This window comes from Lepidochelys kempii, chromosome 5 (genome assembly GCF_965140285.1).
Source record: "Lepidochelys kempii isolate rLepKem1 chromosome 5, rLepKem1.hap1, whole genome shotgun sequence".
Taxonomy (NCBI): Eukaryota; Metazoa; Chordata; order Testudines; family Cheloniidae; genus Lepidochelys; species Lepidochelys kempii.
The window spans coordinates 84,670,542-84,814,720 of NC_136384.1; the positions used below are offsets into that span (position 1 = coordinate 84,670,542).

The 144,179-nt window shown below is 41.4% G+C and overlaps 1 protein-coding gene and 1 long non-coding RNA gene across 2 annotated transcripts; one reads left to right on the forward strand and one right to left on the reverse strand.

The window, feature by feature from the left end:
* Positions 1-1,920: 1,920 nt before the first annotated feature.
* SYK (spleen associated tyrosine kinase) lies at positions 1,921-83,243 on the reverse strand. Its single transcript, XM_073344903.2, has 14 exons — positions 82,708-83,243; positions 44,873-45,325; positions 43,566-43,726; positions 29,801-29,939; positions 28,152-28,233; positions 27,288-27,340; positions 18,473-18,541; positions 14,254-14,341; positions 12,620-12,797; positions 10,222-10,431; positions 9,608-9,797; positions 7,395-7,535; positions 6,991-7,103; positions 1,921-4,919 (listed from the first exon to the last, which is right to left on the reverse strand). Exons 2-14 carry the CDS (start codon positions 45,284-45,286, stop codon positions 4,847-4,849), a joined length of 1,911 nt encoding a protein of 636 aa, XP_073201004.1. The 5' UTR covers positions 45,287-45,325; positions 82,708-83,243; the 3' UTR covers positions 1,921-4,846.
* On the forward strand, positions 82,485-94,398 carry LOC140911584 (uncharacterized). Its single transcript, XR_012159051.2, has 2 exons — positions 82,485-83,004; positions 86,390-94,398. It is a non-coding gene; the product is annotated as an uncharacterized LOC140911584 (long non-coding RNA).
* Positions 94,399-144,179: the final 49,781 nt, after the last annotated feature.

Sequence of the window (144,179 nt, forward strand, 5' to 3'; positions counted from 1 at the left end):
AAGCACTGGAAGGCTAGTGCTGCATCCTCTCCAGGGTGTTCCTCTAGCCCTGAGGGACATTCAAGGAGAGTGAATGTGGCTGGCCTTTGTGCAGAGATGCCAGGCTGAGGGAGTCTTGCACCCATTCTCATTCTTGCAGGGACAAGTTGCCACTGAAGTTGGTTACTCGTATGGCAATGTAAAGCATTTATTATGATGGGCAGTCTTTGGTATCTGTATATTTATACCAGCTGGCTGTAAAAGAGTTCATTGAAATGAGAGCTATGAGTGTGATGATCCATCAAGGCATTGCGCTCTGTGGAAAAGCTGAGGTGACTGAAGGGAAATGGTGAATGTGCCAATCTCTCAGCCATTCAAAAAGGTAATGACTAGGCTCAGTGAATATTTCAGTGTATGTTAAGGTGTCTAGCTGCTTTTCACCTGAACTAATAGGTAGGGCTAAGGCACAGGGGAAATGTGGGTGATTGCTATAACTATTACCCTAACCTGAGATAACATTCTATCAATTTAGTATAGATATTTAATACCGTTGCTTTCATTTATGTTTCTAGAGGCAAGCTAAGCTACCCGAGACTGACAGGCCACAGCATTGTTAAAATTCATGAGCGAAGCAACATTGGATAGTGCTTGGATGGGATGGGAGACTTCCATGGAACAACTGGATGCTCCAAGCAGGGAGGTATTGATTTAATAGGTGACATGCATCCCTCTGAGTCAGTACTCAAGCCCTGAAGGCTAGCTGTAATCCTTGAGGTGCTTTCCTTCACTGTGGTCATTAAAATACCCCAGGATACTTTTTTCAAGAATGAGAGGTGCATTTTCCTGGACAAAATTTATTGCAGGAAATTACATACAGTTAGCCTAAGATTTCCACTCTCATTCATTTGGTTACAATATCCTTTTCTTCTTGCCCTAACTTGTGCAGTGTGTTACTGTGTGCTCTTCAATAGCTGTCATGTTTTATCCCAGAGTTGGCTGCACTTCAATGGTAGGGGAAGTGATGGATTTAATTTAATTACTTATTTTTTTCTAAATATATAATCAAAGTGAAAATGCAAATTAAATTAAAGGTAGTTACAGAAAATAAGAGGTAAGGTGTTTAGAGAATGAGAGAGTATTAACAGCATTAAATCTATTCAATCACTGCCATCTGCTGGCAAGATGTGTTTCTTACAGCTGGATCAGCACAATTCTAAGTGACTAATGGATTGAGGAATATCATTATTGACCTTTTAAAAATAAAAACAGACAGTTTCAGGCGTTTAGCCTGAACCTGTTACCAGTTCTAGCTGTAATTATTTTAGTTCATGAAATTTATGGGTATTATTTTTGGTTCCAAGTTTAAAAAAATCTTCACTTGGTATATTTCTTGGTATATTTAGGGTTTATCTACACACTGGTTCTTTTCAGTTTCTTTAAGTAAGCAATGAGTGGGGATGAGTGAGTGGGACCACAATACAACTAAGTACCAAGATGCAAATGATTAAAACAGATGGCAACTGACATGATATTGAATGCTTTACATAAATCATAATCTTAAGAGATTATACTTTTCCATCAATGTAATAAATACATCTCTTAGAGAGGTGGTAACTAAGTGCACGGAAGAATTCCTCCAGCAACCTATCTGCATGTACAATGGGCGTTAGGTTGACCTAACTATGTCTCTCAGGGTGCAAAATTTTGGCCCTGAGCAATGCAGCTAGGTCAACCTAAATTTTAGGTGTAGACCAGGCCTGAGTAAGGGAATCACAATCAGGCTCAAAATAAACAATCACAGTAATTTGACAAATACATATTCACTACCTTGTATCAGTAATGGTTAGAAGACAGTAAATAAAACATAACTATATCACAGTCAAATATATTTTTAAAAAGGATTCTTATTACAACCAAACCTTTTACAAAAGAATACCTTTAATTTCAGTTTAATAATATATTCATTTAGGTCACAAAACTTTATATTCATACGCTGTAGGCTTTTAGAGCAAAGCTAAAAAACAATAAAATAATACTAATCAGGATCTTTCTTCACTTTTAAAAATGTTTTAAAAAAGAAATGGGAGGAGGTTGGGCCTCCCCAACTTTGTCACATTAGGCCATGCTCTCAGAGGGTCCGAGAGCATGTGGAATTGTAGCCCTTCTTGGTGATGGGATTTTATACTCAAATCTCACTTGTGCTTGATTTACATCCAATTTCATGCACAGGTGGATTATCGCACATGGAGATTCTAAATTGTCTGTGCAAAAGTGAGTGCTCAAAAATCAAATAGAGGCCACTTCCGGACAACATGGCCATGCAGAAAAACAGATGCTGAGATATCTAGCTTTTCAAACCAACCAATTTATATACTGGTCCCACTTGGATAAAGATAAATAGCCTTCATTTTCAAAAGCAACTCATGGTTTTGAGTGTCTTTAAATATCAGGTACCTTTACAATGTCCTCCATTGGACACCTCAAAACTAAGGCATTGAAAAATCACTAGTCACTTTTGAAAACATAGGCCATTTATCTTTAATTTAGTAAAAAGAAACAAATGATCTCTTACATTAGATCTACAGTACCTACAAATATTTCACAATGGAAACCAAACTTCTATAACCCTCTTCTATGTTTGAAACATTGGCCCTGTGTAATCAATTTCTTTTTCAAAGGACAAAAATACCATCTAAATTAACTTTTAAAATACCAGTTAATGCCATGGTAAAATACATATGTTCTGAAAATACATAGAAATAAATATATCAAACCTTAAACATTATTCTTCTTTGCATACCCGTATTTCATGTAGTAAAAAAATGTGCATCCTTTTATGTGCATGCCAATAAATTAATTTTGGGAACTAGTTATCTTATAAGAATAGTCTACATATATTTGGAAGGTGTAAATACCAATAATTATTTAGGATTGAATACAGGGCTCAAAAACAGTATTGGAGTATGGGGCTGTAATTAAAAAAGGGAATGAAAATTTAGGCTACATATCAGGATAAACTTGGAATATTTAAAATGAGACTGGAGAAAAGTGGCAATAGGGAACAATCAGGGGAACTGAATGATTTGTTATCTTTATACACTGCCAGAGAGAGTTTGGTGCATTGCAAACAAACAGAAAGACAAAGACTCCTTCCTGAAGGGTTTACAGTCTAATGCAAGATGAAAGCTATAATGGTAGCACAAACACTAACATTATGGGAAGGGCAAAGGTAATGAAATTGAGGCAGATGGATCCCTTGGGATAAAGGGATTGGGGCTGGGGGATGCTCTGATTCCTGCAGAGTGAGAAGTGAAAAACTGGTTGCACTTCAAATGTCTTGAGAGTTCCCTTTTTATGCAATGACGTTATTATAAAATATTAGAGTGCTGGTGCCCACATTTCAAGGAAGACATTGATAAATTGAAGGGGGTTCAGAGAAGAACCATGAGAATGATTCAAGGATAGAAAACATGCCATCTAGCTCAATCTATTTAGTTTAACAAAGAGAAGGTTAAGAGGTGACTCGATTAAGTATCTAGAGAGGGAACAAATATTTAATAATGTGCTTGTCAATCCAGCAGAGGAAGGTGTAACACAATCTAATGGCTGGAAGTTAAAGATAGACAAATTCAGACTGGAAATAAGGTGTCACTTTTTGACAGCGGGAGTAATTAGCCATTCGAACACTTTACCAATGGTCATGGTGGACCCGCTAATCACGGACAATTTTTAAATCAAGACTGGATCTCTGTAAAAGGTATGCCCTAGGAATTTTGGGGAAGTTGTATGGCCTGTGTTGGAGCTCTGACTAGATGCTCACAATGGTCCCTTCTGGCCTTGGAATCTGTGGAAGCGCGTTGTGGAAGAGAAGGAATTTGAAAGAGGAGGTGGTAGCTGTTTGGCATACAACATCAGGAAATCTGTTAAAAGACATAATCCATAAAAGACATCGGAGGAAGAGGACAAAGGTAAGACAGAAAAGGAGATGCTTCCACTGGCCAACCAATGCTCTCTCAGCTAATGCAGGCACAGACAATAAGTTTAATACTGAGCAACATTAACTGAGGCATTGTTACTCCCTCTACTAGAAGGAAGCATGCCCCAAGGACTCCTCTTGTATATATGACTATTCCCCTAGACAAGCTGGAGAGTCCTGAATAGAAATGGGGGCAGGTCGGGGGAAGAGGAGAATTCAGAGGGGAATGGATGCTTCCTTGCCACACTGTAGGGATTCACAAATTCTGTTTCCTCTCTCCTTGCATTACTGCAGGGGAGTGTAGGGCTTTTTACTTGAGAGGATTTCAGTGGTCCAGGTAGAGTACATTAGGATATAAACTAAGAATTAAACAGTCAAAGATCAATACCTTCCTCTCCCTGGGAGAAAAAACTTTATCAAAGCTTGGGGACTTCTGAGCAATTTTTAGCGTAAATAACAGTAGTGAGAAAATTAGTGGCAAGGCTTTTATGCTGGTTCTGTATTCAAATATATGCATGAGAGGAAGAGAGATGAAAGAGAGAAAATGGAATTTGCAATATACATCCCTCCCTCCAAAGACAAGAAGGCTGTATGTAAAATAAAACAAACTTAATTTAGTAGAATTCTAAAGATCTATTATGCTGTCTTTGCTGCACACAGTGTAGCAATGTCTGCTTTTGAAAAGATATTTCAGGGCCGGAAATTGCACTGAAAGCAAGTAAAGGCATCTATTACAAAGGGCTTTGTTTTGAACTTTGGTACTGCTGAAGCTCTTTATGTTGTCGACACTGAAGTCATGATGTTTTCTAAAGCTAAAACTTTTGGATTTCATTTTCAGAAGGGAGCTTTCAGCAGACCAAAGTGAGCATAAGGTCCGTAGTATCCACATTGTTAATGTGAAATGTCATAATAGTAGTTACGTAGTCTGAGTTCAACAGCAGAAAATCCTGGTCGGTCATCAATCCTGTAAGAGGAAGAGAGATATGACGGTATAGTAATTGGAAAGCTGTGAAAGGAATGACTTTTGGACCACTGTTCCATCTCCTTATACCCCCAGACTTTGCTGAAGGTTCATGTAAATGGTGAAGATATTATTAGAATTACCACCAGAGAGAACACCAAACGGTGATTGTCACACTAAAGTACATCCAGATCAACTAACCCATTATTCATCTAGACAATGCAATATATTACCTATTACTATATGTAGCCAGAGTCAGTGATACACCAGTGCACGAAAGGATAAAACTGCTCCCCTTTACCTTCTACCTCATTTATTTCAGATGTAAGGTGTGGAAGATAGTCCATACAGTGCAAAATCTGACTCATAATGAGAGCTATGACCACAGCCCTGGAGTTGCTTCTGCTCATCTCTGAACGTGGTCCTGGATACATGGCTAGAATGAGTTTCTTTTACCCGCTATTAATTCAGGCAACTGATTAAATTGAGAACAAGTCCTTATGAAATTTACATTATACATGGATCCATTTACTTTATATGGGTATAGAATTCCTTTTCAAGCACAGGTGCACTGTCCTTAGCATTTGCCCTGGTACATTTATTTCACGGATATAATAATTAGTTTTCTCATAATATATTTATTCAATGATGTCATAATTAAGTGTTTAAGACTTTGCAATTAATCCTGACAGAAGTGATTCTGATGTGATCAACAATTGTTTATTGCATTCATTGAATTAATCAGGGAAGAAAGTCAGGCTGATTATAAGAAAGAAATTATATTTCTGTGAAGCTCATTATGTTTGTTGTTATTTCTAGAAGCACTGTGCTCACAAGGACTGTATTCCTGCCATGACATACCATCCACCAAATTCCGCTTTCAGTTATTTACTGATGTAAATTGAAAGGAACTTCTCCCAATTTATGCCAATGTAACTGAAAGCAGAGTTTGGCCCACTGCTTTCATATGTAGAAGACTGTTTCTTTTTGAAATGTACCTGTGATGCATACAATATGATTTTTGTCTTGTTTTGCAGGAACACTGAATTTGTAGTAGTTTAAGAACCCGTCTTCTCACCATGGCTGATTTTGAAGTGTAAAAAGCATAAATTTAAATAATTTGAGTTTAAATGTGAAGACACCAAAAGACTGCATAGCCATTGTAGTCCCCATACAGTCTGATATTTATTTTATAGGAGGTAGACAAAATATAGGGAGGAAAAATCAGAATTTTGAAATATTTTGCAAGTTGTTTCTATTTTACAGAGTTCTAAATAAAGAACTTTTTAAAAAACGTTTTTTCAAAGTAAAAATATTTCACATGTCAAATTTTTGAATATTTATCACACAGTGCAATAAAAGGAATGTCCAGGTTAGGGTGGGTTTTTGTGCTTTACATTTTCAAAATTTCTTCAACTTTGGAAAAACTATAGAGTGGAAAAATGAAATTAACTTAGCCATTCTGTAACTTTTCAAAACTTCAGTCTTAAAAAAGTTAGTTCCCCCCCACTTTTTCCTCTTAATAACTTTTCCAAAGTTGTGGATGTTTTGAAAAGATGGGGGGGTGAGGGGGAGGAAGAAAGAGAGAGAGAGAATATAATGTAGAAAAAAATCTAGACTTCAGTGATTCTATTGCATTCAAGGGGGAAGGGAGTGGGAAAATATCTGATAATTGGAAATTTTCTTGTTTTCAAAAACTGAAATGGAACAAAAACTCTGTTAAAAATATCATCAAAAGTGACATTTGCCTGTGAACAATTTTGATTTTGATGAAACCCTATTTTTTGGCCAGAACATTTTTATGCCTTATTCTTGTTTAAGCAGTGTGGAAAATATCACATTTGAAATCAGATACATTTTTTGTTTGATAGGTAGATAGTAAGGGCATATAGTTCCACAGCAACTTGTGCTTATTTGAAAGCATGATGGACTGCCTGAAGATTATAGCTCATTGTTTCTAATTAAAACATCAGCTGAAAGTATATGTTTTCAAATGTCTCTTGTTTTCTTTCTACATATAAGCTAAGCTGCCTAAGAAATATCAACAGGAGGTAAAATGTCACATTACACTTACTTGTATGTCCAACACAGTTTCATCAAGTCATAGACCTCACTTGGACAAGCCTCAGGAGATTCCATTCGCTCTCCTCTTTCAATCATCTGGGCAACCTCACTTCCTTTCATTCCCTAAAACAGAATGATAAAGCCTCAGTTGCAGCTAGAGTACATCATCCGTGCTGTCACTTAGAATATGAAAGGTATAGACACAGCAAACTTTGGAGCCACACTATAGCCCATGTGCTTCATCAAGCTTCCACAAATGGGTAGCTGGGGATTGCCCTGGCATGGGAGAATCACTTGTTGCAGCAGAATAGATCTATCAGATATGTGTGCGTGCACGCATGTGCACATATACATGTGTGAGGTTATTACTTTTCACTAACTTCGACAAAAACATAACTGAAAAAAAATACTCACCTTATATGGCTTTTGCCCAAAGGAAAAAGCTTCCCACATTAGAACCCCAAAGCTCCAAACATCACTCTTGCTAGAAAATTTGTAGAAGTTCATGCATTCTGGAGCATACCACTTGACTGGCCATTTCCCATGGCTTTGTGCCTAAAAATGAGTCACAAAAGAAAAAGCAGGCAGTGGAAACAATTACAGTTATCAAAATTCAAATATGCCATGTTAACTGAAGAAATGTAAAGCAATGCCTTCAATTTGCTTACTCATGCACACACACACAGAGGAGTTATTACTGTGCTATTCACAGTATTCCACACTCTATGTTCTAGCATAGGAATACCAGGAATACCACAGTAAAGGTAAATTTATCTGCAAATTATTTTTGGTCATGTTTTTAATGGCATCTGCTGCATGCTATTGTTTAATTTAATACTCAATCGTTTTGACACTTTTTTAAAAATAAAGGTTTTCATATCAAGTCTCAGTTGCACAACCTGAGACATACCCAATTAACCTGAGGCTCATACTTGCTTCAAGGCAGAACTCGGTCTCAAGCAGAGATTCCCTTTTGCCTCAAACAGCATAGGGACTGACAGCATTGCATTATGATACTGAGTTGCAATCTAATTAAGTTATTTCTTAACACTATTCTGTGGCAATACCAAGTTATCACAAGGCAATGTCACTGTGAAACTCCACTCTGCTTTTCAGTGGGAAAGAGGAATGCACCTTTGTCATCGACTCTCAGGGCTGGTCTACACTACTGCATAAGTTGATGTAACTTATGTCACACAGGGGTGTGAAAACAACACCCCCCTGAGCGATATAAGTTACATCGGCTTAAAGTGCTATCCACACCTTGCCATGGTGGCCTCTTGCAGAAGTGGAGTAATTATGCTGATGTAGTGGGGTAGTGTAGACATGCCCTCAGTTAAGGTCCCCTCTTCACTTGAAACAAACTGTGCTTTTAAAGAGCTCATCCTGATCCCAAACATTTTACTTGTAATTAAAAACATATTTCTACTGTTTGTGGCTCCCCAACACCAATTGTAATGAGCATCCTCACACTTTTCTTAATGCTACCGCTCATGTAGCATTGCCCTCAATGCTACCGCTCATGTAGCATTCATGCAGGTTGGCCCTAACTTACCTATGATGATAAATCGATTGAGTAGGACGAAGAGGAGGAGAGGACAGGGGCAAGGAATGATTTGAATTGCAAAGCCTCACATGCATATCTGGCTATTCACCTAGCCTTGGAGATGTTTTGACAAGAAAGACAGAGCAGTGAAAAACATGAGGAGAGGCTGGTATCATAAGTTCATCCAAAAATGCTTCCACAGAGGACTTGGATCTCATTTTAGCCCTAGATATTCTGCTCTTCAGGAAATACAACAGACCAGCTCCAGCTTAAAAAGGACAAAACCTTCTTGTGTTGGGAACAGGGGGAGCAAAATCAGAATATAAGATAAGGGAATTAAAAGAAGATATGATGGGCCCAAAGGTCTCTCTTGACTCTCAAGGACTGTTATATTTTTATGAAACTTGGCAGTCATTTCCTTTCCTTTGGATGCAGGCAGCATAATTCACTTAAAACTGAACTGAACAGTCCCTCTATACAAGGATTTATTTAGCCATCATTTAACCAAACTGTTTTCATTCAACCTCCTCCCAAAATGAATCATCATATTTCAATAACAACAGTGTTAGGTTTAGTTTTGGTTGATGATGTTGAAAGAGTTTGGATGCAAAATATATGCAAATGGATTGACACTATTCTGTAGTAGAATCCATTTCTAGGGCTGGGCAAATGTTTTTAATTGAAAATGTTTTTCAACAGTAAATTGGGCTTTTGACTGAACAAAAATTTTCAAGGAAAGTGTCTGCTTTCTGTAGAAAACTTTGACTTGTAATCAAAAAACAATATCTGAAAAGTCTTTGCCTTTAGGCCAAAACCAATCTTTTTGGCTGAAAATTCCCCGAGCCCCCTTTTTTTGTGTGTGGAAAATAGTAAAAAAAATTTCCATTGAATTTTTTTTCCCAACCAGCTCTATACAGTTCAGTAAGGCCATTCCTTTGTTTTAATTACCTACTAACAGGCAACAAAATAATAAAATGTGTTCTGTATTTCAACTTTTAGAATAACTACTTCCACTGAAAATCATTCCATAAAAAACAAAATCACATCACTATCAAAGTCATATACCTTGTACTAATCTTACCTTGTAATAATTCTCATCAGAAGCAAGAGCTTTGGAAAGTCCAAAGTCACTAATTTTGGCATAATGTTGGGTAACTAGCAACACATTTCTTGCAGCCAAATCCCTGTGTACAAAATTGTTTTCCTCCAAGTATTTCATCCCCATGGAAACCTGATGCACCAGCTCTGTTATATTCTTTTCCTTGACATGTCTGAAAGTCATAATTGGGTCTGTAAGAGGTCAGTAGTTCATTTTCATGACTTTTAATGGAGTTACTGTACAAATTCATTAAATGACCTTCCTTGCATCATATGGGTCATCGTGTTCATTTATGTTTTAATAAACTTTAATTAGAACTGATGACAGAAGTGGTTCCTGAACAAAAATAAGAGTTGTATTCTCAGATCAACAGGCAATTGACAGTGGGGCATTTGGAAATGTTTCATTTATTCAAAAATGTGGCAGTTTCATCAGAAAATGTTTGATACATAGGAGTCTTACAGTAGCTTTCCACACTGTAGATTTAAGAAAAGAGCCCATTTTCATTGGTATTCAATTTTTTTTTTTAAAAGAACATACCAATCTCATTTCCTTTTTTGATAAAACAATATAAAACATACTCAAAGCCAGCATACCGGTTTTTCTGCAAAAATTTGTTCAACGGTCCAAGTTCTGCCATCTCCATTACTAACATCCAGGACTCAGCTTCACATATGCCTATCATTCGGACAATGTATGGGTTATCCAGTTGCTGCATTACATTAGCTTCTCTCAGTAATTCATCCTTTACGGCTGGATCATTATTCTCATTCTTAAGAATTTTTACAGCTACTGGCTTGGCACCCCTATAAAAGAAAGTCCAGTTGTGGGATTACCTGTAACAAAAATTCTGACTTGCAATACACACAAATTTCTCAAGTGTTACCGTACACCGACATTGACACTTCTAGGTTTATAGCAGAGATTAGAAGTGGTGATACAATTGGCATGTTAGAATTCTTTTTGGCACTGAAAGGCAAAAAAGTGTAACAAGAGTATCTCTTACAATGGGTGAAGACAGCTGAATGAAAGATAGAATTGAAGGAATCATAGAAACAATGCACACGCATCCAAGAGAAGGGTCTTGTAAACAACCGCAAGATCCTCATCCCCACTCTGGCCCCTTTACATTGGATAAAAGGCCTGAAGCAGTATGAAGGGGCCCTGAAAGCCCTGTGTCTGGCTGGGGGAGGATTTCCCTAGTGCAGGCACATGGAAAATAGCTATAAGGTTGCCTTCTAAGGACCACTTCATAAGCCCTGGTAAAGGGGCAGGTTGATATGGTGTTCTGGGTGGGTGGGACTGGTGTGTTGGGGGCAAACCAGGAGTATGTAGCACTCCAGAGACTCTAGTCAGCACACTGGCAGATAGGGCAGCCAGGGAAGGCTGCTGTAACTTAGAGAATGTGCAACTGAATGGGAAAGTCATTGTCTGGAGAACAGTGGTGAATGGTCATAATTTGGGCCCAACAAATTCACAGTCCATTTTGGTCAATTTCACAATCATAGGATTTTTAAAATCGTAAATTTCACCAGTTCCAGATGTTTAAATCTGAAATGTCACAGTGTTGTAACAACTGGGGTCCCGACCTAAGTTCCCTGTAATCTGTGCGGTTGCACAGCAGTCTTCTTAGCACCACACAGGCACTCAGGGAACCCACGCGGGGACCTGCTGTGGCCAGGGGAGGGGCGCCTCTCCCCTGGCCCCAACCTAGCCCGGCCCCCAATCTGCCGTGGTGCCCCTCTCCCAGGCCAAACTCAGCCCCAGCCTGGACCTGCTGCAGCACCCTTCCCCTGGCCTGAACGCAGCCCCGACCTGGCCTGCCAGGGGAGAGACACCTATCCTGCAAGCCCCAGCCCCGGAGCTGCTGCAGGGAGAGAGAGCTGGGGGGAGTCCTCTCTCCCCGCCATAGCCCTGGAGCACCCTCCTGCACCCCAAACCCTTCATGCCCAGCCCTACCCCAGAGTCCGCACCCCCAGCTGAAGTCCTCACACCCCTGCACCCCAACCCTCTGCCCCAGCCCCCTCCCACACTCTGAACCCCTTGGCCCCGCCCACACCACATGAATTTTGTTATGTGCACCAATATGAAGGGCATGTGTCACATTACCTCCATCTTGGTGCACATAACAAAATGCATTCCACACACGGGTGGGAAAAATTAGAGGGAACACTGGTCCTGACCCAAAAGAGGGTTGTGGGGGGCAGTCACAAGGCTACTGTGGGGGGATGCGCTTTTGCCACCCTCGTTTCTGCGCTGCTGCTGCCGGTGGCAGCTCTGCCTTCAGAGCTGGGCTCCCAGCCAGCAGCTGCAGAGTTTCCTGGAGTTGGGTCTGACCCGGCCCCAGGAGCAGCCTGTGCAGGGGAAGAGGAAGCACTGTCCCTGCTCAGCGCAGCTAGGACTAGCAGCTGGAGTCCGGCAAAAGGTGGGAGCTCCCAGACGGGATGCCCCCAGCCCAGCCCTGCCCCTCCCTGGCTCTAAACCCAGCACAAGGGGGTTAAAGGGGCCTTGCAGTGGCTGCGTGTGTGTGTGTGTGTGTAATGACCACGTCACTCACCTGACCATGGCAGCCTGGGCCATCACCCACCCATAAGGCCGGCCCTGGCCCCCTGCAAAAAGCGATGACCCCACCTCATACCATGCCACCCTCATGTCTGTGCTGCTTCTGACACTGGTGCTGCCTTCAGAGTTGGGCGCCTGGCCAGCAGCTGCCCCTCCCCAGCTGCCCAGCTCTGAAGGCAGCACAGAAGTAAGGGTGGCAACACTGTGACCACACCCCCTACCCTCCCCCCCAGCCAGATTTCATAGGACAGACCAGATTTCACTATATCGATGTACTGGGCACATTTACACCATATGGGCTAAAATAATGGCTGGGGAGTACATGAAGCTTATATATTTGGACACAGAGGGAGAAATGTGTGTGAATTTCACCCTCAGTTACTGTATGTAAAACATTTTGTGACACTAAATGAAATGGTAGTAAAAACTTACTTTTTCATCATATAGAGCCCTTTCTTTACAGTACCAAAGTTACCAGAGCCAAGTTCTCCTTCCTCCAGAGACAGCAGTTTTCTGTCTAGGGAGACATTTTTTGGTTTTATCTCCTCTGGATCTGCATATGGACTTTCATAGACTTCTGTGTCCATGGGCAAGGCATCCCTCTGATCTCCTGCATTTCAACCAATGAACAAGTTATCAAATTACAGGAAGTATGTCAGTTACTTATGGTAGTTCCTGCCTTCACACCTACTGTATTCACAACGTAGGTGATCAGAATTGTCACTCATACCTCTGGTTTAGCTGTATGAGTATTTGCTTAAAAAAAGCTTAGCTACTGATAGCTTCATACACATGTGGCATTACTCACATTGGGGGGCATTGGGGTAAGAATGGTGAGCTACCTCATCTTTTTATCAACTTATTTTCCTTTCTACTACCACCAGCAGTGGAAAGTGTAGCATTTGTCATCACTACCTGCATTGTCCTTGCTGGTACACTGATGTGCCATTTTTTTTGCAGCCTTGAATACATGGAAAATAAATAGACTGTTATAAATAAGTGAAGTCTTTCCGAGACAATGTTTGTGGATGTACTCTACTGTGTGTCATTGTAAATGTTAGCCTGTGCTTATAGTCTGATCCATTGTTTAATCTTGGGAAAAAGTTCATTTATATGGTGACATCTTATTTGTATGCCCTTACCCTTTCCATTCCGCATAAATATCCACAGTCATCAACTTAAAAACACAGTGCTTTTCTGAAAAGTGACTCTGGTAAAACTGGCATCATGAACTTCTGTGTTTACTGTCAGAATGATTTCCAGATCTAATTTTCTCTGTTTAAAAGGAACATGATGTTTTACTAACCGCCTGCCCTGATCAACCTGGCATCCAAAAGTCCAAGTTGGGTTCTTTCCTTCTCTTACATCATGACGGGTGATGAAGGTTCTGGAAACCAAATTAGGTGACCACTTGTACCTCTACAACCTGAGGTCTCAAAATTTTGTGTGTGTGTGTGTTTAGTGGTGGTGGGAATATTCTGCACCCTTCTTCAAGGGTGGTACAGCAGGCATGTGTACCAGGTACCATGTGTACCTGCACCTTCCCTGCAGGTTCCAGATATTGCAGAGCCCCTCTTCATCCATCTAACATGCCCGAAGATGCATGTGGTAGACTCTAGCCCACAAGTAGTAATCATTTTTAAATGGTTTGAAATGTCTTCCTTTGTTGAAACGGTCACATATTTTAAAAGTTGACAGCATTGCTGTTACTGAACAAACACTGAATTATCTGTCTGAGCTCTTATCCATACGTAAAGGGCATTATGCCAGCACTGAGCCCTGTGCTATTACTGCCCAAAGGGGAAAAACAGGCTATCCATAAATCACCCCCATGCTGTTATTCATATTGTACCAACTCCTCTGACCAGGATGCTGTGTCCATGCGTTGCTGCTCACAGGAAGAGAGCCGAGAATGTAGTGGGGTTCCATACAACCTTAGACTCTGTGTCAAGGAGCCATGGGAAAGGGAGAGAAGGATCCTCCTCTGTATGTCTGGGCTTGGTAGTGATTACTATTGGCAGGGAGAGGTAAAGGTTTTGGTACTGACATAACATATCTCTGCCTACCTTGTTCAGCTCCCATTAGAGCTCTCGTCCTCTGCAGCACATAAGGATTAAAAGATGCTGAATCATCATGAGGAATGGATGGATGGAACTGCAGCACACAAATAGAATTTTTCAGTTTGCTTAAGAAATGGTGCCCTTGAAAGCAGTTTATTTCAGGGGATTATGGCATAATGTATGCTAGAAAGATGTAGGTGGAGAATTAGAGCATAAGAAAGGGGTCAAACCAAGCTTATCTCATTCTTCAGGTTATTGCTTGAGTAAATATGCAGGCCAAATAAAACATATGCTGCTAAAGCAGAACAAGGTACTGCAAATAATTCAGAGCATTGGTTGTGAGATAATTAACTTTAATGGTTCATGCACAAATCTTATCCTGTGGTCATTTTAATTTGCATGCAGTTTTCAAATCCTATTTCAGTGTAACACTAGAAGTCCTCAATATTTTTCTTTAATTTTTTTATGCCCTGATTAAGTCTCTCCAAACCCAGGCCATACAGAAATTCTGAGCACAAAAATATATCTATTGTCAATGCACATATTGTAGAAATGGCTCCAGTTCCACTATTTTGAGGAAAACAAAGGTAGATAGAGATGACTTTAATACTTTTAGGCAATCAAAGATTATGGGCCAGATTCTGTGCCCTACTCAGTCCCCTTTATGGTTGTCTCATTTCACAAAGGGGCCAGAAACTCACCCTACCTCTCCAGCATGGGGGAATCTCCAGCAGATGTAGAGCCAGTTATGCCACCCGCACTGCAAACTTTGTTGTAGGGGAGTGAATATGGCTGGAGTGCACAATTTTTTCCCCTCAAACAGAAGCTCAGGAGAAATGAGGACATAAATGGGAAAAGGGCTTAAAAATGACAAGCTCAGAATTTCTAGTGGACTGGAACTTGCTGATTGAAACTATGAGCCAAATACATGCTTGATAGTAATACAAACCTGGAGCCTGAATCATAAAGATTTAAAGTTATGAAAGACCAAAAAGTAATTAGTTTTGCATTTTGATAAATAGTAAGATATTTTGATTTGTACCTGATCCAAATTTATATATGGAAGTATTCTACCTCTTTCATTTACTAATATTCATAACCAAAATCCAATAAGTTAGCACTCAGACCTTACTAGCTAAGCAAAGACCAGACACTGGCTAAGACATTTTAGCCCCCACTAGATGGCACTAGTTGATTTAAATTTTCTTTTTTGCCAGGTGACTTGAACTTCCTTTGTTTAAAGGAATGTGTGAACTGTCTATTTTGAGTCACTGAAGGAGCTGCCAGGAAACATTTTGATTTGACATTAAGATATAAAATCAAACATGATCTATTTTTAAACTTTTTAAAATGCACATTCTAGAAACTACTGGCTGTAATTAAGGAGAAATAATAATCTTCCTAATTAATCAAGTCTAAATAAACTTTGACGTCCAGCTCAGTACGTTAATTTTTGAGCATGGTTTGTAATTTTGCATTATCATAAAACCTGCATTATTGTTGAGTACTCATAGACATGTACTGTTGAATGGCTATCAAATCAAGGTTCAGAAGCTACCTCCCATTTCCTAAAAATATCCGGCTTCCCTTACAAATATGTGCATAATAACAGAAACTGCTCTCCAGGACTGCAGTTGTCTTCACAACAGCCACACAAAAGCACCTATTTTATTTGTTAGGGTGCTATTATTTGTTAGGGTGCTATTATACTGCAGCCACCAGACATTATTTTGTTGCACAACAGACTTTCAAAATGTGATTCTGAAATCCATGTGTCAGAAGACAAGGCTGCCTTTCCTAGCACTAACTTGAGATCCATTCACTTTGCGCATTTGGGGCCCATGTCCTGCACCCTTTGAAAGCAACAGAAGTCTTATTATTTCACTCTACCTCATTTTTCCCACAATTTTTACCTTCCACTGTCACAAAGTGCATGAAAGAGACTGGACTACAGTAATTAATATGGTTGTAGCTGTTGTGTGGCAGCTTCTGGAGCCTTAGATCAATGTATGGTCATACCACTAGGATTCCATAATCTTCCATCAAATGCTGGGTTCTTACTGGGATCACTGGGAGTTATGGCATGAAACTGAGAAAGGGAAAATTTAGCCATAAGGAAAAGCTTTCTCACAATAGATGTATCCCACTGAGGGAACAGTCCTCCAAGGGAAATAGTGGAAGCACGATCACTTAGAACTTTTAACAGTAGGGTAGAGAAAACACTAGTAAATATGTAATAGCACTGAAAGGCAGGTAGTTTAGAGGAGAGGTTTTCTCTATCTGTAATTTATATGATCCCCCAAAGCTTTTAATGTGCATTATATTGCCACAGGAAACAGAGTTGTAGTTTCCCTGAAACAGTCCACATTTTCAGCCCAAATCTCACAAGGTAGTTTGATTCTGGGCTGTCAATCTGTAACCGGCGAGATCCCGCCTGATAACCACACGCACATTTGTTTCTGAAGGAGTGAGAAGAAATCCTGAACAGTTGTGTATTAGCCATTCGTGCTAGAAGTTTAGTTCTGAAAGAATAAATGTGGCAAAACAAGAATGTCGCTAGCCTCTTAAGGGACTGCATGTTGAAGGAAATTTTTCAAGGAGAAATTTTCAAAGGCAGAAATGAGAGTTATATGCCCAACTTCCACTGAAAGCCAACAGGAGTTAGGCGCATCTAACTCCCATTTCTGCCTTTGAAAATCTCCTTCTTAAATTCTTGGACACAGACTTTGCTATGAAACATAAGATAATACAACAATACTTTGTCTTATGAAACACTATTAATGCATCGGTTAGGATGGTTGATAGTCACCTAAAACTGAATGACGGTCAGGAGTCAATGATGGTAGTGCAAGTCACCTGCAATACCACTGATTAGAAGGTGTATCGACTTGCTGAAGAAGGAACAGATAAGGGTGCTGTTGGTTGTCTATAGTATTTTGTTGCTGAGTGCTTATAGAAACTACTTTTTGTTCCTGATGGTGCTCGCCACAGAGTTCCATTCCATGTCGCCTGTGATCCAGTGTGCATGTGAGCCTACTGGGAAGGTGGATGGGAGTTGGGTGGTAAGTACTGAGGATAAATGGCATTGATTAGATAGCACCAGTAACCAAGATGGCTTTTTCCCCCATCTATGCCTAGAAAGAATTCAGACTCCAAGGAACTTATTAACCAACAACAATGTAATCAAACAAAAACACCTACACTCCTCACATTCAAAATCATGGGCAAATTTTCAGATGGGCTTTAAAATCTGTGTCCATAAGTATTGTGCCCACAAACAAGCACATGTGCATGCAAATGGAGCACTTACAACAAGGCCTTCTTCTGCAAGTCCTCACATGGTGCCCAGCAGACAGCAAAGGTTGTTCGTGCTCCAGCATGACAAATAAGGTAAGCACTAAGCATAGTGCTCCACACTAACCAGGAGTAAATCTCAAGCATCTTTTGTGTCTGCTTCTTTACTTTCAAGAACATAGGGTAAAAAAAGGGTGAGGTATGGGTGAAGAAAGGACATAAGTGTTATTCTCAATATGCAATGAAGCTGTTAGGTATGTGCTTGAGATTTTGCCTCTATACCTATCACTGTGCAGCGATAATTTATTGGCCATGTAGGAGTATTCTCTTTAATGCAGGATTGAGTTCTCTGGCACCCACTACCTACTTAATTGTGCTTATTCTTGCAACACTGCACTTGCACAACGCATGATCAACCCCAAGACATAACGACAAGATCTGTGCCCATAAGTTCTGCAGAAGCATTTTAGTTGTTGTTTGAATATTTGACCCTAAATGTACTCACTAATACATAAAACAAGCCAATTTTCTGATGGCTAGTAATTGTTTACATTAGAAATATAATTTTGTACTGGTATAATTTATTATTTTTAAAAGTATGTCCCTTATATTGTATCTCAGGCATACTGAAAACAGTGCTAACATTTCTGGATGTGAGGAATAAGTTATCTAAAAATACAAAACAAATCTTCTACCATTGCTAAGGATCAGGCACTGGTTTAATTCCATTAACCAAGACCACATCTGTGCATATGATTTGTGATTAGATAAAACAAGGATTAGAAGCAAAAAGATTATCAAATCTACACGACCAAATTGTTAGTAGCCAGACACATGCTTAGTATCAGCAAGCTGAAAAAGAAGTGAGGTTAGCCAAGTGTGGGTAAATCTTTTCACTCATTCAAAAACGTACTAAGACTGTATTATGCACCTTTTTGCTGCCAGGCTTTGGAAAGGTGTACGATTTGAGTCTTGAGATAATTCCACCTGTTGACCAAGTCTAGAAACCATAATGTCAAAGAGGAACAGTTAATGTGTCAGGAAAATATCTAACGGTAATTTATAAACAGGTGTATTTTTACAAGAACAATCTTCCAAAACACTCCTGTTATTTTCTCTACTCTGTCTTTAAGTATACTTTTAAATTATTACACTGTATCAAAAAGTATGCAAAAGTAGCATGTAAAATCTCCAACAGATCTTCCTTAAACAATATCACTCCCTCCCCCTTCAAATCTCTCCTTTAGAAATCATTATATCCCAACATAAAGGAGAAAAACACAACTGTTACATGTTGACTAGCATCACTGGGATAATTTCTGCTTCCAGTTACACTCTTGCAATCCCACTAATTTTAGTGAGGTTCCATGTGTGTAGAGCAAAATTTAGTCCTTCATATTGTATAGAATTTCCAAAGTTGGAAAATACACCATACTTTGCAGAAATACAAAAGGCAAATTTGACTACAGTTATAAATCAAAGACAGTTAGGCTTTTCTCCCAGTCATTCACACAGTAAACTTCTTCCACTACTACTGTGAAATTCTTACTCCCTAAATAAACAGGATTTACTAATGTGAAGCAAATAATACTCCACCTATAATGTATTAAGGTTAATACAGCTATCCATTTGAAGTCCACCTTGGTTTTAGAGTTAACATAAGATGGTTATTTGGTTATTTTTTAAAAAAACTACATAAGCTGAATTGAACGCAAAACAGTATTTTGAAAAACAACAACAACAATAGATTTTGATTTCCACAAATGCAGTCGTGTCTATATAAATTAATTGAAAACAAAAGCAAATATGTTGTTCAGCAAGTATGTTATATGAGTTGATTAGCCTAATGCGACTGATTAGCCCTAAATGGCTTTCTCTAAGAAATAAACAGGTACAAAGAGCACACATTTAAATTTTTGAAATAGTATTGTGTTGGACTAACGATTACACACTTACAGTTGAGATGGCACTTTGACTCCTCTTTTCAGTCACGTAAAACAGTCTCAGAACTTACTTTTGAGGTTGAAGGTTTAGAACTTTTCAAATAATTAATTTGGACATTATTTTGAATTATCTTATTATTATAGCTGTATTTTCCCCAAAGCTTTCTTTTTAAAAGGACCATTTGCTTTCACACAACTAAAAAAGCAGCTTTGTTTTAAAACATCAAACTTGGCCAACATGTACATATTCCTGTTTCAGGAATGGGTGCTGTGTGGTGTGAGATAAATTTTAGGACTGAAATATCAAAGTTCCAAGATTTTAAAAATTGCATATTTGAATTGGTTATTTTCCTTAATCTGACAATGTTCTCTTTCCATATGGGATCAAAAACCTTTGGGAACTTTCTAGTTATCTTGCAACAAATGAACATATCTTCTAAAGCAGTGTTTCCCAAACTTGGCATGCTGCTTGTTCAGGGAAAGCCCCTGGTGGGCCGAGCCAGTTTGTTTACCTGCCGTGTCCACAGGTTTGGCCAATCACGGCTCCCACTGGCTGCAGTTTGCCGCTCCAGGCCAATGGGGGCTGCGGGAAGCGGCGGCCGGTGTGTCCCTTGGCCCGCACCGCTTCCTGCAGCCCCCATTGGCCTGCCGCAGTGAAGTGGGAGCTGCGATCGGCTGAACCTGTGGACGCGGCAGGTAAACAAACTGGCCCAGCCCGCCAGGGTCTTTCCCTGAGCAAGCGGCGTCCCAAGTTTGGGAAACATTCTTCTAAAACGTTTAGTGTTTTTGTGTAGGGTGAGCACTGTTCATCACACTTTTCCTGTAACAGTCACTCCTTAACTTTTGACCCGACCCCTGTACAGCTGTTTGTAAGGCTTTAAAGCTAATAATGGCTAACTCACATGACAGTATTGCAGACATAAAAATGCATCCTAAAATGAATATTTGGTAGAAGTTGAAGGAGGATGGCAGTACCAGTCTAAATAAGTTGGCACTCATAAAAATTTAAAAACTAATTAGGTTTGGGCCTAGGACTTACATGCCTAGTTCATGGTAACTACTATATAAATATATTAATATAACAATACTTGGACAGATGACCATTACTGAAATCTGGGTGCTCTAGACTTGTTGCTTCTCTGTATTGTTAGTGACTGATCTCAGGCTCAAATCCTAAACTCATTTCCTGGCCTAAATCCAATCAAGGTTTTAGGAAGATGCTCAGGGTGAAGGAATCATCCCCAAGGTGGTAGAGCCAGTGTCTGAAGAAGTTTACTTAGGGTCCCTTTACATGATGGGAAGGAAACTGTCTCTACCCTGCCCAACTCTTCAGTGGAGTACTGCTATATATGGGAATGATGAGCAGGGCTTCATGCTCTCTGTGGTGTATGCACCTCTTGTACAGCCTTCCAACACCCTGTCTCCCCTTTCTGCTCTGGTTTCACTGCAAAGGAGACCTCAGTGTGGCAGAAGAGGGAACTGGATTTTGACATCTTGTCTGGTGGCTTAGTGATAATATTACAGGAGACCCTACTGCTCTGTTAGTCATTGATGCTCCAGAGGATGAACACAAGGAGCTTCTCCAAAGCCATAAATTGTGATCTTCACTCTCATGAGCTAAGAAATACTGGAACTACTAGAGGCTTGTCTTGCAAACATAGCAAAGTCTATGACAGTATTCTTGTCAGCAAGTTAAAGAAGTACGGGCTGGATGAATGCACTATAAGGTGGGTAGAAAGTTGGCTAGATTGTCGGGCTCAACGGGTAGTGATCAATGGCTCCATGTCTAGTTGGTGTCAAGTGGAGTGCCCCAGGGGTCGGTCCTGGGGCCGGTTTTGTTCAATATCTTCATAAATGATCTGGAGGATGGTGTGGATTGCACTCTCAGCAAATTTGCGGATGATACTAAACTGGGAGGAGTGGTAGATACACTGGAGGGCAGGGATAGGATACAAAGGGACCGAGACAAATTGGAGGATTGGGCCAAAAGAAATCTGATGAGGTTCAATAAGGATAAGTGCGGGGTCCTGCACTTAGGACGGAAGAACCCAATGCACAGCTACAGACTAGGGACCGAATGGCTAGGCAGCAGTTCTGCGGAAAAGGACCTAGGGGTGACAGTGGACGAGAAGCTGGATATGAGTCAGCAGTGTGCCCTTGTTGCCAAGAAGGCCAATGGCATTTTGGGATGTATAAGTAGGGGCATAGCGAGTAGATCGAGGGACGTGATCGTCCCCCTCTATTCGACATTGGTGAGGCCTCATCTGGAGTACTGTGTCCAGTTTTGGGCCCCACACTACAAGAAGGATGTGGATAAATTGGAGAGAGTCCAGCGAAGGGCAACAAAAATGATTAGGGGTCTGGAACACATGACTTATGAGGAGAGGCTGAGGGAACTGGGATTGTTTAGTCTGCAGAAGAGAAGAATGAGGGGGGATTTGATAGCTGCATTCAACTACCTGAAAGGGGGTTCCAGAGAGGATGGTTCTAGACTATTCTCAGTGGTAGAAGAGGACAGGACAAGGCGTAATGGTCTCAAGTTGCAATGGGGGAGGTTTAGGTTGGATATTAGGAAAAACTTTTTCACTAGGAGGGTGGTGAAACACTGGAATGCGTTACCTAGGGAGGTGGTAGAATCTCCTTCCTTAGAAGTTTTTAAGGTCAGGCTTGACAAAGCCCTGGCTGGGATGATTTAATTGGGGATTGGTCCTGCTTTGAGCAGGGGGTTGGACTAGATGACCTCCTGAGGTCCCTTCCAGCCCTGATATTCTATGATTCTATGATCTTTTCCTCCTGCACTGCTTATCTATCGCCTTACATTCCACACAACTTTATTTCTGGGTGTCTTTTCCAAGACAAGCTGGGGCCTCTTAATCAGAAATGTTTGAATAATAGATTTTTTTGGTTCACTGGCAATAAAAATATTTTTTTGGGTTGACATGAAAACAATTTTTTTGGAAGTTTTCAAAAAGTCAAAAAAACATTTTGGGTCAAACTAAACAACATTTTGTTTGATCTAAAATGAAACTTCATTTTGGATCAAATGAGTTTTTTTCCTTTTTAATTTTTTTTAAATAAAATGAAAAGTCATTTAAAAATTGAAAAGTGAAAGAATTTAATTTTGAAAACGTCAAAATAAAACATTTGACAAAACAGATTTTTTTCCAGTTTTTTGTTTTGATTTATTTTGTTTTTTCACTGAAACAATTTGCAAAATGGATGCAAATTCATTAAGTGTTTTTAGTGGATCCAAATCTGCCTATTTTGGCTGAAAATAGTTTCAGTTGAAAAGTTTTTCCCACTCTACCCCTAATCAGTCTAGCTCAGGCAATAGCCAAGTCTAAGAAGCAAAGGATGATATCTCTGACTGTAGAGTCCTGTTTAGGGTACTCATTGATGCATGAATCTGGGAAGAATTCCATGCAGATGTGTCTACTGACTGTAAATGTTTTTTGTGGAATAGCAGGCACTAAATAGGGGTCTCTTTATGTAATATTCTCCTGTAGCACATTAAATCTCCTGCTCTGAGCACCTCCTCTTTGTTTTATAGGTCACCATTGGTATTTATGCTAAATTGAGTCCTGCATTCTTTGTAGCTTTCTCTCTTTCAAAGTAGAGGCTAGTGTTGTTATTTAAAAATATGGGCCAAAGAAATATGTGCTTGCAAGTTTAAAATAGGAGTATCATGGAAAGGAAAATGTCAGCTTCTTCTGCAGCTCAGTTGGCTGCCTAGCTATTTTCAGATCCAAACCTCCCCATCTACTTCATGATTAAATACATCTCTCACACAAAATATACCACTCCTTTTGGTAACTTCCTCATTGCTGGTTTTTGTATCTAGAGAATTCAAGAACAGAGTGAGGAGTGGGAAAGTGATAGTAACCAAGAGGGGCTAGTGGCATGGCGGGCTTGTTTATGAATAGGGGTAAAGGAAGATCAGACTAGCAAGTGGGAGAGAAGATGATTGAGGGGATGAGTAGTAACATGGGGCCAGATGAGGAGTAACAAGAGACCAGAGACTAAGGGAAGCAGCAGCAGGGTAAGGTAGGAAGAAGGGAGCCAGGACAAAGATAGGTAGGTGACAGGGGCTTGTTGGAGCAAGACAGGGAGAGGAAGGCAGAACTATATGGAATAAGGAGTATGAGGGAAGGTGGAGAGGCAGAGGGAAATCTGCTTAGGTGAGGAGACCCTGTTGACTCTCTGGTTCGTGGAGATGGAGGAAGGACTTGGGCTATATGCTGGTTGGCAGGCAGGAAGAATCTGGTCTGTGGGAAGAGGGGAGTGGATTTGGCTGCCATGGTTAAAGAGAAAGAGGCAGGTAAGGGGAGGAGCTCCTTGCTATCCAGCTTTGTAAAATTAAAGGGATATAATGCTCCAGGATTTCTGAAAACTCTGATCATAGAACAGACCTAGCATGCTATGAAAATGGTGTATTGGAATCAAGTAGATGGTTAACTGCGAATTCTACATGGTCTACATCAGTGTTTGCAATTGTTATTGATTCTTCTGAGGATGCATTTCTATCTGTGACGTTTGAATTAATTTTTCATTTAAGCCCTGTATATAAGAACTGCTGCATAAGTGGTCAGCTGAACAGTTCAAGAGTTACTGTTTCTCCACAAGGATGTCCATGTGGAATTCAACTACAGTAAGTAAACCTTTTGAGCTCTGTAGATAAAACGATCCCCTGTAATTTTCTATTTTTTCCTTTTATATTAAAAAAGCATAGAAATGACATACAAGGAACTCTGTTAATGCAATACCAATGTTCAGATGTTAATTACAGAAAAGTCTATAAATTATATATTACTGAGAATATATTCTCTTTACAGCAATAATTTTAGAAAAGGAACTAACAAGGTATGCACATAACAACATTGAACTCTTTGTTCTCCCTAACCCTCCTTGCTGTTTTATCATATGTCTAAGAAAGGGCTCAAAACTATTTCAAATTAGGTCAATAGCAAAATTTCTATTCACTTCCATGGCAGAAGACTCAGGTCTATACCTGTAAGTCCCTTGAAGTTTTAGTGTTTTGAGCCCCAGTGCTGAAATCACTAAGAATGTGTATAATTCTACTCATGTGAACAATTCTACTCATGTATAATTCATGTGAATAATTCTACTCATGTATAATTCTACTCATGCCTTTTAAACTCAATGGGTCTATTCACATGAGTAAAAACACACATTTAAGTGTTTGCAGGACCAGGTCCTTAGTATGTAAAGAATCATGAAAAACTATGGAGATATAAATAACATTAAATTATAATGATACAACTAGAATTAGAGTTGCACTGCAATTTCACTGATGAAGTGGAAAGAAGAGTTGGGCCTGTGTTCTTTCATTATATGATCACACAACATTGGTCAATTTAACCTACTATTCAGCTAATAGTATAAAAAAAATAGAACTACTGTTTTTTCTAAGATAACACTTTATAGAGTTTCAGGTGTTTACTTTTCCTTTATAAACTTGCAAGCATATAAGTAGTATTTTCTGTTCTTGCATAAGCTGAATTTTAACATTTTGCCTCCACTAAGGTTGTGTAAATAAGATGACTTGTGTATCACTGACATATTTAAACTTCACATTTGAATAGAATTTTAGTTACACATATGTTGTATGAGCCAAACCTCAAGACCAAGATTTTCAAAAGTGGCTAATGGTTTTGGACGCATATGTCAAAGAGACCTGATTTTCAGAAAGCATTGGCCTCCTAGTCTCTGAAAATCAAGCCACTTTAAGGTGTCTTCAGTTGGCACGCAAAAATTCAGGCATCCAATACTATGGGCCACTTTTTCAAATATTGGCCCAAATCCAGATATTGTATGATAATATAGCAGATTGGGACAGTATTCTCACAAAAATCTCTCTCAGTCTCATGGAAGTATTTCCTGGGGTTACTTCTCTGTGGAAAAAGCCATTGAACAATCTACCGTTGCAGTAAGAGGTGGATGTGTTTTGTGATGAAGTGAATGGATGGCAGGCCACAGTCATTAGTTTGAGCAGTCATAGCATCAGCACAAAAGCTAGAGCTAATCTGAGCCAGTGGGGCAGGGAAGCAGCACTTTTGAGAGCCAGGAATTTTTCTTCTTTAAAAACACAGGGTGAAGCCCTGGCTCCATTGAAGTCAATAGCAAAACTCCCACTGATTTCAGTGGGGCCAGGATTTCACCCAAAGCTTGTGATCAAGGTGAAGATGCACAGCTCTTGTTTATATGAGAAAAAGTGTTTATTTTGTTTTTTAAAAATTACTACGTCAATCTCCCTGACCCTCCGAGGCTCCAGTAATGGCTGTGGTGCAGTCACCCCTCTAACTGGGTTGTGTGAGCTAGTCCGGGACTTGGCCCTTAGTATGTGACTAAGTCAAAGTTGTCCCTGAGGCCGGTGTGAGTATTCAAGCAGCCTATGTACATGCATGCATCAGGCAGAAATGCTATTGTCACATTTTGTGTGTTGCTTGGCAAAGGTATTACATTATTATTATTATTTTAAATATTACATTTTCCTCTCTGGCACCACTGCCTTTCATGTTCTGTTGTTACTGATCAAACACTAAAAGGCTGAACATAGGGTACCATGCTGTTGTTTACCTAAATGCTATCACCAGCCCGCACCTCACCACAGGCTCATGTATTGTATGCTCGCCTGTTTATGTGACATTTCGTTTTTAGCTGATCATCACTCATGGAGAACCAGGACAGTTTACCTAACTACTGCCCACTTATCAAGCTCTGGCTGGTATGGGCCCCTGTAGGCCTAAAACACAGTCTTAGTTTGGGTACATTGGCTCTCTCATTCTTCCCCAGAAAGAGTTTCACAAGAGCTCAACAATTTCAGACTCTTCCTGTATTGTTTTTCTGTATCTGATGTTTCCCTAACTGGAATCCTAAACCTGAGTCAAACTTTCATAAGTGTCAAAGGTACAAGATTCACGTTTTAGATATTTTTAAAAACTGGTGGCATATAGGTTTGTGCCTCTGAAAGTATCCCTGTATTTTCCTAAAATATAACGAGTGATATGATTGCATATGTTTGGCGATCATGTAATTAAAGACTCTTTTGCAGTCCATATGGGCAAGCAGGGCAGTTCTGTTTGGTGTGAACCTCAATTATGAATTTCTTGTGCTTTGTATAATTAAAATTTCAAATTTGGGGCCAAATCCTGCCCCCTGCAGCAGTGAGGAGAAAAAAGAAGAAAGTCTAGATAATCTTTGACTGCCTCTTCATCTTTTGCAGAAGCAGCAGGGCAGAATATTTCCAGACAGCCCAGCACATGGGCCTGGCTGTCATCTCTGTCTGCAAACCACATCCTAAAGGGTACATAGTTTGTGGTCAAACAAGGGTGCTTCTAGCCTCCCAGTCAGCTATAGCCCAACCCAACACTCACTGAAGTCAGTGGAAAAAATCCTACTGATTTCAGCGCATGTTGGATCAGACTTTGCAAAACCAGATGTCAGCAACAAGTGTTAACTGTGGAAATAATTTGTACTTATTCAGCAAAGTGATTCTGTTTTAGCCAGCAGGTTCCTGAAACAGAAGATGCACTATGCAGTATCTCAGCTCCCCCTCTGCTGTTATAGTTAGTGCAGGATCTAGCCAGTAATGTTGCCATAGTGTAGCTTTTTCATATGATAGATCATAATATTTGAATCTTGTGCCTATAAAACAAGCCCAGGAAATTATGTGCTGCATATAACTGAGCATGCATTCATTAAAGTTCCTAAAATGCTAAGAAATACTAAGGATCTCACTTGCTTTTCTTAAACATAAGCATTACTGCTACTGCTTACTCTTACCTTAGGATGCGTTCCAGGAAGTGGAGGCGGACGGGTGTCAAAAATGATGTTAGCTATAAGGAAATCACACATAAGAATGACTTTGTAAGCATACAGATTGCTGCCATTGTTACCAATAGTGGGGAATATAGCAGTGAAAAATAGCAGGTGGATGGCCTCTTACCAAACTACTGATTTTACATACTATGGTTCCAATAGGTTTTACTTATGACCAACTGACGAGATATTGAACACAACAATCACTGTCTACACTGATTGGTAAGTCATGTTCAACACCATGTTAGTTATCACCATGCTACAATATTGTATTCTGATGAGAACTAATTTTCAAGTGAAGAAAAAGCCATTTTTATGACCTGTTGAGACTTTCACCCCCTATTGCTATATAAACTAGCCTTAAGAACCTGGCCCAGAATTTTTTTCTGCTTTCTGGACTAGACAGAATACTTGCCAGGCCTACTGGCCTTGAAAAGCTTGCAGACAATACTTCACCTCCTGAGAAAGAGAAACCATCCCAAGAAGAATTAAAATATTTGCGGATAGCAAGGGATGATTTAGTTGGGGATTGGTCCTGCTTTGAGTAGGGGATTGGAGTAGATGACCTCTTGAGGTCCCTTCCAACTATGATTCTGTGACTAATTGCCATCACGATTAGCATTCATTGGAGGCAAGAATATGGCTCTATATAATATAGAATCTCCCCACACCTTCTCACACTACTTACTATACCTTATATCACTATTATCCCTGAGCAATTCTTTATAATATTCTGCATGTTCCTATTCCTGTAATGAAGAAAATGCACACACCTCTTCTTATCTGTAGCAGGAACATTAGAGTTTTACAATCATCTGAATAACTTACCATTTTCTGAGCCAAGACGTGCACATGGAATTGTGAGGACCCTTTGCAGCCCATCTGGTTTGTATGAATAATGTTCAACTAACTACCAGGGCAAAAAAGAAGAGAGAATGTCAGAAGGTAATGGAGGAAAGAAAATAATGGGCAGTAATACCTGCTGTTTGTTCTTGACAAGTCATTTCACCTTTCTGTGCCTCTGCTTCCCGTCCTACTCTTTGTCTGTCATGCCCACATGCTTGAGGGCAGGCACTGCTTCTCACTGTATGCCTGTACAGTCCCTTGGCTGGGCCTGTAGACACTACTGTGATGTTAATAAGACATGTATTGTTATTAGAACTGGCCTTCGCATTTTGGGGTGGCTTTCCCTGCACACAGACAGTGGAATCACAGTCATTCTACTCTCTATTGTGGGGTGGGATGGGGGAATGCAGGCAGGATTTGCAGCTCTGTTCAGACCACCACAGTACTTTCTCTCAATCCTATCTTTCTAAATTGTGCCTGTGTGTGCACAGCATCTATAGTACATATTCATTATGCGAGGGAGTGGGGGGGGGAGGAGTGTGTGTATGCATTTATTTATTTTACACAGCTCTAGGATCACAGGCAAATCCTGCCTCCCACCAGTATCTGTCTGTGGTGGAAGAATTTGCTTTGCCCATACAGGTCTCCTCATCAATAGTGGAGAACACTAGTAAATCAGCATTTTTGTCAGCTTTTCATTAAGCAGGAAGGATATGCATAGTTAAGGGAAAGGCTAACTACTATATACAACTATAGACTTACATTATAATATATACTATACTATAATATATTATATTATATATATATAATATATAATATACTACAATATAATATATACTATAAAGACTTACATTATAATATATACTATAATATATTATATTATATATATAATATATACTATAAAGGCTAACTACTATATACACTATAGACTTTACATTATACACATACAGTTATAACAATTTGTGTTAATATACTTTTAAACAATAGGCGGCAGCAGAAATCTGCTACTGTTTCATTTTCTTTAGTGCTTTCAATTTACCCATATTTATTCCTTGCAGTGCCTCATCTTTATTACAGACTATAGTATAATCAGCAATCCATTCCATGATTACTTAATCTGGGCCAGGATTTAGACAGACAGTGTTGGTAATGCTGGGCAGGCTGTATCTCTCAGTTTGCCAGCTAGCGAGTCACAGAGCTAAAGAGGATTATGTGTGCCTAGCATCCTAAACTATTCCCTTTGTGGTTACCATACCAGAGTTCTGCCTTTTGCTTGTCACAAAGGATGTTACAGAAATGCCATAGAGCTATTATTTAATCTTGTTTTTACAAATGAAAATGCCTTTTCATTCAAGGAAATGTACAATTCTTTAAATATAACTAGAGCAATTTTAAATTAAGTCAAAATATTTAAAAAAAAACAACAACTACCTGTACCACTTACATAGCCTTCTATACTAAAAACTACTTCCCCCTTTTCCCCTAAAGGATGAAAATCACTAAAAATTAAGTTAGAAATATGTGGCCAATTAGCTAAAGATTGCAGATGTGCAGTAAAGTAAAACAGAAACTGCCTTATTTGATGCTATAAAAACATGATGAGAGTTACCCAACTGACTAATTTAGCAGACCTGCCAGAGGGTATCAAACTTTTTTCCATCTGGTATAGAGAGCTTTCCTGTCTTGTCTCTGTCAATACGATAATGCAGTACTTTTCCTTCACTGAGCAGACAGAGAGCATAGGATCCATTGTTGTCCCTTTCCCTGATTCTGAAATGACAAGAGAAATATCAAAGGTTATTCTCAACTAGTAGCAAGCATCTGTATTTTGGAAAAAAAATCATATTTTCTACAAGCTTTCCAAAAGGAAATAGGGCTAAATCTGCATCCCAGCTTTTGAGTACTTCCCTTAAAACTCTCATGTACTTTTAGTGTAAATTTTATAAAATGGAATTTTCTAAAGTTTGTTTCGAATTTTCTGAAGTCATTTTCCTTTCGGGGAGTGTGGGGGGGGGATGGGGGAGAAGGAAATTCCAACATGTGGCGCTATTTGCTAGGGAACAGCAGAATCCTGTGTTGTGCCCAACAGGCATACTATGGGCAGGTCTACACGAGAAGTGCTACATCGGCAAAGCTGCACTGATGCAGCTGGCTGCTGTAGCACTTCTAGTGAAGACGCTCTATGGCAACAGGAGAGTGCTTTCCTGTCAGCATAATTACTCCACCTCCGCAAGAGGTGGAAGCTATGTCAGCGGGTGGGTGTCTCCCACCGACATAACGCCAGTGTGGATAGCACTTAGGTCATTATAACTTGCCTTGCTCAGAGGGGGTGTCTTTTTCACACCTCTGAGCAAAGTAAGTTAGATCAAATTAAACAGTAGTGTAGACCTTCCCTCAGTGAGTCAAGGGCTCTGAATGCATGCACTTTTGTGCACTTGCCGGCCTGATCCAAAGCCTAGTGAAGTCAGAGACAGAGCTCTTGTACATAACAGTTGTATTTACGTCTCTCTAGTACCTCAAATAAGGTGGACAACAGCAGATAGGTAGATACAGTGAAAACTGATTATTCATTCTTTTATCCTATATCCTAATACAAAGATTGGGGGGGGCGGGAGTTATCTGAAATTAATAGCAGGTTAAGATAAGCATAAATAAAAAGAGAAACATTGAATTAGCTTGTGGTGTTTACTACTATAAGTAAGGATTATGTCATGGAGGTCATGGATTCTGTGACTTTCAGAGACCTCTGTGACATTTTCCACTTCAGCCTTGGGATGGGGGCCATGGAGTTCTGAGCCACTGTGGGTGGCAGGAGTGCCATGGAGCTGTCTGCTGCTGCGGGTGGCGAGGGAGCCCCAGAGCTCTCAGCAGTGGCGGTGGTTGCTGGACCCTGCCCTGCACACAGCAGGGCTCAGACTTCAGTTGTCCCCCCATCAAACCTCCCCTTAATTTTTAGTAGAAGTCACAGATGGGTCAGGAGGTTCTGTTAATTTTTGTTTATTGCCTGTGACCTGTCCATGACTTTTTCTAAAAATAACTGTGAAAAAAGTTTACCTTAACTATAAGTCATGTTCAAACAACAGAGCAGGATTTTAAAAAGCAGTTTAATTTTATTAATTATGTTAATATTTGTTAAGCAAATTAGATTTTATGCTTCCGGACGCAAAGTCTGCAGTGGATACATAAAGCATTGCACTGTTGGTTATGCACGCAACAATGATTTTCTCTCTCTGAAGTATCTCTTTATAGCTACTGCCCCAGACAGAGTGCTCATCTTAATGGACCTGTGGCAAAAAGTCAAATCCTGGTTCTGTGTCCTTATGTGTTTGGAATTCAAGTGCAATTCTTATTTATTTTACATAATACTAGGTTATGAAGATGATCCATGTTCTCTCCCCATTATCTTCATTGGTAAGATAAGGACAATCAAAAGTTACCTAGGAGACCATGGAATGTAGTGCAAAAAAATGTGTACTATTCACATTCAGCCAGGATACTGGCTAAACAGGAGGTCTTAAAACAATATATGAAGCGCCTGCATTCAGTAGTACTGCTTTTAAAACCATACTGCACGTTGTAGTCACATTAATCCAGTATGGGTTTGTCTCCCTTCAGTGGCTGACCCCAGGAAATGGTTTGAGCATGCTACTGCCTCTATGCTGTCACACTGGTCCTTTATCAGAAAAAGTAGACTTTTAACTTTAGATCCAGAGGCCCCAGGTTCAAACACTGCTGGTAGGAGGCTGTCAACTGAATTGGTCAGTACGTTTTCTGATGTAACGTCTTCCCACTGGAAAATGCAGCTTCAACTACATTGCAACATTCTGAGGGGACGTGTCAATTCTGACTAAACTTTAGACTGAAACCTGTCTGGTTTCCTGCCACCTCACCTACATGCCTTCCTGGACTCCTGAGCAGCCCATTTGTCAGACTGCCAGGCTCCCTAGGTTCCTTGGCTGGCCAGGCTGCCCGACTCAGGCAAGTGGCCCAACTCCCAGGGCAATTGCCTGTAGAGGGAGTCAGGCAGCCAAGAAAACATGCCAAAAAATTCCATTTTTGGTTCTCCTGCCTGTGAAAAATTGCAGTGTTTTGACCGTTTTCTCCCAATTCGAGACAAAGGGTTTTTTGGTTGTCCACCTCCTCACCCCCCAAATTCAAAATTTTTCATGGGTGGGAAAAATTGTTTCTCAGCCAGGTCTATATGTCAAACAGCTTTCAGAGTTTAAATGATATTGAAATGAGTTCACAGTATTAAAGAACTGAAAAGCTGAATCATTGTTAAGGTTAAGATTTTGCCATGGTTATTTTTAGTAAAAGTCACGGACAGGTCGCAGGCAATAAACAAAAATTCCTGGAAGCCTGTGACCTGTCTGTGACTTTTACTAAAAATAATGGGCTGATGGAGGGGTGACTGAAGCCCGAGCTCCAATGGGGGTGGGAGGGGTCCAGCAGCTTCCAATACCACTGCAGCTAACAGCTCCAAGGCCCCACCACGATCCATGATGGCAGGGAATTACAGGTCTCCCCAAAACCAATAGTGGCTAAGAGCTCTGGGTCACCACCGGCTGACAGCTCCAGTCCCTCCACACTGGGGGTGAAGCAGAAAATGTCACAAAGGTCTCTGAAAGTCATGGAATCTGTGAGTTCTGTGACCTCTGTGACATAATCTTATACTTAATCATTGTCAACTAGTTTCTCAAAGAACTTAGAGGTAAATATATGGCATGAAACCTATGTCACACCCCATTCCCCCCCCCCCACACACACACAGGAAGGCAGATCAGCACTGCATGTTGCTAACACTGTTGCAAGCATCACAAAGCATTTTGGGGAGGGTCAAAGGTGTGAGTGGGGAGTGGAAGATTCCTTTGCAGGCTGCGAGAGGCTAAAGGGGGAAGAAGGGAGAGAGCAGAGAACAAGTTAACTCAACACTTCGGCTAGCTCAGTCTGAAGATAAGACGCTGGCTCCAGCTCAAGGCCAAAGCACACAACTGACGCTCGGCGGCCTGCCAAGAAAGATGGGGGTGGGGGGCCTGGATTCCAACTCCGACCAGCCGCGAGAAAAGAAGATTCAACTGCATAAATCTGCAGCAGCTGCAAAACCGAGCAAGACAGTGAAGGCTGACAAGGGGGAAAACAACTAATGTAGTGTCCCTAAAGCCAGGATGTTTTGGGAAAACTGAAGAAGCCATGAAAGGCCGGCTTGGACCAGTACAAAGAACATGGGGAGGGAGTGGAGGGGAGGCAGAAATCCCAGACTAAGATGCCCCCAAAGGACCCTAAGGTTTAAAACCCGCCCGAGAGCTGAAGCAAATTGGAGATTGGCAGCGGACCCTGGACGACCTGTGCGCACAGGACAGAACTCCTGTCCACCTCTGCCCCTCTTCTTCTTACATTACACCCAGGCCTGTCCAGCCTTGGGTAGTGCAGGTGTGAGTATGAAAGTGGGTTAGGGCTTCGGGTACTAATGCTTTCTTCCTTCCTCTGAGTGACGTGGGGAGCACCCATCACTCTCTGCTGTTATTTTATTATTTTATCAATAAAGCTTTAAAACTTAGACACTTGGTGTGTTCGGTCATCTCTTCCCTTAACGATCCTGTGGCCTCAGCCTGATCACCTGACGCCTCAGGCAGATTGGTAACAGAAATCTGTCACACCCAGACATGGTACTGAGAGGCTTTTGTTGGTGTTGTATTTATTAATACACAATTAGGTCACGTTCCTGTAACTCCATTGGGCTTTGTAATGCTTTCCTGGTTGCTGTGAAGGAAAGGGGTTTAATTCTCTTCCCCTTTCCTGGTTCCTGATGTGTGTGTTTGTTTCCCCTCTTCTCTTATACGTAAGATGGAAGGAGTCTCTCCTTTCCTTGCACCCACCATCTCTTGGCAGGTAGGAGTCCCAGTACCTTTCTCTCCTCCTCATGCCTGCACAGAAAATACCAGGTTTCCAGTGGCATTTATATGGATGAGTTTGTCCAGCACACTTTGAAATGCCTGAGCCACAGTTGTGTGATTCTCTCTTTTTTCTCTCTGCCTTCATTTCATGTAGAAGCAGCAAAGTGTAAGCCAGGTCAGGACACCAAGTAGGAGGCACATGTTGGTCCCTGAAAAGCTGTATCCTACTTCAGAATATTTTCCTTTTCATCTGTGATCCTTAAAAAACTTACTGTAATCAGAGTCTACTCTCTCGTTGATATCTGGTCCTGAGAGACTGTATGAAGGTAACTCATTAACAGTAATAATCTCTGCGCATGTAAAATGTCAGCCTAAGTAGAGCAGATCAATATACTGGATACAGGATTGCTTTACATGTTATTGGGAGATAATAGATTATATTTCTTAATATGGTGCAAGTTATTTTCTGAATGGAGGTCTGAATTCTATGGAATGTAATGCAAAATTGCATATCTATTTTGGAGACAATGCTCTCCACTCTGAACATTTATTTCTAGTTCTTTTAATTATTAACAGCAATACACAGGACAACAAACTGCAAGTCATTCTCCATTTTAGCAGAGACCTTGCTGCTCTTGACTGGTCAGTCAGTACAGGAAGTCAGTGTGCTAAGTACCTATATGTTAAGAAAAACCACAAACAATATGGTTCAGGTTTCTTTTAAAGTGGTAGGCAAGCTATTTTTGTTTCAGAAAAAAAATATCTTATTCTATTTCCCCTTTTGGCAAGTCAGTGTTCCAATCACATTTATGTTCTGTACATTTACATTTTAACCAACAAATATAACTTTGCATGCAAAATGGCTGAATGAGCAGTTCAGAACAACCCATGATCAAGCTCAAACAAGTCCCATTTGAATTCAATGAATCAAATCAAATCATATCACATCCATTGTTACTATATCACATAGCATTGTGATGTTAAGATGCTAGCACTATGATGCAATTAAGAGCCTGCACACTTTCAGATGGCCTTCAAACGTGTTGTCACAGCTCAAAACTAAATGCTTGCTGCCTTTGCAAGACAGTGTGAAGTGCTCTTAGAAGCTGGGTTTCACAATTTCATTTTGGTTTTGTAATAGTAACTTGTGAAACTGATCATGGTTTTCTAGGTTAAGCTAATCCCAAGGAACTCTTGCTAAGTATATACTGCTTAGCACTTAATAAAATTCACCACTTAGTGTGTCTCCTTTGCCCATGGAGTTTGAACAAACTTAAAAATTAAAGTGAAACTAACAAAGAGAGAACTACCTAAATTGAAAATGATAACATTTTCTGAACAGCTGGATAAGTGAAATCAGCAAGTTTTGCACAGCTCTCATTGTGGCAGGGTGATACTGGCAATGCCACATCAGTGTCGCCATGTTGGATTTGGGGTTCACCTACATTATTTTGCATATACAGAAGTTTCTGTTTAGTAATTTTCAGAATTGCAAAAACAATGTAACTGATTAGACTGTGTGTTGTAACCGGGTTGTACAATCATAGAATATCAGGGTTGGAAGGGACCTCAGGAGGTCATCTAATCCAACCCCCTTCTCAAAGCAGGACCAATCTCCAATTTTTGCCCCAGATCCCAAAATGGCCCCCTCAAGGATTGAATTCTCAACCCTGGGTTTAGCAGGCCAATGCTCAAACCACTGAGCTATCCTATCCCCCCCTGCACCACAGCATTTATGAATCTTCAATAAATTCCCATGCAGGAGTTCAGATGATACAATAATAAATCCCTTGCCAAAATGGTTTTCTGTAGGCATTGTACATTTTTAAACTTTTTTAAAAATCAAGATCAATTAAAGAAACCAGTAGTAGAATACCACCTGCTCCTCCATCCCAACACTTACATACACCCAGAGAAGTAAAATATAACATTTAATGCCTGGAAACAAAAGATTGCTCCTATTCCTACTGAAGTCAGCTCTCATAGATAGCAATAACAGGTGGAATCACACTGGTATCCAAATGTTTTGTACTAGTTATATTTTAAACACCAAGGTTACAATGAATTTGCAACCAAAAATTAAGTATTGAGTGGTGCAGTAAAAACAGAATTTATTCATTCCATTGGTTGGAATTCTTCCACTCAATCTGTCCCTTGGATTTCTTAGGTCCTTACGACTGTAAGGTTAAGTGACAATTGATAGCTATTTCAAGGATAAATGTAAATCCTGTAGGCTCATTTAAACATTTTCTTGGATAAAGTCTCGATTTTATCTCAGTACCTTTTGCTTCCAAACAAAACCAAATGATCCCCTCTGTAAAAAAATAAAAAAAACTTGGGGGAAAAATATTGTATATATAATGTGGAAAATTCATGACCTTCTACCGTTGGGGAAGTTTGGAAGAAGTTAGTGACAAAAGACTTGGTTTTGGAATGTTGTGGAACTCAAGGATGCTTGAAGAATCACAACTGTGAATTGATTGGAGGCCCTCTCAAAATATTGGGTTCCTGCTTGGGTCTTTGCAGACCCCTAAAGAGCAACCACGTGAAGCCATTACAGGGACTGTAAGCAAGCTATAATTTATACAAAAAAAATCACTGACACCAACTTCCAACCCTAGTCATCAGTTTACATTTTGAAGGCTATATTTAGCACTAAAAGGGGCTGGTAATTTTGTGGGGGAGGAAAGTCCCTCCTCCCAGTTAAATATTGGTGGGGACAAGTGCTCCCTACTTTCCATTGGGTCCAACACCCATGAAAGTGTAGCCAAAAAAAGGCTGACAGTAAGTCTGGTGGAAAGTGAGACGAGAAGAGGAAACATATAGTGTAGTTACGCATCCTCTTTTCATGCTCATGTGTATGTGTGTCCTACCCCCAGGCCATAGAATAGAGAGAGCTATCTGGCCCATAGTCAACAACTAACATGATCCTGTAATACCTTTATCAGTGGAATAGTTGGGTAGAATTTTCCAGTTCCCTAATTAAAGTATCATAGATATTTTTATTTTCATGATAGCCGATGTCAGCAGTTCCCAGTCCTATTTATAGATACAGAGCTAATAAAAATAATGCAAATGTGCATTACACAATTCAGCACCATGTAGTTTGGTCAGGCAGTATTTCAAAAGAAAAGCAGACTGCTGAGACTAGATTCCCACTTAAAAAAACAGCGTCAATTGTTCCAGTACATGAGAAAAGCATTTAGTGTCATCAGGTATAATATCACATCAAATAATGCTGGGCAGGATGCCATTAGTCATTTTAATGGACTAGACTAGCTTTGCTCGGCCTTGGCAAGCTCAAAAGATACTGTAGGCATCCTTGTGATATTAAAATTATGTTTTGGTTCCTTCCTGGTACTTCTACATGGATGTTCAAGCAATATACAAACTATATGTGGCTGTGAACCTTCTGATAACATGTACACGATCGTATGTAATTACAATAATTAAAGAAGATGTATGTGTTTGTACTGAATGCTGAATTTAAAAGTTTATAAATGTGTTAGAAATTACATATCTCATTTCAAACCGAAAGATTTGAAGCTGTACGGCTAAATTTCTAAATCTAGCCTTTATGTCTTGTAGGAGTTCATCTTCTAAACACATGCTTATAAAACTAAATTTACAAATTCAAAGTCAGGTGTATACTGGCTACTATTGCTTAGTTAGGTGCTGGAGCTCAAGCAATTTTTGCACATTCATAACTGATGCGGAAAGCCCAGAGGTACTGGGGCCATGAACTGCCAAACCACTAATTAAGCACTGCTGGCCACCACTAACAACAGCAGCACAGACAAACAGATACCACAGGTATTTTCCATTGAAAGTGCAGGAGAAAACTGGCATTTTTGATATGGCTGGTTTGTACTTGTTGGCAAACGTTTATTGTATTTCTTAATGGGAATTTACTGTGACCACGCACAAACCTGTATTTGAAAATTGATAGACTTCTAATCAAATTTTAGAGCCCCGCAGAGAGAAGAATGAAATAATAAGAAAGTTGACAAGTATTTTACAACAATATCGCAATGAACTTTCAGTCTATTCTTCATTTAATGAATGCCACCTGTTGGGGTGGTGATGAGGCCGTAAAATTTCCCAGACCTCTTTTGTTGCAAAGAAAACATGTTTCCATGTTCTGAAATGGAGAAAATGCTTTCTCTAGTTCTTAAAAATGCTAACTAGTAAGGCTATTTCTGCAATAAATGAGAAAAAACCTTGATTTGATCTTCTACTCCTCAAATGCTAGTACATCATCTAGGAGTAGAAACTAGATCTCTCTGCATCTGGGGCAAAGTGCTAACACAACCAGCCACGCTGTTAGAAACTGAAAAATGATCTGCATGAAGCTGAGGGGGTAATGAAGCAGTTTTCTAGTGACTACATCACATTATATACCTAACTCAGTTTTTTTTTTTTTAGAACAGGCAGATCAGTCAGTCAGGGAGGGTTTAGAATCATAGAATCTCAGGGTTGGAAGGGACCTCAGGAGGTCATCTAGTCCAACCCCTTGCTCAAAGCAGGACCATTCCCCATCTAAATCATCCCAGCCAGGGCTTTGTCAAGCCTGACCTTAAAAACCTCAAAGGAAGGAGATTCCACCACCTCCCTAGGTAACTCATTCCAGGGCTTCACCACCCTCCTAGTGAAAAGATTTTTCCTAATATCCAACCTAAACCTCCCCCACTGCAACTTGAGACAGTGCTGTCATCTGCTACCTCGTTCTGTCATCTGCTACCACTGAGAACAGTCTAGATCCATCCTCTTTGGAACCCCCTTTCAGGTAGTTGAAAGCAGCTATCAAATCCTCCCTCATTCCTCTCTTCCACAGACAACAATCCCAGTTCCCTCAGCCTCTCCTCATAAGTCATGAAGAACCTCACAGAAGTCATTCACAGCAAGTTCCCAGAAATTACCACTTTTAGTGAAACTATTTTACTGCACATAAACATCACTTAAGCATCAGAAAATTACTCACTAGTAATTCTGTTTGTTATAGTTCTCTTCCACCCTCCTATCCAGTAACAGAATTTATAGACAGTGGATGCTACTAGCAATGAGCCAAAGAATGTAAGTATACCTAATGGCATTTGGAGTACTTAATGGCCAATAAGTTTCAGAAGGGAATGACAAAGTCAACTAAGGCTATGTCTACACTAGCACTTTTGTCGGTGAGGGATGTGAAAAACACACACCCCTGAGCGACATAAATTACACTGACAGAAGCACTGGTGTGGACAGCACTATGTTGGCGGGAGACCATCTCCCACTGATATAGCTACTGCTGCTCATTGTGAGTTGTTTAATCATACCAAAGTGAGAGAGCTCTCTCCCATTGGCATAGAGCGGCTACACAGGAGACCTTACAGCGGCTCATGGGAGACCCGTGCTATTGTAGGGTCTCTAGTGTAAACATAGCCAAAAAGTACACTGAAAAAAAACAGAGATGCTGGGTAGTCACTTTACAAATTCCAGAGGCAGAACCTCCTGTCAATCACTATACTTATGTGGGACTTCACAATTTTGGATGTAGCTGTTCGGCCTGGCCTTAAGGTAATGGGAAATAATTGTTAATCCACTAGTAGCCTTCTTTCCCTTGTTATAATCTCAAAAAAATTAATTGTTAACTTTTTATAAATTATGAGCATGATTTATGTAAAACTTCTGATCTCACTCATCTCTGCTGCAAAGAGACATTGCAACATAACATATTTAAAACAAGAGGTTAATTGACACTAAATGGATTGTTTTGGGGTAGAGGATGGAGGGGGAATCCCCCCCCCCCCCCGCCCAACCTCAGAACTGAAGGAAAGAAATGAGCAGGACACCTCTTCCCCCATTCTGCAAGCTACATTGATAGTAACTGAAAATTCTCCCTAAAGAGAAAGAAGTTCTTATGTGTCACTCTTAGTTTCCTACAGTTTCTAAAGATATGGCTCCTAAAGCTTTGAATGGGTTCTACAAGTACCTGGAAAACCAATCGTAGGATCTACTGAAGAACAAATGGTCAATGCCTAGGTCTCCTCAAAAGAAGAGGACAAAGAAGCATTTGGATATAGGGAAGAGAATCGATTTCTCTGTCTTGATGGGACCATATAAAGATGAAATGGCTGAGGTGGACTTGCACAAACTTGATTCAGAGACCTCTTTAGAAACCAGCCATGAAAAAAACCAAGAACATTCTGGGGGGAGCAGGAATACACATCCAGTCACACTCAGAACTTCTCACTGGAAAAGGTATTGCTAATCCAGGAATAGGCAAGGGAAGTCAAGTGCAATCCTCTGTGTGACAGTCAGCCAACTCTTTCAAGAAACTCTCATCTCTGAACCAGCACTACTCAATATTCTGCCATCAGACCAAAGTGTCCCAAGGTATAGAAGAAGAGCAGACCTGTGAGAGGAAGTCTCATCCACTCGGAAATTTTCTCACCATGGTTAATTCTGTTCTGTCCATCAGGGAAGCAGGAACCTTGACTGCAAAATACACAGAAAGAACCAGAATAGCACTAAACTACTCCAGCAACAAATCACTGGACAGACTGTTTCTTTTCCAGAGCATAAGAATCTTCTTCCACTCAGCTTCTGAAGACAAAGCCTGCAGTATCTGTGCACTTCAGTATGTGATTACATTTTCTGAACAGATAGGAGCATAAAATGACCTTTGAGAATTCCTAACCCGAACTACCTACAGCTATTTATATACTTATCTGCTTGTTCTGGGGGGCAGAGTACTTGAGTTCTGGTGGTATCTGTAATCTTCTGAATTTAAACGGGATAGGAGAGCCTTCTCTCACCTGCCATTCCTCAATAATAAGGGGAGCCCTTGAAAAGTCTTCTTTCTGGATTATCTTCATATTTCATAGCAGTGAAAACTTTCCAGGTTTGATAACACCAGTTCTCCTATGAGATACTCCTGAAGGGATCTAGATGTTAGACATATTCAGACTCAGACCCTTTTATTGGACACCGAATCAAGAGAAGTAGGAAAAGTAGGAAGTGCAAAGTTGGTCAGGACTCTGACAGATTTCTTGGGTGTATAAGCTCTAGAGATGGTTGCAGAAGAGCATATAGCAGCACTAGGAATCTTCCAATCTTAGCTACATTTTTTCTAAAGGGAAAGGCAGAATGGTTCAAGAAATCAGATGACAGCAATTGACGCAAGCCTACTACTGAGTCGGACAGTGTGCTGAAAACCCTTGACATACCTTCCTTCTACTAAGCCCTAGCTTTCCTCAACCTCCTTCTCTTCTAATTTCATGTTGACTTCTGGTCTCTGCCACACCAAGTGAGCTCCCTCATTGCTAAGTGTGATGGGGTGCTTGCCCCACACTCGGGTCTAAGGGATTAATAGAGTCCTAGGGAGGCTGCGCAGGAGGCAGCCAATCAGAGAAGGGCTGAAGGAAGCAGCCAATCAGGGGCAAGAAGGCCAATATAAAAAGGGAGCTGCAGGGCAGAGGAAGGCAGTTCTCTGCTGGGAGCCCAGGGAGGAAGGACTGTGTCTCTGGAGGGCTGAGAGAAGTGCCAGTACCCTGGACAGAGCAGTGCTGTAAGCAGGGACCTGGGGAGCAAGAGACAGCTCCTGGCTGGCTGTTGGGGTTTGCAGGCTGAGGCCTTGAGGCAAAGGCAAAAAGGATGCTGGGGCCATGAGGAAGTGGCCAGACAATTCACTGCAGTAGCCAGTAAGGGAAGTGGCTGAACAGTGGACTGCAGGTCCCCCAGAAGGGTGGGGGGAGCACAGTGTGTGGCATGGCCGGAGGACTGTGTTGCTGAAGAGGACACTGCAGTCCTTGGAGAGACATGGGCCCTAGAGCAGGAGTGATGGTGGTGAGGCACCACCCAAAAGGGTGCACTGACATGCAGAGCTAATTCACATGATAGACGTCAGAAGGCACCAGAGTGGTGAGTGAACCTCATTACACTAAGCTGTGTGCTGAGTCCAGGTTCTCCAATAAAGCTGCTGAGAACCATCTCAAGCAAGCTGAAGCCATAACTGCCCAACCCCTACTGGGAACAGCAGATGTTCAAAGTGACCAGAAAGCACTTATCTCCACTGAAGGCAAAGAAGTGTTTCAGGAAGGACAGCTCTTGCACCTTCTTCTGTTTGTTGTTAGGCTTCTTCTGCTTTGGAAGCTGCTTCCATGATGTGTGTACAGATTCCGGAAAATAAAGACAGCTGCCACAAGCAGGCTGCCGGAGTTGCTCAGTTGCGTGTCTTAACTCAGACCACATACAAAGTAAATTCCAAGAAATAGCAGGAAGAAGATGAGAACACCTATTGAGAAGGCACAGAAATTCTACACTCCATGAAGCTGCCAAGCTTGCCTGTCTGTACCAGCAAGAGAAAAAAACCACATAATCTGTTTTAGAGCAGCTACTGTCACAGAAACAAGTGTATACAGTGCTTAGTCTATAAATACAAGGTAGATTCTTATACACATTGCTATATATTGTTGTTTGGGAAGGAATATTTATGTGATGTGTGTGACTTGTAACCTAAAGCTTTGTTTCCTTTCTATCACTCACAGAAGTGTTGGAGTTCCTGTTCCTGTTTAATAAAGGAGTGGTTTATTTCTCAACTTCTACCGTGGAAAACACATATTGGGCAAATTATTACAGAAACCAGGAAAATGACTCAGGGCTAGATTGTCACTTTGCCCCCTATCCAGTTTACAGTGTGTAGCTGCATTGGTCCAGGAGCAGACCAGGGAGGGAACTGTGACTACAGCTAGGCAAAATTTGTTCGGTGAATAGTAAATTAATCCGAAAATGCATTTTCTGAGGCACCAGAACAATTTGTAATTCCGGATTGAATTCAACCCACAAAATGTTTTGATTGAGTCAAATTAGCATTTTCCAAGAGAAAACTGTCCCATTGGAAAATTTTCAGCCCACCTCTTCTCCTGACAAACTAGCTCTGATTAATCATTATCCCAAATGTCTTGTTTGTGATCAGGTAAACAGTAGAGGGGTTATATGAGTGGATAGAGAAATAGACACAGAATGGAATGATAAAGTGAAAGGAGCATTATTTAATTACATTCTTGCTGCCACTTAGTTGCAGAACAAAGTATTGTCATTGCCTCCTTGAAAAACAAATAATAATTATGGACACTAAATGATAACATAGTTTACTAGTATTTTGTATTTCTTTGATATCACATTCAGTACTATACCCTCAGTCATAATATAAAGCTGAATGGAATTTTCTTGACACTCTGAATTCCTCTGCTGCTTCATACAGATTTAACCTCAATGTCTGCTTGAACAAAACATGATGCTTGCTTTCACTCTATATTTTCATTTGAGTAAAGGTGAAAAACTAATCTCGAAGACATCTGCTTAGCTTTGGAATGGTTAGCAGCAATGAATGTCACACTGCATTGGGCTTTCCCACAGTGAACACCCAACTCCTTTCTCACAGTCTCATTCATGATTTAGTTATGGAAGAGGTGCAGCAACCATGGTGGCAACTGCCACTACCAGAGATGAAAGTACTCACAAAAATTTTCCATTGGTCCTTGTCCCTAAAAGAACGCGATGCTCTGATTCTTCCCGAGAGATCTTCTCATGGAACCAAGGCATCTTCTCATGGGCAGTAGTGGCAATCAGTTTCTCCAGCTGTGGTTTTTGACTAATAATAGCTTGTTCGAGGGCATTACCCTGCAGAGTGGGAAAAGCACAGAAGGGTCAGTTGTACTGTTTTCTGTTACAGTGCAAAAAACAAAACAAAACCCAACAAACACAACATCATAGTAAATGCCAATTACTGGACTGTGTGAGACACATCCAAAGTCTGTGGATAATCAGAGTTTTAGATCAAATTAATCTGGTTACTATTCAAGTTTTGGACTCATAGGGCAGAAACTAAATTCAAACAGACAATCCGAAATTCAGACATCTGGAATTTATGTTTGTGATAGATATTGCAATGGGTATCTTTGGGAGACCATATTGTATAAAGAAAAGGAGTACTTGTGGCACCTTAGAGACTAACCAATTTATTTGAGCATAAGCTTTCGTGTAGCTCACGAAAGCTTATGCTCAAATAAATTGGTTAGTCTCTAAGGTGCCACAAGTACTCCTTTTCTTTCTGCGAATACAGACTAACAGGGCTGCTACTCTGAAACCTGTCATATTGTATAAGTTTATGAATGGTTACATATCATTTTGGGCTAGGAATTCTTTGGAACTCCAGTAGGTGGTAAGGCTAGTCACTGAACCTGCAAACAACTCCAGTGGTGTACTGCCCCTTCAGGTTGCGTGCCTATACTGGTTCAAATGGGTTTTCACAGACCAACAGACTAAGGCTTTTGGTATAAAAATGCTGTGTTTAAACTCTCAGTCATGTAGCAAGAAAAGTTCCTGTTCTAAATTGTATATAATCTAAATAGACATACAAACAAAGCAGGCCAGGAGGGGAGGATACAACACAAAATAACTGTGCGCCAAGCACAAACATACACTCTGTATACAACAGCTTCCTTTACAAAAATGTATGTGTTTAACAATTACCTATTTTCCTTTTTTTGGTTTGTTTTCAATCCTGATTGGCATAGAGAGATTTGGTCTTATAACACTTAAAAAATAAATGATAAACTGTGCCACATTTCAGGAAAGAATACATTTATGGCCAAATTAATACAATGTACTGAAAAATAAAGGCTCATAAAACACAAGCAAATATAGCAGCGTTAACACAAACCTAACCACTACACAGCAGTAGCAATGGGTTGGAACCCATATAATATTGACTTTGTAAAAATTCAGAGTGAAGCATCTCTATTGCAGAAATGGGATTGCATTTACCTGTAGGTTCCAAGTTTGTTTGACATATTCCCTGATAAGGGTCTCTTTTAAATCCTCAAATGGCCCTGTTTTTGGCTCAACACCTGGTGGCCGGTTGCAAGGTCTCCTCAGTAGACAAGCAAGACCATCAGCTTCATCTGAGTGATAGTTAATGAGTTCAGCAGGACTCAGATGTGACTTCCCTCCTGCAATGGCATAAAAGCCACTCAGCTCTCTTTCAATTGTGTAGTGATGAACCTTCCTTCCATGTGCCAGGGACAAAGCAAAGCCACCCAGGTAGTTTCGACTCTGGCGCAACAGATATAGTCCATCACTCAGCCCTCCTTGCATCAGGTAATCTTCTGCTTCTTCACGTGTAATATTGCCAAAGAAGTAGGGCAGATGATTAGCACTGTTAGCCATGTTGGCGGCCATGGCTTTTCCTTTTGATCAGCAAGGATTAATGTTTTGTACCTGAAAGGAACGAAGGAAAAATAAGCATCCACTGGAAAAAACAAAAGACAATACTTTGAGGAATTTGGTAATAATCCTCCCCCATTTAAGTCAAAGGGAGTTTTGCCATTGGCTTCAACAGGAGCAAGATGGGGTCCTAACTGTTTTGTCACTCTACAACACAGACATGAGATTACTATTTTTGGGACCAAAAAGGCATAAGGCCATTTCCTGCAATGTTTCATGCAAACCTCCCATTGAACTCAAAGGGCAGTCTGCATATGGGATGATGGCAGAACATACCCTAGAATCAATTGCATATGTGGAGTGCATGCCATGTATACCCTGGGAGCGGCTAGGCCCTCAGAACAATTTTGTCTGGCTCCTGAACTTGCATGAAGGATGCCATTTTGTATATTTAGTTTTTTGTTTTTTTCTAATAAGGTGACTGCATTGAATCTGCTAAGTCTTGCACGTGCATCATGAATTCACCATCTGAAAGAAAGCTGAGCACTTTGAGTTTGAGAGTACAAGATTACCGAATATGGGGGACAGCATGTGTTTATATATAGTAGCATACAGACATTACACATTACATTTGAATAACTGTTTCCCTTTTGCACATCCAGATACTTCACATCTGTATTGACAGAATCATGATTTATTTGTTTTTTAATTAAAGCAGTAATAATTTTTTCTCAAAATAAGAAAGGACACTCATAATAACAAAGGACCAAATTCTGTTCTCAGACATATTTGTGTGACCCCCCATAGTTGTAAACTGGTGTTGTATGTATGTCACTGAGGGCAGATTTTGTTTCTTGCTGTTTAAACAATTCATTAATAGTATTCACTTGATACAATGTTTCAGTTTTAAAAAGCTAGTGTTTTGTTAGAAGTAGAAACAATGGGCCTTGCTGAAGTTAATGGAGCAATGCTGACAAACGTACACCAACTAAGAATCTGACTCCATGTTTAATCCATAGTACTTACACTGGGATGCTGTTTTACAAGTTTACTAGTCTGTCTACAAAAAAACAGTGGATTTTATAGGCTAAGGTAGACCAGCCTATTGCATTACTTTGGACCCTGCTGTGCCAGGTTATTTCTGGCCAGTTCAAAGATACCATCTGTGGATCCCACTGGACTGTGACATCTACAGAAGAATATTCAAGATTACAGATGCAGAAAGACACCTCCCACTTTTCACTTCCACTTTGTTCCACTATGGGGGACCAAAAAATAGGTGTTTCACTTTTCAAACTAGCAGTAGACTATATATGACATGACCAAATATGTCTTTTTATAGCACTGCAGCTGTGCTTATGATTTCATGAGATTCTTTCATCCAAGTTCCTATTGGCAGGTGCTTACAATTTTCAGATAATATATATCCTTTCGGCTAATTTTTATATACTTATTTTCAGCTCAAATGTGAGATACAGAAATGTAGTGTGGCTGCTTCTGAGATAGCCCAGCATGGAGAGAGGAACATTTAAGAAATTTTTTCCCACATATTTTCCCACATTCCTTAATAAGAAAATGATTTTTTTTTGGAGAGACTACAGCCTCAGTGAAGAAGGGATGTTTTGTTAAGTCTGAAAAAACCAGCTGTTAAGTGAAGCGGTTACAATTTACTGGTGATAGTGTGCGGCATGAATGCAGTATATCCTTTTCTTTAGGCCGTGCCGTGTTTATAGTACAACCACTACAGCATCACAGCTACAGCACTGAATCTGTGCTGTTATAGTGCCGCAGTGTAGGTGCTTCCTACGTCTACACGATAGAAAGTGTTTTTCTGTCAGTGTCGTTAATCCAGCTCTCCAAGAGCCAGTAGCTAGGTTGACAGATGAATTCTCCTGTTGACCTAGCCACGTATATACCGGGGGATTAGGTTGACCTAACTATGTGGTCAGGGCACAACATTTTTCACAGTCCTGAGTGATGTCGCTAGGTCAATCTAATTTTTACATTTAGACCAGGCCTCAGAGAAGGGCAATTCCTGACTCTGTTGCTGTGCAGGATCCCCAGCAGCAGAACTAGTGTGGTTTCAGTGTCAAAGGGAAGGGGTAGGATTCTAGGGAGTCTATTCAGGGGATCTGCAACCCTTGCATAACAGGGTTCAGGACACATATGGGACTGGGATCAGGGCCAGGAGATCTATTGCTATGTGAATCTTCTTGTCTTCACTTTGTGCCGGGAAAGGGACACGTTGGAGCTACAGAGCTACTGCAGCCCCACACAGCATAGTGATATGCAGTGCAGTATTTACTACCCTGATTGGTCTGAAACAAAAATCTGTGGTTTAAGAGAGTCACTTGCTACACACTTCTACTTATACCTTGCCTGGGATTTTTGGTCACCCACAGTGATGACAGGCTCCCTATACTTCTGAATAGCCTGATGTTTGGACATTTATGTTCTTAACCTTAAGAATCTATTAATACAGTTTTTATGCATTAAATATGAAAGAATAAATTTAAAAAAATTAAAAAGGCATAAAATCACCAATGAAAATTGAGAATTGATTTAAGAACAAGATAAATGGTGATGTATAAGGGATATCAAATATTGATTTCATACAAAATAACTATTCACAAGGCTGAGACTGTCTGCACAAGATGAAATCTATGAAGGCTTTTCTTCAATGAATTGAATCCATTGGGCATCTAATGATAGACCCAAAGCTCTTAAGAGTGAATATGTGAAGTCACTCTCACATAATACAGTCAGTAAAGAGACATTTAGGTTAATAGATGCTTAAAAGTTGATCTTCTTATGTGGTTTATTATTTCAACAATATATTTGCTTCCCACTCTTGCCGTATTTGTTATACTTTGGACTCATTAGACCAGTGTCAGAGCCTGCTTTCTGAATTTACTGTGCAGTTATTAAAATACAGTTATGTTCTGGGATACATGATATACACAACATGGAAAAATAACAACACAAATTAGGATGAAAAAGTGAAAGGAAATGTAGGGTAAATAAAATAGAGTGAAAGTAAATTTGAATTTTATCTTGTGCTTTGAAGTATATGAAGAGTTTCTTTCTTGCTATCTACCGCAGAGACCACTCTAGCTATAGGCAAACTAGGCAGCAACCTCACATAACAGATTTCTGGGAGAAGTGATTTTACGGGGTACCACAAACCGGTCTATGGAGATATGAATCACAGAGCACCTTAACACATAGTGCTTTAATTGCCCCGTGTGGACCCTCCTGGAACTGCAGTGGTGTAGTCTGTTCACGTCAGACCAGCTGGAAAGGCCCCTGCGCGCACACACGGAAGAGTGCTCGATTTGAGGGTGGGAAGCAGAAATGGGGAAGTGCCTCCCATTTTTCTGGGCTCAGCAGCTATGAGGCGGGGGGGCACGTGGGCACCTGGTACTTGCTCCTGACAGGGATGTGTGCGGGGGAGGGGGTGAGAGTGAATCAGGGATAACTCTGCTTCTCCACCTCCCATGCAACTCCCCCACAACCTCCTATAAACACCCACCATACACCATGTTCTTCCTCCAAATACCCCCCAACCTCCCACACAATCCCCCTAGTCTCCTGCAAGCACCCATCATGCACTCCCTGCTTCTCCCAGACACCCTCCACCCCCAACCTCCCACACTGCTGGTGAATGCTGTAGCGGTCATCACCCTCGGTTGCACAATAAAGGCTCTCTGGACTGGGCGTGGCTCTGAACTGCTGGGGCACCAGGTTGTCTTAGGTGGTCTCTGATCCACAGACATTGTTGTTTCAGTTATAACAGCCTACAGCAGACAAAAATAAGCCACACACACATATTTAATCCATTATTTGCTTGTTACAAAGAATTTTGTGTTACAATAAACACACTAAAACTTATTACTATTCTGAAGTGTTGAAGGGCAAAATTTCATTTCTTAAAAATAATTATCTAAAACAAAACTAACTATTTTACATTAAAAATGCTCTAAACTGCAAAATTGGATGAACACCCATTCACACTTCCACTAGCACTAATAAGAGTTTCCAGGAATAACTCCTGCTCATAATATTTATTTCATCTGTTTATATGATTAAACTAAATACAAAATCTGAAGAGAAGCCAATCAACCATATACAATAATGATAAAAGAATAGTAATAGCATCAAAAACAGACCACACTCCCAAAACAGTGAGTTACAGACTTGTCAGAGGAATGAGAAAACCAAAAGGGAAGTGCCCCCAGAAGGTGTCAGATATAAATCTACTGAACTAAATAGAACTAACAGAGGTAAGGCAGCCAGCAATGGAGTCCTCCAAGAGCTGGTTCTGCCAAAGACCCTTGAGTGACCCTTGTCACTGCCTACAGGCAACAAAATAAGCAGACCATAATTAGCAGGCTGTTAGGTAAGGCAAGGGGCAATCATTCAAGGACCTAGGGCAGGGGTGGGCAAACTACAGCCTGCAGAACCGTTTTAAGCCGGCCCCAGAGCTCCAGACGGGGTGCCGGGTCAGGGGTCACACCAAGCAGCTTGGCCCTGCTATGGCGCTCCAGCCGGGGCGCCAGGTTCGGGGGCCGCACCACGTGGCTCGGCTCCACTCCGGCGCTCCAGCCAGGGCGCCGGGGTGCCACGGCATGGCCCCACTCCAGGGTTTATTTCCAAGCTGGAATATACATAAACCTTGTTTCTAGTGTCTTTGCCTCTTCTTACAGCATCATTACCGCACCATTTCTAGTAGCATGATGCATTACAGCACCATTACATGCATTACAGCACCATTTTTAGTAGCATCATGTTTGTAATTCATGTAATGGTGCTGTAATGCATCATGCTACTAGAAATGGTGCTGTAATGATGCTGTAAGGTGAGGCAAAGACACCGGAACAAGATTCAGAGTAGCAGCCATGTTAGTCTGTATTCGCAAAAAGAAAAGTAGGACTTGTGGCACCTTAGAGACTAACCAATTTATTTGAGCATAAGCTTTCGTGAGCTACAGCTCACTTCATCGGATGCATTCAGTGGAAAATACAATGAGGAGATTTACATACACACAGAACATGAAAAAAATGGGTGTTATCATACACACTGTAAGGAGAGTGACCACTTAAGATGAGCTATTACCAGCAGGAGAGCTGGGGGGGGGGGCGCGGGGGAGAGAAGAAAACCTTTTGTAGTGATAATCAAGGTGGGCCATTTCCAGCAGTTAAAAGGAACGTCTAAGGAACAATGGGGGGAGAGGGGGGAGGAAGGGTTATGTATATTTCAGCTTGGAAATAAATCCTTATAAAATATACTCAAGTATTCTGCTTTAATTGTCCCCAAACGCTACAGCTGACAATAATGTTACTGCAGTGTTTTGAGCTATCACTGCAGAACACCACACCATTCTTAACAAGGGAATCACATGGGCCTGTTTTGGTTAGTCTTCTGATTTGTGAATGCTTGGAGTCAGTAGTACCGCTATTTGGCAGTGGGGAAGTACCATGTCAGATTCTGCTACATCACCACTCTGTCCCTTTCTCAGCTAACCACTGAGCAGCAGCTACAGTCCCACAGCATTCCCTTAGACTTAGCCAAATTCAAAACACTTCACCTCAGAATCCTATATACTTCGACTCTCTACTAAGGGCTTGAACAATCTGCATGATCCGGAAAAACCTAAAAATTGTTTCTCTTTTTGGAAATTGTTCTGGAATATGAACTGGACTCTCAGCTACTAGTTTCTAGAATTTTCTAGCTCTGGCCCTAGCACCAGCTCTATCTCTACTTTCCCTAGCGTGGGAATGGAGAATGCTGAGCTTCCTGGTTAATTAAGGGCATGATCCAATGGCTACAGAGGTCAAGGCTTCCTTTCACTTCAATGAGCTTTAGATGAAGCTGTAACTGGGGAGCATTATTTCAGATTCAGACATGTCATTTCCCCCTCACGAGCAATCACCCAGAGTCAGACCCTCTTCAGAGCCCTCAGGTTTTTAGCCAGTTTAATAACCCTGCCTGACATTCTGATGTCAAGTTTCTATGTTGCTGTTAATTCAGAAACCTAATGAAAACAAAGTTTCAGAAAACTCTCATTTTATTCTTAAAAAGTAGTAAAGGATTCTGAAGTCAGTCACATTAAGTGTGTAGCAGTCACAGGGCCAAAATTTTCAAGAACGCCTAAGTGATTTAGAGGCCTAAGTCTCAGTGAAAGTCAATGCTAAATGCAAATACAATATGCTGGTTACAACAGACACTGCCTTCAGCATATCTAGATACAGAAATGTAGGTTCCACGCCAATGGGGGCTGTGGGAAGTGGCGCGGGCCGAGGGATGTGCTGGCCGCCGGTATCAGCAGCCCCCATTAGCCTGGAATGGCGAACCGCAACCAGTGGGAGCGGCGATCAGCCAAACCTGGGGATGCCGCAAGTAAACAAACTGTCCTGGCCTGTCAGTGGATTTCCCTGATGGGCCGTGTGCCAAAAGTTGCTGATCCCAGTTCTAGAATGATTAAAAATCCAATTTTTTTCAGTAAAAACAATGGATATAAATTATGGCTTTTTATATTAGCTGCCTGAATAGATTTCTGGTATCAAAGTCCAAAGGAATTTTTTGTATATGGAAAAATTATAGGGATTCAATATTCTGCCTAGCAAGTATGTTTTAATAACCATATATATGTAAGCTTATTTAAATTCATTCTGCAATCAAAGAACATATAGTACAATTTGTAAAAGCAATTTTCTACTAAAGGAGAAAGCAGAAAAAGATCTTGGAACTTTGTTCAACAAACGCTTAAGGAACTGTTACTTTGAGTTCACTAAAAATATAAATTTGCTGTTGTCTGTTCTCCCTTCAGTACTGATGACACATGACACCATTAGCTTCCTTTTTAATAAGCCCATTATGGACTGCCTAGCTAGACATTTTATTATCTGAATGAGAAATAGCTAGTTAAGACTCAACTCAAAGATGACAGAGGTGCTGCTTGTGGGTAGAAGAAAATATTTTGAGAATCTAGCAGGTGGCTTGTGCATGTTTATTATTCAGGAAGTACAGATGTTGCTTTTGAGACTGCCTGAATTTACGGGTCACCCTTGACTACCTTTCTCAGACTGGAGGCCAGTGCTGCAGTAATGGTCAAGAATGCTTATTGCCTTGTATTGCTTAACCAGAAGGTCCACCTGCTTCTCTCTGATGCACATCTCACCATTTTATCCAAGGTAGGCTATTGTCATGTGTTCCTAACTGGGCTTTCCTTGAAATTGATAAAATGGTCTACAACAGTTGCAGAATACAGCAGCTCACTTATTTCTCAAGGCCCTTCGTCAGCAGGCCATCACTATTCAGCAAAGCACGTATGTAGGTCATTAACTTCAGGCATGTGCTTAGGTCCCATTAAGAAGACTAGAGCATGTGCTGAGGTGCTTTGATGAAGAGGGATGGACTTAAGCACTTGTTTGTATACTTTGCCAAACTGGGGCCATACATCTTAGAATAGGAATGAAGGATTTATTTACACCTGCCCACCAAAATCTAAACTAGCTGCCGATACACCATAAGGTAAATTTTAAAATTTTAACATTAATACACTCAACCATTTATGTTGTATATAGCATAATTTACCTAATTTAAATGTAATGAAGTTTTCCAATTAAACATTCAAACTAGTCCTTATATCACTTTTTGAACCACGGTGTAAAGTTCAGATACAAAATGTCACACTTTCAGTTTCATCCCAGTACAAGTTAAATGACATACCACTATATACTCATACAAACTATGGTTCAACTCTCCAGTCACTGCCTGACCATGACCCTGCAAAGTACATATGCACATACTCAACTTTAAGCAAATGAGGAATACCAAAGTACTATAAATGAGATTAATCCCATGCTTAAAGGTAAGTTTGTGTATAAGTGCTTTGCTGGATCAGGGGCACAAGAGCAACTCCCAGTGGAGTCAGTCCCGCAAATATGCCCAGGAATAGTTCTACTGAAATCCATAGAACAACTCACCTGCATAAAGTTAAGCACAAGTGCTTCTGTAGATAAGGCCAGATGGTATACTGGGCCCATAGGTGCTGGAACTAGGGGTGCATCACTGGCTTGAAGTGGTTTCCATCATTTACACCAGTGGGATGCTGCTTGTTCAGGGAAAGCCCCTGGCGGGCTGGGCCGGTTTGTTTACAAGCCGCGTCCGCAGGTTCAGCTGCTTACGACTCCCACTGGCCACGGTTCGCCGCTGCAGGCCAATGGGGGCTGCAGGAAGCGGCGGCCGGTACGTCCTTCGGCCCATGCTGCTTCCAGCAGCCCCCATTGGCCTGCAGCGGTGAACCGCGGCCAGTGGGAGTCGCAATCAGCTGAACCTGCGGACGTGGCAGGTAAACAAACGAACTGGGCCCGCCAGGGGCTTTCCCTGAACAAGCGGCGTCCCAAGTTTGGGAAACACTGATTTACAGGATTTACAGTTTGGTTCAATGGCTTTCAGCACCCCTGCAATACATATTGTTCCAGCACCCCTGTCTGGGTCCTGGAACTACTCATGCTCAGTCCTGGGTCTTTCAACAAAATAAACTCTTATTCATCCAGTTTAACTAGTCTCTACTGCAAAAAAAAAAATTATACACCCTGCATTTCTATTGGGTACTCTGAATCTAAGAAACAAGAACCAGAGGAAATGCTGCTTAGTATTTTGCAGTGAACAGATAATATCACTCTATACAAGTGGATATAAGAAAATTCATTAATTAAGAAGGAGATAGATGCCTCCTTTTCTTGTCTTTTCTTCTACAAAGAAGGGAGAAAGTAATTTAATTGACTGTAAGGACTGGTATAATGTCTGCTCATCAGAAGGAAATGGAGGCCCAAATTCATCAGCTTTATAATTCAAACAAAAGTTCAAGACTTTTAAAGAAATCTCTCAGGCAACATGGGGGATTATATCAACATAATTAAAACCAAGCAAAATGACATGTGAAACAAGCTGCAAAGAATTTCATCTACCATTGTGGGCAATTAAATTACATATAATTGTACTAGCTGTTCAAATACATCATTCCTAGAAGATTTGGAATGCAAGTTATTCAAAGATTAATGAACATATAACTTTATAGAAGGTAAAACAATTGAGAGGGAAGGGATACCACAGGGCATAATCAGCATTTAAGGCTGCATCTTCCTGTGTACAGCTTTATTTCTGCATTCTTTCATTTCAGAACACTGTCTTCTGCATTACACAAGAAAACATACCAGACCATGTGTCTAAAACCTTCTTCAACATAGCTTCCAAACACAACTAGGTAATATGTGCTGTAACTTCCATTAATTTTGTGCACTTTTGTATAAAAGGTTGACAAATTATTACAGCTGAAAACAGTATTTAAGAAAATGTACAGTTTTTTATATTGCACCTGTACCAATACAGAAAAACAGCTAGAGGGTTTCCATTCCCACCACTGTATATGCTTTAAAACCCAACTCTTGGAAGTGCTCTGAAATCCAAATAGTTAACCGGACTGCTATGAAATTTGATGTGCCTTGTCAAGGTTCCTCCCCCACTCTGAACTCTAGGGTACAGATGTGGGGACCTGCATGAAAAACCTCCTAAGCTTATCTTTACCAGCTTAGGTCAAAACTTCCCCAAGGTAACAAATATTACCCCCGTTATCCTTGGAATGGCCGCTACCACCACCAAACTAATACTGGTTACTGGGGAAGAGCTGTTTGGACGCGTCCTTCCCCCCAAAATACTTCACAAAACCTTGCACCCCACTTCCTGGACAAGGTTTGGTAAAAAGCCTCACCAATTTGCATAGGTGACCACAGACCCAGACCCTTGGATCTTAAGAACAATGAAAAAGCATTCAGTGTTTTACAAGAAGACTTTTAATAAAAAATAGAAGTAAATAGAAATAAAGAAATCCCCCCTGTAAAATCAGGATGGTAGATATCTTACAGGGTAATTAGATTCAAAAACATAGAGAACCCCTCTAGGCAAAACCTTAAGTTACAAAAAAGATACACAGACAGAAATAGTTATTCTATTCAGCACAATTCTTTTCTCAGCCATTTAAAGAAATCATAATCTAACACATACCTAGCTAGATTACTTACTAAAAGTTCTAAGGCTCCATTCCTGTTCTGTCCCTGGCCAAGACGACTACAGACAGACACACAAACCCTTTGTTTCTCTCCCTCCTCCCAGCTTTTGAAAGTATCTTGTCTCCTCATTGGTCATTTTGGTCAGGTGCCAGCGAGGTTACCTTTAGCTTCTTAACCCTTTACAGGTGAGAGGAGCTTTCCCCTGGCCAGGAGGGATTTCAAAGGGGTTTACCCTTCCCTTTATATTTATGACACGCCCCCCAAATCTCAGCTAGGGTGAAACACTGGCTGGGATTTCTTCCTGGAGCTCTAGGAAAACAGAGTTAATAAGACACATGCATCTCTAAATATACTACCAAGTACATAAAGACTAACAATATTTTCCACATCTCAAGGACGATTTTAACCAGTTGATTCTGGGAAACTTTCACGGGAGAGTGCATCAGCCACTTTGTTAGAAGCTCCTGAGATGTGTTGGATGTCGAAATCAAAATCTTGGAGAGCTAAACTCCACCGAAGAAGTTTTCTGTTAGTTTCTTTGACGGTGTGAAGCCACTTTAGTGCAGCATGGTCGGTTTGCAGGTGGAAACGCCGTCCCCAAACATATGGGCGTAGCTTTTCCAGAGCGTAGACAATGGCATAACATTCTTTTTCAGTGACTGACCAGTTGCTTTCCCTCTCAGACAGTTTTTTGCTGAGAAACACTACAGGGTGGAATTCTTGATCAGGTCCTTTCTGCATTAAAACTGCTCCCACACCACGCTCGGATGCATCTGTGGTTACTAGGAACGGTTTGTCAAAGTCTGGGGCCCTTAGTACAGGGTCAGACATGAGTGTCGCTTTAAGCTTGTTAAAGGCCTTCTGACACCTTCCGGTCCACTGAACAGCATTTGGCTGTTTCTTGTTGGTTAGGTCTGTCAGTGGGGCAGCGATTTGGCTGTAGTGCGGTACAAATCGTCTGTAATAACCGGCCAAGCCTAAGAAGGATTGAACCTGTTTCTTTGACTTTGGGACAGGCCACTTTTGGATAGCATCCACTTTGGCCTGTAGGGGGCTGATAGTTCCTTGACCCACCTGGTGTCCAAGGTAAGTCACTCTGTTTAGGCCTATTTGACACTTCTTAGCCTTAACAGTTAGTCCTGCCTCCCTTATGCGCTCAAGGACTTTTTGTAGATGTTCCAGGTGGTCTGCCCAGGAATCCGAAAATATGGCCACATCGTCAAGGTAGGCGACTGCATATTCTCCTAATCCCGCTAGGAGACCATCTACAAGTCTTTGGAAAGTGGCGGGTGCATTTCGCAGCCCGAAAGGGAGTACATTAAATTCATACAGCCCGAGATGTGTGATGAAGGCTGACCTTTCCTTGGCAGATTCATCTAGCGGTACCTGCCAGTACCCCTTGGTTAAGTCCAAGGTAGAGATGAACTGGGCCCTTCCCAGTTTCTCTAATAGTTCATCTGTGCGTGGCATGGGATAGTTGTCTGGGCGAGTTACAGCATTTAGCTTACGGTAGTCCACGCAAAAACGTATTTCCCCATCTGGTTTGGGAACTAGAACCACTGGAGATGCCCATGCACTTTCAGAGGGGCGGATTACACCCATCTGTAACATATCCTGGATCTCCCGTTCTATAGCAGTTTTAGCTTGAGGAGACACCCGGTAAGGGTGGACCCTAATTGGGTGAGCATTACCTGTGTCAATGGAGTGGTATGCCCGTTCAGTCAGTCCTGGGGTGGCTGAGAACGTTGGCGCGTAGCTAGTGCACAGCTCCTGGATCTGCTGTCGCTGCATACGCCCAAGGGTCATGGAGAGGTTCACCTCTTCCACACCACCAGCACATTTCCCTTTGTAGTAAACACCTTCAGGCCACTCAGCGTCCTCTCCTCCCTGGGCTGTAAACTGACAAACCTTTAATTCTCTGGAATAAAAGGGCTTTAGAGAATTAATATGGTACACCTTAGGCTTTCGGTTGGAGGTGGGGAATGCTATGAGATAATTAACAGCTCCCAGGCGCTCCTGGACCACGAATGGCCCTTCCCACGATGCTTCCATTTTATGGGCCTGGAGCGCCTTTAAGACCATGACCTGGTCTCCTACTTTGAAGGAACGCTCTCTGGCATGTTTATCATACCAGGCTTTTTGTTCTTTTTGAGCATCCTGTAAGTTTTCTCTAGCAAGGGCTAAAGAGGTTCGGAGGGTGTTTTGTAGGTTGGTTACAAAGTCCAGAATGTTAGTTCCTGGAGAAGGTGTAAATCCCTCCCATTGCTGCTTCACCAACTGCAATGGCCCCTTAACCTCACGGCCATATACAAGTTCAAATGGGGAAAACCCTAAACTGGGATGTGGTACAGCTCTGTAGGCAAAGAGCAACTGCTGCAATACTAGGTCCCAATCATTGGAGTGCTCATTTACGAATTTACGTATCATGGCCCCCAAAGTTCCATTAAACTTCTCCACCATGCCATTTGTTTGATGATGGTAAGGAGTGGCAACCAAGTGATTTACCCCATGAGCTTCCCAAAGGTTTTTCATAGTTCCTGCCAGGAAATTAGTCCCTGCATCTGTGAGGATGTCGGAGGGCCAACCTACCCTGGCAAAAATGTCTGCTAGTGCCTGGCACACACTTTTAGCCCTGGTGTTGCTTAGAGCTACTGCTTCCGGCCATCGGGTGGCAAAATCCATGAAAGTCAGTATGTACTGCTTTCCTCTGGGTGTCTTTTTCGGAAAAGGACCCAGAATATCCACAGCTACTCGCTGAAATGGAACTTCAATGATGGGGAGTGGCTGGAGAGGAGCTTTGACCTGGTCTTGGGGTTTTCCCACTCTTTGGCACACCTCACAAGACTGGACATAGGTAGAAACATCCTTGCCCATTCCCTCCCAGTGGAATGACCCCCCCAAACGGTCTTTGGTCCTGTTCACCCCAGCATGGCCACTAGGGTGATCATGGGCTAAGCTCAAGAGCTTGGCCCGGTATTTAGTTGGAACTACCAACTGTCTCTGAGGATGCCAGTCTTCCTGGTGTCCCCCAGAAAGAGTTTCCTTGTATAAAAGTCCTCTTTCTACAACAAACCTGGATCGATTAGAAGAGCTGAGAGGCGGTGGGTTGCTCCGTGCCGCCGTCCAAGCTCTCTGGAGGCTTTCATCTGCTTCCTGTTCGGTCTGGAACTGTTCCCTTGATCCTGGAGACATCAGTTCCTCATGGGATTGTGGACCTAGGCTTGGTCCCTCTGGAAGCGATATAGGGGATGGAGCTGTTTCTGTTGACTGTGAACCGCTCTCCGCTGGTGCACTATGTTGGGATTCAGGCTCCGGCTGAGCCTCTTGTGTAGGGTTATCGGCTGCTGCCAGTTCAGGTTCGGTGGGGCCCTCTGGTGTTGAGGTTGCAAGTACTGGATTCAGTGCTGACACGGGGTCTGGTGTTGGTTGTTCGGCTGGTTCCGGTTCTGGGACTGGTTCCGTCTGGGTCTCTGGGACTGGATCCACTACTGCTGTTGCAGACATTGGCCTGGGGTCCAGGTCCATCACCTCTGACTGGGTCCTGATAGAAGTTTCCGGAACAGAGCTAGGCCTCACGGCTTGTTTAGCCTGGTTGCGGGTGACCATTCCCACCCTCTTGGCCTGCTTCACATGATTGGCCAAGTCTTCCCCCAACAGCATGGGGATGGGATAATCATCATAGACTGCAAAAGTCCACATTCCTGACCAGCCCTTGTACTGGACAGGCAACTTGGCTGTAGGCAAATTGAAAGAGTTGGACTTGAAGGGTTGAATCGTCACTTGGATCTCTGGGTTGATTAAATTGGGGTCCACTAAGGAAGCATGGATAGCTGACACTTGTGCTCCGGTGTCCCTCCACGCGGTGACCTTCTTCCCGCCCACACTCACAGTTTCCCTCCGCTCCAAGGGTATCTGGGAGGTATCTGGGCCTGTGGACCTCTGGTGTGATTCCGGTGCAATGAACTGTAATCTGTTGGGGTTCTTGGGGCAGTTGGCCTTTACATGCCCCAGCTCGTTACACTTAAAACATCGTCCAGCTGACGGGTCACTGGGACGAGGAGGGTTGCTGGAGAACGGGGTGGTGGGACGATAAGGGGTCTGGAGGGTTCTTTGGGAGGTAGGTGGGGCTTTGGGCGGCCCCCGGTAATAGGGTGTGGTCTGGGGTGGTCCCTTCTGGTCTCCGCTCCAACTGCGACCAGTTTTCTTCTTCTCTGCCACCTCCACCCATCTGGCTCCAATCTCTCCTGCCTCGATTACAGTTTTGGGTTTCCCATCTAGGATGTATCTTTCTATTTCCTCAGGAACACCCTCTAAGAATTGTTCCATTTGCATTAGGAAGGGCAAATTTACTGGAGATTCAACACTTGCTCCTGATATCCAGGCATCCCAATGTTTCACAATGTGGTAGGCATGTCGGGTAAATGACATGTCTGGTTTCCACCTTAGGGCTCTGAACCTCCGACGAGACTGCTCGGGTGTTATCCCCATTCTGACTCTCGCCTTGGATTTAAACAGTTCATACTTGTTCATGTGTTCTTTAGGCATTTCAGCTGCCACCTCAGCTAAGGGTCCACTGAGCTGCGGCCTCAGCTCTACCATGTATTGGTCAGTAGAGATGTTGTACCCAAGGCAGGCCCTTTCGAAGTTTTCTAAGAAGGCCTCAGTATCATCACCTGCCTTGTAGGTGGGGAACTTTCTGGGATGGGAAGTGGTACCTGGAGAAGGATTGCTAGGGTTTGTTGGTATATTCTGCTGGGCCTTTATCCTCTCCATCTCCTCCACATGCTTCCTTGCCTCCATTTCCCTCTTGTGGGCAGCCTCCTGTACCTCCTCCTTCAGCCGCATGAGTTCTATCTGTCTTTCATGTTCCCTTTGTTTTTCCTCAGCCTGAAATTTGGCTAATTCCAGCTGTAGTCGAGCTGAGGATTTGGTCATTCTAACCTCTCTGTTTTTAACTAACTTTACACCTGAGGTTTAGAAATAAACAAACAAAACTTGGCTGTAAAATTTTGCTGTGCTGGAATAGAATACCTATTCTCTGATAGTGATTGTCAGCCTACAGAAAAAGACAATTCCCTTGTCTCTGCTCTGGGCCCAAATTAAAGCAAAAAACCTCCAACTACTTGGAAACCTGCTTACCCAGCCCAACGAAGAAAAAAAAAAATTTCTTTTCAAACCTGTGCTCCTTGTAAAACAAAAAAAAAAATCAAAATCCTAAAAAAAACCCTGCCACTTTTGTCTCCAGGCAAATGGGTAGAGCACACACCCCCTATTTACTTTTAGGAAGAAAAGAAAAAAAAAACAAACCTCTGGGTTGGAAGACTGTGAATTTCCCTGCAGGAGTTAAGTACCCTGCCTCCAGGCAAATGAAACCTGCAATTCACAAGATAATCCCCTTTTGTCTCTGCTTGGCCACAAAGCAGAGAGAAACCAAGCTGCTTTCAGTTTCAAAGCTGCCTTCTGGACTTCCTAAAAATTCCTTTTTAAAATCTGTATTTCTAGTTCAAAAAATCTCAACTGGATCTCAAAATGATTTCAGGTTAATCCCACCACTGTGCCACCATGTCAAGGTTCCTCCCCCACTCTGAACTCTAGGGTACAGATGTGGGGACCTGCATGAAAAACCTCCTAAGCTTATCTTTACCAGCTTAGGTCAAAACTTCCCCAAGGTAACAAATATTACCCCCGTTATCCTTGGAATGGCCGCTACCACCACCAAACTAATACTGGTTACTGGGGAAGAGCTGTTTGGACGCGTCCTTCCCCCCAAAATACTTCACAAAACCTTGCACCCCACTTCCTGGACAAGGTTTGGTAAAAAGCCTCACCAATTTGCATAGGTGACCACAGACCCAGACCCTTGGATCTTAAGAACAATGAAAAAGCATTCAGTGTTTTACAAGAAGACTTTTAATAAAAAATAGAAGTAAATAGAAATAAAGAAATCCCCCCTGTAAAATCAGGATGGTAGATATCTTACAGGGTAATTAGATTCAAAAACATAGAGAACCCCTCTAGGCAAAACCTTAAGTTACAAAAAAGATACACAGACAGAAATAGTTATTCTATTCAGCACAATTCTTTTCTCAGCCATTTAAAGAAATCATAATCTAACACATACCTAGCTAGATTACTTACTAAAAGTTCTAAGGCTCCATTCCTGTTCTGTCCCTGGCCAAGACGACTACAGACAGACACACAAACCCTTTGTTTCTCTCCCTCCTCCCAGCTTTTGAAAGTATCTTGTCTCCTCATTGGTCATTTTGGTCAGGTGCCAGCGAGGTTACCTTTAGCTTCTTAACCCTTTACAGGTGAGAGGAGCTTTCCCCTGGCCAGGAGGGATTTCAAAGGGGTTTACCCTTCCCTTTATATTTATGACATGCCTCATGGGGGAGTGCTAGACATCCAAATTTTGGGTAATTTCACCAAGGGGTTCTCAAGTTACAGCCCACCCTAAAAGCCCTAGTTTCCTTTTGCTGCCTTGTACCGTTAAACTGAGAGGTACTAATGACTGGATGAATAGGAGACCTCTCGATTGCTCTGAACTCACCCTTCAATTAACTAACTAAGTCTAGGTTAATCACATGTCCCCATCTAAGACAAACTGAGTGTCAGCTGACCGGCTAGAGTGTCAGCAGACCGGGATGTGAGCAGTCTAGTTTAGTTGTTAGGGTGGGCATTAGGAACCAAAGCCAAGGGTCAAAAAGGAAGGCAAGAACTATCTCTTTGAAACAACAAACCAGCTGAAATGTACATGGTTTGGGATTTCACATGACTTTGAAATTCACTAAGGTTTGGGGAACATTATTAAAGTCATGGGCAGACCCAGAACCTTCTCTCAATCTACCTGGACTCTGATCCAGCAGACACTATCAGCCATCTGCCTTGTGTTATCTACTGGCATAAGAAATATCTCTAAGTATAGAGCAGGCAGCGTGCCCATTTCCACAAGCACTAGGAAATGGTCCCTTTGTTCTGCTGCTATTTGTGAAATGCTCTTTACTTTATTCTGGGGCCAGTGAGCCCCCCAAATATACTCTCTTAATAAACTGATATGTTTCACTGGAATTTGCTTGAGGTTCATTTGAAATTCCTGTGTTCATATGGACCTGAAAACTCCAAGTAAACTTTAAGAAATATGAACCTAGTTAAATAAATTCTGCCATTTTAGGTTCAGCAAAAACTAAAACGTAATCCCAAAGCAGTGGATTTCACACAGGCACTTTTAAGTGATAACTTTCACAGTGTCTCAGGGAAAGCTAAACATGTCCAAGTGTCGCCTGGCTACTAAAACACATCCAGAACACAGAAAATATCTGCTATTTATTCTCTCATATAATTGTCATAGATACAGAATGGTATACAGAATTATTTGATGAAAGTAACTGCAGCTTGTTTTATTTATTTTGCATTTGCCATTACCATGTTACTGTTTTAAATCAATAAAGGTGTTCTAAAATGAAATAAAAATAAAGGCAGTATTTTCTTGGTATCCATCAGAAATTTCAGATAACACACAGGATAATAAACAAATCTATTAGTGTTGCAGTATTTCAGTTACTGACATTTCTTAGTTTCTAGGACTTTTAGCTATAAGGTAGGAGTCAGTATTTGAATTTATGAAACCCCATCTCTATGAAAATTCATCTCTGGTAGTTTTCCAAGGATTTAGTCAAAGCTTACCTGTCTGATTTTAGTATCTTGTAAAAGAGAGACCTCCTTTCAGTGAAAATGCTATATGCCATGAGGATGAGAACTGTTGTTGGCAAAGGAAGTGATTGGCTGTACAACCACAGTATAGTTCCTAGTCTAAATTAGTCACTGAATTGGTTTCTTTTTAGAAAATGAAGTATGTGTGTTTAATACAATTTAGTAATAGGTGCATTTTCAACATAAAAATCAAAGAATGTGAGATTCTCCAGGTCACTTTCACCAGTGTGGTTAAAGCCCAAGATAAAGCAAAAGACTGAGTTGGAATTCAAATGAAGGGGGAAAAGTATGAACCAAAAGGAAACTAAGTTCAGAACCAGGACTCATCCCTACTGCTACACCTACAAACAAAACAGAAGACTTTGCTAGCTTGTTGGGTTTTTTTGCAGGGGTGGAGGGAATATTTTAAGTTCCATTTAAACCTATATCATTCCATCAAGCAGCATCTTTCAAAGGAGGTGAGAAAGGAAACATTCTTCTACTTGCTCTGGAAGAAGAGCAACTCACAAGAGCCATCAAACAGGCTTCACATCTACTGGAGAACAGAAGCTCTTGGGCTATGCAGCTATATGCTACTTCTAAAGGGGTACTTCCACCTGGGCACTGATCTTGGAATAATATTACCTAGTCCTTATATAGCATTTTTAGCATGCACATTAAGTATTATAAAAGGGCCTGTGGCATCCCCATTCCCAGCACAGAGTCATGAATTCGAGCTCGCTCAAATATCATATTGCAACTGAGCTAACTGAGCTTAGGGGAATGGTGTTGAAGGATGCACTGAATGTTTTTGGTTTGTCTTTCCTCTTGCAACCTCTAAGTGAATACTTAGGATCAGACTGTGACTGGCCCAGTGCAGGTGTTCAAGGAGAAAAAGAGGATGCAAGAAGCCTTCCTCCCAGCTTTGAGTAGCTGTGCAAGAGCCAGTCATTGCATGGCTAGAGAGAATAGGCAATGTGCAGAGCTAACCTCATCTGTGGCACAGGACTCACCAAGAGGCAGTGCCCCTGCCACCTCCCTCAGTACTAGTTCGCGCAGATGCTGGGCATGGAAATGAGCACATGCTCAACCCTCCCTTGGGGTGTCAGAGTTGGGACAAGGGTGAATTATGCGAATGTCTACCAGAATTCCCCTTGAGGAGTCCCTCACATGCCATCCAGGCAGGAATGTGGCTTTGAGTTAAAGTTTAGCTCTGTGTATCTCCCCCAGTAGTGTGAGAGAGCATCAGTGAGGCACGGAAGAATTATGAATTGGTTGCAGGTTTACAGGCCAGATTCTCAGCTACTAAATATTCATATAGCTCCACTGACTATAATAGAGCTATGCCAATTTACATCAGATGAGGGTCTGGCTCTAGATCTCCTCAGTGACAGCTCCGTCCAGAAGTACAGCCAGGAAAGAATGAGGATTATTAATACTATACAATGGTGACTGGGGCAGGGAGAACCCCCTTCCTAGGTAAAAATTATGTCGCATCCGTTAAGCCAAGATGTGATGATCTGTCTCCCCATTCAATTATGGCTCTGCTCTGTGGAAACTCCTAGGGATTTCATGGTCACAGAATGAGGAAGACAGGCCACTCACAGGTTAGGAGGTGAAAAGTACAAGAGAAAAGGAGCTCATTCACAGGAGCTCTCTTCTCCTCCCAGGCAGCTCTACAGCCACTTCTCTCCAGCAAGCTAGTATTTCCCCTAAATAAGGTGGTCCAATGTGGATCCCGTATCCTTAACCTTCTAAAACCTGGATAGCTTGGAAAGCCATGCAAATTACATTCTGGATAGGCTTTCTATATGAGTAAATGCATAAGTTTAATGTAGATAATAGTTGAAACAGGAAGTTTCTTATAACCGTTTCTGTGAAATACCCCATTGAGATTTGGTTGGTTACTCTCATAATGTCACCAGTGCATTGCTTTTCTGCATTTAGATGTTTATCTGTCCATACATGTAACAATCTCACAGACTTTTCCATTTCTCACTGCAGCTAGTGGACACACAAAAGCCACATAGTTTAACCAAGAGACAGCTACACACTCTGCACAGCTGCACTGTGAATGGCTGAAGACAGAATGCTAGGACTGGCCTCAGGGACATAGCATTAGTTCTTAATTTTTTAGAAGATGAAATAAAGATTGTTACAGCACACAAAAATAAGAAGTTCCATTTAACAAAAGCTGAAGATTTCTCAGTCATAACAGAAATAACAACAGCAAGAATCCTTATAGGCCTCTTTAATATTTATAATCCATTTATTCATAACTATAGGAGAGAATCACAAATTAGACATGAGTTTGCAAGGTGATATAGTAACTTTGATAGAGTTCAGTAAGAGTTTCTTCGGTATGCCTGAATTCTTCTTCAAGAATTGTTAGGTATATTCAGGTCAAGTGACAGTGTTTAAATGTTTGATATAATGGCACATAGATATGCACCGGTACAAAAACACATATGAAACGCACTAGACAACTTCTCTCTCTGGAGTTGTTCCTTTTACAGTGGTTTCCTACATAACTGACTTGCCTTTCTTTCTGGGATTCAAATACAATGATAGGATCAACAATCCAGTCGCAACTAAGAGAAGTTGATTATGGCACAAATCTTACCCCTCCTCCTAAACCACCGTAGGAGCCCAGTGTGTTTCCCTCAAAATCATCACTTGGCACCCTACCAAGATTCCATCCAGACTAATGTGGAGTGGGGGGTAATGGGCAATGCCAGGACAGGGTAGGAGAGGTGTGAGGGAATAGCCAAGGGATGCATAACAGTGCAGACCAGAACTCCATGCAGAGGTGCACATGCAAATGTGGAGGAGAGCTAGGGAAGATCTGTCTTCCCCAGTCCTCAGGGAACTATACTGTGCAAAGCCCATTTACTTCGGGACAGATTCTGGAACTCTTACTCACATGGAGTAGCACCTTAATCCGCAAGTAGTCTCATTTATTTCAATGATCTACTCATGGCATTAGGCACTACTCAGCATGAGTAAGAGTGTCATAATCTTATCCTTAGTCTTTTCACAGGGGAAAGTATTTGGGCCAAAGTGAGAAGGGAAAAAAAGTACCATAACAGAGGGCAGGAATACATAATGTGTGACTTTAGAGCTAGCTGCAGTCCATGAACCTTAAACTGCCCTACCTGTGAAACAGGATAGTGAGGACCAAGCTATCAAGTGTGGTGTTTTACTTATGGTCACTCCGACAACAAGCAGTGTTGATTATTGTGAAGAACGGAGTTAATCTGTAACAATTTTATAAATGTGTGACCTAGCTATTAAGATAACCCCATCTGGCTCTGCATTGGCTATTGGAATATGTGACTAGACTGGTTCAATTCAGTAGTCAGTATGGGCCTGTTGGGAAACAAAACAATGATTATAAATAAGATACTGGGGGGGGGGGGGGGGGGGGCGGGTGAAGCAGGAAAAATAATTCAAAGGCCCTTAAGAAAAAAATGAGTGGGCTATTAAGTGGAAAGTGCCTACCTACCCCAGGCCTGGCTCCCTTAAGATTAGCAGGCTTATATTTCCAGGCTGGGGCCCAAGATCCACAGGAAACCAAACTGTAAAAAAGGGGATTTGTAAGTGAGCAGCAGCTACTCAGAGCAGACACTGCAGGAGAGACACTAGGATAGAGAAACTGCAGCAGGGCAGTCTGCCCCCACACCTCCAGCCCAGAAGTGTGGGTACCTGGGCTAAGTAGCACTTACCAAAATGTGCAAGGAAATGAAAAGATCCAGGCATATAGACCATTTGTTATTTTAACTTTGTTGGTTTGTTATATCGTTTGGGTGAACAAACAATACACTGATTTTGAAAAAGCTACTGTGAGTCACTTTAATCGGCTGCTGGTCATAGGCTCTGCAAGAAAATTTCTTGCAGCTGCCAAATACAGTTAGGTCTGTCAGGTTAACACAGTTGGGAAATAGGGGACTGCAGCCCTAAGATTCAGTCTAAGACTGATTGAATCAGGAAACAAAGTCTGTTAACCAGAGGTCTGAGTTTAAGAGGGACAGCAAAGGGGTCTAAGTATACACCTTGCCCTGTGATTGTGACAATAATCTATCAAAGAAGATAGAACTATAAGCAAATATTATGGTTGGTTTAAATTTAAATATATATATGTAAATATATAAGCAAATTAGGTGCCACCATGGATGGGTGGCTGGCTAAATTACAATAAGGCAGTCAGTGTTGCGTACCCCTGCCGTATGGCAAACAGCATAACATCAGGGAAGTAGGTCTTTCCACACAGACTGAGATCATATACACATCCAAAAAACAGAAATACAAAACATAAATTATACTAGAGTTTAGTGGCACATTAATTACAGTCACAGATAATACTAATTTGGAAGAAGTTACAGAGGAGCTATGTCTGTGTTCCCTCCCCATTATGACATCCATTATGTCCACCTATTGCCTCTTCTACTTAGGGACCATCTTTCTGTGATACATTTATATTGTACCCAGCACAACAGATCTGGCACCTATAGATGCTACCAGAATAAAAATAATAAGAAAATCAGTAAGGAGAAGAAACAATAATGCTGAAAGAAACCTGGGGACAGCAAGTTAGTCTGCTCTTGCAGCCATAATCTCAGAAGTAAAGGAACTGAATTGTGAGGGAATATTAAAAACGTGGCTAACTGGCAATAAAGTGGGGTTTTGCTTGATAAAATCTGTACATATTTGAACAGCGTGAAAAACAAGGGTGTAGAGGGATTAGTGTAATGCACAAGGATACAGCTGGGAGTAATAGGATGAAATTAAGAAAAAAGAAGATGTAGGCTGAATATCTTTAACAAAAACAAAAACTTTCTACCAACAAGATGTAGCATGCTGCAGTGGACTTCCAAGGAAGTAGTGGGAACTCTTATAGTTTGGAACATTTAAAACTAGACTGCACAAAATGAATATATGCTGACAGGGACAAGCCTCTCTTAGCAAAAACATCATTCAACAGATCTTTTACAACTTTAACTTTCACAATTATCTGATTACATATTGAAGAGAAATTTGAACAGCATTAGTGTACAACTTTTTCCTAAAATATTTTATGCACGACTGCTTCCTATATTACTCTTCCAAACGAATTAGATACTGATTTTGAGGAATTCCTTTGTACTCAAAATGATAAGTCAGTATATGTAGGATTTTGGCCTAGTTAATATTCTTTCAAGCAAAATTAGCTAATTTGCAAACAGTACTCCAATTTTTGGTCTAACAACTAGGTGTATATTTTCTCCTTATATAACACCCATTAATACTTAAAGGAGTTAAACATGCTTCTAAAGGAGAATATATATTTGGTGGCAGTTTCAACACTAGCCGATCCAGCTGTGAGCATTTCATACCTGCTCTGCATCAGCCTCTATTCTGTAGTGAACTGGTGTGACAGATTATTAAAAACACGAAGCGATAGCACTTTGCTATTTGTAAGTAAAAGGAGCCCGATCCTCAGCTACTGTAAATTAATAGCTCTGTTGAAATCAATAAAGGTATGTCAACAGAGACCAGCTGAAGATCTGGACCAAGATGAAATATACAGTATATTACACATCACTCTGGCCTCACATCAGAACAACGTGGTTAATGCATTAAAGTCCATAAACTGCCCTTGATCCATGGACAGAAAAAGTGTAGTAGGATTAGCATGCAAGGGAACACCCGCAATATAACATTTATAACACACAAGGATAACATCCAAATATTTCTCACCATTAGCTATCTATATCTGTGAATTGTGTGTGGATTGAGGTTAATATATAGTCCATAGAATTCTTTAATACTACCTTTGATGCTGTTGTAAATTGGGGTAGTTACAGAGGTGCTATAAATCCATACTTATTTTTTTTCCACTTTGAAAGCAGAAACTTACATTTTTACAGTATTTTTAACAAGTATGATGGACTTAAAATATCAGTAAGTCAATTCTCATTTCTCATCTTCATATTTTTCACACATGACATATTATGATTGCTAGTAACTTTCCTGTGCCTAGATTATATTGTTTAGATTATATTGTTAATTTGGTTCAGGATTACCTTTGTTTTCACTGTCTACTATAAAAGTGAGTTTTTATTCACAATAAACCCAAGGAAAGGAAAAAGGGAAAATTATCCAGAAGTTGAGGAACTTAGTAGCTGTTTAATAATATGCAGTTTAGGAGAGTAACTGAAACTCAGCCATGCAAACTGGAATGACTACTTTTTCTATTTATTACACAAAATCCCTGGGATCCTTAATGATCACAAGCGGTCAAGAGTTAGATTTTATATCTCATCCAATAGATGGCACTTCCTCACAATGCCCCTGAACATCATGCTGAAACATAGTTCAATACTGATTCAAGGGAAAGAGTGACCTCCATGGGATCCACAATAAATTTCATGTAGCACACTGGGGTTTCCTTGGAGGGCTGACTGCATTATGTATGAAAGCCTAAGGCAGAATGTTTGCAGACTTCACCCAGTGCTTCTCCACCCACCTCAAAGCCTGCAGTCACCTTCACCCTTTCCCCCACTCCACCCGCCCAACATTTGGTTTCCCTGCTCTCAGTGGCAATAAAGCAACTGGTAGATAGCGATCTTACTCTTGACCCAAAGTAGTTCCGACCACTTCCATTCTCTTTGATTGCTTTAAGTACTAGGCTGTTGTTTCTGACTCCAGTATCACCTAACTTCTATTGCAAATGTTCAATTACTCTTTATTTGTCTCTGCTGTTGATTGTAATTCAAACTCTAAGATACTCCTTTCTTGGGTACCAAAAACTTTCCTCATTGCATAGCATGCTGTCCTTTGCACCTCTGATTGTTACATTCTGAAAGTCTATTGACAACCCTAATAGCAAGTTCCATTTTTACCACTGCCTCAACACTTACTCTGCTTCCATACTTTTGAGATAAAAATCATCTTGTTTGAGGGATACCCTTCCTGTGCATTTTCATACTTTAAAGTAGTTGAGTTTCAGTTACATTCACCCTTAACTTTGAATTGCCTGAATTTCTTGTGGTTGCTTCTAAGCTGTAAATGTTCCTGTAAGCCTTTAAAAAAAATAATTTAGGATAGTGACGTGTATTCCTAAACATAACTCCAATTTAATTAAGTTTTGGTCTGGGAACAGGACATACTATATGCTGACTCTTATACAGAAGAAGATCTTTGAACCACTAGTCATATCTTGGACCCAAAGTTCCTCTTTACTGAAGTCAATGGGAGCTTTGCCGTTGACATCATTGGGAGCAGGAATGGGTTTAAGGTAATCTCATGTCTCTGAAATTTGGGAATGTCCTTGTGTTCAGCACCTGTCCCAGTGTATTTTCTCAGCTATACAGAAAACAGTGTTTTTTCCTGTTTTTTTTGTGACACATCATGGACAGCCCTTCTCCTGGCCTTTCACATATTGCAGTATTGCCAACCCCAAGCATTCAAAAATCATGAACGGGTCCAAAATACCATTAAATTGGTTAAAAATAATGATACGTTAAAGAAAAAACATTTTGTATTTGCCTTCTGGTCTTTGAGCCTTTTGGGTTCACATTGTCAAGCTTTTCTCTGCAAGCACATGGACTAGAAACTTCCTTTTTATTTTAAGTGAAAGTTGAGATTCTCATGTAATCAGATGACTCCAGGAGATGGGGATTTAAAAAGAAATAGCAGATATCACAAGAGTTGGCAACACTGTACCTCCCACCAATAGGGTGAGTAGATACCCTGGGGGACAGATAGCTCAGTGGTTTGAACGTTGGCCTGCTAAACCCAGGTTTGTGAGTTCAATCCTTGACGGGACCATTTAGGGATCTGGGACAAAAATTCGGGATTGGTCCTGCTTTGAGCAGGGGGTTAGACTAGATGACCTCCTGAGGTCCCTTCCAACCCTGATATTCTATGATACCTGGAAAAAAAACAAGAATTTCCTGATTTTTTTGAGAGCTCTCCTGGCTTTGGGTTATAAAAAAATGGGACTGGTTTTGACATTTATAAAGCTGTTTCAGTGCTACTCCTCGTGCTTCTGTGCTGAGGCTGGGGAGAGGAGAGAGAGGAGCAGAACCTCACCTCACCTCAACCCCCCCCTTTTGATCCCAAAATTCTCCCACTTGAATCTTCACCTCCCCAACAAGACCATGACTGGTGGACTCTCCCCTCTCCCACAACCCTTTGACAGGTGTTGGTTTGAAAATCATGTCATCCTAATCAGATCCTTTAAATAAAGCAAGTTATTGAAAAATTGCCTGGCATTTGTGCCTCACATAGTGAGTGTCCCCTTGATTATATCTTTTTTCAGTGGGGCAAGAGTAGGGCCCTACTATTTCCTTTTACATTTAGTTTAAAATATTACTTCTGCTTTTTTAAAAACAAATCACATATTTAGTGCTTATTAAATCATCCTTTTGCTACCTGCCTAGAGAATACTTATGCTGACATGAAGCATCCAGTGCCTCTGGCAGAAAGATGCCCTCTATGAAAGCAAACATTTCATCTGGGACACAAATTGCAACATTTGGATAGAAGAATGATCCCTTATAGGCAAAACGATTTTCAATGCATGGTATCCACTCTGCCAGCTGCCAAAATTAGGACCTGATGGGGATTTGCTAATGCTGAATGGAAAGCATTTCAGTTATTTCTGGTGGACTGTCCTGTAGACTGGCTACTCCTCAATACTTGCACATGAATGAGATTTTCCTGTGCATTGACAATTAAACAAGCATACCAAATACGCCAGCACCACAGAGATGTGTAATGGGTTTGACACTAGACCCAGTGCACAGCTTGAGTAAATGGGGTGGAAAAGGAGCAGGATTTGCCTCTAGTTGCACACACAGAACTCTCATTGACTCCAACTGATGTTGTGTGTTCACAATGATTACATTGTAATAATGTTCATTAACTCTTATTCTACAATCAAGCTGACAATACTGACAAAGCCTGTATTGGGGAGCACAGTAATATAATCAGTTCATGGAACCAACAGCCAACCTTAATTCTTAAAGAATTATTGAACTAAATTACAGTATATGCAAGCAAGACTTTTTATGATACCTTGTGTCCATTTTTTGTTATGAATTCAGTTCCACTGTAGGCAAAACACTTGTTTTCTAAAATTGTTACACTATCATACAGTGTATTGTCATACACTGAATAATAATACTATATAATGTAATAAGCATAATTACGTGTGTATTGTAAAGTCTGAGAATATATATATATATACAATTATGGGCCCAATTTTGCTCTTGTCAAAGACAGAGGCAGAGCTACCACTGACTTCAAATAGAGCAGGTTCAGGCTGATTGATCTCGAGCTTTGGATCAGGCCCAATGGAAGACTTTCCATTGACTTCATTTAAACCCATAGTGAGTATTAGAGGCATAAACTCATATTTTGAGATTTTAAATAACAAAGACATAAATGTTTGCCCAAGGCTGAATCTGAATATATAATATACTGTAGTCCCAGAGAGAACTTTTCAAGCCAAGTTTAGTTTAAAACAATTAATTCTATGATACAGCAAGCACTTGAAGGCAGAACACTGCAGAGAACTGTACAAAAACAATAAGAAGATAAAAACATAAGAATGGCCATACTGGGTCAGACCAAAGGTCCATCTAGCCCAGTATCCCATCTTCCGACAGTGGCCAAAGCCAGGTATCCCAGAGAGAATGAACAGACAAGTGATCTATCCCGTCACCCATTCCCAGCTTCTGGCAAACAGAGGCTAGGAACACCATTCCTGCCCATCCTGACTAATAGCCATTGATGGACCTATCCTCCATGAACTTATCTAGTTCTTTTTTGAACCCTGCCATAGTCTTGGCCTTCACAACATCCTCTGGCAAGGAGTTCCACAGGTTGACTAAGTGTGACTTCCTTTTGTTTATTTTAAACCCACTGCCTATTAATTTCATTTGGCTGCCCTAGCTCTTGTGTTATGAGAAGAAGTAAACAACACTTCCTTATTTACTTTCTCCACACCAGTCATAATTTTACAGACCGCTACCATATCCTACCTTAGTCGTCTCTTTTCCAAGTGGAAAAGTCCCAGTCTTATTAATCTCTCCTCATATAGCAGCCTTTCCATATCCCTAATCATCTTTTTTTGCCCTTTTCTGAACCTTTTCCAATATATCTTTTTTGAGATGAGGTGACCACATCTACATGCAGTATTCAAGATGTGGACGTACCATGAATTTATATAGTGGCAATATGATATTTTCTGTCTTATTATCTATCTCTTTCTTAATGATTCCCAACATTCTGTTTGTTTTTTACTGCCCCTAAACATTGAGTGGATGTTTTCAGAGAACTATTCACAGTGACTCCAAGATCTTTTTCTTGAGTGGTAACAGGTAATTTAGACCCCATCATTTTATATGTATAGTTGGGATTATGTTTTCCAATGTGCATTACTTTGCATGGACCAGATATAGCCTCGATGAAGTTGCACATGATAGGAGGAGACAATGCAAGGAGCTTTTCTGCCTCTTACTAAGGGGCTATCAGAATTCCATGGGGAAGCATAGTCCCTTATCCATTCTCATACCCCGGTTGCTTGAAAAGAGGTAGGACCACAGCTCCATCATTGCACTGTCCAGGAGACCCATCTACATATAGAGACGGAAGTATGTTGCATCATTTTCAAGGGTGAGGTCGCTGCCCCACTGGTGTGCGCTCCCTGAGAACCCTCAGAAAGAAATCTGGCTGACTAGATTTTATCCTGGATGCTCTGGCTGCTGTATGGCCTCTTTACACCCCCTCTAGTATGCTTAATGATGCCTAGTTTGCCATGTTTGAACCCACTTGATTTCTGGTCATACTTTGGTATAAAGTGAAGTTTGTCTTCTGCTGTTTTCTATGCCTTATGTTTAGGCACAATTTATCAAAAATGTAAAGTACAGTAGCACAGAAAAGAAAAAAAAAGCAGCAACTGAAAAGGATACAAATAAAGAGAAATGCTAACACATAAAAAGTGAAAATAAAACAACATAGTTGGGATGCTAAACATAGAAACCAAAAGAAACCATTACAGCAGAGTGGGGTGAACTGCAAACTGAACTTGCAGAATTGGGAAAAGCAGTTTAGGAATTAAACAAGAACTTTCTCAGTACATTTGCAAGGAGAAACACTAAAAATAACCATAACTGTCTATCCAATGCCCTGGATATTTTCAGGACCAGTGAGGCAGTGGCAGTAAATATGGCGGTGAAGCACATTTCCAGATGGAGCTTATTCTCCTTTTAGAGGAGATCAGAATTGTAATCCCGAGGCCATTATGACAAACCAGTAAGGAAGGATAAAATACAAATCAAACTTTCACCCAACTCTTTTATGGAGGTTAACTTTAAAGAAAATTGTTTGATGTACCCCTGTGCTTCCTGGGTTCATGCGGGAGAAGAAACTGAAGTACTGGAATGCTGTAGGAGAGGAACACTCAATTTCCAGAAAGGCTAACCTTGGAGATTTTCAGCCTGATTGCCAAACAAAAGAAATAGCAACAATGCTGAGCACCTCCTTATAGTGGTGTGCATCCTTAACTCCCACAGATTGCAACTGGTTGTGTGGCTGCTTGGCCTCATTCAGGATCGACTCAGCACCTTGAAGGCTCAGGCCCTAAATCTGGATGTGTGTGCACACCATCCCTTCAAACCCTGGGTTTGACTCATCCTTGTTTATGACATTCTAGCATGGGCTCCAGGAGACTAGCTACCCCTCTGAACTCAAGTGTATCAACACTGGAAGCTGAGGCTGCCTAGTAAAGGAGGATCTCACCAGAAACAAAACAGGAGATGGGAGAAAATACAAGCCCTCCCTCAAAATGAGAGGTGCTTCAGCAAAAGCTGAACATCTGCTTACTTGAAAAAGAATTGTGCAAGGGCATTACAGTGGATGACATGCATGCACAGCCTTATTTAAATGTAGGCCGAGGGCAAAATTAGTGGTGCATTTTTTAAATTAATCAGTGCTACAAGGGTCATTTAGAAAAATTTGGTTGGAATAACGATCACATTCCTTATAATAATACACTGTCCTATCTGGCCCAGCAAAGGATTTCACAGCATCTTTTAAACCAGTAGTTTCAGGCTGAGATGTTCAAAGTTGCCTAAAGAATTTTGACTCCCATTCCCCTACTCAGCTTTGAACATCTCAGCCTTAAATTCAGTTCTAAAAACCCTACATATAAATAATAGTGTTCTCCTTAAATAAAGAGGTATTATCAACCACCATAACCATGTATTCTTAAAGTAAGAAGGCTTAAATCACAGGCTAATTCATTCATTGCACTGAAACTTGCTGTTAAACTATTTTCCAGTGTTGAGTCTCTCCAGGTATTTTTCTTCTTTGGGTTGTCTCTCAGATCACATCAAGTCAGATTAATACTAAACTAGACAGGTATCTGAATGGGCACTTTGCTCACTTTAGGCCAATTTACTGTCCTTACCTTGCCTGAGAATTACCTTGCTCTGTGAATAGTCATGTTCGACTAAGATTCAACTCAATGAAAATACAAGTGGCAGAATCAGGCCCTTTCCTCATTCAGAGAGATGTCACCTGACACAAGATCTTTACTGATAAATTCGCAGTATCTTATTTAAAAGTGTGTTAAGTGCGAAACTAAGATGGGACTTGCACAAACAAGTTAGTCTGCCTTCTCATCTCCTAGGACAGAAAGGATTACAGTACACCGAAAAGCTTATTCAGCAATGTTCCTGGTAAACTTTGCTGAAGTATACTGAGTTAGTCTAATTTTTCTAAGATTAAGGTATCAACAGGAAACAGGTGAAATTAACCCTCACTGGTGTAGAAAGGGTACAATTTACATTTCCCCGTGTCCATGCAGACAGTCATGCTGGCAGACAAGTTCAGTCCCAAAGGAAAGGGTTCCACCAAGAAAGAGCCAAAGAAAAAATAAAAATGTTGCTAATAGAGGATGTTATGGCTAACGGTTAGTCAGATTGTGAACATCAAGGGTTGGTTTCTTAAGCAAAGCCCAGATAATGGCTTCTGTAAGAGAAGCCATCAACCTGTCTCCCTAAAAGAGGCATTTACACTTTCCTCCAGCAGTGGAGCCAGTTCTTCCTGCCTGGCCTTCAACCAACCAAGACACGTATCTGGAGGACATGTTGTGGAATGAAAGGCTTCTAACCACTCCTAGTACTTCAGTGTGTCACCAGTCTAAACTATTCTAGAGAAGATCTAGCTTTGTGTCCTGTGGACACTATTCTGTATCCACAGAACAAACAGTTCAGCTAAAACTGCTGAAATTTATTTGTTTTACTTTATGAGGCAATCAAAAATAGTTTCACAATGGGAGGAAAATTTCTCTTGATAAAGGCCCCTTTCTCATTCTTGGCAGAAAGAGGATGCACCTGGCCCCAGAGCGTTCTGGGCCAATAGGCAATATGTTTTTAGTTTTTGCATTGCTGCCACTATAAGAAGCTGCCAGGCGGGGAAAATATTTGGTAGCCAAAAGTGTTCTCTTGTGCTGTCTTCTGAGCAATATTAGCTATTGTGTTGCAAATTGTAAATGACTGTATAGTGCCCACTACATCAGGTATGAAACAATGACCAATACTGGTACCACTGAGGTTCATTCTATCCTAGCTGCTGGATCTGGATCAGAGTATTATGATTACCTGGCACCTGTTAGATCTCCATATTCCTAAAGCTTCTAAAATATTCTCTAATATCTGCTCTTGTTTTCCAAGCTGCTCATGTTCCCTCATCCTCTAATCAATCCCGCTCAGAACATCTTCACCACTGATTGGCTGGTCACTTGCTTTTTCTTTCTCCTGGGCTTATGATGGTTTGACTACCCTTGAGGTCACTGAGAGTTGCTGGAACACCAAGTCAGGTTACTTGCTGACTTCCTGGTCAGTGCAGCTCGACACTTGCCAGAAAAAAGCCAATATAGGAATTTGCTTCTAGAGTACTGATGTTGTGGCCCTTTTCCTTTGTTTGGGCATGGGATGCATCTACTAAACAGTAGCCACACCTACTGTTGCTACTACACATAAAAATATCCAGTGGATATTATGGTGGAAACTGTGCCCTCCTCTTTTGGCACTTTTTCCTGTATCACTTCTCTGGGGATTTTTATGTCCATCAGATCCGTACTATTCTTTCTGTCCACTCATCAAGTCCAGTTTACCCAGGCATTGCATGACACACAAAGCCCCCATCAGAACTGAGAATGAAAGATTTACCTGTCACTCCAAAAGAGTTCCCTCTTTACCAATCACTTTTTCCATATATGGCTTCCTGGCACCCTGACAACCTCAGACCAGGGACTCTATTTTAAACAAAAAATGGTCATAGTTTGGATAAAAATAACATATGTCTTGTCAATTTATTGGACATCCTCTTGATCTAAAAGGCAGCTAACCCAGGCATCTGATTTACAAAAATAATTGCCACATGCTACTATCTGTTTTACAGCGCTCCTAGCAAAAGGTATCCTATTGAATTCACATATCTGCTTTGATGTGCAGTAAATTTTCCCCTTTTAACTCAGGCATATACTGCATTAATTGTCCATCATCTTCTTTTAAATGTATCATATGTAACAAGGCTTAGATGTTGGAGGAGATTTTATATTCAAAAGTTCTTTCCACCATGTCAAAATCATCGATTTGATTGAGTGAAATAAACAGTCTGAGTTCACACATAAATGATACAGGCCACATTTTCAAAAGTGGGAGTACTGCAATACACAAGAGCTCTAAGAGCATGTACCTGAACTGGTTGAGTGCAAATCAGACTACTGTGCATTTTCCTGATCTTTACATATAAAACTCCCACACTAGATTTTTAATGTAAATGTTGCTGTATCAGAATATAGTACAACTTTGAAAAACTATCTGTGCTTTGGGCCAAATTCTACTCTCAATTCACTAATTTAAATTAAAAGTAACTCTAGAGAGTCAGTTTCCCTCTGTGACATCATTTTAAATTGCAAGTAATTCCATCGAAGTCCATGGAGTCCCTCTTGATTTAAAATTTGTGTAACTGAGAGCAGAATTTGATCACTTCTAATTCAGTGGTGTAAATTTTAAATTAACTACCTTAAAGTCTGATTCTGCTCTCAGTTACATAATTTTAAAGGGAGAGGAACTCCACTGACTTCCATACGACTGTGTAGATGAGGTCAGAATATGGATCTTGAACGTAGTCTTATCTCACTTACCCCAGCAACTTAAAACAACACATAACCAAGGGGTTTAAAAAAGAATGTGTATATGTGGGGGAAAGAAAGCACTGCTAATTGTGATGAATCTGTACTATGAGGTAAGGATTTTAATGCAGTTTTTAAAAAGATTTAGGAAATGCTTCTGTGCTCTATAATCCTTAAGTATTTGTATAATTCTATAATACTTATTTCCCTGGTACAGTTTTTATTCTTACATTTCCTGCCATTATTGCACCTGCTTCCCCAACCTATCTCCACCCACACTGGGGGTTCGTGACAGGGTAAACTGCATTACCAACGTAAGAGCTGCTTCACTACAACAGGCTGAATTTTCATATTGCAAATTTACAAATCTCACCGCTTTGCAAAAGGATAAAAACACACAGCAGCAAAAGTGCAAGCCAAATGAAATCACGTGCAGTTATACAAAAACGCAAACCATAAAGTTAAAATGCTTTTTCTTGCAGTGCTCACCTAGTCAATTTGACTATATGGACAGGAAGTTATAACCTATTTTTAACTTTGGAATGTGAACAATAATCAAAAGAGAGGCTAAAAACTTTATAACATAACTTCATTCCACTGCAGTAGGTGATATTTTGTATCAAATGTATGTATATTTCTCCATAATCTTATACTACAGTGAGGTCTGGATTGATCTCTCTGCCCTACAGAAGCACAATTTGCACCTCCCTGCAACAACAATGCCTCGTACACTCTTAGTGGATTCACCCCCAAGGAGGGGAACTTTAGTTTCCACTAAGGTTAAAACATCACGGTAATGAAGTGTTGCAATTGCTCACTTAAAATTACAAAAATTCTGGGAATGCAAAAATGAGAGGTCCAAGTGCAACATTAATTCAGCTATAAATCACACATAGTACTTTGTCTTTGTTTTTTTCTGGTTAAATGAATATCTTTAGCTGTCATTCTTTGTAAGATGTAAATCATAAACACGTATACCATATGAGCAAGTTAATATTGTTGTTGGAAGCTTAACTTCAGCATTTTATTTCTGTAATTTTAACTATAACTTTGCAACAAAATATCTTTTTGCATTTCCAAAATTATAATACTAACAAAACCAGTAATAATTGCTCAGTGTATTCCTTAGGTGTTCCACTATGCAGATAGTGTGCAAGGTCTGATCCTGCAAAACTTAATCACATGATTTGTCTTTACTTATGGGAGTAATCAGTGAGACTACTCATATACCAAAAGAGAAGAGAGGATTTTCAGTAACTGTAAGGTGAGACATTTAAAAAGATGTTCTTGTTATTTCAAATGAAAATAGGATTTGTAATGTGAAATTTCTTTTCTTATAATAAAACAATATTATTGTTCAGTTTGCAATTAAAGGACCTGACTCTGCAAACCCTTGTCCATGTGAGAGAAGTCTTTACTCACGTGACTGGATCCATTGACTTATGTGGGATCAACAGCTCTCACTGATAAGATATTACAGGATCAGGCCAAAACTGAATAAACGATCATTTGAGCTAGACCTGATGAGATAACTGTCTAGGGCCTGATCCTGAGAGGTTTTAAGCACTTTGGCCCCAATTCACAAAGTACTTGAGTAGCCTAATTGAAATCCCTGGCTAACTAATTATGCAGGGCTCAGTTCTTTGCTCAGTTTCACCAGTGTGTAAATATGGAATATTCCACTGCTATCGGTGGAGTTACCTCACTCAAATGAGAGAAATGGATCTATAATATTCCATTAACATTCACATATTTTCTAAGGGCCAAATTTTGCTCTCTCAGTTACTATAGTAGCTACATTCATTTCCTTTACTTCGCTGGGGTTACTCTGAATTTAACCAAATGCAAATGGAGGAAGTATTTGGCTTAGTCACTCCCTATCCTCCTCTGCCTCTAGGGCCTGATCCAAAGCCCGGTGACATCAGTGGGAGTCTTTCTAATAACTTTAGTAGGTTTTGAATCAGTCTGTAGATCAACTAATTAGGCACACTTACAAAATCGAAATTAACATAAATAACATTCTCAAACAGCATCAGACTCATACAACATGAATACTATTGCCAAGTTTTATCTCAATGCAGTATATCATATCAGCATTTGGAAAGGAAAAGAAAAATGTAATTTGCCTTAAAAAAATCTAAAACTTGCATCCTCTGACTTCAACAGCAGTTTTACCATTGACTTTAGTGGGAGCAAGAGTAGGCACTTACACAGCAAATGGAAAGAGAAAAAAGGAATCAACTAACAAATTTATCTGGCATAAGCTTCCATGGGCTAGAACCCACTTCATCGGATGCATGGATTTTCACTCCATGCATCCAATGTAGTGGGTTCTAGCCCACGAAAGCTTGTACCCAGATAAATTTGTTAGTCTCTAAGGTAGCCACAAAGACTCCTCCTTGTTTTTACTAAAGTTGAAAACATTATAACATTAATACTACTCTTTTAACAGGTTTTTTTTTTTTTTGTGCTCCTAGTATTTTTTAAAAGACACTTATTAACCTCTTCCAAAAATAACTTGCCCCCCGACTTTAGGTCAAATTCGCTCTCAATTACATAAGTACGACCATGATGACTTGAAAGTAGAAATGTAACCAAGTAAAATTTACAACTTTCATTTTACTGGGCGTTAATATTTTTCAGTAGAAACAAAACCTGAAAGCTTTATAAAATACTGTTATGGATTTTAATGATTCCTTCAACTGAACATGAAAATAAGAGCAAATATTAGTCATTAGTTTAGTCATTCTGATCTTCCTAAAATGGTTTAAAAACATTTATTCCAAGTTGTTTTATCTATTCAAGATGAGGCCTTCTTCATAACCTTCCTCTCCACAAAAAACTGTCAGAAAATAAAAACACTCATGTCTCAAGCTTCCTTCTTTCTGCGTTTATCAGTCTTAAGCTTAACAAATGGCTGAAAAAGGAAAGAGTCATAGTTCCTGTAAAAGTACCCCCTTCAAGTGCTCTCAGGCTGTAACAGTTTATGGCCCTGATCTTCTTATCAGATCTGTGCAGGGTCAATGCATGTGGATCAGACTGCACATTTGGGTCCAAAGGTCCAGAAAATGAAAATACTTTGTACAAAGTATACTTCTCAAGACAAAGCCCAAAATAAAGGATATTAACAAAAATTATAAGTGAGAATGTGAATGGCTTGTTGAATTATGGAAAAAAAATTGTCATAAGAGGGAGATGCTTTCCAAAACTACTTTATAATTAAGCCAAATTAGGGAATTTGGGGCTTGATCCTGCTCCACTGAAGTCAGTGGTATTTGTGGCTAAGAAAAGAATGTTAGATTGGCCCAAAAATTGGCCTGACACACCACTTGCTATACTCCTCCAGTTTTACGTACCTGTGGCTCTATTAAAGTCAATGGAGTTTCACTGGTGTAAAACTGAAATAAATAGTGGTGACAGCATCCAACTCATTTCAGTGTGTCTAATGCTAGTCTGTCATTTTTTTCCTTAGAAAAAATCATCAAAGACATTTGACCAAAAAAAATGGTCAGGCTTCAAACCCCTGAATTAGTACATTGTATTTAGAATCCCTGTAATAACTTCATCCCATGCAAACTGTGAGCATTGTTTGTTATGTTTACAGAACAAATCAGTCTCACATTCATGTATCTAAGTAGGCTCATTTACTTGAATACTGGTTTGTGTTGATTTTAAAGACAGTTGTAATTTACAGAGGTTTTTGTTTGCTTTCAAACTGGTACATTTTATTTGTTTTCAAAGTAAGCAGTTTAGTGGAATATGCCTCCTTAAATTGCTTTTTGGTGTTATTTTTTTCCTTATGACTTTATTAAGTATTTTTAAAAAGTGTCCGTAATAATTTTGTTTGACTGACTAATTCGTATTTTTGATTTGCCATGGGTATGGTGTGTATTTTTCCCTGTATCATTTACTCCACCGTTTTTCAAATTATACATGAAAAGTAAGCATAGGATGCAACAAAGAAACCTAGTTGGGGAAACTTTTGGCTTTTAGGTGTGAAGGAAATTTAAATGTTATCTTAGGGATGGGCCCAAACAAAAACTGCAGATTTGAACACCTCAGAACTTGGCGCGGGGGTGTGTGTGTGAGGGAGTGTGTGAATTTTGCAACTTGGGGCCCTCTACTAAATGTTTCGTTACTTGATGCAACCCAACGTACGAGGAACGGGGCAAAACATCCTCCCAGGCTGTATTTAAAGGGTGGAAGACGCCGCGACGGGCGGTTAGGTATAAAGCACCTTGAAGGCGAACGCGGAAGAAATCGATCCACGCTCATCCCGTGCGCGCCCCTTTCCTAACGTGAGCCTGACAACGGCAGCCCAGTCCAGCCGCGAAGCTTCCCCCGCTCTCCGATCCGCTAGCGACGGGCTAGATGCAGGGCCACGAAAGCGGCAACCCGTGTCCCTGCCTTCGCAGCCAGCCGGACTCCCGAGCGTGCCCCTGCCAGCGCGCCCCACCCCCGCCGGAGCAGGCAGCGCCTCTTACCTAGGCGCGGCGCACGGGGAGTGCCGCGGGCTGGCGATCCGCCGGGATCCTGGCCGCGGGGCGGGAAACGGCGGCCTTCCCCGGCTGAGCGAGGCAGCCGGTGGCCGCGGGCAAGCTGCAGCTGAGCCCCCCGGCGAGGCTGCCGGAGCGTCCACACCTCAGCGGGGCGGGTTCCCCCCGGGGGGACGCCCCCAGCCCAGGAGCAGCACAAAGGGAAGCGGAGGCAGCAGCCGCTGTGCCTTGCTGCCGGGGTCCCGGCTCGACCCCAGCGCGCTGCTTCCCAGACCTGCGTTCAGGGTGAGCGAAACCTTCGCTTCCTCATTTTCTGTGGTAGCCCCGGCTACTTCCTCCCAGCCTGGTTTCAGCTCACATACTTCCTCATTGGGCAGGACCGCAGCTGCTCCCCCCTCCATTTGCTTAACAGCCTTGACTCTTCGAGGGAGGCCCGCGGCTTCCCCAGCCAGGAGGCACCAGCTCGGCGCTGGGTGGCTTTGCCTCAGCTGTCTTCTTCTCCCTTTCCTGTCTGCAGCGTCTAATCCGTCCCTGTGAAACACTTCCCCTAATTCCACACCTCCCTCTCTTGCCTTTCCCCCAGGCCAGTTTCATCTGCAACATAATCCTTCCCACGTTCCTTTCTGGTCCAAAAGAGTTCAAGGGAACCCGCCCACACTGGGTTTCATAGAATCAAAAAGGAAAAAAAAATGTAGGACTGGAAGGGGCATGGAGAGGTTATCAAGTCCAGCCCTCACTGGCTGAGGCAGGGTCAAGTAAACCTAGACCATCCCTGACAGCTCTTTGTTTTCTAACCTGTTCTTAAAAACTTCCAGTGAGAGGGATTCCACCACCTCTTGGGCTAACTTTTTTCTGTGCTTACCTAGCCTTATCCTTAGAAAGTCTTTCCTAATATCCAACTTAACTCTCTTTTACTGGACATCCAGCCCATTACCTCATCTTACCTTCAGTGGACATGGAGAACAGTTGATAACCAGCCTCTTCATAACTGCCCTTAATGTATTTGAAGACTGTTAGCAGGTGTCCATCCCCAGCCTCTTCTTCTCTAGAAGAAACACTTCTTCCGGTCTTTCCTGTTTTCCAAACCTCTGATCCTTTTTGTTAGTTTCCTCTGGACTCTCTCCAGAGTGTTCACATCTGAAGGTGTGGTGCCAAAAACTGGATATGATACACCAACTGAGGCTTCACTAGTGCCAAGTAGACTGAAACAATTACCTCCTGGGCCTTACAAATGACACTCCTATCCTGACATCCCAGAATTATATTAGCCTTTTTTCCAACTGCATCATATTGTTGATTCATATTCAATGTGTGTTGTATGTGGTCTACATTAAATAATTATAACGTGGGTGCACAGCTAGTTGGAAAAGTGTACCCAAAGAGTAGTTAAGGGGTACAATGGGAGCTGTCTGTTACTATTCAATATTTGTATTAACAACTTGGATAATGAAGTTGAGAGTACACTTTTATAAAATTTGCAAATGACAAAGGTGGGAGGAATTGTAAATATTTTGCAGGATTAGAATTCAAAATGACCTTGATACATTGGAGAATTGGTCTGAAATCAATGAGATTTAATAAAGACAAGTTCAAAGTACTGCACTAAGGGGGAAAAAAAAAGCCCAATAGGAAATGGTGAATAACTGGCTAGGCAATGGTATTGCAGAACTGGATTAAATCATATCTTTTAAAAATGTCTACTCTTGTCTTGAAGTCTCCAAGCAATGGTGAGTCCACCACCTCTTTGGGTGAGCTATTCCAATGTTTAATTATCCTCAGAGCTAGAAAACTGTACCTTATTTCAAGGCTGAATTTGTCTAACTTCAGCTTCTAGCCCTTGAATTTGTTACGCCTTTGTCAACAAGAATGAAACGCCCCTGCTATTAGCTATGTTTCATGTGTGAGTGCCTCGACACATTGATCAAGTCACCTCTCAACCTTCTCTTTGATAAGCTGAATAGAACTCCATGGCTTTCAGTCATAGAATATCAGGGCTGGAAGGGACCTCAGGAGATCATCTAAGTCCAACCCCCTGCTCAAAGTAGGACAAATCCCCAATTTTTGCCCCAGATCCCTAAATGGCCCGCTTAAGGACTGAACTCACAACCCTGGGTTTAGCAGGCCAATGCTCAAACCACTGAGCTATCCCTCCCCCAGGTTGAACTCTTCAAGCTTTGTAATGTGAGGCTTGATTTCCAATCTTTAGATTTCTTTTGTGGCCTTCCTTTGAACTCTCTCCAGTGTTTCCATATCCTTCCTGAAATGGGGGTACCAGAACTGGACACAGTTTTCCAGTAGTGGTTTACCAATGCTGTATATAGAGCAAGATCATTCCCCTACTTCATCCCACTTTTTATATCTCTAAGGATTGCGTTAGTTTTTTTTGCCACAGTGTTATACTGAGTTCATGCTCAGACATAGAATCATAGAATATCAGGGTTGGAAGGGACCCCAGAAGGTCATCTAGTCCAACCCCCTGCTCAAAGCAGGACCAATTCCCAGTTAAATCATCCCATTGTACATTGTACAGTCATGTACAATGACCCGCAAATTCCTTTTCTGAGTCACTGCTTTCCAAGACAGCCTCCCCACCTGTAAATGTAGCCTGTATTCCTTGTTCCCAGATGTATTACCTTGCATTTAGCGGTGACCATTTAACTAGGCTATTCAGATCACTCTCTAATAGTAACCTGCCCGCTAGTGAAAGCTCCTTGGGAAGCTCAGAGGTTTCTTCAACCTTTCACACTTGCTAATGGAGGGAACAGGATCTTATTTTCTGTATAGGAATCTACTTATTCTTTTCTTATCACAACATGGAAGAAAAACCTTACAAACATTAGAGCCTGAAAGTTCTAAATTCTGGCATCTCCTGACTATACTAAAGGAGGGTATTTATCTGAGCAGTATACCTCTGTTTCTAGTTCTTTCCTATTTTGCAATCTTCCTGGCACTCATTGTGCTGTAGTCCCATTGCCCATAGGCCCTGCCTAAACTATGCAAAAAAACAAACAAACAAAAAAAAACTATTCCAAGAAACCATTTAAAAAACCTGATTATAATTTTGAATGGGACAGTCCCACCCTCCCTCTCTGAATGGAACATAATCTGGTTAAAATGTCTTTTGAAAACCATTATCAAGATCAGGGGGCATATTGTACCATTAACTTTTAAGCAGAAATCACCATTGAAATATATGGTACAGAATGATCCCAGGTTATGTATAAGCAATATAGGAGGATTCAAGCAAAGGAAATTGGAATTCCATGAGGCTGTCTACATTTTTCCCCCTCAATTTTTTTTAAAATCATTGTTAGCATTTCACGTGAGACTTAATGCAAGTAAATGTAAAGATGTACCTGAAATACAAATATATTGACTTTTTTGTGGGTGGAGGGGAAAATCTTCAAGTTTGTTAACCAACAAACTCTTTCTACTATGTACTATTATACTCTGTGCAAAGGATGCCAGCTATCAGTCAATTCAAATAATTCATCTTTTTGTGGAAGTGTGTAGCTGGCTAAAGAAAACACAGTATGCATGGTGCTTCTGAAAGTATTTGATAGATGTTAGGAATCTGTGACCAGCTACTTCAATGTGAATGCACAAAGGGGACACCAGTGTAACATAATCAGTAATTAATTTTGTATTTCTCATTACATTTCATCTGCAGGAGGAAGTCCCCAAAATCCTTTGTCTTTGCAATCTGATCCATTTAGACCATAGCACTCAGGGCTGATTCCATCAGGCTGTACCACTTGTGATTGCAGTGGGCCCCAGCTTGGGAGATGCCCCCACAGTAATGCAGAGACAGTTCAGAGAACACCTGCTCAGCTCTTCACTTTGAGATAACTTTCAGCAAACTGAGCTGAGCCACATTTGCTACTTTGAGCAGCCAAAGCCACATAAGCCTGGCCAAGAATGTGGAGCTTCTTAGAGAAGAGATCCTGTCTTCAAAACATACAGGTATAATGGAAGTGGCATCAGTGTCCTCATTTGCCCACTGTAGCAGACCCCACCTTCTAGCACTTGTCTTGAGCTGATCTTCTGTTCTTCCCATTTCTCTCGAGTTGCTCCTGCTCCCCATGGCTTCTCCTACTCCAAAGTAAGGTTCCTCTACGTCCCTTGGAGTTGCTACTGCACACAAGCAGGGTTTCCTTTGGACACCGCCCCCCAGTAAAGGACTGCTCCTCATTTATCTTCGCAGCTCGTTCCTGCTGCTCCAGTACAGGGGCTTCCTCCACCCTCAACACTTTCCTGCCCTTTCACTAGAGCTGTGCAAATAATTGATTTTTTGGCTCTCTGGCAAAACCAAAACCAAAGTTTGGTTTGGGTGAGCCAAAGCTATTTGTTCAACCTGAAACAAGACAATTTGGTTTGGGGTGTTTAAAAAAATTTTTTTTAAAGAAATTAGGCAAATTTTGAAATGAAACCTTGAAATATTTCATTTTGAAAGTGAACATACCTGGTGTAGCACTTACTGCAGTGACTAGCTCCATTTAAGTCAAAGGAACAACTCATGGGAGGAAGCTCTATGCCAATAGAAAATGTCAGCAGGATTGGGCTCCATTGAGTGTACAGAGGAAGAGAGAAGCGACAAATTTTGATAAGGAAAAGGAAAATTAAATCAAATTTATTGAATTCAATCACATCGTGTACTAGATATATATCAGTTGAGAGTTATTAACTACTGAAAGAAGCAGTAATTCACTGTTAGTACAACAACAGTAAACAACATTGGAGAAAATTAAAAGCTGATAGCCTGAAAGGGACATTGTCGCACAAAAACAAGTATTAGAGTCAGAATGAACTGAGTTTTGGACTTGGATCACAAGCAGCAAAGAGTAAGGGTCAGATTCTCATTTACACTAAGGTTTCTTTATGCTGCCTGAGCAGTATAAAAGAGTCTAACTGTTAATAAGTATCAGGCCCTAAGAGATTCCATACAGTACAAGTACTAACTTTTTATGTTGCTATTGGGATTTCACCTACATATAGTTGGATGTGAGGGGACTACAATGGTGGCAGTCTATAGGGAAAATGAAATGCCGTTAAACAAGAATTAAAGTGAGGAAAAACAAAAAATGAATCCGCCAGCCTGCTAAGATACATAGGCAATTTGGGTTTATATAGATTTGCTAATGTGATTTGATAGTGTGGGGGAAAACACAACAGACAATATCGCTTGCTGTATAATATCCCATATTTTCTACAGTAACTTCTCACTTAACGTTGTGGTTATGTTCCTGAAAAATGCGACTTTAAGCTAAATGATGTTAAGTGAATCCAATTTCCCCATAAGAATTAATATAAATAGGGGGGTTAGGTTTCAGGGAAAATTTTTTTGCCAGACAAAAGGCATTATATACATTTTAAACAATTTTAAACAAGCAATTTAAAATAGGTATTAAACAGGCTGGCAGCCCCCCTATCAGCTCCCCTGTGCTCCCGCGGATCAGTGCCTTCCTCCTGCTCCCCCTACCTCCTGCCTGTGGCAATCATTTGGTTTGTGGCGGTCAGGAGGCTGGGGGGAGGAGCGAGGACGTGGCGCGCAGCCTCCCCCCTCCGTCCCCCGATCCTCCTGAACACCGCAAACCAGCTGATTACCGCAAGCAGGAGGAGGCTGCGTGCCGCATCCTCGCTCCTCCCCCAAGCCTCCTGAACGCTGCAAGACCGCTGATTGCCGTGGGCAGGAGGAAGGGGAAGCAGGGGGACGGCACTGATCTGCGGGGTCCAGCAGCGGGCGGGAGGCGCATAGGGGGGATGCCAGCTGTGGACAAAGCAGGCGGCCAAATGACGTTATAGCGGAGCATTGCACAGCTTTAAACGAGCATGTTCTGTAATGGTGAAACCTAGGTGTCATCATGGACTACCCAATGAAAACTTTTACTAAATAAGCAGCAGAAGTCAAGCAAGCAAACTATTAGGATGCATGAAGAATGAGAAAAGAAATAACACTAAGAATAGTACTAGCCCCATTATATAATTCAACAATATACCTTCACTGCAAATACTATTTTCAGATCTGATGACTATCTCTGAAAGAAAAAAGTTGCAGAAACAGCAGAAGTTCAGAGATTGGTAATAAAAATGATTAGAGACTTGGAAGCAGTGAAAAGATTAGAACTGCTTAAGTTTGAGAGAAGATGAATGAGAGGAGATGAGAGCTGTATTGATAATAATGAATGGTATAGGCCTTGATTCAGCAATATTCTTATTAAGCACTGACCTTGTTGGATCATATTAAAGAAGTTCTGTATTAAAATCACAAATGAGTTTGATTCCCCAGAGTTTAAATTCCAGGGTATTACTAATTAAGAGGTCTCTTGGTTTTTGGTACTGTTTCTCTCCCTCTATGTGTGAAACTTGCAAGCTGCTAATTGCGTTAGTACATTCTAAGACAGAGTCTGTTCTCAAAGCAATTCACAGAGAGAGAGACTCAAAGCAATACTCTAACAACAGAAACAGCACCCAGAGACTCCCCACCCTTTTGTTGCATTAACAATTGTGATTAAAATAGCGATAGAGGATGTATGTAGATGGATGCTTGGTGTGGATAATAACTGAATGATCAGGGAGGTGCCAGCCTAAGAATCCAGTGTCCATCGGCTGAAGAAGGCGTCAAGTGAAAATAACCAGAGGACCCCCCCCCGGAGGGCAGACTGGAATCCACCCAACAGCCTCAAGGATGGGAGAACCAAAGAACAAGATAACATCTTGGAGCCGTCAGGAATGTGCTGTCTGCTGATTGATTCAGCAACAGCATGATGAAGCAATTCCCATAGACTGGCATAGGAAGAAATTCCTATAAAAATAGACTCTAAAAAGTGAGAACTTTGGGGTCTGATTCTGCAAACCAACTTCCAGGAGCATCAGATGAGCATCTGACAAGGCCCTGCTCCCTCCTCATGTCCAGGCCACCTGGCCAGTGGCTTGGCATGAGCAACTCTAAGGCTGGTAACTATGATAACAACCTTGCAGAACCTGTGTGTGTGGGTGTGTATGTGTGTGTGTGTGTTTGTATGAATGAATGTGTGAATAAATATGAGATTGAATGGAATGTTATAGCTATAACTAACTGCTTACTATGATTCTTTCTGTATTCACAATAAATGTGGTATTTTGCCTTTTTCCCTTTAATAAGATCCTGCTGGTTTTTATTTTATTGGTATAACATTTTGGTGGAGAATTGCGAAAGGGGGAATATTGGTAAAAAACCTCAGTTATTGTAAATATTGGTGTGCACACCGCCAGCTCTAGTGAGCTAGGCATTTCTATTAGGTTAACCAGACCTGCTGGCCTCCGAGAAGGTAGCAGGGGACCTGCTGGCCTCCGAGAAGGTAGCAGGAAAAACAGATTAAACCAGACCTGCTGGCCTCTGAGAAGGTAGCAGGGGACCTGCTGGCCTCCGAGAAGGTAGTAGGGAAAACAGATTAAATCAGACCTGCTGGCCTCCGAGAAGGTAGCAGGGGACCTGCTGGCCTCCGAGAAGGTAGCAGGGAGAAATAGGTAAACTGGACCTGCTGGCCTCTGGGAAGGTAGCAGGGGACCTGCTGGCCTCCGGGAAGGTAGCAGGGGAAAAACGCATAGATTAAGCTATGATTTCAGAATCTAGGCTGTGTCACTTGCTAAGTAATACCAGCAGTGACAAAGAGATTGAAATATCCATGTTAAGATGTTTAAAAGAAAACAGGGTGAGCCAGTACTAGAGGGAGGAATGGAGTCAGAAGGAACTCCAACCTCACCTTTTGTTAAAGAAATTACACCTTTTAAACAAATCCTTCAAAAATTTGGGCACAGTCCTTGGACTAAACAAGCCCTAGCTGATGTCTGCACTATTTCGGACCTAGAGGATAGATTGGCTCAGTATATCCTCATATACAAACCTTCTAGTGCTGCCAAAAGAGATGCAGCAGCAATTTGGTTGTTGTGGGAGGCATGTAAGGATTCTTCCCTCCGCTTGTCTTCATGTAAAGAGGAAAAGGCACAAATGGAAAAGGGAGCAGACAATTGGAAGGTGCTGGCTACAAATACCCAAAGCCAGCTGAAAATAGTGAAAGAGGCACTCCAAGAATACAAAAGGAGTGAAAAAGTTAACTCTGCAGAGGCTGGAGGGAGGCAGGTAAAGGGGGAGAAGGTCCTATGTACGGCACCCCCAGGCATAATTACAAAGAGAAAAGAGAGTAAAAAAAAAAAAGTTAACTCTGCAGAGGCTGGAGGGAATTAAGCAGTTAAACTTTGTATTTCACCCAAACAACTTTTAACCGAAAATGTTAAAAAGGAAAAGTGTTAGAGCATTCTTGGTTTCTTTGCAGCCATTCTGAAAGAAAAATGGGCCCTTTTCCAAAGGAATGTCTGTAAATTAGCCAGGCAAAAATAAACTATCTGATTAAAATCATTTGACTGGACAATTTAGTCAAATTTGCTAAAAGAACATAAGAGGGTTCTATTGGAACTTAACTGCCTCAAATGTATAAAGGGAATGTAAAGATGTAAAAAACAGAGCAGTGTGGAAGGGATGTTAAGGAAAAGAAAATGTGTATGTATCTGTCTGTGTGTGTGTAAATATGTAAAGTTCTAAGGACCAGTTAGTTTTGTTTTTGTTTTAAATAATGCCACTAAAAATCCATTTGACTCTTTAATTCAAAGTTGCAAAACTGACAGACCTTTTTGCTAGACACAGGTAATTAGTGTTGTTTGGCTTTGGGATTTGGCATTTAACCCTTAAAAGGTAACTCAATGCTTTACAAAATTTAAAATGTTTTTAAGTTGTGGCTGCAGCAGGGCAGTCAAAATCAGGAGAATATAAAAAAAAAAATTGGATTCTTTTTGTTTGTTTTTTGTTTGTTTGTTTTTGTAACAAAATAGCAGATGAGAGTTGTAGTAAAAAAAAAAAATTAAAAAAAGACAGTGCCTCTCTGAAGCAACAGCAGGGGTGAGGTGCACAAAACAAAAAGAAGCAATGTTAGAAACACTGAGTCTTAAAATGGCTCTGAGTAATCAGACTGTCACTTTGATAAAGGTACATGAAAACTCTGTAAGCAAAAAAAGAGACACCTTATGTAAAAATGGATCTGGATAATGTTATAGAAGTTAAACTATGGAAGAAATGTGCATTTGCCCCAGAACATGTGCAGGGTATATTGTAGAAGGGGCAAAAGAAATGCAAACATACCATGCTACTTAATTAAAATGCTATTAGGGCTCCAAAGGGAGCCACAATAGGTTGGGTTTTCTTTTTCAGATTGCTGTGTGTTTTGGAAGCAGAAGTTAAAAGTAATCAAAACTCTGGTGAAAGTTGATTGTGTCCCTAAGACAGAGTCTCTGAGCTGCTGATGGCTTTAAATCCAAAAGCAGGAAGTTTCTGTGAAAATGCAAATTACCTAAATGATAAAGGAAGGAAAGAACTAGCAGCACAAAGGAGCTGCAGATAAAGGACATACCTGGTCAGCAAACAAATTGTCTAAATAAAAGGCATGGGATAACAAGATAATTTTAATAAATTTAATGATAATAAGTATCCCTGTAACAACGTATAGTATGTATGATTTTTGGAAAAATCCTTTAAGGTCGTATGGTAATGATGCTTCTCAGTTATTACCTGTAAATAAAACTTAAAGCTTAACACAGCAGGAAAAACATTATAAACTTGGTCTACTGTATAAGAAGGAAAACTCAGGGATTTAATGACTAAACAGTGGGATAATTTCCCCATAACCCTTAAAAGATAAAAGCCATTGAAACCTGGCCTGCCTATAGAACAAAAACAGGAAAATATGGGGGCAATTTCTCTGTTTTGCCTGCAATCAGCAAGGGTATTTGTAAAAGAAATATTTTAAGCAATAATCTGCCACCCCAAAAGGGGTAGAAACATGTTCTTTTTGTCTTTCAGAAAATCAGGAAAAGCTGCCAGCTGAAAAGCAACCCAATACCATGAATCTACTGTCACAATAGAAATTGTGTTCTGTGTTCTATGTTTTGTCTTGTGTTTTGTGTTGTTGCTAGCACTGTTGTGTGTTTAAAAAAAAAATACTGAAGACCTGCAGGAACTTAAAAATAAATTAAGCTTTCTGTCCCAGCTACAGGACAGCCTGATACAAAAACAAGTACATGCCAATGTAGACTTGGTCCAAATTGGTCTGGGTAACCTAAAAGGCCAATGGAATCTTTAGTAATGGCTTAATACTACCATATGGCTTATCCATAAGAAAAAAAATATTAGAAATAGGAAACTACACAGCCATAGCTATGGGATGCACTGAAATGCAGATACTTGCACTAGCTACTTTGGAACACAAAATGTTCTGGGTCATATTGGGAAATATTAAGGGTTTGATGCATTTGTTAAAAAAGAGATCATTGTTTGACACTTATCAATATGAATGGATGCAATATGTTTCCAGTATTGTAAACCAGACTTGTTAATGGGAGAAATTGTTGTCAAAATTGCACACCAACAGTCCCTGGAGGCAAAGGTATTGAAGGTTAACCCACTCCCCATATTACACATGGGATCCTTTTGGCTACCCTGGACCTTGAGCCAGTGGGCTGGGGAGGGAGGGAAGCTATTGGACACTAGAGGTTGTACCGAATGGACTCCTCAAAAGTGGGTGTGCCTCACCTTGCCTGTTGCCCCAGAACCTTGTAGTAAAGATACATCACTAGGATCATGTATGTTTCATGAATTGGAATCACAAACTCAAATTGCCTCACAGTACTTTCTCTTGAATAGGCTACATAGAAAGTGACACTGACGATTATAAATCTTAGTGTCAAAAGGGGGATTATGTTGGATCATATTAAAGAAGTTCTGTATTAAAATCACAAATGAGTTTGATTCCCCAGAGTTTCAATTCCAGGGTATTACTAATTAAGAGGTCTCTTGGTTTTTGGTACTGTTTCTCTCCCTCTATGTGTGAAACTTGCAAGCTGCTAATTGTGTTAGTACATTCTAAGACAGAGTCTATTCTCAAAGCAATTCACAGAGAGAGAGACTCAAAGCAATACTCTAACAACAGAAACAGCACCCAGAGACTCCCCGCCCTTTTGTTGCATTAACAATTGTGATTAAAATAGCGATAGAGGATGTATGTAGATGGATGCTTGGTGTGGATAATAACTGAATGATCAGGGAGGTGCCAGCCTAAGAATCCAGTGTCCATCGGCTGAAGAAGGCGTCAAGTGGAAATAACCAGAGGACCCCCCCCCCCCGGAGGGCAGACTGGAATCCACCCAACAGCCTCAAGGATGGGAGAACCAAAGAACAAGATAACATCTTGGAGCCGTCAGGAATGTGCTATCTGCTGATTGATTCAGCAACAGCATGATGAAGCAATTCCCATAAACTGGCATAGGAAGAAATTCCTATAAAAATAGACTCTAAAAAGTGAGAACTTTGGGGTCTGATTCTGCAAACCAACTTCCAGGAGCATCAGATGAGCATCTGACAAGGCCCTGCTCCCTCCTCATGTCCAGGCCACCTGGCCAGTGGCTTGGCATGAGCAACTCTAAGGCTGGTAACTATGATAACAACCTTGCAGAACCTGTGTGTGTGGGTGTGTGTGTGTGTGTGTGTGTGTTTGTATGAAATTGAATGGAATGTTATAGCTATAACTAACTGCGTACTATGATTCTTTCTGTATTCACAATAAATGTGGTATTTTGCCTTTTTCCCTTTAATAAGATCCTGCTGGTTTTTATTTTATTGGTATAACAACCTAACTTTAAGGCCTGAAGTCAATGCATGAGGCTGAATCTGGACCATAGCAATAAATTAGGCAATCCTATTTACGCAGCCTTATAATATAGGAACAAGAGGACATCCAATGCAACTGAAAGACATACATTGATAAAAGGAAGTGCATTATGGGGGGAAAATGTATTAGCCCATGGAACTAATTGCCACAAGGTATCATTGAGGCCAAAACTTTAGCAGGATTCCAAAAATGATTAGATATTTATATGGATAATGAGAACATGCACAGTTAGGTTGGGGTCAGGAAGTCAGTGAATATTAGTCTAGCTAGAAGAAAACTACAGACACCCAAGAGGAAGTAGGTAAGCTAAGGACGCAACCAATGATTTTCACAATCGAAAATAACTAATGACATGTGGAGCTTCTTATCCTTATTTTTACTTTCAAGTGAAACATGACTGGCTTGACTAATTCATAAATATGAAGTAGGCTTTAAAACGCCACACACACTGAGTTTATTTCAAACTGACTTAAATATTGTCAATCCAACATCATGACCTAGTTTTCTTTTTACATTCAGCATAGGGTTTTTCATAATAGTAAGAGTCCAGACAGATCATTTCAAGGTTTCATTGTCAGTTTTGGTTTGTTTGCTTGTTGCTGTCAGGTAACCGAAGGCATGGTTACCTGAAATTTTGTGATCTTGAGACATGAACTGCTATTTATGTCTTTTAGGTGATTAAATAGCAGTTGTCTTCTGCATTTTGGTTTCTGAGGCTTGATTCAGTACTGAAAGAACAACAACTGATTTGGTTCTTCACAGCTAGTCTCAGAAGTTTTCAAAAACAGTTAAGTTATAACTGTTAAAGTTTATATATACACACACACCGTTATATTAAATTTTATTTAACAATAAATTTCTTTCTTACTATTAAGAGTGGTTTGAATACTATAATCTCTTTCTTGTAGTGGAACTGGTTTGTTGGGTTTCCCCTGCCATTAAATACTGTGTATGAATCCACACATGCCTACAATTTGGGGAACGGGAGACAGAAAAATGTACACTGTTAATCTTTCAGAAGCCTGTTCTGGTGAGTATGTTGATTATACAGAGTCATTCATTTAGTCACATTTGATGAGTCACTGGGATTCTTCCCAAAGGGACTATGTGTACAGTGTGTATTTAAAAAAAGGGATGTCTTAAAGAAGGCCTAACTTTAATTCCAGTCAAATGTTACCATCTCTGAAATTTTAGTCCATTTAACTGCTTGCTTTTTGTTCAACACCATAAAAGCAAGTGACAGAGAAAAGACAGAAGGACAGAAAAATGGTAAATTATAACATGCTTTTCTCTGTGTGTATGTGCACACACTAAGCTTTTATCTGACTAAATAATTTAGGACTCAGTGTGCCTTTAAGGCATAGCTTGCTGTTGGCAGTGGGGTAGGGGAGCTTTGAGAGGAATTATTCCCCCTGTACAGCCAGCCAACTCAACTGTTTGGTGCATATGAGAGATGGAAAGAGCTGGAGTTAGAAAGATGGTGCTTTTCCTTCGTCTTTGGCACTAGAAATTAGGGCTGACTTGCTTGTGTGATTATGAACAGCAATGGAGGAAGAGCAAGAGTCAAAGTCATGCAAAGCTATCTCTACAGGGCTCCAGAATGGAGCTAGGAAAGAGTCATTTCAAGCTCAAAACATGAACCAAATATGACAAAGTCAAAAAACATTTTGAGTGAACCTTGAACTGGAGTCAGGTACTGGGTGAATTCTTTCTTTATTCACTGCATGAGCATTGGAGAAATTGATTAAAAGCTGAAACTGCAGAAGAGCTTCACTCGAAGTGCAAACCCATATATAAAACATCTCCTTAACTCCCTAAGAACCAAAACTGCTGAGAGTCTCATAGCTCCACTACTGTGTCCCTTGAACAGGAAACAAAAGTAGGCCTGATTCTGATCTCACTTACATTGGTTTTATACAAGTGTACCTACTGTGACTTCAGTGGAGTGTGTGTCAGTTCCTCCTCTATAAAATGAGGAAACTACTACTTTCCTACTTCACAGGGAGCTGTAAGATAAATACATTGAAGATTATGAGGTGCTTAGTCATGAGGATCATATAAGTACCTGAGACACACACAATCGCTTTCTTTGCTATGTATGATAAAGGGAAATGTACCAAAAGATGCAATTTGTGTTTTGTTGGCACAGATAATCAATAAAAGTGATTATGTAAATCCAAGAAAAAATATCTGTCTAGGTTAAAAAAAAGTCATATGGCTGATGGACACTATACTGCAGAAGGCCCTGAGGAGAAGGAAGTAACACAGTCTATGGTATGTCCAGCTAGCTTAACCACATGTGAGGAATATCCTTTCCTGTGTGCTTGGATCCTCACCACAGCACTGCTACAAACCTGCAAGAGAGAGAACCTCCAAATGCTTCAACACCTGTTTTTGTTAATAAGTGTTATTTTTATTATTCCCATTTTAGAAATAGGGAAACAGATGCAGAGAGGCAAGGATTTTCAAAGGAGTTTAGGGGAACAAGAGGCTAAATTTTTAGAAGTATTTAGGTGCCTAGTGGAATTTTCAAAAATGTCTAGGCATTTAACTCAGACTCAAGTGCCTAGGTGTGTTTGAAAATCCCACTAGGCACTTATCTGCATCTTTAGGCACTTGAATACTTCTCAAAAACTGGGTCTAGGTGCCCAAATCTCATGATTTACAAATGAGTTGGATGCCTAACTCCCTTAGGGTCCTTTAAAACTGCTAGCCTAAGTCACTTGTCCAAGGTCTCACAGCCAGGCTTTGACAAGCCTAGAGCCCATTTTTAACACTCTGTTCAGTGTTCTAACAACTAGACTACATAGCTCCAAGACTCACTAGCTCCTACGTCGCCACTCACATTTAAAGGAGAATAGATTGCTCTGAATTTTAAAAGGTTATATTTATAATAGTATATAGTACACCCACAAAAACACAGTATTGTTCTTGGGAGAATATTGTTCTGTAAAGGAATACAAGTTGCATACACATACACACACAATATTAAAGTTGCAATGTCTAGCACTCAAACATTTGGGCATTTCCTAAGTAAGGTTGTCTATGTAGGAGCTGGAATGTGTGTCATCCTGAAATCCCTTGCCTCATTCATGAAGTAAAAAGGATCTCATGATTACAGTTGAATGACACACTGGAGAACTTGATCCTTTCTCTATTTCTGCCACAAAATTCCTATGTGATGCTAGACAAGTCACTAAACCCAAACTTTTCACAGGTGGTCATTGTGAGTTCATTTTCTGGATGCCCTACTTGAGACCCTCCAGCAGGATTTGCAGATGTGCTGAGAACTCACAACTGCCACTGACGTTAATGGGATTTATACTTTGAACACAGCAAGTGCTAAATAATGCTAAGTACGCCAAAAAAAAAGATCTTAGTGAGTTCAAATTGGACACCCAAAATTAGTGGACACCATTTCTCTGTGCCTCAGTTCCCAATCTAATCAAATGCAGATAATGATTTCCCCTCATTTGCAGGAATGTTGTGAAAATAAATTAATGTTTGTGGAGCACACAGATAGCACAGAGATGTGCACCATTAAAAAAAAATGTCCTGAAGAAGTTGTTAATTCTGTCTTTAGAGCAGGATTTGAACGGTGGTCAGTAAATAAGGTCATAGGCCACACATTGAACCAGGATAAAATAAAATATTGAATGGCTATGCAGTAAGTGAGCACTATCGATACTGTGCACTGCAGGGTCCTCTGGAAAAAAGTATGTGATCATAGAAATGTAGGGCTGGAAGGGACCTCAAGAAGTCATCAAGTTCAGCCCGCTGCACTGAAGCAGGACCAAGTAGACCTAGAACTTCCCTGACAGGAGTTTGTCTAACCTTTTGTTAAAAACCTCCTGTGACTGAAATTCCAATTCTTTCTTCCTTCCTTCCTTCCTTCCTTCCTTCCTTCCTTCCTTCCTTCCTTCGTGAAGTATTTTGCACTCGTCTTTATTGAATTTCATCTTGAATTCAGACCAAAGTCTCCAGTTTCGCAAGGTCATTTTGAATTGGAGGAATTCTGTCCTCCAACCTGCTTGCAACCTCTCCCTGCTTGGTGTCATTTGCAAATTTGATAAACGTAGTCCCCACTCCATTATCCAAGTCATTAATGAAAATATTGACTAATACCATACCCAGAACAAACCTCTGTGGGATCCTACTGGATACACCTTCCCATTTTGACAGCAAACCATTGATGACTACTCGTTGAGTATGGTCTTTCAACGAATTACGCACCCATCTTATAATAATTTTTTAGACCACATTTCCCTAGTTTAAGAGAATGTCATGTGTGACTATGTCAAAAACCATATTAAAATCAAGATATATACAGTGGCACAGCTGCAGCATTTTAAGTGTAGACCTACCCTCAGTGTCCTTGCCCACCCTGTCCCAGTCTTCCCCAGTCTTTGTCCCAATTTACTCTTTCTGCTATCTCCCTCCTTAGTTGGAGCTCTTGTCTTTTCTAAAACTCAGATCCTCCAAACTGCCTCTGCACAGCAGCTGGAGACTACAGGGCAGATAGTTTCCCACTGTCAACTCTGGTGTCTAGCAGCACAGCAACCTGGAGCAGCAGTTGCAACAATTCCTGCTCAGCAGAGGTGGCATCTTTAGCGAGTTTTGCTGCCCAAGTCTAACAAATCTCTACTGAGCATGTGCCAACTGAGGGGTTTTTTTAGAAGCCAAATTTTGGGGGAAATTTTCACAGCAAATGACACATCTCTGACAAAAGGGCAATCCCTCTGCAGAGTTCCAAGGTTTTGTTCCAAAGCACGATGGCACCTGAGCTCATCAATGAAAGGTTATAAAAGTTTTCCTTCACCCTCTCAGATGGGCAAAACATTTCCCCCTATTATCCTCTTTGGGAATGGACAAACCATTTTAGCTGGAGCTTAAATTATATATATTTTTAAAAAATGACAGTGTGAGACAGACACTGAGCATGAAAAAATTCAGCCTGAATGATTACAGTTTAGTAAAGTTTTAAGTAACTGACAGAGTTGAAAAGCAAGATAACTTATTACATTAATTTCTTTCATTAACAAGTTTTGTAACCTTTTTCCTCTGTGACAAAGTCAGGCCGGATGGCTGCAGGAGGGTCCAGGAAAACAGGTCTGTTAGCTCTAGATTGCTAAAGGCCCTTTTTCCTACAAGCTGGGAAGAGGTTACTTCAGGTCAATTAGAGACACCTCAGTGCAATTAAGGGCTGCCTGAAACCTGCTATAATATCTCTCCTGGGGGGAGGAGACAAACTGTTGCAAGGCTGGAGGCAGCAGAGAGATACGTTTTCTCCAGTGTGAGAGAGTGCTCTCCTCCCCATAGGGGAGACACGCAAGACCCAGTGCCCGTTTAGGGGAAGGACTGACACCCTGGGGCCAGCGATCGGACAACACCTGCCCCAGTGAGGGGGCCAGGGAAATGTATTCCCCTTTTGTTTTGGTGCGTTATAGACTTTTTCCCTTTGTTTGGCAGAGGAGCACTCCTCAGGCCTGCCCCAAGGCCTACCAGGAAGGCTCTGAGAAACAAACCCCAAAGAGGGAAGACAGACACGCTCCAGCGTAGGGGGCTGATTTACCCCAGGTCCTGCCAGAGGAGGGAGCACTAAGTCCAGTGAGGCAGAAGGGCTGTCTTGCCACACCGCTTATAAGACTGTTCTTAAGTAGTCAGTGCATCTTCTCTTCATCTACTTGATGCCAAATAAAAACAGTTCTAGCACCAAAGTGGTTCAGTTGCATACCATTATATGAACAATTCAGTCCCAGAAATTCAAGCTACAGCAGCGACAATGTACATATATCTCAAGTAAGAAACACATTTTTATTATATTAATTTAGTGTCTCATTGATTTGTATGTACTGCTTAAACATAGACATGTCTAACTTGAAAAGGAGGCCAACATCCCAAGGACATTTGTTCAAATTCAGTCTAAATGGGTGGATGGCAAAACACTGGTACTATCTGATTGCTGTTTGATGGCTTATGTGGAGTTCTTAGTCCGCTTACCAATGGCCGAGTATCTACAAAATGAAAGCCAATACCTCCACAATCGGTTTTAGTTGTTTCCTTTGTTGGCAGTCTCAGCAGAGAGACCAAAGACTGAGGGGCAGTGGGACTAAATTATTTTGACCTCCAGAGATGGAATGAGAAACAGTAGCAAAAAAGTACTGAGAAGCTTTAATTTGTCATAGCCCATGCTGTACAGATCTGTGAATAAATGGAAGACTTAATTCTCTGGGACTGCCAGCCTAGCATCATTCAAGACCAATACATTCATACACATTTTTTTCAAATGGACTGCAGTCCGAGTTTATTCAGAGAGAAGCTCAGGGAAAATGTTTTGAAACAACTGAGGGAAGTTTGGACAGAACACCATGCTCTCCTTTCCTTTGTATTTGCTAAAAGAGGTTTGCATTTAGTCAACACAAGATGGCAGGGTACAATAGTCACCTGCACAAACGTTCATTAATTTTGAAAGTATAGGAGTACAGAGTCAGCTGCTGTGACAAGCAGGATTCCTTTTCAGACTAGAACACCCTGCTGACACTTCCGCCTATTCTGTAGGATCATTACAAGAGGCTCTGACCTGTCCTTTCACTGCAGCACACCATTCTTTAAATATGCTGTGGTGTGAACGAGATTGCCTTGGAAATGCCAATGAGGCTGAGAGCTTTTATGACACAGTAGTGCAGTTCTCCTTAGTAAACCTCTATAAGTTATTGTTTTATCAATCAAATGTGGCAGCTTGGACTGAGAAAGAAACAGTTTGGACAAAATAAGATAAAAGCTAGTCTGTACAAACAAGAAATTCTGAAACAGTCACATCTTGCTACATGGTAGACGTTTAGGCAACTCAGCCTGTAATTGTCAGTTATAAGTGCTGTATATTGACACAGCAGTTGCAACAAACATAGATGGAGGATGCTCCCAATATTTATGGAATTCTACAAGATCATAAAGATGAAGCACAGCCAACATCATAATTCAGTGCAAGTATACATTTCCTTCCCTCCCCCATCCCCTTATACATATCCCTATAGCCTCCCTAGTTTGTATGTTTCTTCCAGCAGAGAGATGGGTGAACTTGGAAAGGTGACTGTCCAAACAGCCAAGAAAATCCCATTATCTATTGTTAACCAACATCTTCCCATTAGAAAGTTTAAGCTACACAGCTTGTGTCAGTTGTTCACCCCTAACAGCATAGTTTCCTGTCAAATATATGAACTATCACTTCTGACGCCTGCTACTTATCAAAGTCTAATCTCCTGTAAGTGTGAATACACATATGCATGTGTGTTTCTGACCTTACAGGCCAAACTTGAGTGGACATCTGGTATTCTAGCAATGTCTGCTTCCAACTGGGGCTCTCCTTTGACAGCTATTTCTGATAGCACCATGAAAGACCCTGTCATCCACAACCTTTCTGAGCACCAATCCTGTGTCACTGGCCTTATCCACTTCTGACCCTCTGTGGTCTCACCATAGACTAATGATATCCCCCCTGAAATCTATTGCCCCTTTAAGGATGGCTGAGAGTCCCACCGTTAAAGACTATACTTTCATCACCTGGTCTCACTCCCAGCTGTCTCCATAAGTCTGGAGGGGAACTTTCCCTTTAAGAGGAAGCCTTGAGAATTGCTCTCTGAGGTCTCTCAATGCTGATTTTTTGGTAGCAGCCCAGCTAGTACTATTTCTGTATCCACCAGCTAAGCTCTGCAAATGCTGTTCAAGGCAGAACTGGATTATGGCAGCCTGGGGCCCTAGACTACAGGCCCCACTCCAACCAAGGCTCTGCCTCTGTAGCCTAGCCCCCATGCTGAGTGACACCCCCCCCCCCAGATTGGTATACACAGTCATTAGACTTCAGTTCATGCCTATTACTGTAAGTATGAGTTGGTTATTTGTTTGTTTTGACAAACAAAAGTTTCCACTTAAAATCCACCAAAAACTGTTTTAGCAATTTTCAATTTATATCTTTGGTTTTGTATTTTTTTTAAATGCCCATGCCACCACTACAAAGATACTGGGCTAAATCCTGCAATCTTTACATAAAGTGAATTTCCATTGAGTTTTACCTAACTTTAGGCTTTACCATATTGTTAGAAAATGTACAGCTAATGGTCATAAAACTGTGTGTGCATTTTGATTTACCCTCTATGTCCTGTAGAGGGTAGTGCAATTCCATGCTCCTTATTTTCTGTTTCCAGCAGGTGGCATGGTGTGTTGCAGGAAATATTAAATACAGATTCGCAAAATGGTTATGATTCTCAGATTTTGTTGATTTCACCTGGAATGAGCTTTTGGGTTGTCCCAGCTTCTGAAATACAAGCCACATACTGTTCATTCCAATGTACAAGCTGTGCAATACTGTCAAACAGTTTTTAATAACCATTTCTTTTAAAATTATCTCAATGCACAAAACAAATCAAATAAACCTTTGTCTTTTTCATAGGTAGTATGTTACTTTTATCAGAGTTTATCACAGTAGTAGTACAGAGTTCTTTGTCTGAAACTTACTGAACCTTGATTTTAAAGAACTGCAACCACATTGTAACAGTGAAGGCATATTGCTGAATGACAGTAACATTCAAAGTCTGATAACCATTTAGCATTCAAAATATCAATGAACGTTTCCAGTTTCCCCTGTTTTACCTTGTAGAGTACCTAGTGTGAGATAATATTAAAGGCCAGCACAAAAGCATTACAGACGTTAAATGCAAAAGTACCTAGCACCGGATATGTTCTTACCCACTTGCACTCTTATCCAGGACATTAGGAGATTTTTATTACAGCTGGAAGAAAGGAAAGGGTCCAGATACCCAAGGTCAAAGTCTTAATTACAGGAGTTCACACAGAATAATCCCTAACTAAATATATATATAGAGAGAATGCACAGCTAGCCTTACTCATGGGCTCTAGAACCGAGCATGCCCCTTTCAGGCTGAATCTTTCTTGGAAAGCAAACAAAAATCTTTTGTTTTACTTTACCTCAAACTCCAATGTGTGTGAGAGCAGTATCCCAGCTTCACTGAGATCTGAGAATCAGTTTATCGCATCTCCTTCCCACTCATCTTGGTAGTCTATGGCTAATATAGTTTAAACATAGTTTACCTGGCCAGTGTGGATTTAAAAACAAGTTCCATTCACGGAGTTCCAGTGCCATGTGTGGAAGACACGATAAGGCTCAACCCTGTTCTAGAAGGAGCACTGCTGATATGACAGGATAATGTGTTCTCCAAACACCATTCCTTACTTGGTCTTTCTTCTAAGAGTCAATACTGCTTTAATTTTGGTACCAAACTGGGTTGGACACAAATTGGTGAGGCTATAAATTCCATTTATTATACCAATTATTGTACCATTCAGTTGCCCCAGAAATTATGCACACATATGCATACATTTGCATTCTATATTACATATGCTAATGAATTCCATTGTCATTAGTACCCCGAAATAGAGAGAACTTAAAACTAAAAAATAAAATTAGTTAAATTAGTGTAAATGGCTGCAAAGCTGAATGCACAGGCACAGAACAAGTTACTCACTTCTAAACCCTTTGAATGATTTTGTCTGTCACTGACTACGAAAGCACCTTTTTCTTCCTGTGCAAAGCTGTATGTTCATTGTAGAATGATACTGCCCTAGCAAAGTGAACTGCATGGTAACTCCTAAATGCATATATCTAAATACTAACAATAGAAAGCCTGCGCTTTGTTTGCTATACAGTTCTAACAGCTTTCTAGAGAGGAAGACTAATGGAGCAGATGAACAGGTTAGTGCATTAGCCTGACACACAAGAGACCTGAATTCAAATCCCAGTTTACTCATAGGTTATAATAAGTGAACATTAATGTTCCTGTTTCGCCTTAGTCCACAATTGTGTTCATCATTAAACCACCATGTGACTGGCAGCCTCTGCCCTCGAAAGGCCAAAGATTGGGAAAAAAGGTGCTGCAGGTAAAGACTAGAGTAAATTGACAGAATTCTTGTGGAAAAACCTGCCAATCTATTTGACCTCTATCTTTAGGTATAAGAATTTACCCCATTGCTGTGGCAACTGAAGACCAAGCAATATTATACCTAGTTCAAGCATGTTCTTTAAATCCTTTTATCCCAGCACTGAAGCCTGCTTTTCAAACCATCAATAAACTAGGACTGTATGCAAAAGTGTGTGCGCAATTGCATGTAAAAATGCACATCACTCCATGCCTAATTAGCACTACTCTCTGAACAAAACACATATTTATGTGCAATCAGCAGATTAAAAGCCTATCATTTATGTGCACGTACATCTCATTTATATGCGTGGTAAATTACACATGAAGATAAGAAATGTCATACATTTTGCGTCTTGGGTTTTGAAAAACAGGTCCAACATTCACTCAGATTTTTAGAATACAAAGCACTCCTCCTCCACGTGCAATGCAGATGTCTAAGCAAAAACAAGACAAGCAAAACCAACAGATATCAGATGTAAAAATCAGCTTTTCATACTTTGGTTCACAAGATGCAGGTAAATATCTCTTTGATCAAGACAATGAGATTCCTTGTACTTCATACATGATTTCCTCAGAAAGAATTTTTGGCTAAATTTTTGCAGACAGACTTGTTAAGGCAAAAGAGCGAGCAAGAATAGATCATTTGACAGGCTTTAGCCCAGTGAAGTCAGTGGGTTTCACAGATGTGAGAACAGAATGTGTTCCTTCATCTCTGTGAAGTGCTGGGGATGTTTTCCAGGGATTAACGGTCTATGACCATGTTCATTTTCTAAATGTCTAGAAAATCTCTCATAATAAACCAGGGTTAAGGGTTACCAGAGTGTCATATTAAAAATGTGCCTAGGATTTATTTAGAGAAATATTGTCATGGAGTGTCAAGCCAAGTATGCAGCCTATTTTTAAAATGACACAAATTATTCTGTTGACCCCTAAACGTCCCGAGGTTGCCTAAAAGCAAGAGCTCAAATTCTGCTCTTGAAAATTCTGCTCCTGAAACCCAGAGGAAGGCAGTGTAGGTGTTGCAGAGCAGAGTTAGACCCCAGGATTACGACCGTGATATAAGTCTAGCTTCTCAACTAGGATGATCACCAAGAACCAACCCGGTTTCTTTATGAGTGCCACAGCATGCTAATTCTTCATTCTGCCTGCCTGTTCTGTTTTTATGAGCGTTCCGAGTTCTCTCTCATGAAATACTGGAAATGCACTCATGCACTTCAATACCCTGATCATTAGAGCAGAGCGCATATGGTTAAATTCTGTTCCCATGGATATCCGTAGGGAAACTCCCATTGACTTTAATGGGGCCAGGATTTAACCAGTAGAGTAGAAGGGGCAAACAAGAGGCAAATCTAGTTTTAAGCAGGCCTAGCACCTTGACAACATCGCGTAAAGAATTACTGTTGTTGCTAATGTTGTAATAGACTGCTCTGCACCGTGTTCCCATGAGTGGTATGGCACATCAAATCCTTTCAAATACCTGATAGAGTCCTGTGTGGACTATAAGCTGAAATGTTTGCATTGTAATGGTCAAAAACACTAGGCCCTATAAGATCTTGCCTTCCTAGTAAACAGTTTCACACACATAGCACGAGTTGGGAAAAGGAGCATAAATATCCTCGGTACAAAGACTTAGTTAATACTATGTTTTCTGATACATTAATGTAATACTGATCAGACCCTCTAGGAAGAAGTCCAGTAGGAGAATACAAGACTATCGTTGTCGTCTGAGCTTGTTTGAGACCCTAAAATTCATGTCTCCTCTATGGTCCTCAGTTCTGAGCTTTTTAACTGAATGAGCTGCATTTCAAACTCTTCAACACCCATCCACTGAAATACAGACAAATCCAAGTCGCTTCCGTTGAACTTTTCAGGTTTAATTTGAAAAGGAAGCATTAGGCCAAATCGCTTGAAATCTTGAAATCTGTCAGAAAATTCTGATTCCAGTTCTTGCATGTACATTCTAATCTCAATGTCAAACTCAGTACGCTGTTCCACGTGGCGTGATAGTGATGTACACAGCAAATCAGGACTTAAAAATATCCCAGTACAGTGGTGCTGTAACAATTTTTAAGGTGGGGGTGCTGAACTGTGCCCCCTCTTGTCCCTCTCTGCACCCCTCACTGCCACAGGTTGAGGCCAGTGGGCCACAGCTGGAGGCAGCTGCAGAGCCCCGGGCTGACGGCCAGGACCCCAGGCCAGCAACAGAGGCCCCCAGACCGGTGGCCAGGATCCGGGACAGTCAGCGGGCTGAGTGGGGCCAGCGGACGGAACCCCAGCTGGTAGGGGGCCGGCGGCCGGTACTCCAGGCCAGCAGCGGAGCCCCCGAGACCAGTGGCCAGGACCTGGGCAGTGTGAGTGCTACTGAAAATCAGCTCGCGTGCCATAAATTGCCTACCCCGATCTAGTCTGACCTCCTGCACATTGCAGAACCTTGCCCACACACTCCTGTAATAGACTCATAAACTCTGGCTAAGTCACTAAAGGCTTCAAGTAACAGAGAATCCACTATTTACACTAGTTTAAAGCTGCAAGTGACCTGTGCCCCCTACTGCAGAGGAATGCAAAAAAAACCAACAACAAAACAGGGTCTCTGCCAATCTGACCTGGGGGAAAATTTCTTCATGACCCCAAATATGGTGATCAGTTAGACCCTGAGCACGTGGGTGAGACCCACCAGCCAGACAATTGGGAAAGAATTCTGTGTATTAACTCAAAGTCCTCCCCACTTAGTGTCTCATCATTAATATTTATCAAGAATATTCCTTCTGCTCCACCAGTATTTCCAAAGGGGCAATGTGCAAAAACAAAATCAGCTAAGAGTAAGATTTCTTAGACTGAAAAGTCTTTGGGGGTCCATTTCTCTTATTTGTTTGTACAGTGCCTTGCACAGCAGTGCCATAAGTAATCCAAATAATACTAGGGGGAGGACAATTATGTAAGTTCTTGAAAATGAGGGGAAGCTTAAACTTGGTACAGCAAAGTTGGCATTGGCTCTGGAGTAATTCAAAGGTTGTCAGATCAAGGGGCAAACAACAAGATCTTAATGGCAACATTTTGAATGGACTGAAGAGGGAAATGCTGGTGTCAGGGAGACTAGAAAGGAGGCCGCAGTTTTCAAGATGTGAAATAAGGGCATTGGATGAGAATTTTTGCTGGTGTGGAGTAATGAAAAGGTCAGATTTTGGAGATGTTGTGGGTAAGACACAATATGATCTGGATACAATCTGGATGTGAGGAACCAAGGAGAAGGGAGAAATCAAAGATCTGTACAGACTTGACGGACAGAGTTGATGGTGGTGGAGTTAGCTATAGTGAGAGAGAATGGGGGAGTGGAGGAAGTTGGAATCTCAGACACCCAGATACCAAGTTGAAGAGGGCTTTATAAGTACCTAGATAGATCAGGCAAATAGATTGTTCAGTTTTAGCTATGTTAGGCAAGATCCTGTCTTGCACCAGAACTCCAGTCAGCTCTTAGGGAGATGAAGAAGGACAATAAGAGAGAAGGTTACATCTCTCTCATACTCAGTCTCCCCTTAGAGTTGCCCAGCAACTCTAATTTTTGCCACTGATGGATTGTTCTTGTCATGATAGCGAAGGATTGGCATAGCAGAACTCTCCACCATCATCTACCCTTTATCCCCTCAACATATCCCTGCACTGGTGGGTGCCAGATCTAACACAGTCACACTAGGGAGTTCTGCCAGAGGAATTCTCTGCTGAGAATATGTAGATAGATTACAGCCACTTCTGCCACCCGGAGTAGAGGGGTCATAACTCACTTGAGAATTGAGCCCTTGAAATAAGCTGATGGCAAGATATCAACAAGCTTGTTAAGTGGCTGAAAATAAAAGAGGTAAGGAATTCCAGGCAGGGCAGTATATTCACACACTAGTCTTATACCTCTAAAGTCCTGAGTTCAGAGCTCACAAGTGAAAATGCATTTGATCATCATTCTAGTCTATAGCAGGGTTTTCTCACATCACGAATTCCCCACGCAATATGACATGACTAACAGTTTCTGCTCAAGAGGCTCAGGATAGGAACAGTGGAGGTGTTGTATTTGGGACTAAGATGTACTGGCAGAGCTGTGTGGGGACAGCTTATGCACCAGGCTATGCAACTAGTCTTTGATTTTCGTGAGCAACAAAAATCACACACGAAGTTTTGTGGGTGGAGAACAAGTGCACATTTGGTTTACAATAAAAAATGAGCCTAAAATATTAGAGAAGATCTGCAGTAGGAAATACCAGCAAGAAATTCCATTATTGTTATTCCCCTTCTCTCACCAGCCAGAATCCCCTTTGTAACTTCTGACTTTCCTCATCTTCCCTGTCTGTTTTAATTGCTGCATCTGCGATTTGGACCCAGAGACCAAATGCCATGTCTCTCCTGTCTATTCAAGTATCTTCGTTAGGTCCCTGATGTTGCGTACCAAAACAATCTGATCATTCATACTGTGTCTCTCTTCTCCTTTAACTCTAATCTGACTCTTAGTCCCTCCACATACTATACCAATTGTTAACTACAACATTGAAAAGGAGCACAGGGTCAGATGGTCTATTTATCTGAAACAAGCTATTTCTTTGAACCTATACAATTCATTTTCCTTGATCTGTATGCAGAGTATAGTCCAAAATTAACACATGAGCAACTACTGTAGTCCATGGCTTCAAGTACCTGTTTTGATATTATTTGCCTTCATCTAACTCTAACCTGTGTCTAACGGTTTCAATTTATTGAAAAACGCTTGCCAAGAAAGTTGTTGCTATAAGAAAATCTTGGAGGAAATATTCATTGAAGCAGTGACAGGCTGTGCTTAACAACCATTCCACATACTGATTAGATGCATGGGTCATGATTCTCCCTCTAGCGTCCGTTGCTGATGGTCACTCCATTGCAATGGTGAACTCCTTTCTAGTAGATACTGATACAATTCTCTGGCCAAGTCCCCAGTTCAGTCTTCCCCCTTCTGAGGGCGCAGGAATAAAGGAGTCCAAAAAATATACAGGTAAGTCCAATGTTCCACACAAAAGTCTTCAGCCCATGTCCAGATCTCGGGGGGCAGTGTGGCCTAACCTCAGGTCTTACAGTGTATCTGTCCCCCTTAGCTCCAGGAGGGAAGGGATTTGTGCCCCCTTTGCAGGATGGGGAATTGATAGAAGAGCCAAGGCCCAACCTCACCACTGAGCTCTGGTCCAGAGTCCTCCAAGAGGCAGCAATTTCAGACACCTACAGGCTCTTTAGGGCTGCCTCCCTAAGCCACTTTCTACCATTTACCCACCCAGTCCAGGGTGTGGTCAAAAGTCTCACAGATGATCCACCAGAAGATGGAGTGAATGGTTCCCTAGTTCTAGGAAAGGGATAGTTCCTCCTCTAGGGCTTGGGTTAGCTGCTGCTTGTAGCCCTTTCCAGTGCAGCTAGGAGTCTAGCTGGACCCTTATTCAGGAACTCCCAATATAAGTCTCTGCTACTATCCTTTCTGCCCCCTTCTGAGCTGTCTCGCTCCCTTTTAAGCTCCTCCTCCAGCTGGCACAGGCTCTGCAGGTGCAGCAGGACAGAGGCACCTGGACCCTGCTATCCCAGTGTGGGGTTTATATACCCCATCACAGGAACCCTGACTGTTACTGATTTAGTTACAGACACTTGCCTTCTTACATGAGCATATAAAGGCATCCAAGGTTAATTTACTCAGAATCAACATATTTTGCACGTCTCCACTACAAAATAAAAGAAAGAATAAGAGTTTCATTGGTGGTTCATTAAAAATATTATTAAATGATTAATCTGAGACAATTACTGTAGATGAGTCTCATTATGTAGATGTTGATTTAAATGGATTTGCATTCTAATTTTCATCAAGTTTTTCCTAATCAAGGAAGTTCAAGTCAGGCTTACTGAACAACACAGTTATTTCAGAATCACAAAATAGATGATCATTTCTAAAGAACTCTGTCTCATTGATACTTAGTCCCCAACACTTAAAAGCCCTTTTATAATTAGATGGAACAGCACACAGGCACAAAGGAATCATCTCGTCAAATCCTGATATAATATCAATACATTGTAACATTGCCTTGTTGTTAAATCCTTTCTTCTGTCCCAAAAGTGTGGTAGGGAATGGGATGTAACCTACTCTGGGGCTCCTTGCTCTCAGTGGGAGGAAGGGACATGGAACTAAGGGATAAGTTTCCAAAGTGCCCATGAGGATGCAAAATAGCACATAATCATGGCATTCTTAATAGAGCTTGTTGAAAAATTGTTAAGAGAACAGTTTTCTATCAAAAAATAGTTTCATCAGAATTGAAATGTTTTGCGGGAACATGTGGATTTTGACAATATTTTTAGATGGGCAAGAGTCAAAACATTTTGTTCCAACAATGTCAAAAATTAATTTCAATAGTGTTGTTTCGATTCATTTTGTTTTGACTTTTATATTGCATTAAATTAAATGCTGTATATATTATAGGTACATAATATTAAGTCAACTACAATATATAAATATAATGTAATCTTCAAATTAATATTTTAATATAATAGTCAAAATGAAATTAATTGAAATGGCAATGTTGTTCAGCACTGCTGAAATTAAACATTTCCATAGTCCCTAATCAAAATTTTTCAGATTTTTTTTATTATAGGAAATTTTGAAATTTCAGCATTTTGTTCTGCTTCATAATGAAAAAAATATTTGAAACGTCAGAATTCCCCCAGCATGAAAATTCTGGTTCCTGACCAGGTCTGATGATTTAACAGTTGGCATAGGCAGTTTGGCTACACTGCTGAAAATAACCCCAAGATTTTGGGGTTGCGGTTTTTGCATGTCTATACATGCTTAATATGTGCTCTTTCAACAGCTATCCAACAATGGCCAGACAATAAACGACAAGGCAAGCACATTTATAAAACACACTAGTATTCTACCACAAAGGTTCCAAACACTGTAGTAACACTTCCCCACCCCCATATTTACTCACTGACTGCTTCATACACAAGTGACAGCAAAATATACGTTTCTAGGACTATGTCATCTACAATACCTATGAAAAAAGAAAAGGAGGACTTGTGGCACCTTAGAGACGAACAAATTTATTTGAGCATAAGCTTTCGTGAGCTACAGCTCACTTCATCGGATGCATTCAGGGGAAAATACAGTGAGGAGATTTATATACACAGAATATGAAACAACGGGTGTTACCATACACACTGTAACGAGAGTGATCAGGTAAGGTGAGCTATTACATGCAGGAGAGCGGGGGGAGGGGGGAGACACACGACCTTTTGTAGTGATAATCAAGATGGGCCATTTCCAGCAGTTGACAAGAACCTCTAAGGAACAGCGGCGGGGGGGGGGGGGCGAGAGGGGGGGAAGGCGAGGAATAAACATGGGGAAATAGTTACACAAAGTAAAACTATTTCCCCATGTTTATTCCTCTCCCCCTCCCCCCCCCCCCGCTGTTCCTCAGACCTGTATACCCAGTGGCACTTGCAGCCCTACATGTTACGCACACTACTTACTATTGGCAGTGGTCTAGGGTTGCTATCTGGCCCGTAGGCGCTGACTCCGTGGGTGCTCCGGGGCTGGAGCACCTACGGGGAAAAATGAGTGGGTGCTCTGCACCCACCAGCAGCCACGCTCCCCTCCCCTCCCCCCCACCCCAACTCACCTCTGCTCTGCCTCTGCCTCCTCCCCTGAGCACGCTGCGTCCCCGCTCCTCCGGCTACTCCCCAGTGCTTGCCGCTGCCAAACAGCTGTAGCAAGCTCCAGAAGGGAGGGCGAGGAGCGGGAACATGGTATGCTCAGGGGTAGAGGCGGGGCCGGGGCAGGGATTTGGGGAAGGGGTTGGAATGGGGGTGGGGCAGGGGTGGAGTCAGGGCAGAGGCAGATTGGGGTTGAGCACCCACTGGTGCAAGCAGAAGTCAGCGCCTATGATCTGGCCAGTTTTCCCCCTCTGTTTCCAGTTGCTACTTTCCTGTTGTAGTGTGCTGGTTTTTTTTTTTTAATTTTACAACTTTACTGTTCTTGCAGCAGGAAATACCACAAATACCCAAATTCAGCCAAATATAAAAGGAGAGAGAAATGTGGATTTTTTTTTTGGTAACTACTATCGTATGTATCTAACTATATTGAGACATAAATGGTAATGCAATGCCCTCAAATTCAGAGAGGTCCATGATTCATTGACTACTTAAGCATATTTTTCAGCCATTTCATTCATTCCAATTATTTTAAGACCACGTGGATAAATAACTCCACCTTTCAGCAGTGAAAACAAACAAGCAAGCAAACAAAACATGCCAGGGCATTAATAAAAGTCATTTCTTAACACTAAACTTAATTAGAGAACAAACCCTCAATTTGTCTCTGAAGTCTGAGGCAATAATACTCTTTACAGCACCTACTCTATATGTCTAATTGAAATTCTCCTTGTGTGTTCTCCTTGATTTTTAAAACAATTTTGATTGAAAGGTCAACATCATGGTTTGATACAAAATTAATCCATTTGAACTTTACAAAATAGATGGTATGAAAAGTGATTAAAACAATTTATTTAGATAATAAAGAGAGTATTCATATGTAAAGGTCAGCAATGCAACTTCCACCAGAGTGGTTAGCTGGTTGTCCTGATGTAATGCAATCCCTACAGAATGAGGAAGTTGTGCTTATGTAACTGAGTAAAGCATTTGGCTCATTCAGTTCACTGAGATCAGATCACAAAGATCAGAGCACAATTATTTTACAACCTCCACAACTTCTGCTGTGCTGTATAACTGTGCTACAAAGACACACACATTCATCTTTGTGCTTGTCCTCTAATACATTTGAGCCCAAGGCCTAGGCAAAAGCAGGACCAGGAATTGAACATTAATCTGTGGCAGCCCTCTCTGAAGGTATGCCACTGAATATAGCTTAGTCTCCTGGGATATTACCACATTCACTGGAACAAAGATTTGAAGACTCACTGGGACTGAACCAGCAAGAAGACCAGTGAAATAGGAGCAGCAGAACTTCCTCTTAAAATCATAGAGCAATGGGGTTAGAATCAAGCAAGGCTACTGATCTGGAGGTCAAAAACAGAGAAATGCCTTTACAAACTAGGCACTTTCCCCATACAGCTAATAATAATTGAGGAAGTGAGGATTCATTAACATTTCCTTCTTTCTGTTGGAAAGCTGAACTAGTGCTGAGGGTTCAATGTTCTATGCTCCCTCTCCACTGAAGAAAAAAAGAGAATGTTGAAGAGTTATTAACAAAGCTGTGTACTGAAGAATGGGTCTGCACTCAATGCCTCTAGGATGAAAAGTTTTGGGGACTATGAAGGCACTTTGGTTTTCCTTTTTGAGGTCCTCCTTCAACAGATTAGAGCCCTGGAAAAGCAGTTATACCAACTACCGATTTCTTATGAAAACTTGAATTCCATCCCTTGTGTCGTTCACATCTGCAACCTGTGTGGACCTTTACAGCCAGGCAGGTACCGTAGAGCTCTAGCACTGATAAATAAAACTAGTGGTCTAATATTTGATACCTGTCTGTTAAGTCATGGCCAGGCATGATCCCTGAGAGGTAGGCTAGGTTTAAATGCATAGCCTGGTAATGGATAATGAAGTGTGAATAACAACTCTAAGAGCCACTGATGACATCTCAGAAACCTCTCCACATGATGCCACTTCCCTATTGATTGCATTTTAATAATAGCCATAGAATCAGCAGGGACAGCTGCATTAGAGAACTCAAACACCATGGGAAAATAGGAAAAGTGAATAATCCTTGGAACCAGAGGTCTAAGTTGAAAATGAATGATGTGATTGGACACATATATAGGCTAGATTTCTCTACTCCCCATCCAAGGAGTAGCTGGGGATTCACCTGACACAAAGAAATCCTCTGGTGGTGTACAGCTGGGTTCAAATGAGCTGGATGTCAGTTATATTAAACTTTTGTTGCAGATGCAAAGATTTTGTGATTAGCTAGTTTTCTAACCAGACACCATCAGTGTGACTTTCAGAAATCCATCTTGCTGCTAAATACATTATTTCAGAACAAAATATAGTTTCTTAGATACTATCTCTTTTGGGGGAATGCTTACCTCTTTGTACAGCATCAAGTACAATGATGCACTCATCCTACTCTGGGCTTCTCGGCAGTATCATAATAGAATTATTAAATAATAATAGCAACAGCAGGCCTCCATGATAGATGGAAATAACTAAAGGTACTTTCATTTCTTTTGCAGATTTTGCTTCTGTTCTTTCCCTTTAAGACTTACTCAGAAACAGGTGAGCTAAGGATTGGCTTGTTCCATCACATATTAATGACAGTTCTTTAACATTTTCCAAGGATGCACTTTTGCATCAGAACAAAACTGGTTGTATTTTATTTTTGCATTTTTACCAGATTATAGTTGACCTTTTATTGTATAAATAGACCAAAGTGGTTTTGAAAACGAAAGACTCTGACAAAGTGGTGATTAATATCTTCAGATGTGACACTTTGGCAGCTTGATTTGTGTGTGTATAAGGACCTGTTGCAAAAGTGCTAATTTTTCATGTCTTGATCTGGATTTTAAATTCTTCAATATTTAGTTCAAGGATGGCATTTTGTACATCTCATTCATCCCTGGTTATGCACTTTGATAAAGGAGATTGCTAATCAGCATTGTACACTAATCAGAAGAATAATTTATGATTAATTAAGAGATTAGAAGAATGTTTAGAAAACAGAAGGTAAATGAATCCATAAAATTGTAATTGCTGCATTTTGTTTTGCCACTGTAACACTTTTTCAGTACCACATACCCCTTTTCTTATGCAACAAAATATCTCTGTGACTAATTTGTCCAGTTTAATTACAACCAGGAAGACAAGGTTTATTTAATATGGGATGAGGGGGGGTATCTCAACCCTTATGTTGCTCTGTTTATAATGTATAACATAATCCAAAGCTTCCTCCATTTTCTTTATAATTAATTCTACCTTTTATTGTGACTCACTTAAAAATGATGGCTCTAAAGAAAGATGTGCAAAACAATTGACTTGAACCTAAAATGCATTAGGAACATTTTCCCATCAACATGGGATACATACTTTTTTCTCTGTCTGGATATTCAAACATTTTGATGCTGAAGTTTATCAGGGTAATTCAAATTCAGATTGTATTTGCTGGGGAAAAACATCACATGGGGAAAGCCACGTGGGACTTACTGTCCACAATAAACATAGCCATTGGTCCCAGGCAAGTGAAACACCATGTTGTCTCATAATTATCATAGCACAAGGCAGGCAAGTAGATTTTGTGCCTGGGCTGATATATGTTAACAACAATTTTGCAAGTCTGCGAGTATACAGATAATACATCTCAGCTGAGGCAGGCTATTGGTAATAATATAAGTGCAGAAAGGAGCACAGTTTGATTTCCCAATTCCTAACTGACTTTTCCAGGCTGACTATTAGGAAAAAGTGTCTTACTGGTAAACTGAGCAAATACTAGTGTGGCCTGAAGTCACCAAGAAGCAGTCCCACAATACTATTTTTATGGAGTCATTCGTGGTGGTATAGCATTAGTTTAAATGTACAATGCCATATGCCTTTTGATTTACTAATATTCATGTTCAAAAGACATGTTTTATATGAAAATTTGCCATGCAAATAAATTAGTTGAATGTATAATCTAAAGCAGCATCTTCTTTGGAGTTAATTCTGACATCCTATGCTCTTCCAGGCCCATGTACATCTGGAGCTGTTCAGCCCTAGAGCAATCCAACCTATAGCACTCAATACTATGTTTCAATATTGCATGATTATGAGGCCATGATCTCTGCTTTCATTTGATCCTAAAAATACTTAGACATACCTTGAATATGTTCAATTTATGTACAGCTCTTTTTGGCAAACAGCTTTCGAGACCATCAGGAAATTAAACGTCTCTGTAAGTTTACGTAGGTTTCAGTTCCTAAAAGCACTCTCATGTGAATAGATTTCAGTAGTACATGGTTGGCAAGTGTTGACTTGGTTCAGATTCAGTTATATCAATTTTGTCACACCCTCTTAAGCCTAAAAAGCTTTGCAAGGCATTTTTATTCACTCTATCACCATACTCTAACAGGATAAACAGGCTATAGGATCTGTGCTAATTGTATTTTCTTGATAATTTTCAAATGCTGGATGAACCAGCCTTTCAAAATGTTGCTTTTTTGCTGACTGACCTGTGGGGATTGAATATGTAAAAACACAGTACAGAGATAAGCAGCATTGATGTGGAACCAGTAGTTAACACAGCCTCAGTGATCATTATTGTGGTTGAGGTTCTCAAAGAGCCATGGGTCAATATGCATTCAATGAATAAACAAGGCATCGGAAATGTTGGCTAAATCCCTTAATTGAACTGTCTCGGTTTCCCTTGAATATAAAATGGGGATAGGGTGGCTGTGAGGATTAAGTAATCAGTGAATGTACATAGTTTTGAGCATGTGAAGTGCTAATTATTAGCAGCTCAATATCATGCTTTGGATATCTGCAATAATGAAAGATAGTTAAATTAGAATTTGTGGGAGTGACTATTGTTTTGGGGCAGTACAGTTCTGTCATATTTATTGGTATCTCAGTAAAATATCCTTGTTTTATAAGATTTATGGGGGGAAGGGGCCTGAGATTATTTTTAAACATGAAATAAATAAATCTGTAAAAGGGCAAAGGCATATGTGAAATTATTTTCCCATATTTGATAAACATTAAAAATCACTAACACAAAAATAAATCTATGGGGGAAATCACTGATTTCTGGTTTAGCATAATCCCATTGGGTTAAATTCTGTCTTCAATTACAGGCAGGCAACCCAGACAATAACTGAAGAGAATCTAGATAAAGATGAATAATTAGGTCTTCTATCCCATCTAATAGTGGAAACACTATTAAATATTACCTTTAGGCTAATGTTCCTATGCAGCTGGAAGCACCTGCTAGCTCTACTTTGGCTTCAATGATTTCAACTGCCTTCTAGCCCCTCTGCCTTGACCTCTAGAGCAGAAACCCATCTGCACTTAATTCATACGTACATGAATTCATGTTCATGTACACTTCTGTTTTTATGTACCCAGACTTCATATACAAACAGGAAAATTGGACATGCTCCACCCTGAATAACTTTGGATCATTCAACAGGGGTTAATTGGTAGAAGTGAAAGAAGAATTTGGTCCTAGAAGTAATTGCATGTGTTACCCAGGAATTACATGTTATCCAGGTGGAAATAAAAAGGGCCCCATTTACAATTAGACCCCTTTACAATACTCTGACAATATAAATGGGCTTTAAAATGGTTGTAACTGCAACTTATTCCCACAGGTAAATGAAGTGCAGGCCTAATTTGTTTGCTTTGTCCTGGTTTCTAGTTTGTTGATCAAGGTAGAGTGCTGTATAATAAGGCAGCATATGAAGGGACAATTGGGAAACTGAGACTATCAACAACATTAGGGAGACATGGTAGGTCAGGTAATATCTTTTATTGGACCAACTTTTGTTGGTGCAAGGGACAAGCTTTCAAGCTTCATAGAGCTCTTCTTCAGACCTGCAAAGTTTGAAAGGTTGCCCCTTCCAGAAGTTAGTCCAATAAAAGATATTACCTTCTCCACCTTCTCTTTCTGGTATTCTGGGACCCATGGCTACAACACTGAAAACAATACTAGGTTCAATCAACTATGGTAGGGATAGGATGAAAACACCAAAACAAAAATAATAGTTACAGTGTCACTGTACCTGGTTGATACTGTGGTGTCAGAATGTTTCCTGAAATGTGTAAGGTTATTAATAAACAGTCAAAGGCCTGAAGTTCGAAAGATCTTTCTGTTTGTCAATTATGCTTGTAGCTTTCACAACATGAACTACAGCACTGTTTATAGATGTAAACCACTTAACTTAAACAAGAGTATATGTAGTAAATTATCCATTGCCCTTAGCTTAATAACGACCCACTTTCCTCAGCTGCTTCTGCTCTCAATTACCTGCCAAGACACAAAACAAAACACGGAGTCATAGTACAATATACTTTAGATTGAATTTCCAGCACTGCTCCATACATATTGTAGTATTCTGTCATGCCACATATTTTTTGCTTTACACAGTAAAAGAAACAGTTATAGTGAAACAAGCCACAGTATGTCAAAAGAAACAAACAAAAATCATACATGTCAGATAATTATTCTTAAAGCAAAGATGAACTGGCTGATTCAATTTATTGCCACCAATGATTCAAACAAACAAACCAACCCTGCACTATTTTTGAATTCGTGGCAAACCTGTTTTTGACTGCCTGCAATAACCTAGCAGATTCCAATATAGCACATCTCTATTTCTAGTTCAGACAAATGAGAAATAAAATCAAAACATGAACCCAGTGCACAGAGAAAAGCCATTTCCTTCATAGCTCTAGTACCGATGAGATGGAAGGTATTAGAAAATTAACTGAGGAACATGTTGAAGAATCCAAAAAAACAGTACTAGAGACTAAGGACCATATACTTGACCTTGTTCCAGCCCTTTTGTGCCAGTCTGGTGGCACAAAGGGGCCATAAAGCTGGTTTAAGCAGTCTCTTAAGGAGTCTCATGTCATGGGGGAATCCCCAGGTGATAAAAAGCCAGTATAGTCAGCTCCACAATGTCCCTGTTTTGCCCCTCACTGTGTACAGGGGCACGGACAGGGAAAATGGGGAGGCGCTGTAGTACTGCTGTGCCCTGGCAGTCCACAACTGCTGGAATAGCTTATAGGGTCTGTGAGCAGCTAGACGCAATTGGCAGCAGAACTGATACTAGTCATGTCCCCAGTTAGATATCAGACACAATCCAGGAGGTTCACACAAACAGACTCTTCTTACATCTTCTCTGAGGTTCTGAGGCCTGCAACACAATGGGATTCAGCTGGTTTACTTCCTGGTGTGTACCACTGCCGGGTCTATTGAAGTTGCTCTGGGTGCTGATTCAGCTTCCAGTGGCCCCAGAACTGGAGGCATGCAAAGATGACATAAAATCTCCTTTGCACCCTTCTGGGCCCTGTGATGTTAGTAGAACTCAGCCAGAATCAAGAGGCCTCAGTCTTCCAAATAAAAGATACATGGGAACTCATTCTCCTCTCATGCTGGTTGTATATACAGTGAATCTGATTCAGCACTCGCTTACACCTGGGCTTTACACAGGAGAGCTTCCTCATTTATCCTAATGTAACTGAGATCTGAATCAGGGCCCATATAATTCTATTGACTTAAATGGAGTTACTCCTGATTTACTCTTGAGTAAATAAAAGGAGAACCAGGCCCATACAACATATGAATATTCTAATGAAGTTATCATGTTATCAGTTGTTTGACTAATTCTTAAATACCAAGAAACTCAAAGATGAAGCTGAAATTCATAGAATCATAGAAATGCAGGGCTGGACAGGACTTTGAGAAGTCATAATGTCTAGCCCCCTGCACTGAAGCAGGACCAAGTAAATTAAGCCATCTTTGACAGGTGTTTGTCCAGCCTGTTCTTAAAATCTGCCACTGACAGGGATTCTACAGCCTCTCTAGATAATGAGTTCTCATGCTTAACTATCCATATAGTTAGAAAGATTTTCCTAACATCTAATTGAAATCTCCCTTGCTGCACATTCATCCATTACTTCTTGTCCTATCATCAGTGGACATGGAGAACAATTGCTTGTGGTCTTCTATATTAAAGCCATTACTATATTTGACAACAGTTATCAGGTCCCAAGACTCCATTTAAGTCTTCTTTTCTCAAGATTAAACATGCCCCAAATACCAGGTCTCCTAAACCTTCTATCATTTTTGTTGCTCTCCTCTTGATGCTCACCAATTGTCCATATCTTTCCTAAAGTGTGAGACCCAGAACTGGACATAGTACTCCATCTAACGCCTCACCAGGGCTGATTAGAGCAGACACTTACTTCCAGTGTCTTACAAACAACACTCTGGTCATTACTCCCCAGAATTATATTAGCTGTTTCTGCAACTGTATCACATCTCTGACGCATATTCACTTTGTGATCAATTATAATCTCTAAATCCTTTTTAGCTGTATTACTGCCTAGCCAGTTATTCCCCATTTTGGAGTTGCGCATTTGATTTTTCCTTCCTAAGTGTAGTACTTTGCACTTGTCATCTCGGTGATTTCAGACCTATTCTACAATTTGTCAAAGTCCTTTGAATTCTAATCCTGAACTCCAAAGTGCTTGCAATCCCTCCCAGCTTGGAGTCATCTGCAAATTTTATATGCATACTGTCTACTCCATTGTCCAAGACATTAATGAAAATATTGAATAGTACTGGACCCACTAGATGCATCCTCCCATTTTGATAGTAAACCATAACTACTCTTTGAGCATGGTCTTTCAACAAATTTTGCACTCACTTTATAATAATTTTATTAGACTGCATTTCCCTAGCTTGCTTATGAGACTGTCATAGAATCATAGAATCATAGAATATCAGGGTTGGAAGGGACCCCTGAAGGTCATCTAGTCCAACACCCTGCTCGAAGCAGGACCAATTCCCAGTTAAATCATCCCAGCCAGGGCTTTGTCAAGCCTGACCTTAAAAACCTCTAAGGAAGGAGATTCTACCACCTCCCTAGGTAACGCATTCCAGTGTTTCACCACCCTCTTAGTGAAAAAGTTTTTCCTAATATCCAATCTAAACCTCCCCCACTGCAACTTGAGACCATTACTCCTCATTCTGTCATCTGCTACCACTGAGAACAGTCTAGAGCCATCCTCTTTGGAACCCCCTTTCAGGTAGTTGAAAGCAGCTATCAAATCCCCCCTCATTCTTCTCTTCTGCAGGCTAAACAATCCCAGCTCCCTCAGCCTCTCCTCATAACTCATGTGTTCCAGTCCCCTAATCATTTTTGTTGCCCTTCGCTGGACTCTCTCCAATTTATCCACATCCTTCTTGAAGTGTGGGGCCCAAAACTGGACACAGTACTCCAGATGAGGCCTCACCAATGTCGAATAGAGGGGAACGATCACGTCCCTCGATCTGCTCGCTATGCCCCTACTTATACATCCCAAAATGCCATTGGCCTTCTTGGCAACAAGGGCACACTGCTGACTCATATCCAGCTTCTCGTCCACTGTCACCCCTAGGTCCTTTTCCGCAGAACTGCTGCCTAGCCATTCGGTCCCTAGTCTGTAGCGGTGCATTGGATTCTTCCATCCTAAGTGCAGGACCCTGCACTTATCCTTATTGAACCTCATCAGATTTCTTTTGGCCCAATCCTCCAATTTGTCTAGGTCCTTCTGTATCCTATCCCTCCCCTCCAGCATATCTACCACTCCTCCCAGTTTAGTATCATCTGCAAATTTGCTGAGAGTGCAATCCACACCATCCTCCAGATCATATATGAAGATATTGAACAAAACTGGCCCCAGGACCGACCCTTGGGGCACTCCACTTGACACCAGCTGCCAACTAGACATGGAGCCATTGATCACTACCCGTTGAGCCCGACAATCTAGCCAGCTTTCTACCCACCTTATAGTGCATTCATCCAGCCCATACTTCCTTAACTTGCTGACAAGAATACTGTGGGAGACCGTGTCAAAAGCTTTGCTAAAGTCAAGAAACAATACATCCACTGCTTTCCCTTCATCCACAGAACCAGTAATCTCATCATAAAAAGGCGATTAGATTAGTCAGGCATGACCTTCCCTTGGTGAATCCATGCTGGCTGTTCCTGATCACTTTCCTCTCATGCAAGTGCACATCAGGATTGATTCTTTGAGGACCTGCTCCATGATTTTTCCAGGGACTGAGGTGAGGCTGACTGGCCTGTAGTTCCCAGGATCCTCCTCCTTCCCTTTTTTAAAGATTGGCACTACATTAGCCTTTTTCCAGTCATCCGGAACTTCCCCGGTTCACCACGAGTTTTCAAAGATAATGGCCAATGGCTCTGCAATCACAGCCGCCAATTCCTTCAGCACTCTCGGATGCAACTCGTCCGGCCCCATGGACTTGTGCACGTCCAGCTTTTCTAAATAGTCCCTAACCACCTCTATCTCCACAGAGGGCTGGCCATCTCTTCCCCATTTTGTGATGCCCAGCGCAGCAGTCTGGGAGCTGACCTTGTTAGTGAAGACAGAGGCAAAAAAAGCATGTCATGTGGGACTGTGTCAAAAGCCTTACTAAAATCAAGGTATATTACATCTACTGCTTCTCCCCTATCCAACAAGCCAGTAACCCTGTCAAAGAAGGAAAGTAGGTTGGTCTGGCATGACTTGTTCTCGATAAATCCATGCTGGCTATTACTTATAACTCCATTATGAATTCATCCTGTCATGCACAGGTATTGTATCACTTTCGATGTGAAAGACCCACAGACAAGTTTGCAGATCCTGATGTTACTGAGTCTTACAATAGTGGGACTTCAGCACTAGCGCTGAATTTCCATGCTTTTCTGGGTTAAAGTCCGTTTCCTGATGTGCTTTTTTACCAGCTTGATTTTTATGACAGTGTCAGAGAGAGCAAGAGAGAGTGAGTGTAAGGTTGAAGGCTATTCTGAAATACACTTTGGAGTCTAACTTGAGAACATAGAATCATAGAATCATAGAATATCAGGGTTGGAAGGGACCCCAGAAGGTCATCTAGTCCAACCCCCTGCTCAAAGCAGGACCAATTCCCAGTTAAATCATCCCAGCCAGGGCTTTGTCAAGCCTGACCTTAAAAACCTCTAAGGAAGGAGATTCTACCACCTCCCTAGGTAACGCATTCCAGTGTTTCACCACCCTCTTAGTGAAAAAGTTTTTCCTAATATCCAATCTAAACCTCCCCCACTGCAACTTGAGACCATTACTCCTCGTTCTGTCATCTGCTACCATTGAGAACAGTCTAGAGCCATCCTCTTTGGAACCCCCTTTCAGGTAGTTGAAAGCAGCTATCAAATCCCCCCTCATTCTTCTCTTCTGCAGGCTAAACAATCCCAGCTCCCTCAGCCTCTCCTCATAACTCATGTGTTCCAGTCCCCTAATCATTTTCCAGGATTGCTGAGACGGTAGTGTGTAAAGGGTCCAGATTCTCCTTACTAATTCTCTGTTAATTATGGCTAAAGAATCACTACATCACCCCACATGATTATGTATTGGTTTAAAATAATCTGTGAAATGTCACCTTTGGGCCAAATTCTTTCCTCGTGTAAGTCATTTGAATTCCATTGATTTCAAGGGAGTTTTATTGGTTTACACCTCTTCTGAATGTTGCTCTCTATCTCTAATCCTTCCTTGAAGAATTAGAGGAAGCAACTAGAATGAGTGTTTTCACTTCTAATTTGTCAGTTACATTTTAGTTTATTTCCCCCTAAACTTGCCATGTTGTAGGGTGTTTTTTTTTAAGATTTCAGAGTTGCTGCAACAGAGGACATTCTGGATTGCTATTATTGGCTAGTTAAACTGTGAAAAGCTGCAGAAAAGGGAACAGACAAAAAAAGTTTGTTTTTTTCACACTTCTAAGAAGGCAACTTCTCAGACGTGGCACGAACTTCCCTTTGCAGCATTCTTAGTAGGCCAGATGAGAGGAAAACCTATTCTGGTAACAGTGTTCTTAGCTTTCTGTGATGAATTTCCAAAAAATGCTGATTCCCACAAAGAAAATATGGTCTAAAGCAACCGATGAGAAATAGTTGCTTTTCTCCTTTGTTAGAAGTGGAACTGTACATTCTACTTATTAAAAATGCTTACAACATAGACTCTGAAGAAAAGGTGGAAGGAGCTGAGCATCTGGCCCGAAGACTACAGAAAGGCTTGGTACAAGTTTTACTCTAGATACAGTAGAACTGACTTATAATTAACTTTGATGTACAGTGAAACCTACCTAATGTGACACACACAAAAACTCAGCAAAACTGGCCAGACTTTATCTTTAAATAAAAGGAAAACAAAGATTGTATTGAAAACAAAGGGGTAACTTTATTGTCTTTACTTAGCCACAGGGTCAAGTCCCTCCGATTGAGGAAATTTTGTTATTTGATAGATAAAAATCACTCAGATTCAGTCATAGAATCATAGAATCATAGAATATCAGGGTTGGAAGGGACCCCTGAAGGTCATCTAGTCCAACACCCTGCTCGAAGCAGGACCAATTCCCAGTTAAATCATCCCAGCCAGGGCTTTGTCAAGCCTGACCTTAAAAACCTCTAAGGAAGGAGATTCTATCACCTCCCTAGGTAACGCATTCCAGTGTTTCACCACCCTCTTAGTGAAAAAGTTTTTCCTAATATCCAATCTAAACCTCCCCCACTGCAACTTGAGACCATTACTCCTCATTCTGTCATCTGCTACCATTGAGAACAGTCTAGAGCCATCCTCTTTGGAACCCCCTTTCAGGTAGTTGAAAGCAGCTATCAAATCCCCCCTCATTCTTCTCTTCTGCAGGCTAAACAATCCCAGCTCCCTCAGCCTCTCCTCATAACTCATGTGTTCCAGTCCCCTAATCATTTTTGTTGCCCTTCGCTGGACTCTCTCCAATTTATCCACATCCTTCTTGAAGTGTGGGGCCCAAAACTGGACACAGTACTCCAGATGAGGCCTCACCAATGTCGAATAGAGGGGAACGATCACGTCCCTCGATCTGCTCGCTATGCCCCTACTTATACATCCCAAAATGCCATTGGCCTTCTTGGCAACAAGGGCACACTGCTGACTCATATCCAGCTTCTCGTCCACTGTCACCCCTAGGTCCTTTTCCGCAGAACTGCTGCCTAGCCATTCGGTCCCTAGTCTGTAGCTGTGCATTGGGTTCTTCTGTCCTAAGTGCAGGACCCTGCACTTATCCTTATTGAACCTCATCAGATTTCTTTTGGCCCAATCCTCCAATTTGTCTAGGTCCTTCTGTATCCTATCCCTCCCCTCCAGCGTATCTACCCCTCCTCCCAGTTTAGTATCATCCGCAAATTTGCTGAGAGTGCAATCCACACCATCCTCCAGATCATTTATGAAGATATTGAACAAAACCGGCCCCAGGACCGACCCTAGGGGTACTCCACTTGATACCGGCTGCCAACTAGACATGGAGCCATTGATCACTACCCATTGAGCCCGACAATCTAGCCAGCTTTCTACCCACCTTATAGTGCATTCATCCAGCCCATACTTCCTTAACTTGCTGACAAGAATACTGTGGGAGACCGTGTCAAAAGCTTTGCTAAAGTCAAGAAACAAAAGTCTGTACGGTCTGGGAAGGAAAGGCAACAGCTTGACAAGATAAATGCTAAGTCTGTTGTGCTAGTTTTGAGTAATATTTTTCACTAAAGAGACGAGGTGCACAGGGGAGTTTATGCCACTTTCTGTGCTCTGGGCCCATGTCTTAAGTCCACTATGTGCCTAAATTTTCACTGATTGGCATTTTTAAAGCTGCCTAAGTGCTGCTGATGCCCCACAGCTAACAAGTGGCTCAGAGCCATAGCTCAAGCTAAAACTCAGAAGTCTCCTAAGCAGAATTTTTAAACTAGGCAGGAGAACCACTATCTTGCTAGCAGGGCCCAATTCTGTAGATATGCTCTGAGCATGCCTAAAACCTGATATCTCTCAGACTTCACAGCAGGAGGCTGGACAAAGACCAAGGATGTGGGTGGTGGTGGGGGAATGACACAGCATCAGAGGCGCTGACAACAGGCAACAAGGCCAGGTTGTCATGAAAACAATTCTAAACATGTCTTTTTCAGCCATTCTTTTTCCATTCAAAATTTAAGTCAATAAACAGTTTGCCTATTTCCAGTTTTTATGCATCAACATAGTTCTTCTTGTTATTTATGTTATATTGAGAGTATTTTATAAAAGGAAACATTTAACTTCCCTACAGAAATGGAATAGGGTTGTCAGGTTTATCTGGGAAACTTCAGCAAATTCAGCAGAGGAAGAATGTTTGTTAGATTTAGTGAGATCATGTACTTGAAGAAGGATGAAGTGGCAGCAGTTAATGCAAGTTAATTCTCTCTGCCTATGCCAACAAAACTGATTCAGGTGCAATATACCAGCACTCATCCTTGTTGCAGGAAATCAACACTTTACAGATTGGAATGTTCCCATTTAGTTAGAACACACACAAACAGAAAGGGACAGATTCTCAGCTGGTGTGCACTGGCCCAGCTCCAACTTTGACTTCAATGGAGTTATGCCGATTTATACCTGCTGAGTATTGGCCCCAAGTCTCCAGCCTTACCTCCTGTACAAAAGCTGTGCTGGAAAGGTGTGGACTATGAGACAATTTTAGGATGTTCTATAAGATTGGAAATAAAATGTCTCACTGAGGCATAAAAGTGTTGTCATCTTAAATAAAACTACTGGTGCTTCAGTTCATGCTTAGAACAACAACAAGGTGGAAAACTGCTCTTATTTTCACTTCACCCCTAGTGTTATTACACTGTGTGCCAAGTATTGTTGTATTTGAAGTCAATGGCATGTGGGTACAAACAAGAGCAGAATTTGACCCTAGAAGAATAGTTTAGATTAACATGTTTATGATTTTATAGTAATTATGTAGACTTGGTGGGCCAACTTCTACTCTCAGATATCACTGTTTAATTCTGAAGTGATTCCATTGATTCCAGTGCAGTTATGCCAAATTTACACCAGTGTAAATGAGCAGATTTTAGCATAGCAAATCCAGTGCTTTAAACTCTTACATTGTAAAAATGCCAGGACCTGGGAATATCTATGTCATGCCTGCAACTTGGATTCTGAATGACCAAACATTGATGATGCCTGGGACTTAATCCTAGAATTATTTTTCAAGAAAAACTTTCAATGACATTATGAGTTTTGATTGAGCAAACTGGTTGTTTGGTTATCTATACAAAATAACTTAGTGCGCACAGTCCACTTCCTAGTGGTCATTTAAGTTCATTAAAATATCCATGTTGTTACATGTTAGTATTTTACTATACAGTAAAAATTGCAGTATCCTTTGTGTAACGAGCCTGTATTTCATTAGTGGTATAGTGGGTCTTTGTCAGTGAATTTTCTTTTTAAAATTACATTATTTTCTGTAACATGGTAGGAAAAGCAAATAGTATATATTCCTGTTGTGTTTGCACAGTATTATAGCCCACAGCCCGCACAGTGGGTAATTTAAATGAACAGTGGACAATCAAATTAAACAGAAAAGGGCAATTACATTTCAAACAGGGAACATTTTTATTACAATCACATCCCTAACATGCTACAGTAGATAGAAAAACTTTGTTTCCAGCTTAAACAAGTGAGGCAACTAGCTGTGTGTGTGTCTCTGAGATATCTGTATTCATGAACTGCTCCTGGGTATCTCAACTTTCTATTGCTGATATACTTTTAGTGTACATCAAGAAAAAAACATTTTGAACTCAAGAGCCACAGCTTGAATTGCATATAAGAGGCCTGATATTGTTCACTTACCGCTGTTAACTTTCTCACATCTAACCTCCTTCCCCCCCATCACCACCACCTATTCAATATAAAGGTCATAGGGATTACATTTTTTTCAGTTATGTGGTCCCAGCTGACCACCATTGAGGTTCAGTGTATGAGTGTGATAGCACTAAAAAGAAAGGACCCAAATACCATCCAAAAGTTTTAAAAGAGCTGGCTGAGGAGCTCACTGGACTGCTAATGTTGATTTTCAATAAGTCTTAGAACACTGTGGAAGTTCCAGAAGACTAGAAGAAAACTAACGTTGTGCAAATATTTTAAAAGAGATGACACTGGTAATTATAGGTATATCAGTCTGATATCAGTCCTTGGCAAGATAATGGAGTGGCTGATATGGGACTTGATTAATAAAGAATTAAGTGAGGGTAATATAATTAATGCCAAACAACATGGCTTTCTGGAAAATAGACATGTCAAATTAACTTGTAATCTCATTCAAAAAAGATATCAAATTTGGGTGATAAAGATAATAGTGTTGATGTAACAGACTACTGTAAGGCATTTGACTTGGTACTTACTTTGAGAAGGTAACAGGTTTTTTTAGACAAAGGAAACACAGTGGATCTAATTTACCTCGATTTCAGTAAGGCATTTGATACGGTTCAACATGCGGAATTTTTAGCTAAATTGGAAAAGATGGGGATCAATATGAAAATTGAAAGGTGGATAAGGAACAGGTTAAAGGGGAGACTACAACGGGTCCTACTGAAAGGTGAACTGTCAGGCTGAAAGGAGGTTACTAGTGGAGTTCCTCAGGGATCAGTTTGGGGACCAATCTTATTTAATCTTTTTATTACTGACCTTGCCACAAAAAGTAGAAATGTGCTAATAAAGTGTGCGGATGACACGAAGCTGGGAGGTATTGCTAATACAGAGACAGACCAGGATATCATACAGGAATATCTGGATGACTTTGTAAACTGGAGTAATAGTAATAGGATGAAATTTAATAGTAAAAATTGCAAGGTCATGCATTTAGGGATTAATAACAAGAATTTTAGTTATAAGCTGGGGACACATCCCTTGGAAGTAACAGAGGAGGAGAAGGACCTTGGAGTATTGGTTGCTCACAGGATGACTATGAGCCGCCAATGTGATATGGCCGTGGAAAAGCGAATGTGGTCTTGGGATGCATCAGGCGAGGTATTTCCAGTAGTGATCAGGAGGTTTCAGTACCGTTATACAAGGCACTGGTGAGACCTCATCTGGAATATTGTGTGAAGTTCTGGTCTCCCCATGTTTAAGAAGGATGAATTCAAACTGGAACAGGTACAGAGAAAGGCTACTAGGATGATCCAAGGAATGGAAAACCTGTCTTATGAAAGGAGACTCAAGGAGCTTGGTTTGTTTAGCCTAACCAAAAGAAGGTTGAGGGGAGGTCTGATTGCTCTCTATAAATATATCAGAGGGATAAATACCAGGGAGGGAGAGAAATTATTTAAGCTCAGTACCAATGTGGACACAAGAACAAATGGATATAAACTGGTCATTAGGAAGTTTAGACTTGAAATTAGACAAAGGTTTCTAACCATCAGAGGAGTGAAGTTCTGGAACAGCCTTCCAAGGGGAGCAGTGGAGGCAAAAGACATATCTGGCTTCAAGACTAAGCTTGATAAGGGGATGGTATGATGGGATTGATCTTTGACTATTAGCGGTAAATATGCCCAATGGCCTGTGATGGGATGTTAGATTGGGTGGGATCTGAGTTACTACAGAGAATTCTTTCCTGGGTTTTGCAATCCTTGGCTGGTGAGTCTTGCCCATATGCTCAGGGTTTAGCTGATCGCCATATTTGGGGTCGGGAAGGAATTTTCCTCCAGGGCAGATTGGTAGAGGCCCTGGGGGTTTTTCACCTTCCTCTACAGCGTGGGGCATGGGTCACCTGCTGGAGGATTCTCTGCATCTTGAAGTCTTTAAACCATGATTTGAGGATTTCAATAGCTCAGACATAGATTAGGGGTTTGTTACAGGAGTGGGTGGGTGAGATTCTGTGGCCTGCATTGTGCAGGAGGTCAGACTAGACAATCATAATGGTCCCTTCTGACCTTAAAATCTATGATTCTATGACATTTTGATTAAAAAAACTAGAAAGATATAAAGTTAACACAACACAAGTTAAATGGATTAAAAGATGGCTAACTGACAAGTCTCAAAATGTAACTGTAAATGGGGAGCCATCATTGAGTGGGTATGTTTATCGGGGATCCCACAGCGGTCAGTTCTAGGCCCTACCCTATTCAACATTTTCATTAATGATAGTGAAGAAAACATAAAATCATCATTTATAAAGTTTGCAGATGACATAAAAGTTGGAGGAGTGGTAAATAATGAAGAGGGCAGGTCACTGAAAAAGGGTGATCTGGATCACTTAGTAAGCTGGTTGCAAGCAAACTATCTTCATTTTAATATGGCTAAATGTGAATGTATACATCTAAGAACAAAGAATGTGGGTCATACTCACAGGATGAGGGACGGTATCATGGGATGCAATGACTGAAAAAGATTTGGGGGACAGGGTGGGTAATCAGCTGATCCTAAGCTCCCACTTCAGTGGTGTAGCTAAAAGGGCTAATGCAATCCTTGGATGCATAAAAAGGGAATCTTGAGTAGGAGTGGAGAAGTTATTTAATGTTTGTATTTGGCACGCGTATTATAGATTCATAGATTCACAGATATTAAGGTCAGAAGGGACCATTATGATCATCCAGTCCGACCTCCTGCACAACGCAGGCCACAGAATCTCATCCACCCACTCCTGCAAAAAACCTCTCACCTTATGTCTGAGATATTGAAGTCCTCAAATCATGGTTTAAAGACTTCAAGGAGCAGAGAATCCTCCAGCAAGTGACCTGTGCCCCATGCTACAGAGGAAGGCGAAAAACCTCCAGGGCCTCTTCCAATCTGCCCTGGAGGAAAATTCCTTCCCGACCCCAAATATGGCGATCAGCTAAACCCTGAGCATATGGGCAAGATTCCCCACCTAGACACCCAGGAAAGTTCCCAATGACCAGTTTATATCCATTTGTTCTTGTGTCCACATTGGTACTGAGCTTAAATAATTTCTCTCCCTCTCTGGTATTTATCCCTCTGATATATTTATAGAGAGCAATCAGACCTCCCCTCAACCTTCTTTTGGTTAGGCTAAACAAACCAAGCTCCTTGAGTCTCCTTTCATAAGACAAGTTTTCCATTCCTTGGATCATCCTAGTAGCCTTTCTCTGTACCTGTTCCAGTTTGAATTCATTCTTCTTAAACATGGGAGACCAGAACTGCACACAGTATTCCAGGTGAGGTCTCACCAGTGCCTTGTATAATGATACTAAAACCTCCTTATCTCTACTGGAAATACCTAGCCTGATGCATCCGAAGACCACATTAGCTTTTTCACAGCCATATCACATTGGCGGCTCATAGTCATCCTGTGATCAACCAATACTCCAAGGTCCTTCTCCTCCTCTCTTACTTCTAATTGATGCGTCCCCAGCTTATAACTAAAATTCTTGTTATTAATCCCTAAATGCATGACCTTACACTTCTCACTATTAAATTTCATCCTATTACTATTACTGCAGTTTACAAGGTCATCCAAATCTTCCTGTATGATATCCCGGTCTCTCTCTAAATTGACAATACCTCCCAGCTTCGTGTCATCCGCACACTTTATTAGCACATTTCTACTTTTTGTGGCAAGGTCAGTAATAAAAAGAATAAATAAGATTGGTCCCCAAACTGATCCCTGAGGAACGCCACTGGTAACCTCCCCCCAGCCTGACAGTTCACCTTTCAGTAGGACCCGTTGTAGTCTCCCCTTTAACCTGTTCCTTATCCACCTTTCAATTTTCATATTGATCCCCATCTTTTCCAATTTAACTAATAATTCCCCATGTGGCACGGTATCAAACTCCTTACTGAAATCCAGGTAAATTAGATCCACTACATTTCGTTTGTCTAAAAAATCTGTTAGTTTCTCAAAGAAGGAGAGCAGGTTGGTTTGGCATGATCTACCTTTTTTAAAACCATGTTGTATTTTGTCCCATTTACCATTGACCTCAATGTCCTTAACTACCTTCTCCTTCAAAATTTTTTCCAAGACCTTGCATACTACAGATGTCAAACTAACAGGCCCATAGTCACCCGGATCACGTTTTTTCCCTTTCTTAAAAATAGGAACGATGTTATCAATTCTCCAATCATACAGTACAACCCCTGAGTTTACAGATACATTAAAAATTCTTGCCATGGGCTTGCAATTTCATGTGCCAATTCCTTTAATATTCTTGGATGAAGATTATCTGGGCCCTCTGATTTAGTCCCATTAAGCTGTTTGAGTTTCGCTTCTACCTCAGATATGGTAATATCTACCTCCATATCCTCATTCCCATTTATCATGCTACCATTATCCCTAAGATCCTCTTTAGTCTTATTAAAGACTGAGGCAAAGTATTTGTTTAGATATTGGGCCATGCCTAGATTATCCTTGACCTTCACTCCATCCTCGGTGTTTAGCAGTCCCACTTCTTTCTTTGTTTTCTTCTTATTTATATGGCTATAGAACCTTTTACTATTGGTTTTAATTCCCTTGGCAAGGTCCAACTCTACTTGACTTTTAGCCTGTCTCACTTTATCCCTACATGTTCTGACTTCAATAAGGTAGCTTTCCTTGCTGATCCCTCCTATCTTCCACTCCCTGTATATTTTCTGCTTTTTCTTAATCACCTCTCTGAGATGCTTGCTCACCCAGCTTGGTCTACAACTCCTGCCTATGAATTTTTTCTCCTTTCTTGGGATGCAGGCTTCCGATAGCTTCTGCAGCCTTGACTTGAAGTAATCCCAGGCCTCCACCACCTTTAGATCCATAAGTTCTTCAGTCCAATCCACTTCCCTAACTAATTTCCTTAATTTTTGAAAGTCAGCCCTTTTGAAATCAAAAACCCTAGTTGCAGATTTATTTTTGTTAATCCTTCCATTCAGTTTGAACTGAATTAGCTCATGATCACTTGAACCAAGATTGTCCCCTACAACCATTTCTTCTATGAGGTCCTCACTACTCACCAAAACCAAATCTAAAATGGCATCCCCTCTAGTCAGTTCAGCAACTACTTGATGAAGGAATCCATCAGCTATCGCATCTAGGAAAATCTGAGCCCTATTATTATTACTAGCTCTCGTCCTCCAGTCTATATCTGGGAAGTTAAAGTCTCCCATGATCACACAGTTTCCATTAGTATTTACTTCATTAAAAACATTAAAGAGGGCTCTATCCATATCCAAATCAGATCCCGTCAGTCTATAGCACACCCCAAGCACTATCCCAGGGGAGGCTCTAGTAGTTTTCTTCCCCAATGTAATTTTTGCCCAGACAGACTCTGTCTTATCCATTCCATCGCTTCTTATTTCTTTACAGTCTACCTCATCATTGATATACAATGCTACTCCACCACCTTTACCTTTATTTCGGTCTTTCCTAAACAGCACATACCCTTCAATACCCGTAGTGCAGTCATGACTACCATTCCACCATGTTTCTGTTATCCCTATCATATCTGGTTTCACTTCCTGCACCAGTAGCTCTAGTTCCTCCATTTTGTTACCTAGGCTCCTCGCATTGGTGTACAAACATCTCAATTTTTGCTGTTTGGCCTCGCTCACATTCTGTACCCTATCAGGCACGGTCATTCTGCAGCCAGTATAACCTATTAGACTGGTATCCACACTGCCCTTCCTCCTTATATCCATTATCCTAGCCACGGCTGTATCCTTTCTTACTTTGTTTTCTTCCCTCTCAATGCTAAAATTTGGCGTGGAGATTACCTGGACATCTCCCAACCATCTCCCCCAAATTCCTAGTTTAAAGGTGGAATAGTGTGTCCAGTTCTGCAGCCACAATTCAAGAAAGATGTTGACAGAGTGGAGAGGGCTAAGTGAAGAGCCACAAGACTGGTTACAGGGATAGAAAACATGCTTGATACTGATAAAATAAATAGATTGAGCTCCTTGAGTCTAACAAAGAGAAGGTTAAGGAGTGACTTGATACAGTCTACAAGTACCTACATGGTAAATAAATATTTAATAATGGGCTCTTCAATCTAGCAGAGAAATATATAACACAATGCAGAGCCTGGAGGTTGAAGCTGGACAAATTCAGACTGGAAGCAAGGCATAACTTCTTAGCGGTGAAAGTTATTAACCATTAGAACAATTTCCAAGGGTCCTGATGGAGTCTCCGTCACTGACAATTTTTACATCTAGTTCAGATGTTTTTCTAAGATTATTTTGGGGAAGTTCTATGGACTGTGTTATGCAGGAGATCTGACTAGATGATCACAGTGGCTCCTTTTGCCCTTGGAATCTATGAAAATAGAATGTGGTTGTGGGCAATAAAGGTGGGATTTTCAGAAGTGTCTGGGTCCAGATTTTCAAATATAATCTGGTGTCTAAAGATGCAGGTAGGAACCTATTGTGACTTACAAAAATATCTCTGTTTTTGTAAATCCCACTAGATGCCTATCTGCATTTTTAGACACCTGAATACCTTTGTAAATCTGGCCCTAAGTAACTGAGTGGCAAAAATCCTAATGAGATTAAATGGGACCTGTGCACTTAGGTACTTTTTAATATCCCACCCCAGGTTTTACAGTCATAGTGAATAGCTATGCAGTTTTCAGAGTAACAGCTGTGTTAGTCTGTATTCGCAAAAAGAAAAGGAGTACTTGTGGCACCTTAGAGACTAACCAATTTATTAGAGCATAAGCTTTCGTGAGCTACAGCTCACTTCCTCAGATGCATATCGTGGAAACGATATGCATCTGAGGAAGTGAGCTGTAGCTCACGAAAGCTTATGCTCTAATAAATTGGTTAGTCTCTAAGGTGCCACAAGTACTCCTTTTCTTTTAGCTATGCAGTGTGGCTTTGTGAATAGAGCATTAGACTGGCATTCAGGAGAGCTAGCTTCAATTCCTGGCTCTGCCATTGGCCTGCTGGGTGACCTTAGAATCATAGAATATCAGGGTTGGACAGGACCTCAGGAGGTCATCTAGTCCAACCCCCTGCTTAAAGCAGGGCCAATCCCCAATTTTTGCCCCAGATCCCTAAATGGCCCCCTCAAGGATTGAGCTCACAACCCTCGGTTTAGCAGGCCAATGCTCAAACCACAGAACTATCCCTCTCCCCTGCAAAGATTGAGGGGGAGTCAGGGGATGAAGAATCACAGGATGGGCAGCACTCTGGGATCTGCTTGAACCATCCTGACAAGCTGCTGGTGGAGAGCAGAGCCTCGTAGATCTGTGGAATCTGCCCTGCACTCTGTAAGAAGGGCACTTTGGTGTCTTCTGAGCTGGAATTGTATTTGCCACAGGGCAAGATGAATGGCAGAATCCATTTGCTTAAAGAAAGTGGATGCTTCAGGTGAGGTTTGAACTCACAACCTCAGCATCACTCCATGCAGCACTGTTCTATAAGTACTGTGCGCTAACAAATTGCAGAGCCAGTCACTTCATGTTTGTGCTTCAGCGTCTCCCGTTTGTAAAATAAGGATTCAGACACTTACCTTAGTTTGAACAGTGCTTTATAGGAGGTATGATTATTATTATTTGGTGATAAATTCCTCTTTATGGGGTACCTGCAACTTTGCCCCACAATCTATGCAAGTTTGAGCAATATTCCAAAAAGAGATGGATATTGTCAGCTACCCAGAATGTTTTTCAGAAGGGTAAATGGTGGTTTCCACCCTCATCCAAATGAGTATGCAAAACAGAGGTGCTGCTGCTGCCAACAAGAAGCCATACTTATCTTAAAAATGCCCTTCAGAAAATTGCTTTTCATGCACGTCTCCTAGAATCATTTAGGAAAATAAAAGCACCCTTGAGTGGCTTTGAATTGTGTAAAGCACAGTAAACATTCTACTCTTTTATTGCTGCATGCTTAGCTCATTAGGACACATTTGTGAGCGTTGCCATTTAGTTTTGGGACTGGGATCAGATATCATAATTAGTGAGACTGGTTGATGTTCTCAGGAAGATCAGTGAACATAAGAGGTTTGTTGATTGCGCATGACTTTAGACTCAGCCAGAGAAACAGCAAAACAGGAAGTCAAGTTGTGTGAATTACATGATGGATATACACATTGGACAGAGTGCATATGACAGGGATGGCCAAACTGTGGCTCATGAGCCACATGCGGCTCTTTTACAGTTAAAATGTGACTCGTGGAGCCCCCCAGGCCTCCCCTATTTTCTGCCTACTAGACTCGGGGGGGTGGGGGAGAGCTCAGGGCTTCTGCCTTGTGGTGGGACTAGGGGCGTCTGCCAGAGATGACTGGTGCCTGCTGAGAGTGGGGCGGAGGGGTGTGTGTGTGCATAATTTAAAGGTGTCATGCCCCCCCACCTTTCCCTCAGGGGTCCCTCCCTGCAGCTCCCCGCTGTTTGCCATTGCCTCTCCCCACGGTCACAACTCCCAGCTTGCCGGCCCCAGCAGTTGCCATGAAGGGAAGGGACTTGGCGGCACTATGTGACTGAGCAGGGCCAGCAAACCCTGTCAAAACTCTCGGGGGGGGGGGATGTGACCCCACATGACCCCGCCATGCATCCCCTCTGCCTGGAGCAGGGGAGGTCTCAGGGCTTAAGCTGGAGCTCGACACTTCAGCAGGAGTGGGGCTGAAGCCCTGAGCCCAGGAAGGTGCTTCCCATGGGGCTGAAGCCCTGAGAACCCCTCCCCACAGGGCTGAAGCCCCGAGCCCCAGCTCTCAAATTTCTGAAGACTGTAGTATGTGGCTCGTGGGGTCAGCAAGTTTGACCTCTCCTGCCATATGATGATTACAAGCTGCAAAGGACTTGCATTGACTTCTGATGTTTTCAGAAAGATTCCATATGCCTAAAATATCTCTGCAACCATAATGAAGGTTTTAACTGCACCCCCTGCCTATAAAATAATTAGTGCCCAAGAGGTGTTAGATGGTGCAGGGAACAATTTGGGAAAAGGCAATAAAGCAATAAAGGACTTCTCCCTCCATCATGACACATGTCTGTTTTTATATGACTAATATGCTTCATCTCTCTTACTTCTGAATGGAAGGGAGCATCTGACCTGAAGGATTTAAATGATGTAGGTTGCCAGAAAAGGCCTTCAAAGAGAAAAATATCAGTGAGTTTAACAGACTGAAAAATACTGTAATGGCAATAGCTGAAGTGTTACACTCAAAGGGCCCTATCCTGCCTTTGCGAAGCACATGGAAATTTTGCATAAAAATAAATGGCAGCAAGATATGGCCCAAAAGAGACCTAGCATAGTTAGCAGACAGGCCTTTTCCTATCTATCAATTATTTACCAGCTTGTTCTTGTTAATCACATGTACCATATGCAGTTAACACATTTTGGACCAGATTGTGGTTGGTCCCTTCACAGGCGCTCCAACGACTGGAGAAAGACTCCTTGAGGCCCTGGAACCAAGGATAGCTGTTGGTTGTTGCCATTGCTAGTGCTAGCCTCCTCAGACAGGGCTGGAATACTGATCTGCTTAACCTTCACATTGACAAGCAGAGCTAGGTTGAACAGGCTGACATAGGGGAGGGAGAGGTGAGCGTGCAGTTCATCCCGCACAAAAACAGCAGAGCTGCCATGCCAGCCTTTGCATCACCAGGGTCCCTAGGGAAATTCTAGCTGAGTCAGCCAGAATTGCTAAAAAAGCGTGCAGCTGGTTATTGCACTCTGTTCTGCTATTTAAAATGTGGCTGCTAATGCAGAATCTGAGTGTTAATCAGCTAAAAAAAAAAAAAGGTCAGTGTTTCTCACAGCAGCAGCAGCAGCAAAAGAATGTTAAATCCTGGGCTATTCTTAGCAAGGTGATGGAGCACTACTTGTTAAAACACTGCCAGCGAGATGCAAGACCTCCGTCTGCAAAACTGCTGAGGAGGTTTGAACGGATAAAGTGAAAGGTTGACAAAACGGGCTGTGGAGGGTGAAGTAGATGATTTCAGCACTATAATGGATAACAGTGAACAAGGGAAGGACATGTTTTTAAGTCAATTTTGTATTTGATTCCTAATTCAGCAACTGGGTTATGATTACACGCTGGTAGCAACATATTTGCACACAAGATCAAATCCTGCCCTCCTTGCCTACTATGGAATTGGTGTGATTTCATTGCAGAGCTGAGGGGGCAGGATTGGGGAGTCAGCCCAAGGACTGAGACTGAGAGTACCCTACTTAGCTGAATAGACACATTAGGAGGAGCAGCTGTGAGTGGTTCTGATACAGCCATCTAGGTAGTAACGTCACTGCTGAGCTGAATCTATAATAAACAATATACTCTGAGTCTCCTTATGCAGACCCCACAAACACTACATGGTGCCAGGAGTAGACCGATAAGAGTGATTGCAGACAGACAGACAGACAACAGGGATAAAGAAGGTCGAGCAGCTGAGAGCTCCACTGGCGTTGAAGTTATCTGGGAATGAAGCAGATAACCAGAAGACATTTCAACAGAGATTCAGCCTGTACATGCAAGCGAGTGGCTTAGATGAATAAGAAGATAAGCAGAAGGTAGCTATCTTTTCTAAATTACTGCAGAGCAGGAAGCAGTAGATGTTTATTATAGGATGCAGCTGTGTCAGACAGAGCAAGGCATGCTAAAAGATGGTAATGCCAAGTTTGAAGACTACTAAACACCAGAAATGATTGAAACTTTTGAAAGATGCAAATTTCACATGAGAACTCAGTGAGGAGAGTCATTTGAAGAATTTATGTTGGATCTCACACTGCTGAACCAAACATGTAATTAAGTACAGCTCACAGATTTAATAATCAGAGATCAAATTGTGCTGGGTATTCAAGATCCAAAGATTAGAAAAAAAAAGACTGTTGGAAGATTCAGATTTGAACCTGGCAAGGCAGTAAGAACATGCCAAGCAGCAGAGGTTATCCAGAACAGATTGACACTTATGGATGGAAAACAAGACACTGCTTTGATGGATAGACTCACAAACCCTGAATGCAAAGAGAAAGCACAAAGGCAGTGCAGAGCAGATATGCAAAAAGTGAGTTTACAAAAAAGGAGTTTGTTGAGGACAACATAAAGAATTGCACAAGGTGCGGAAGCAAACAGACTTCATCATTGGCCAGGCTTTGGACAATGTTGCAACAAGGGCAATGAAGTCATTTTGCAAGACTGTGCAAGTAGGAACCGCAGGTGGACAAAAAGAAACAATGTATGCATGCTGTGTAGCGGGAGAACAGTGTTAGCATTGTGTTAAGGAGCTTTGAATGAAGCAGCTGTACCAAATGTTTGGAAATGAATGGAACTTTTGGGACCATGGACACTTCAAGCAAATGTGGTAACAGAATATATTTTAAAGGGTCTAATGAAAAAAACTGGATAGACTGACAATAGACAGGTAAAGCTAAGGGCTCACAGTGGAGAGCTCCTTTCTACTCTGGGTACATGTGAACTAAAGCTGCAGTTAAAAGATAAGATTGAAATAACAATTCTGTAATTATGCCAGGGGAAAAAAACGTGCCTATACTGGGCTTGAAAACAGGTCAAACTCTAGGTATATACAGAGACTATACTCATTAGAGGGATAAGGGGACTCAGGTATTGAGGAGCAGCTTCAGGATGTCTATAAGGTCATAGGAATACTGCCAACAGAATATCAAAGTGAATTGTCAGAGCCTAATTGTCCTAAAAATGTTCCTTTAGCTCTGAAAAAAGCTCAAAAGATGAACTACATAGATTAGTGGCACTAAAGATAGTCAAGAAAGTAGAAGCACCTACAGAATGGGTTTATTCATTAGTAATTGTAGAAAAGAAAGATGGAACACTTAGACTTAGACTTGAAAGAACTAAACATTTTTCCATGTCTACTAGGGAAGACATTTTTGGAGAAATGTCCGGTGCTGAATATTTCTCCACATTGGATGCATCAGCAGAATTTTGGCAAAATCCCTTAGATGAGAATAGCACAAGTTTATGTAACTTTAATACACCATATGATAGATACTGCTTTTCCAGACTGCACCAGAGGTATTTCATAGGATAGTGCAACACATAGTTGAAGATATAGAAGGAGCTAAGGTATTTTGATAACAATAGAAGATTCATAGATTCATAGATTCATAGATATTTAGGTCAGAAGGGACCATTATGATCATCTAGTCTGACCTCCTGCACAATGCAGGCCACAGAATTTCACCCACCACTCCTAAAAAAGACCTCACACCTATATCTGTGCTATTGAAGTCCTCAAATTGTAGTTTGAAGACCTCAAGGAGCAGAGAATCCTCCAGCAAGTGACCCGTGCTCCATGCTACAGAGGAAGGCGAAAAACCTCCAGGGCCTTCCAATCTGCCCTGGAGGAAAATTCCTTCCCGACCCCAAATATGGCGATCAGCTAAACCCTGAGCATATGGGCAAGATTCATCAGCCAGATACTACAGAAAATTCTTTCCCGGGTAACTTGGATCTTACCCCATCTAAAAACCCATCACAGGCCATTGGGCCTATTTACCATGAATATTTAATTACCAAAACCATGTTATCCCATCATACCATCTCCTCCATAAACTTATCGAGTTTAATCTTAAAGCAAGATAGATCTTTTGCCCCCACTACTTCCCTCGGAAGGCTATTCCAAAACTTCACTCCTCTGATGGTTAGAAACCTTCGTCTAATTTCTAATCTAAATTTCCTAGTGGCCAGTTTATATCCATTTGTTCTTGTGTCCACATTGGTATGGAGTTTAAATAATTCCTCTCCCTCTCTGGTATTTATCCCTCTAAGAATATGACTGCAGGTTACAGAGAGCATTGGAAAGGGATAGGGCTAAGATTAAACTTTAAAAAAAGAAGAAATGAAACTTTTCGGTCCAAGATATCACATACCTGGGAGAAAAACTTACAGAACAGGGAGTCCAAATAAATCCCAACAGAGTTAAGACAATTACAGACACGTCACCTCCCAGTAGTCAAAGGAGGAGTGCAAAGATTCTTAGGAATAATCAGCTTTGTGAGAAAGTTTGTACCTAATTTGGCTGCTAAAACCAGCAATCTTAGAGCACTCTGGCACAAAGATTATCAATGGACATGGGATGCCGATCGACAAAAGGAATTTGAAAACCTGAAATAGCTAATTAAGTGGGCTCCTGTCCTTAGATTTTACGACTGCAAGAGGCAGCCTAAGGTGTCTACAAATGCCTCAAAGGAAGGCATGGGGGCAACTTTACTGCAAATATATGATGTACACTGGAAACCAGTGGCATATGCTTGCAGGGCACTCACTAAAACTGAGTGTCAATATGCACAACTTGAGTAGGAGACTTAGCTTTGGTGCATGGTTGCAAAATTTCATGTGTTTGCCTTCAGGCAACCAGTTATTGCTGAAACAGGCCATATGCCTTTAATATCCATCTCAATAGAGAGACTTTTTATTTGTTGCAGTTATATGGATTTGAAAATAGAATATAAACCAGGAAGGGGTTGCAGATACTCTGGCTACAGCTTTTCATAATACTGTAGCAGAAAATTATTCAGAATCTGCTTTAGTGCCTGTGAACCTTATAAAGAAAAACTACCCAGTCTCTGACAAAACGTGGACTTAGTTTGCAGCAGCCACAGCACAAGGTGAGACCTTGCAAAGAGGGATCAAACTTATGTAAGCAGAGACAGGGTGGGCTCCACCCTGACATCTGGTGGTGAGGTGTGGCAAGTTGTGGAAAAGAACTTCAGGGGCTGATCTCATTTGCATAGGCACACCCACCCCACCTAGAATGAGGCCATAACTGCCCAAATGGTCACTTTGGCTGCTGTGGGATCCCCAGTGTCTCTGTTATTGGGGCGGGAAGAATAAATTGTTAGTACCCTGATTATGGGAACTGTGCTTGGAACTGTACTTGGCCTTTTTGTTATGATGGAGGACTCACCATCAACTGAGTAGCACTCAGTAGGCAAGGGACATGGGTTCCAAAACTCTGTAAATTGAGAGAGACTTGAGACAGGTATAAGTGCCTGGTGGTGTAGGCCCCTTTGTGAGGGCCTGAAGCACCAATTGCACCTCTGTCTCTCTCCACTGTGGAATGTCAGAGCTAATTTTGGGTCTATTAAGAGTTTTGTTACAGGTACTGTGCTGAATTCACTTCAGCCTTATGGTGCACCAGCACTAAGGCTACCACTACTATGAGCTGAAATCACTGAGAGCTGAAATCACTGAGCACTGTGTCAAGTAGTGGGGAGCCGGAAGATCTAGTGTGCAGCGGAGCTATTTGTGAGACGGCAGGGTGAGCGGAGCCGGTCGTGAGACGGCGGTGTGTTCGCGAGACGGCGAGCTGAGCGGAGCCGGTCGTGAGACGGCGGTGTGTTCGCGAGACAGCGAGCTGAGCGGAGCCGGCCGTGAGACAACGGTGTGTTCGAGAGACGGCGAGCTGAGCGGAGCCGGTCGTGAGACAGCGGTGTGTTCGCGAGACGGCGAGCTGAGCGGAGCCGGTCGTGAGACGGCGGTGTGTTCGCGAGACGGCGAGCTGAGCGGAGCCGGTCGTGAGACGGCGGTGTGTTCGCGAGACGGCGAGCTGAGCGGAGCCGGTCGTGAGACGGCGGTGTGTTCGCGAGACGGCGAGCTGAGCGGAGCCGGTCGTGAGACGGCGGTGTGTTCGCGAGACGGCGAGCTGAGCGGAGCCGGTCGTGAGACGGCGGTGTGTTCGCGAGACGGCGAGCTGAGCGGAGCCGGTCGTGAGACGGCGGTGTGTTCGCGAGACGGCGAGCTGAGCGGAGCCGGTCGTGAGACGGCGGTGTGTTCGCGAGACGGCGAGCTGAGCGGAGCCGGTCGTGAGACGGCGGTGTGTACGCGAGACGGCGAGCTGAGCGGAGCCGGTCGTGAGACGGCGGTGTGTTCGCGAGACGGCGAGCTGAGCGGAGCCGGTCGTGAGACGGCGGTTTATTCGCGAGACGGCGAGCTGAGCTGAGCGGAGCCGGTCGTGAGACGGCGGTGTGTTCGCGAGACGGCGAGCTGAGCGGAGCCGGTCGTGAGACGGCGGTGTGTTCGAGAGACGGCGAGCTGAGCGGAGCCGGTCGTGAGACGGCGGTGTGTTCGCGAGACGGCGAGCTGAGCGGAGCCGGTCGTGAGACGGCGGTGTGTTCGCGAGACGGCGAGCTGAGCGGAGCCGGTCGTGAGACGGCGGTTTGTTCGCGAGACGGCGAGCTGAGCGGAGCCGGTCGTGAGACGGCGGTGTGTTCGCGAGACGGCGAGCTGAGCGGAGCCGGTCGTGAGACGGCGGTGTGTTCGCGAGACGGCGAGCTGAGCGGAGCCGGTCGTGAGACGGCGGTGTGTTCGCGAGACGGCGAGCTGAGCGGAGCCGGTCGTGAGACGGCGGTGTGTTCGCGAGACGGCGAGCTGAGCGGAGCCGGTCGTGAGACGGCGGTGTGTTCGCGAGACGGCGAGCTGAGCGGAGCCGGTCGTGAGACGGCGGTGTGTTCGTGAGACGGCGAGCTGAGCGGAGCCGGTCGTGAGACGGCGGTGTGTTCGTGAGACGGCGAGCTGAGCAGAGCTGTTCGTGAGACGGCGAGCTGTGCAGAGCGGAGCCGGTCGTGGTGGAGCGGAGCAGAGCCCTGTGGGGCAGTCAGCTTCAGGACACGTAAGGTGCCCCTTACCTCTTTCCCCCACACCCAGGCACATTTTAGCCAGATTGGGGAGTATCACTCTGCAGGTGAACTTTTGAACTCCGGGGCTGGACTTTTTTGGACTTTGGGTGATTTGTGGATTGCTGGACTCAAGAGACGTTTGGGTTCTGGGACTCAAGAGCCTGAGGGAAAGGTTGTGGCCCAATTTTTCTGGGGTGGGTCGGTGTTCATGGTTTGGTTAATGAACACTAGTTGTGGTGTTTCCCCAATTTAATGCTGATGTTGTTTGCCTCATGTTATTAAAGATTCTCTACTACACCAAGACTCTGTGCTTGCGAGAGGGGAAGTATTGCCTCCTTTAGGCGCCCAGGGGGTGTGTAAGATTTTCCCAGGTCACTGGGTAGGGGCTCGAGCCAGTTTTGCATTTGCTTTAATGAGAGGGAACCCCTGTGTACTGAACCCGGCCCTTGCTGCTATCAACTTGGCCTGGCAGAAGGGTTACACTTATAACTGTCGGTTGGCCTAGACACCAATATTCCTAGTCCATATTTTCACTGCAAAGAACTTTCTGTGATTGATGGCATTTTGCTTAGCAAGAAAAGATCAATTGTTCCCAAAGTGTTACAGCCTGACATGCTTATTAGAATTCATGGAGGACATTTAGGAATTGAAA

Coding starts and splice junctions, on each gene's coding strand:
- SYK (XM_073344903.2), bottom strand. CDS start 45,286: ATGGCCGCCAACATGGCTAACAGTGCTAATCATCTGCCCTACTTCTTT. Junction 10,432..12,619: donor GGGCTCTATATGATGAAAAA/GTAAGTTTTTAC, acceptor TTTCTTTTATAG/GGGTGCCAAGCCAGTAGCTG. Junction 7,536..9,607: donor CTGATGAGAATTATTACAAG/GTAAGATTAGTA, acceptor ACTCATTTTTAG/GCACAAAGCCATGGGAAATG.